At 39.9% G+C, this 144,179-nt stretch overlaps 1 protein-coding gene across 1 annotated transcript; it reads left to right on the plus strand.

Annotated features, from left to right (window-relative positions):
* The first annotated feature begins 705 nt into the window (after nucleotides 1–705).
* On the plus strand, nucleotides 706–75,423 carry LEO1 (LEO1 homolog, Paf1/RNA polymerase II complex component). Its single transcript, XM_053717478.1, has 12 exons — nucleotides 706–817; nucleotides 5,214–6,065; nucleotides 19,213–19,317; nucleotides 22,219–22,313; nucleotides 24,201–24,346; nucleotides 25,317–25,401; nucleotides 35,675–35,769; nucleotides 46,249–46,383; nucleotides 46,489–46,624; nucleotides 46,834–47,020; nucleotides 57,371–57,492; nucleotides 75,217–75,423. The coding sequence occupies exons 1-12, from the start codon at nucleotides 760–762 to the stop codon at nucleotides 75,322–75,324; spliced, it is 2,124 nt and encodes a 707-aa protein (XP_053573453.1). The 5' UTR covers nucleotides 706–759; the 3' UTR covers nucleotides 75,325–75,423.
* The last annotated feature ends 68,756 nt before the right edge of the window (nucleotides 75,424–144,179 follow it).

Genomic DNA, 144,179 nt, shown 5'->3' on the forward strand with positions numbered 1-144,179 from the left:
CACACACACAACAGTCACTATACAAATACACATTACACACAAGCTACAGCTCATACAGAAGAAGGGAAGGGTTAATAACAGCAAAGGACACAGTTATCGGAGGTAATTTTGAATTTCTGTGTAATGGATAAAAACAACAACTGAATGTTCTCTTGGTATCTTTTATTGAAGAGTAAAACTAGGTAGGCTTTCATAAGAGCCTAGGAGTGTGCATGTGTCTCTAGTATTCTATGGCAGCAGTGTTTTGCAACATTATTTGTAGCTTTGTTATACAATGTTGCAAAACACTGCTGCCATAGAGTACTAGAGACATGTGCACACGCCTCACTTCTTATGAGCCTACCTAGTTTTGCTCTTCAATAAAAGATACCAAGAGAACAAAGCAAATGTTATAACAGAAGTCATTTGGAAAGTTGTTTAAAATTGCATGCTCTATCTGAATAGTTAAAGTTTAATTTTGACTTTACTGTCCCTTTAGATACAATTCGATAAAATAGTAAATAGGGCAGACGCTCCTAATAAAATACGCTAATATAAGAAATTAGCAAAAGCAGCTACACTGAATCTCTACCGCTTCTATTAAACATTTCGCCCAAACTAACCTCACCAGTAAAAGCAAAGTTTAACCACGGTCACTTCCCAGCAGTTACGTCCTGTAATATTATTATTCACTAATTTGGCCCTTCCTCCCTCTTGGCCCCGCCCAGTGTTTCCATTCGCTGCTGGTTTCACACAGTTTACAGGCAGCGAGGCCTAGCTATGGCGGACATGGAAGACCTTTTTGGTAGTGAACCGGATTCTGACAACGAGCAGAAAGGTAATGGGATGACTACAAGAGACCAATAGTTAACGGCCACCAGATTTTGTTATTATGGGTAATGGTGTCTTTCCCGGGGCGAACGTTCAGCTAAGCTCGGTCTTAATTTTGTTCTTACTGACCACGCAGGAGGCTGTGTGACCCTTTTAAGTACATCTGTCCGCACCGCGGCTTCTTTAACTCCTTTTTTTACCAGAGGTCTTCTTCCTCTATGGCAGCGAAGGGGTTAGTTATCCCTGCATCTTCTCTGATTGTATGATTCATAATTACGTGCAGGTGTGCTATCAATATAAGTATAATGTAGGAAGTTCCCATCACCCTCTATTTTCATGACATTCAGTTTAATATAACTTTTAAAGTGCTGTAACAAAATTAATTCCTGTAATGCTTTTCAACTATGCAAGTACAGTGGGTTGCTACCTTGTAAATAGCTGGACATAGTACTTAACGTAATGATACACACAATAATATAACATCATTCAGAAATCAGAACTCTTAAATGATCAATTGGATAGTAAAACATGTTATGCCCACATTGTATAAGAATATTTTATATACATTACAGCCTAGTTTAAAAAAATAAAATGTGTGTACCTGCCTTTAATAAAAACTGATTTTTAATGTTGTTGAAAATGTGACTCTTCCCTGTAGGTCCAGGCACTTCAGTGTAGTGGTTGCTAATGAACAGGATACAGCTGGCAAACCAACCAGGAGAAGCATACATGGTTTTTGCCCTGGTAGCTTCTGCAATGTGAATGGTTTGATATATTACCTGACTAAAAGATTTGTAGTAGCTATAATAAAGTCATACATACGTGTGTGTATGTATATATGTATGTGTGTGTGTATATGTGTATATATATATATATATATATATATATATATATATATATATATATATAATTACAAGTGAAGTCAGTAATCCTAGGATTACCCAGGTAAACTTGACATTACCCAAGTGGCTGTTGGTAAAGCCTGATTTAATGTTATTTCCCCATCTACACTATTTTTTTTTGCCTCTGCCTGGGGGGGGGGGTTCAAGGAAGACACCCTGCCGATCCTCTGGCATCCACCCCATATGAACCTTGAACCCCCCAGGCAGAGTCAACAAAGATAGTAAAGATTTGTGAATTACAGTGCATCGTATATGTTTTATGCAGTGACTCAATGCACTCTGAGAAGATTATTTATTTATTTACATATTTATATATATATATATATATATATATATATATATATATATACGTTGATTGGAGTAGCCGTGTTAGTCCAGAGATTTAGATATCAAAATAACAAGAGTATTGCATTGAGCAATGATACTTTATTATTGGACTAACTATACATTTATAAGTTGACAAGCTTTCGGAAGAGTTCCTTCCTTTATCAAGTCTAAAGCAATACTGACCAATTCAATGGAATTTACAGATTGTATCTTAAAACACAGAATAGCTAAGAAGACAGTGCAGGGAGAGGAGGAGGTGTCGTAAAAATCATGAGGGGGGCTTAGGTAACAGGCAGACAGTGTCCAGTGTAGGAGAACAGACAGGGAACATAAAGTTATATATCAACATTGAATCAATATCTATAAAGATGTGAAATTGTATATACAGGGGGAATACAAAAGGGTGGACATAGACTTACCTGTGTACCTATGTATAAAGAATGTGGAATATACAATGTAATTGACGATGAAAGTACATTACAAAATTTTTTGATAGTGTGTTAAGAATCCAGAGTCCACATTTAGTCCAGAATTAAACAGGTTGAAGTGCATTATCATTTTCATTTCAAAGGTTTTTCTTTCCATGGTGTTTTTGAAGTTGCCTCTAAGAATTTTGATTTTGAGGTTTTGGATGGAGTGGTCAGGTTGGGTGAAATGGTGACCAACAGGGGTGCAGTATTTTGTTTCACAGTGGTTTTTGATTGAGTGTCTGTGCAAGTTCATTTGAAGGTGCAGTTTCTGGCTTGTTTCTCCAATATAGCATCCCATTTCACATGCAGTGCAATGTATCATGTATACCACATTTGCAGATATACATGAATATGCCCCTTTAATGTTATAAGATTTATTATTGTGATTTGCTGTGCTGCTTTCACAAACGTGTTGACACAGTTTGCAGAGTGCTTTATAGCAGCACTTGGTTCCATTCTGAGTGTTCTTTTTCTCAAGGGGTAGCTTCTTATGTACCAGTTTCTGCTTCAGGTTAGGTGGTTGTCTGTATGCCAGGATTGGGGGTTTTGGAAATATTTTTTTGAGTGTGGGATCCTCTAAGAGTAGTGGCTGTAAGTCTTTTATGATTTTTCGTATCCCTTCCACAGCAGGGTTGTATTTGACTACTAGTGGGATACGTGATATGTTTTTCTTCTCCCTGTATTGTAGTAAGTGTTCACGTGGAGTATTGAGGGCAGAGTTAATTTTTTTATTTATAATCCTTGTTTTGTAACCTTTTTCTTTGAATGATTGGGACAGTGTAATGAGGTGTTTGTCACGGTCCTTGGTATCTGAGCAAATTCTGTGGTATCTTGTAGCCTGACTGTAGATTATGGATTTTTTAATGTGATTGGGGTGGGAGCTGGAGCTGTGGAGGTAGCTGCATCTATCTGTTGGTTTCCTGTATACAGATGAGTGCAGTTTTCCATTTGTGATGGATATTGTTGTATCCAGGAAGCTGACACAGTCTCTTGAAAAGTTCATTTTAAGCTTGATTGATGCATGAAATAGATTAAATAATTTATGAAAATGTTCAAGGTTTTTTTTCTCCTTCTGTCCATATGATGAAAATATCATCGCTGTAGCGAAAGTATTTGAAGGGTTTGTGAGGGTGAGTGGCTAGGAATCTCTGCTCTAAGTCAGCCATGAAGAGGTTTGCGTACTGTGGTGCCATTTTGGTGCCCATGGCTGTTCCCATGGTTTGTAAGTAGACATATCACGTATCCCACTAGTAGTCAAATACAACCCTGCTGTGGAAGGTATACGAAAAATCATAAAAGACTTACAGCCACTACTCTTAGAGGATCCCACACTCAAAAAAATATTTCCAAAACCCCCAATCCTGGCATACAGACAACCACCTAACCTGAAGCAGAAACTGGTACATAGGAAGCTACCCCTTGAGAAAAAGAACACTCAGAATGGAACCAAGTGCTGCTATAAAGCACTCTGCAAACTGTGTCAACACGTTTGTGAAAGCAGCACAGCAAATCACAATAATAAATCTTATAACATTAAAGGGGCATATTCATGTATATCTGCAAATGTGGTATACATGATACATTGCACTGCATGTGAAATGGGATGCTATATTGGAGAAACAAGCCAGAAACTGCACCTTCAAATGAACTTACACAGACACTCAATCAAAAACCACTGTGAAACAAAATACTGCACCCCTGTTGGTCACCATTTCACCCAACCTGACCACTCCATCCAAAACCTCAAAATCAAAATTCTTAGAGGCAACTTCAAAAACACCATGGAAAGAAAAACCTTTGAAATGAAAATGATAATGCACTTCAACCTGTTTAATTCTGGACTAAATGTGGACTCTGGATTCTTAACACATTATCAAAAAATTTTGTAATGTACTTTCATTTAGTCAATTACATTGTATATTCCACATTCTTTATACATAGGTACACAGGTAAGTCTATGTCCACACTTTTGTCTTTTTTTAACTTTTGTATTCCCCCTGTATATACAATTTCACATCTTTATAGATATTGATTCAATGTTGATATATAACTTTATGTCCCCTGTCTGTTCTCCTACACTGGACACTGTCTGCCTGTTACCTAAGCCCACCTCATGATTTTTACGACACCTCCTCCTCTCCCTGCACTGTCTTCTTAGCTATTCTGTGTTTTAAGATACAATCTGTAAATTCCATTGAATTGGTCAGTATTACTTTAGACTTGATAAAGGAAGGAACTCTTCCGAAAGCTTGTCAACTTATAAATGTATAGTTAGTCCAATAATAAAAAAAAGTATCATTGCTCAATGCAATACTCTTGTTATTTATCCTGGAATCAACCACCTGGTAGGTCAGTGAGAAATAGCACTATCAAAACAGCAACACACCAGGATTTTCATCAAACAAAAAAGGTCAAGTTTATTGACATTTCGGGGATATATCTCCCCTCCTTCAGAATAAACTTGACCTTTTTTGTTTGATGAAAATCCTAATGTGTTGCTGTTTTGATATATATATATATATATATATATATATATATATATATATATATATATATATATATCCCATACATTATATGTCAAACAGTCTAAAACAGTTGCTGGTTGTTTCACTGGTGGACTGCTGTCTTGAAAAAATGTCCCCTGCATGTATATCTAAGCACTCATACCAAATATTTAACATTTTTCTTACTTAACATTTTTCAGGTTCTTACTCTGGTTCAGGATCTGATTCAGAACCAGAGAATGCTGGATCGGCGAGTAACCGCTCTGGAAGTGACAGTGAGCAAGATGATGAACATGATGGTCATACAGCAGTAAAGCCAAGCAACAAAGAGCTATTTGGTGATGACAGTGAGGATGAAGGTGGCTCACAACATAGTGGTAGTGACCATCGTTCTGAAAGGTCAGACAATGGGTCTGATAGGGTAGTTCATTCTGATCAAGAAGAAAATGATCAGTCAGATGTAGAGCAGCACAGTGGCTCAGAAGCTCATCATGATGACGACAATGATGATGAAGCAGGACATAGATCGGATCACAGTAGCCATCATTCTGAAGCAGAAGGCTCAGAAAAAGATGCACATTCAGAAGATGAGAAATGGGATAGGGAGGATAAAAGTGATCGTTCTGATGATGAAGAGGAAAAAGTTCAACACTCTGAGGAGGAGCCTCAACATTCAGATGATGAAGATGGTCATCAGCTATCAGATGTTGAGGAGCATGAAAACCATCATTCAGATGAGGAGGAGCAAATGCAACATTCAGATGATGAGGAGAATGAGCATCAGCGGCGTTCTGATGACGAGGAACAGACTCAACAACACTCTGATGATGAGGAACAAGAGCCTCCACATTCAGACGATGAACAAGATCACCGTCGACATTCAGATGATGACAGACCGCTTTCAGATGATGACCGTCAACATTCAGATGAAGAAAATGAGCACAGGCAGTCGGAGGATGAAATTAGGCAAAATTCAGATGAAGAAGAGCATAAACGTCAACATTCTGAAGATGAACAGCATTCAGATGTAGAAGAACATGAGCGCAAATCAGGTAAGTGTTTAAGATTGTATTTCCTTGAGTGACAGCTTGTCTTAAAGCAAACTTGATTTTATCTTCATATTTTGTGTTTCTCCTTTTTGGTTTTAGAATTTAGTTTAGGGGTTTACAGTGTTTTTTAAAACTTATATCTCACCTTTGATGAAAGCATTTACACACGTCTGTGTTGGCATGAGGGTGGTGCACACAATGCTGTAGTCTTGTTGGCTCATGTAGCCAACACTAAGTGCTCTCCCTTCGAGAATAAAGGCTTGGATGTTATTGCATATGCTTTAATCATTGTGAAACACTTTGTGTTACAATTATTATATATAGATATATAGATAGATAGATATATAGATAGATAGATAGAAAATAACTCATTGTGTAAACCATTTACAAAAACAAGTCAGAAGACTTCTGACTTGTTTAGATTTGTAAATGGTTTACACAATGAGTTATTTTCTCTATATTTTGTATTTAGTGGAGGATTTTAAACTCACTTTTCGCCTCCCCATAATTTTAATTGTTGAGATATATATATATATATATATATATATATATATATATATATATATATATATATATATATATATATATATATATATATATATATATATATATATATATATATATATATATATAAGCAAAAAGAGTCAGTTGCACTCTCACAAACAGTTCTCCAAGGGCCAGGGTGCTAGAGTAGTTGAAATGTAGCAAAACAGGAAACAGCACTCTCTGGACTTAAGTAAAAAACAAGTAGTTTATTCAGTAACGTTTCGGGGAATGCTCCCCTTCATCAGACCAACAACATACAAGTGAGACAAACATTTAAGCATACACAAACCCCTCCCCCTAGTGCAAAAAAAACGCCAAAAATGGTTGCCATAGCAACCAAGCAACCAGTTCAAAGTAAATACATTTACCAATGCAACAATGACATCAAAGAAACCAGATCATTATGGTTAATTAGCATCAGGTCAATTTTGCAAACTTATTCATGGAACATATGGAGGAAAAGGTGTTCAAGGTATATGACAATCAACAAGTAAGCTTTTACAAGCGCTACATTGATGATATCGTTGTGGTCTGGAGAGGCACGATTGAGTCCTTTGGCGAGTGGGTCAAATCCCTGAACACAATAGGGGGACAGGTTCAATTGAAGGAAGTGTCCAGCTACAATGAAGTGGATTTCCTGGATCTAAGAATTTATAAGATAAACAACAGATTGGGTACCACCTTATTTAAAAAGTCTACCGACAGAAACACACTGCTACATGCTTCTAGTTACCATCCAAGATCACTCATAAAAGCCATCCCTAAGGCACAGCTGCTGAGAGTCATCCGCAATAACACATCAGAGGAAAACCGTGAGGTACAACTGAAAGAAATGGAATCACGGTTTTACAGCAGAGGATACAATGGTAACACTATAAAGGAAGCAAGGGCCCAGTTGAGCATGAAAATGCCAAAAAGAGACCAACAGAAGAGGATGAATTTTGTCACTGCATACACCCCTAGCACGAGAACACTAGGAGTTACTTTAAAAGAGAAATGGGATATTGTCCAGACTGATCCATCATTACCATACCACGACTATGGACCACCCAGAATTGGATATAAGAGGGGAAGAAACCTAAAAGACATCTTAATGAACACTGATCCAACTGATAGCTACAGCAAGGTCAAGACAAACACCAAAAGGGGCTCCTACAAGTGCCCGAGTTGTGTAACGTGTAACGCCATGCTGCAATGCAAGCAATTCAAACATCCACACAATAACACGAGCTACAAGATCAAGCATTTCCTTACGTGTACCACAAAATTTGTGGTGTACATGCTGAATTGCAACTGTGGCCTATTCTATATAGGTAAGACGTCAGATGACATTAAGAAAAGGATGGCTAATCACAGGAGTGCCATCCGGACGGCAATTGAGAAAGGCAAGAGTGACCAACCGGTGGCCAGACATTTTATGGAGAAGGGTCACTCTGTGGCGGACCTGAGATTTAAACTCATCGATCATGTACCCCCAATGCCTAGGGGAGGTGACAGGGACACCCGTCTCTTACAGAAGGAGGCCGAGTGGATTTTCAAACTGGATACTATACACCCCAGAGGTTTGAACATGGGGATAGACTGGCATTGTTTTTTATGAACTAAGCTGTGTACGCTTCTAATGTATCTGGTTGTATCTTTCTAAGGGGATTAATTTAGTTTGTACAGTATCTGATACTATGTTTGCATTCTTTTATCCACAGTGGGTTCATGAAGTCTGGTTGCTGATTGGCTGTAGGCTCTGCCCATATTTATCCTCCAGGAGGGGTGCCCAATGGGTGTACCCTTATTTAGGTTGTTTCTGTTATGTATATTAGTGGATGTTACTTTTGATGCACACCGCAGTGTTGACACATCACTGAGTGCTGGTGTTACTAACCTTGCACTACGGAACCCTGTTAGCACTAGTATTTTCTGTATCTAGGGGGATGGGACCTGCCTGTACTATGTATTTATTCACATTAGTTTAGGGGTCTCTTTTCCTTTATAGCGATCCTTATAATTCTGGGCCACCGGGCTCTAGCAAACCTGTAATCACAGCATCAGCCTGAAACATACTGTGACCGACATATCTTTTGACTTTGGACCCCTGCCCCCCTATCTCATAGCAAAACTGTCACTCACACAGGGATAGGGGCTTGTCCCAGACGGCCTATCAGGGACCTTGCCTTACACAGTAATAATTGACTGGGCATGGCTTACACGCATGCGCACACTTATAGACATCCTTTTTGTGACCCTGTAAAATTGCCTATGCACGGACAATAGGTGTCTTGACCGCAAGACCGGTGCTGACAGGTTAGAAATGACAGACGCATATACCCTTCTCATCGTGTATGTCAGACTGAACTAGCTGGGTTACTAGACCTAAGTGGGTGACTCCTGATATCTGGGTATTAGGGGTGTTGTACTATCTTCTACTGCATATCCTGCTGCATTTATTACGTTCATGACCCGGACCCTTCCTTCCCTTAGTAGTACCTTGGGGCCCTCTTACCATGCCATTTTATTAACTCTGTCCGGTGTGGGGGCTTGTCCTGTCTATCCTATTGGGTACCTAGCTGGAGCATTGGGGGCTGGACTGTGCCGGTTTCCACGCATGCGCATATCCCTTGTTGTTCCGCTAGTAGCTGTGCTAGATTCAGCGCGAGGTTGGTCCGATGCTGAACAGGGTGATTACATAGGTCGTGCTACACTTTGTGCATGTAATACGGTCACATCGTTTGAGGTATCTGTATAACGAGTTTGCTGCTATTTGCTTCTATAGCATTTATGGTACACATGACCCTTGACTATGTAGTACGGGTATTATGAGTTAGGCATTTACTATAAGTGCATTACGTGAATTGCATTTCAATATGTTGAGGTGCCGAGGTTTAACTAAACGTTTTTTCAACCCCTTTTTTCTACACATTCTTGTGTTCCTGTACTTAGCTAATAATATTGTGATATGTCTCTTTAAAAGGACACACTGCCACTGGGGTATTAGAAGTACTAATATACAGCAGGTGTATTATGTGGTAGGATGATGTGTTGATTTGCTAATTGACCTGATGCTAATTAACCATAATGATCTGGTTTCTTTGATGTCATTGTTGCATTGGTAAATGTATTTACTTTGAACTGGTTGCTTGGTTGCTATGGCAACCATTTTTGGCGGTTTTTTGCACTAGGGGGAGGGGTTTGTGTATGCTTAAATGTTTGTCTCACTTGTATGTTGTTGGTCTGATGAAGGGGAGCATTCCCCGAAACGTTACTGAATAAACTACTTGTTTTTTACTTAAGTCCAGAGAGTGCTGTTTCCTGTTTTGCTATATATATATATATATATATATATATATATAAAAAATATTTATGAAGCGCCAACATATTCCGCAGCGCTGTCCATGGGTACAATTCATTTAAATAAAACAATACAAGACTTGTAAAAGACAGGACAAAATTTACAAACACATACAGGAGGCATTGAGGGCCCCCTTCCCGTGGGAACTTACAATCTAGAAGGGTAGGAGGTTGAGAAACAGGAGGTGAGGACTGCAAGATTTGGAAAGATGTTAATACAGAGTTAGATGAGGGAAATGTTAGGTAAGTGAAGTTAATTTATTATTGAGTTGGGTGGTAGGCTTCCCTGAACAGAGAACTCTTCAGGGAACATTTAAAGGAAGACAGATTAGGGCAAAGCCTGACAGCACGAGTGAGAGTGTTCCAGAGGGTAGGTGCTGCACGACAGAAGTCCTGCAGTCTAGCATGAGAAGAGGTGATAGTTGCGGATGCAAGGAGCAGGTCATTTTTGGATCTTAGTGGACGGGCTGGAGTATACTTGTGTATTAGAGAGGATAGGTAGAGGCGTTGGTGAGAGCTTTGTATGTAAGGGTGAGAATTTTGAATTTAAAGAGACAGTCTACACCAGAATTGTTGTTGTTTTAAAAGATAGATAATCCCTTTTTTACCCATTCCCCAGTTTTGCATAACCAACACAGTTATATTTATATTTCTCTTGTAAGGTGTATCCAGTCCACGGATTCATCCATTACTTGTGGGATATTCTCCATCCCAACAGGAAGCTGCAAGAGGATCACCCACAGCAGAGCTGTCTATATAGCTCCTCCCCTAACTGCCACCTCCCAGTCATTCTCTTGCAGCTCTCGACAAGGGAAGTAGCTAGAGAGATGTGGTGCATTAATGTAGTTTATCTCCAATGCTCTTCAGGCTTGGCCCCAGATAGCTGCGGTCAGGTTCATCAGATTTCAGTCGGACAACATCACGACTGTAGCCTATATCAACCATCAGGGGGGAACAAGGAGCCCCCTGGCAATGTTGGAGGTTTCAAAGATAATTCTATGGGCAGAGGTTCACTCTTGCCATCTCTCAGCTATCCATATTCCAGGAGTAGAGAACTGGGAGGCGGATTTTCTAAGTCGGCAGACTTTTCATCCGGGGGAGTGGGAGCTCCATCCGGAGGTATTTGCCCAGCTGATTCAACTATGGGGCAAACCAGAACTGGATCTCATGGTGTCTCGCCAGAACGCCAAACTTCCTTGTTACGGGTCCAGGTCAAGGGATCCCCAGGCAGCGCTGATAGATGCTCTAGCAGCGCCCTGGTCCTTCAGCCTGGCTTATGTGTTTCCACCGTTTCCTTTGCTCCCTCGGCTGATTGCCAAGATCAAGCAGGAGAGAGCTTCGGTGATTTTGATAGCTCCTGCGTGGCCACGCAGGACTTGGTACGCAGATCTGGTGGACATGTCATCCTTTCCACCATGGACTCTGCCGCTGAGGCAGGACCTTCTACTTCAAGGTCCCTTCAAACATCCAAATCTAATTTCTCTGCGTCTGACTGCTTGGAGATTGAACGCTTGATTTTATCAAAGCGTGGTTTTTCCGAGTCGGTCATTGATACCTTAATTCAGGCTCGAAAGCCTGTCACCATAAGATATGGTGTAAATATCTTCATTGGTGTGAATCCAAGGGTTACTCATGGAGTAAAGTCAGGATTCCCAGGATATTGTCTTTTCTCCAAGAAGGATTGGAGAAAGGATTGTCAGCTAGTTCCTTAAAGGGACAGACTTCTGCTCTGTCTATTCTTTTGCACAAGCGTCTGGCGGATGTTCCAGACGTTCACGTGTTTTGTCAGGCTTTAGTTAGAATCAAGTCTGTGTTTAAACCTGTTGCTCCGCCATGGAGTTTAAATTTAGTTCTTCAAGGGGTTCCGTTTGAACCTCTGCATTCCATAGATATCAAGCTTTTATCTTGGAAAGTTCTGTCCTTGTTAGCTATCTCTTCGGCTCGAAGAGTTTCAGAGTTATCTGCCTTACAGTGTGATTTCCCCTTATCTGATCTTCCATGCAGATAAGGTAGTGTTGCGTACCAAACCTGGGTTTCTTCCTAAGGTGGTATCTAATAAGAATATCAATCAGGAGATTGTTGTTCCGTCACTGTGTCCTAATCCTTCTTCAAAGAAGGAACGTCTATTACACAATCTTGACGTGGTTCGTGCTTTAAAGTTTTATTTACAAGCTACTAAAGATTTTCGTCAAACATCTGCATTGTTTGTTGTCTACTCTGGTCAGAGGAAAGGCCAAAAGGATTCTGCAACTTCTCTTTCCTTTTGGTTAAGAAGTATAATCCGCTTAGCTTATGAGACTGCTGGCCAGCAGCCTCCTGAAAGAATTACAGCTCATTCCACTAGAGCAGTGGCTTCCACATGGGCTTTTAAAAACGAGGCCTCGGTTGAACAGATTTGTAAGGCGGCGACTTGGTCTTCGCTTCATACTTTTTCTAAATTCTACTAATTTGATACTTTTGCTTCTTCGGAGGCTATTTTTGGGAGAAAGGTCTTACAGGCAGTGGTGCCTTCCGTTTAAGCGCCTGCCTTGTCCCTCCCTTCATCCGTGTCCTATAGCTTTGGTATTGGTATCCCACAAGTAATGGATGAATCCGTGGACTGGATACACCTTACAAGAGAAAACAAAATTTATACTTACCTGATAAATTTATTTCTCTTGTGGTGTATCCAGTCCACGGCCCGCCCTGTCATTTTAAGGCAGGTGTTTTTTAAATTTTTAAACTACAGTCACCACTGCACCCTATAGTTTCTCCTTTCTCTTGCTTGTCTTCGGTTGAATGACTGGGAGGTGGCAGTTAGGGGAGGAGCTATATAGACAGCTCTGCTGTGGGTGATCCTCTTGCAGCTTCTTGTTGGGAAGGAGTATATCCCACAAGTATTGGATGAATCCGTGGACTGGATACACTTCAAGAGAAATAAATTTATCAGGTAAGCATACATTTTGTTATTTTTTACCTCTGTGATTATCTTGTATCTGAGCCTCTGCAAACTGCCCCTTTTTTCAGTTCCTTTGACAGACTTGCAGTTTAGCCAATCAATGATAGCTCCCAGGTAACTTCACGTGCATGTGCACAGTGTTATCTATATGAAATTCATGAACTAACACCCTCTAGTGGTGAAAAACCTGTTAAAATGCATTCTTAAGAGGCGGCCTTCAAGGTCTAAGAAATTAGCATATGAACCTCCTAGGTTAAGCTTCAACTAAGAATACCAAGAGAACAAAGCAAAATTGGTGATAAAAGTAAATTGGAAAATTGTTTAAAATTACATGCCCTATCTGAATCATGAAAGTTTATTTTGGACTAGACTGTCCCTTTAATTCTGCTGTGAATGGGGAGCCAATGAAGGGACTCGCAGAGAAGTGCAGCAGATGCAGATCGACGGGAAAGGTGGATCAGCCTTGCGGAGGCATTTAGGATGGATTGAAGGGGGGAGAGGCGTGAAAGAGGAAGGCCAGCGAGTAGGTTATTGCAGTAGTCAAGTCGGGAGATAACAAGGGAGTGGATTATTTGCTTTGTGGTGTCGGCGCTCAGAAAAGGGCAAATTTTGGAAATATTGCGTAGATGGTTGCGTCAGGATGTAGAAAGCGATTGGATATGGGGGACGAAGGATAGATTTGAGTCAAATGTGACTCATAGGCAGCGGACTTTGGGCGATGGGGAAATGGTGATGTCGTCAACAGGGATAGAGAAGTCGGCATAGAACTTGAGGGGGGATAAGAAGGAGCTCAGTCTTGGACATGTTAATCTTTAGGTGGTGAGAGGCCATCCAGGAAGAAATACCAGATAAGCAGTCGCTGACATGAGAAAGGACAGAGGGAGAGGGAGCAGGGGCGGAGAGGTAGATCTGGGTGTCATCAGCATAGAGGTGATATTTGAAGCCATAATTGTTAAGTTTAACCAGCGAAGAAGTATAGATGGAGAAGAGTAGAGGACCCAGAACAGATCCTTTAGGTACTCCAACAGACAGAGGCATAGGAGAGGAGTCACCGGCAAATGACACAGAAAAAGACCTGTGGGAAAGATAGGAGTGAATCCAGGAAAGAGCAGTGCCACAGAGGCCAAAAGAGCTAAGGGTCTGTAGGAGGAGGGGGTGGTCAACTGTCGAAGGCAGCTGAGAGGTCGAGTAAGATGAGTATAGAGTAGTGGCCAATATTTTTTGCAGAGAGAAGATCGTTTGTAACCTTGGTAAGGGCAGTCTCAGTTGAATGTTTTGGGTGGAATCCGGATTGCAGTGGGTCAAGCAAGGAGTTGGTGGACAGGAAGTGGGTTAGGTGATTGTAAACTAGTTTTTCAAGAAGTTTTGATGCTAGTGGAAGCAGTGATGTGGGGCGGTAGCTTTCGGGAGAATTAGGGTCGAGGGAGGGTTTTTTTGAGTATGGGAGTGACTTTTGCGTGTTTGAAAGAAGATAGGAATGAGCCGGTAGAGAGAGAGAGGTTGAAGATGTGGGTAAGAGCAGGAGTGAGGGTGGAAGATAGGGAGGGTATTAGATGGGAAGGGATAGGGTCGAGTGGGCAGGTAGTGAGGCGTGAGGAAGATAGTAAGGAAGAAACTTCATTCTCAGTGGCTGGATGGAAGATAGAGAGGGTGGCAGAGGGAGTAATTGGGCCTGTTGGAATATTGCAGGTTGGTGTTGGGATGTTGCTTCGGATAGTATGTGTTTTGTTTAAAAAGTAGTCTGCCAGGGCTTGAGCACTAAAGACAGACGGGGTGGTGGAGCAGGTGGGTAGAGGAGAGAGTTAAAGGTGGAAAAGAGTCGTTTAGGGTTTGAGGAAAGAGTAGATATGAGTGAAGAGAAGTTGGTTTGCTTGGCTAAGTGAAGGGTAGAAGTGTATGAGCAAAGAATAAACTTATAGTGTATGAAATCAGGTTCATAGTGAGTTTTCCTCCAGACACGCTCAGCAGTACGGTGAGTAGGGTGGATTGTGAGACACCAAAGGAGGATGTGAGTGAAAGAAGTTTAGAGGCAGCGGGGGCAGATGGGTTGTCAATGGGAATGTTGAAGTCCCCAAGAATTGGGGTTGGTATATTTGAGGAGAGAAAGTGAGGAAGCCAGGCGGCAAAGTTGTCAAAGAATTGGGAGGTTGGTCCAGGAGGGCGATAGATGACTGCCTCTTTGAGGGAGAGAGGGGAGAACAGGCGAATACAGTGGACTTCAAAGGAGGAGACGGAGAGCGATGGGATTGGAGGTAGGTATTGATAAGTGCAGGAGGGGGAGAGCAAGATGCCAACACCGCCGCCACGTTTCTCACCTGGCCTAGGGGTATGGCTAAAGTGAAGGCCACCATGTGTGAGAGCAGCAATGGAAACAGTGTCAGAAGGAGATAACCAGGTTTCTGTAACTGCTAGAAGGGTGAACGCATTTGATATAAACAGGTCATTAATGGCTGTAAGTTTGTTGCAGACAGAGCAAGAGTTCCATGGTGCGCAGGTGAAAGGAGTGTGTGCGTGTGGGATGCATTGGATGGAAATGAGGTTATGCGTGTTGCTTTTATTAAAGTTTCTATAAGGAGTGCGTGATTTGGTAATGGTGGGAATGAGGGTGGGCCCAGGATTTAGAGAGATGTCGCCTGATGCTAATAGCATAAAGATGGAAACTAAGAGTAGGTGAGAATAAGATTTATAGCAGTGGGGGTATTTCTGGGAGGTGGTGCAGTTTGTTGATATAGATTTTAAAATAGAAAGTAGTTCATGAGAGCTAAGGTATGGAGAAGAAAGGAGAGAAGGGCCTATAAAAACTGCGTGTGGAGAAGGGTACGGTATGAGCATGTGAGTATGCTTGTGGAATAGACAGACTGTTAAAAGGAAAAGCAGTCCTGAAAACATAGCAGAATGTTAAGTGCAAAAGATTTTTGAATGAAAATATTTAGCTTGCCTCAAATCTTGTTCAATTCTTGTTTAATTCTCAGCCTTGCCACTTAAAGATGGTCACTTAGACAGATGGTAGCTTAGAGAAATGGAACACTCTGCAAACGCTCAGACCATATATAATACACACACACACACACACACATATATATATATGAATCACACACACACACGTAAATAAATAAAAAAAAAAATATATATATATATATATATATATAATGTAAAAAGTCTACACACCCCTGTTAAAATGTCAGGTTTCTGTGATGTAAAAAAATGAGACAAAGATAAGTCATTTCAGAACGTTTTCCACCTTTTGAATGTGACCTATAAACTGTACAACTCAATTGAAAAACAAACTGAAATATTTTAGGTGGAGGGAAGAAAACAAAAAAAACACTAAAATAATGTGGTTGCATAAGTGGGGATGTAACTGTGTTCAGAATTGAGCAATCAAATTCAAAATCATGTTAAATAGGAGTCAGCATACACCTGTCATCATTTAAAGTGCCTCTGATTAACCCCAAATAAAGTTCAGCTGCTCTAGTTGGTCTTTCCTGAAATTTTCTTATTCGCATCCCACAGCAAAAGCCATGGTCCACAGAGAGCTTCCAAAGCATCAGAGGGATATCATTGTTAAAAGGTATCAGTCAGGAGAAGGGTACAAAAGAATTTCCAAGGCATTAGATATACCATGGAACACAGTGAAGACAGTCATCATCAAGTGGAGAAAATATGGCACAACAGTGACATTACCAAGAACTGGACGTCCCTCCAAAATTGATGAAAAGAGGAGAAGAAAACTGGTCTGGGAGGCTACCAAGAGGCCTACAGCAACATTAAAGGAGCTGCAGGAATATCTGGCAAGTACTGGCTGTGTGGTACATGTGACAACAATCTCACGTATTCTTCATATGTCTGGGCTATGGGGTAGAGTGGCAAGATGGAAGCCTTTTCTTACGAAGAAAAACATCCAAGCCAGGCTACATTTTGCAAAAACACATCTGAAGTCTCCCAAAAGCATGTGGGAAAAGGTGTTATGGTCTGATGAAACCAAAGTTGAACTCTTTGGCCATAATTCAAAAAGATATGTTTGGCGCAAAAACAACACTGCACATCACCAAAAGAACACCATACCCACAGTGAAGCATGGTGGTGGCAGCATCATGCTTTGGGGCTGTTTTTCTTCAGCTGGAACTGGGGCCTTAGTTAAGCTAGAGGGAATTATGAACTGTTCCAAATACCAGTCAATATTGGCACAAAACCTTCAGGCTTCCTGCTAGAAAGCTGAACATGAAGAGGAACTTCATCTTTCAGCATGACAACGACCCAAAGCATACATCCAAATCAACAAAGGAATGGCTTCACCTGAAGAAGATTAAAGTTTTGGGATGCCCAGACCTGAATCCGATTGAAAATCTGTGGGGTGATCTGAAGAGGACGGTGCACAGGAGATGCCCTCGCAGTCTGACAGATTTGGAGTGTTTTTGCAACGAAGAGTGGGCAAATCTTGCCAAGTCAAAATGTGCCATGCTGATAGACTCATACCCAAAAAGACTGAGTGCTGTAATAAAATCAAAAGGTGCTTCAACAAAGTATTAGTTTAAGGGTGTGCACACTTAGGCAACCGTATTATTTTATTTTTATATTTTTTCTTCCCTCTACCTAAAACATTTCAGTTTGTTTTTCAATTGAGTTGTACAGTTTATAGGTCACATTAAAGGTGGAAAACGTTCTGAAATGATTTATCTTTGTCTCATTTTTTTTTACATCACAGAAACCTGACATTTTAACAGGGGTGTGTAGACTTTTTATATCCACTGTATGTATGTGTACCGAACCGGGTACACATCCCATGACCCTGCAACATGCTCAGCCCTGGGTGTTCACCGGCACTCACAGGAAGCTGTGCCGTCCCCAGAGTCGCAGGCAGTTAACCCCAGACAGGTCTGGGTGCAAGAACCATAGGGAAAATTACAAAGCAAATTAATACAACACACAGAGAAAGTCCAGCACTCACAAGCTCTCAGCTAAGATTTAAAAGCAAAAATGGAAAGGTTAGTTACCGCATCTGGCCAAATGGGACAAGCCCAGGTACCACGTCAAGGTCCTTTCCAATACCTGGACCCTAAAACAGCCACACAATGCAAGCTCTCAAATCCAAACAAACTGGGAACAGGGGAAGGGTGCACAGGCTTATGTAATCACCCTAGACATATACAAAACACGTAAGGGGACTGCACTCATATACCGGACCGGGTACACATCCCATGACCCTGCAACATGCTCAGCTCTGGGTGCTCACCAGCACTCACAGGAAGCTGTGCTGTCCCCAGAGTCACAGGCAGTTAACCCCAGACAGGTCTGGGTGCAAGAACCATAGGGAAAATTACAAAACAAATTAATGCAACACACAGAGAAAGTCCAGCACTCACTTGCAAGCTCTCAGCTAAGATTTAAAAGCAAAAATGGAAAGGTTAGTTACCGCATCTGGCCAAGTGTATGTATGTATGTGTGTGTATGTATAAATATGTATGTATGTGTGTATATATATATATATATATATATATATATATATATATATATATTCAAAATAACAAGCGTGTTGCAGTATGCAGTGATACCTTTTTTTAATTGGCCTAACATAAGACAAGACCAGAGGGTCTATAATATATAATGTTGGTCCAATAAAAAAGGTCTGGCTACAGTATTCTTCTTTTTTCTTCTTCCTCTTCATATTTACTGGACTAAGCGCTTAGCATTACCCAGTTCTGTCTTCTGTGGACCAACAATTTGCTGGGCATTGTGATATGCTCCTGCCTAAAGATAATTATGGACGACTGGCAAAGCTTGAAGGAACCAAATTCTGCCTTGATGAAAGACTCCTTGAAAATGAATTGCAACATGCATTGTGTGTGTAAATCTAGAATTTAATATTCCTTATAAAAGATCAGGGTTTGACAAATTGTTATGAAACCTAAACCCTTTTAAAATGTAGAGGAGTTAACCACAATTCTTTTTACACCCTTAAATAGAATTCATTTGAAGTGTCTATAAAGCATAATCCAAACAGTTAATTTTATGGTACAGGCACTACTAAATTATCTAAAATATATAATATATTTATATTTATATATATATATATATAATATATATATATATATATATATATATATATATATATATATATTTATTTATTTACACAGAACATCTGTTTTTATATTTGTATGGTTACAACTTTTGGTTTAAACTGTACTAATATATATATGTTTTTTGTAACAAATCTTGCACTGCATTTTTTAATTGTGCTAGACTTTTAGTCCTAATAGTTCTAACGTTTATGTTTAAAAGGGATTAACAAAACAGACGTCTAACCTTCCATTCTTACTTTTATAGAATCTGCGAAAGGCAGTGACAGCGAAGAGGAAATCGGTCGGCAGCGGCGCAAGAAGGCCATTGCCTCAGATTCTGAAATGGAAAGTGATGGTGATGAACCCAAAGGTACAGTTAATAAAGTGAGATTTAAAAAAAAAAACAAAAAAAACAAACCTTTTAAAACCTTTCCTCAGGCCTCCCTAAATGCCAGATTTTGAGGATATCTGAACTAGAGCACAGGTGAAATAATCATCAGGTTGGTAAACATCATTATTATTTTTTATTTTTTTTAACCTGCTCTGACTCTAGGTAATCCTGAAAATCTTTTCCGTTAGGGAGACCTGAGGACAGGTTTGAAAACCAGTGGTTTAAAGGGACATTACTCTTTTTAGCATTTTTTACATAATTTTATTTTTTAATCGCCTTTTTATGCACGCTTGTTTTGGTATGTACTCACTGTGCATGCTCCTAGGTGACAAGCAGCCATTTAATCGGCATGAAGGATTGGTGTTCTAATGAGGTTCTGGAATACTACTGATTAGCAGCTGCTATAACTCGGTTTTAAAAAAAGACAGCTTTAAAGTAATGGAAACCTTTACATGTTTTAAAACTATGTCTGGACTTTAAAGATGGACTTTAATTTATGAAGATACTGTAACTTACTTTCTAATCCCCTGTGCTCCGGCCGCCCACTTCAAATTGAATGGTTTGAACTATTCTCCAATCAGCACTCTAGCTACAAAAAAAAGTGCTGTACGACTGGATCTCTAATTGAAGAACAGTTCAAACTGTTTGCACAGAAAAAAAATAAGATTTGAAGTGGGCTGTCGGAGCGCGGGGATTAGAATGTCATGGCTAGATTAAAGTCCCTGTAAAATATTTCTTAGATTCCGGACCTGTTTTTAAAACATTTTACCATCACTATAACCTTCTTAAAGGGATAGTCTAGTCAAAATTAAACTTTCATAATTCAGATAGAGCAGGCAATTTTAAGCAACTTTCTAATTTAGTCCTATTGTCAATTTTTCTTTGTTCCATTGGTATTTTTATTTGAAAAAGGAAGAGTGTAAGCAAAGGAGCTGGACCATTCTTGGTTTAGCACCTGGGTGGCACTTTCTGATTGTTGTCTAAATTTAGCCACTAATCGGCAAGTGCTACCCAGGTGCTGGACCAAAAATGGGCCGGCTCCAAAGCTTACATTCAAATAAAGTTAGCAAGAGAACAAAAACAAATTGATAATAGGAGTAAATTAGAAAGTGACAGGTAAGGGACTGTAAAAACGTTTAAGAGAAAGAAGGAAGGAAAAATATAATTCTCACAAAAAGAAAAAATGAGCATGTAAGAGAGAGTATAACAGGAAATAATAATAAAAACGCATAAAAAGAGTAAAAGAGAAAAACAAAGAGAGAAATATGGCAATAACCTTTAACAATTCTAATAACTCAAATATCAATTTATTATGGGAACATTGCACAGGTACTTAATCTTTCAGAGCAGCAAAAAGAAAGAGGTATTGGTGCACTCTGGACTGTTTATGGACATTATGAGTATGCTGATTGGCTGATTTCATCTTCTACATCCATGGCTTTGTCCTCATTGGTTCTTTTGTTTTCTCTATTGTTTCACATGTTTTATGTTTACTAATGTTTTCACTGTATACTTTAAAAAGCTGTCAGAGCAGTAAATTGAAAGTAATGCAAAATATTCGTCTCTGGTCTTGTAATAAAATGTACATGCTCTGTCTGAATCATGAAAGTTTAATTTTGACATCAAGGCTGTCATGATGTGCATGCATATGTTACTGATTTCTACGCTATTGCAGGTCCTGATTGGTGAGTGTGTTCTCGGCACCTTGCATAGAGCATACAGTGTTCTCCCCAGGACCTTTTTTTAATGAACACACTACCTGGTTGATTTTACTAACCACCCATCTATAATTTAGGCCAACGTTTATATAAAACTATCTAATTTCTTTTCTGTTCCATCTTTGTTTGACAAATTTATCATTAAATCAAATTTGGTTAAAGAATGCAATTAATCTGTGCTGTAGATACCTTAAAGGGACAGTCTAGTCAAAATTAAACTTTCATTATTCAAATAGGGCATGCAATTTTATACAACGTTCCAACTCACTTTGATCAAATTTGCTTTATTCTTATGGTATTCTTTATTCAAAGCTAAACCTAGGTAGGCTCATATGCTAATTTCTAAACACTTGAAGGCCGCCTCTTATCTCAAAGCATTTGATGTTTTTCACAGCTAGAACATGTTAGTTCATGTGTGCCATATAGATAACACTGTGCTCACGTACATGGAGTTACTTATGAGAGGGCACGGATTTGGCTAAAATGCAAGTCTGTCAAAAGAACTGAAATAAGGGGACAGTTTGCAGAGGCTTAGATACAATGTAATCACAGATGTAAAAATTATATTAATATAACCGTGTTGGTTATGCAAAACTAGGGAATGGGTAGTAAAGGGATTATCTATCTTTTTAAACAATAACAATTCTGGAGTAAACTGTCCCTTTAAGTAACATATATATAAATACCAGAAAATGTTATATTTCATAGTATTGCGCTGTTGCTGCCCATATTGCTAATTTTTTTTGTGAAGAACACTGCCATATTTAAATTTAGACCACACAGAGCCCAAATAGCATTAAATAAAACGCTAAAGCAGACTTTAAACACACTTCATTTCAAAGAGCCTTGAATTATTTTACCGGGTTGTACAGCTTGCTCCTCACGCCCCAATTACCCACTACTAAAGTCATACATTTGCAATAAGAAAATACTGTAATGCCTTAGCACTTTCTTACTGCACTATTGCTTGTCTGTAAAACTGTGTCTAACCTATGCAAAAAGGTTTATAGTCAGCTCCAGAGGGGCAATGCTTATCCTGAGCTCCATGTAGGCTTGTGAGCAGCATATTTGTGTAGCCTCTAATAACTGGCATTGCTTTGTGCATTGTGAATACCTTGGTAGATGATTATTTCTAATATATAATTTTATCTTTTACAATCAGCAAATAAAGATGCTAGTGATCTTTTTGGAGATGCAGATGACATTTCTTCAGGCAGTGATGGGGAAGAGAAACCTGCAACACCAGGTCAACCTATGGTATGTGACACAGCATCGTGTTGCTTTCTCTCTAGTTAACATTGCACTTCTTACATTTAGTTAATAGGCCCTGTATAATGACACATGAACTGAAAAGGTTTTTTCTTACTGAAGCAAATGATACCATTTATTAAATAAAGCCAACTTCATTTTACTGATTTAAAGGAGTCTAGTAAACCTCTTAAAGTGAATGTAAATTTTGATGATAAAGTGCCCGTTTTTTTAATTCATCAAAATTTACGTTTCACTCGTATTGGGGGAAAAAAACTTACCTTTTAATCTTGACAGCCGCTTCATCGCTTCCTCCGCCCGTCGCAAAGCCTCTTCCTGGGTCTAAAATGAGGAATCTGGCTTCCTCCAATCACGGAGTTGAATCAGACACTGATTCCCCTGGGGAGGAAGCTGTGATTGGAAGATGACTGATCCGTCATTTCTGACGTAGGAAGAGGTTTGCGACAACCGGGGGAAGCTGGAGCCGCTGTCAAGATTAAAAAGGTAAGTATTTTCTCAACACGAGTAAAATGTAAATTTTGATGAATTAAAGTGTCCCTGTTTTTAATTGAATTTTTAAAAACCGGGCACTTTATCATAAAAATTTACATTCACTTTAAGCCAAATGGACGTAGATACTACTATATCACTGAGTACTTTGTCTAGTGTACCCAGTTGAAGTAGTGCCTACATCCAGCAGCCTGGCTCCTGCTGCCAGGGGCAGAAGGCTTCTACCTTTATATGGTAAGGAAGAACTGATTGTTCCATATGAAGGCAGATTACCAATACGGACAATGACACTGTGATGCCGTGGGTGGTGTGGGATGGAGGTGGGTGGTGCATTGGGGGAGGGAAAGGGAGGGTTCCCTACGCTACAGAAAAAAATATTTGCTGAGGGAGGATGGGCTTCTACAGAAAAGTATAGTGGCAGGCTTCAGAGGGTCCATATGTGTGATCATTTCAAGGGGGAGGGGGATCACTACCTAAAACTGCATAGCGGTGTATCTGCTGTTTCTGATCAAAGGGAATTTCAGAGAAGCTTTTACAACCATGTCTGCAGTAGTTGTGTGTAAATAACTTCAGTGAAAAATCTAAAGTGTTTGAATATTTTTTTTTTATTTCTTCTTCTGAACGCATTTGGCAGTGAAACAGTGGCATGAAATATACCAAAATGGCCCTAGATCAATACCTTGGATTGCCTACCAAAATAATAAATACATATATATTATATAAAAAAACAAGGCTCTATTTCTGTTTAAATGATTGCAAAAATGCTAAAAATTCTCCGGTAATTTGCGCAAGTTTTTCTTTAAAATTCCTGATCCTTAAAGGGACATGAAACCCAATTTTTTTCTTTCATGATTTAGAAAGAGCATGTCATTTTAAACAACTTCCTAATTTACTTCTATTATCTAATTTGCTTCATTATCTTGATATCACTTGCTGAAAAGCATATCTAGATATGCTCAGTAGCTGCTGATTGGTTGCTGCACATAAAGGCCTTGTGTGATTGGCTCACACATGTACATTGCTATTTCTTTAACAAAGGATATCTAAAGAGTTGAGCAAATTAGATAATAGAAGTAAATTGGAAAGTTGTTTAAAATTGCATGCCCTATCTGAATCATGAAAGTTTAATTTTGACTAGACTGTCCCTTTAAGGGGTTAAATAAACACAGGCATATCTGTGACTTAATATATCACTATGCTTTTTTGTTGTTGTTGCTTTTTTCAATTTTCTTTTTTAATTCAGTTTTCTTTTTTTTCAGACTGTCATCTTCCTTTGGCAACTAGCTTTAATTTCCAGTAGATTAACATTCCAGTTTTGTTTTTCTTTGATTCAATAGCTGTTATTCAAAGCAAAAAAAACAAACCTCCTTTTTTCTTTTTTTAAAGGATGATGATGTAATGGATCAGGGACAGCAAGAAGAAGAAGCTGCTCCAGAAACGAGGATAGAAGTTGAAATTCCAAAGGTCAACACTGATCTGGGAAATGACTTGTATTTTGTTAAACTTCCCAACTTTCTCAGTGTTGAGCCAAGGTACAACCCTCACTAAACTTACTGTGAAACTGTATCTAAAATAATACCAGTGCAAAAAAGTTATAAGTATATCATTGATTTAATATTATAGTGTATGGTGAATAAACCACAACTTTTCCAGAATTTTTCTGCTCTATACCAGCATCTTTTTACATTGCAAATCACCAACTTTAGGATTCTATATCTTCTTTTTTTTAAATTAAAAATAGTAATATGATTATTGAACTTGTCCTTTTAAAATAAGATTACTACTACATTTGTTAAACTTGTTCTTATAGAATTATTTAGGTTACAAAAGACATGCTGTTACAATTTGTAGATTTAAAATACCTTTGAATTGTCTTTGGTTAAAGGGATATGAAACCCACATTTTCTTTCTCTCATGAGTGCATGCAATTTTAAGCAACTTATTATTTTACTCCTATTATGGATTTTTCTTTGTTCTCTTGGTATCTTTATTTGAAAAGCAGCAATGTAAGCTACATTTAGCCACCACCAATCAGCAAGCGCTACCCAGGTTCTGAACCAAAAATAGGCTGGCTCCTAAGCTTACATTTCTGATTTTCAAATAAGGATACTAAGAGAATGAAGTAAAAATCATAATAGGAGTAAATTAGAAAGTTGCTTAAAATTGCATGCTGAGATTCATGAAAGAATTTTTTTTTGGGTTGCATATCCCTTTAATGGTCGATTTAACAAAGATTTAATGATTTAACTTATAATGGGGAAATAATTGAGCGGGAACATGTTTAGCTAAAGGAAACAGGTGGTGCGCAATAGGAAAATCTAGATGCATTTGTGTTGCTGTTCATAAAAGTGCATTTGATGCCATAGCTGCCTGATCCTTTCCACACTATTTGGAGAGCTTGAATGCACGAACAATTTTACCAATATGATTTATACTTTCTGTTGTGTTTTCTCACCAACAGAAATCAACAAATGTTGTTTTTCCTTATTTCTTTTATATTAGACCCTTTGATCCTCAGTATTATGAAGATGAGTTTGAAGATGAAGAAATGTTGGATGAAGAAGGTAGAACAAGGTTGAAATTAAAGGTATCTAATTGCATGTCAAATTTACAATTTCACCATCTATATGAATTAAACATTTCACAGGCTGATTTACAATCATGGCCTGATTGTGTGATTCTGTGCTGTAAGACTTTATGAAATGATCTTGTGTCATTCATTGTGACCTAATTTTTGCAACAATATTGAGACTCTGGACTTTATAAAGAGGTTCCTAATTAGTATGTGCATGTGTTAGCTTCCCCAGTCATTGTGGTTAAACTCTAGTAGAAATACTACTAGTTGTACTTAAAGGGGCAGGAAACCCCAAAAATTTCTTTCATGATTTAGATAGATCATACAATTTTAAAACAACTCTCTAATTTAATGCTATTAAATTTGCTTCATTATCTTATCCTTTGCTGAAGGAACAGCACTGCACTACTTGTAGCTAGCTGAGCATATCTAATTAGCCATTCACAGGAGACAAATGTGTGCAGGCACCAATCAGCATCTAGCTCCTACTAGTGTATGATATTTGCATATTATTTTTCAACAAGGGATACTAAAAGAACAAAGCACATATGAAAATAGTCTTAAAATGACATGCTGTACCTGTATCATGCAAGTTTAATTTTGACTTTCCTATCCCTTTAAGTGGCAACCTAGCTGCACAAACAATTTCAGATCAATTTCGTTTTTGTGTAGTGTCCTATAACTTTATAACTAACTTCCATAACTTTAAATATTTTGTTGTTATATTAAGATAGCTAGTTTTACTTAATTTTATCAAATAACATTTGGTTAAACTCTTACGGCTAGATTACGAGTTTGGCGTTAGCCTTAAAAAGCAGCGTTAAGGGGTCCTAACGCTGCTTTTTAACGCCCGCTGGTATTACGAGTCAGGCAGGTACAGGTGTACCGCTCACTTTTCTTCCGCGACTTTTTGCTACCGCAAATCCCCTTACGTCAATTGCGTATCCTATCTTTTTAATGGGATTTGGCTAACGCTGGTATTACGAGTCTTGGAAGAAGTGAGCGGTACAGCCTCTACCTCCAAGACTCCTACCACATAAAAAAGTCAGTAGTTAAGAATTTTATGGGCTAACGCCGGAACATAAAGCTCTTAACTACAGTGCTACAAAGTACACTAACACCCATAAACTACCTATGAACCCCTAAACCGAGGCCCCCCACATTGCAAACACTATAATGAAATTATTTAACCCATAATCTGCCGACCGGACATCGCCACCACCTATATTATCCCTATGAACCCCTAATCTGCTACCCCTAACATTGCCGACACCTACATTATATTTATTAACCCCTAATCTGCCCCCCCAACGTCGCTGCAACCTACCTACACTTATTAACCCCTAATTTGCCGACCGGACATCGCCGCCACTATAATAAATGTATTAACCCCTAAACCGCCGCAATCCTGCCTCACAAACACTATAATAAATTTTATTAACCCCTAATCTGCCCCCCCACGTCGCCTCCACCTACCTACAATTATTAACCCCTAATCTCCCGCCCCCAACGTCGCCGCTACTAAAATAAAGTTATTAACCCCTGAACCTAAGTCTAACCCTAACACCCCCCCCTAAGTTAAATATAATTTAAATAAAACTAAATAAAATTACTATAATTAAATAAATCCTATTTAAAACTAAATACTTACCTATAAAATAAACCCTAATATAGCTACAATATAACTAATAGTTACATTGTAGCTATTTTAGGATTTATATTTATTTTACAGGCAACTTTGTATTTATTTTAACTAGGTACAATAGCTATTAAATAGTTAATAACTATTTAATAGCTACCTAGTTAAAATAAATACAAAGTTGCCTGTAAAATAAATATAAATCCTAAAATAGCTACAATGTAACTATTAGTTATATTGTAGCTATATTAGGGTTTATTTTATAGGTAAGTATTTAGTTTTAAATAGGATTAATTTATTTAATTATAGTAATTTTATTTCGTTTTATTTAACTTAGGTTTAGGGGCGGGAGATTAGGGGTTAATAATTGTAGGTAGGTTGCGGCGATATTGGGGGGGGCAGATTTTGGGTGAATAAAATTTATTATAGTGTTTGCGAGGCGGGATTGCGGCGGTTTAGAGGTTAATACATTTATTATAGTAGCGGCGATGTCCGGTTGGCAGATTAGGGTTAATAATTGTAGGTTGGGGGCGGAAGATTAGGGGTTAATAAATATAATGTAGGTGTCGGCGATGTTGGGGGCAGCAGATTAGGGTTCATAGGGATAATGTAGGTGGCGGCGGTGTCCGGAGCGGCAGATTAGGGGTTTATAATATAATGTAGGTGTCAGCGATAGTGGAGGCGGAAGATTAGGGGTTAATAAGTGTAAGGTTAGGGGTGTTTAGACTCGGGGTTCATGTTAGGGTGTTAGGTGTAGACTTAGAGAGTGTTTCCCCATAGGAAACAATGGGGCTGCGTTAGGAGCTGAACGCTGCTTTTTTGCAGGTGTTAGGTTTTTTTTCAGCCAGCTCAGCCCCATTGTTTCCTATGGGGAAATCGTGCACGAGCACGTTTTTCCAGCTTACCGCTACCGTAAGCAACGCTGGTATTGAGGTGAGAAGTGGAGCTAAATTTTGCTCAACGCTCACTTTTCTGAGGCTAACGCAGCCATTCAGAAAACTTGTAATACCAGCGTTGTTTAAAGTGAGTGCTGGAAAAAAAAAAGAAGCGTTAGCCCCGCAAGTTTTTACTGACAAAACTTGTAATCTAGGCGTTTGTTTTCTTTGAGCTATGTGCTGTGTTGGTGTATTTTATATTTTTAAAGTGTCTGTGCACTGCAGCCAGACAGTGTGTAAATGGTATACATCTTCTCCACCATAGTGTAACCTTATGCAGTGCAGATGGTCTATGTAGTGGTGTGATAGAGTGACATAACTAAACTTAAAGTGAATGTAAGTTTTGATGCAAAAGTGCCCGGTTTTTAAAAATTTGATTAGAAACAGGGGCACTTTAATAATTCATCAAAATTTACTTTTCACTTGTGAAAAAAATACTTACCTTTTTAACCTTGACAGCCGCTCCAGCTTCCCCCGGTTGTCGCAAGCCATTTCTGACGTCCGAAATGATGGAGGGGTCATCCTCCAATCACGGCTTCCCCCCCCCCCCCCCCCCGGGGTAATCGGTGTCTGATTCAACGCCGTGATTGGAGGAAGCCAGATTCCTCATTTTAGACCCAGGAAGAGGCTTTGCGACGGGCGGAGGAAGCTGGAGGGGCTGTCAAGATTAAAAGGTATTTTTTCCCAACACGAGTGAAATGTAAATTTTGATGAATTAAAGTGCCCCTGTTTTTAATCAAATTTTTAAAAACCGGGCACTTTAGCATAAAAATTTACATTCACTTTAAAGGACCACTGTAAGTTCAGTATATTGCTCCTAGCCAATCCGGTGTGCAAACCGCAGTTTGAAGATGGCTGCCGAATTTCGAATATCATCCGCGAGATTGCGCAACATCAATCCCTTCCAGACCTGCTTCGACACAGAGCGTTATTCCCTATGAAGTGCTGGAAAATGCTGAGTCATTAAGACACAATGCGCAAGCGCTATTTGGCCCGTTTTTGTGCGCATGCGATTGTGTACAAATCAGTATTATAATAACATGCAAAAGCAGGGAAAAAGAATGGTTGATTGTTATATACACGTAGGGGCTAAAATAGTGGGCTGTATTAGATGACGTTATAGAAAAATTAAAAACGGATTTACAAGTTAATGAGACTTCGTTTTGAAAGAGTTTGAGGTTGGTAATTTTAATTTCATAAATGTAATTTTAAAATGTGTTTTAATCAAACAAAAAACAGTCAGAGAGATGAAAATTGTTCAGCACACAAAGTGGTGAATGAGTGACGATTCTAATAAAATGGGTTTAATACATTATAATCTTAAGGGGATATAAAACAGGTTGAGATCTGTGCATATCCTAAAAGGGCTAATTTAATTAAATATAGTTTGCATAAAAAAAAATGTTTCAAAATTGCTGGCAAGTATTTTAAAATAATTTTTAAAATATAAGCAAAACGAATTACATAGCTAAGCTGCCTGGAGAAGCCCACTCCACCCCCTTATCAGTGTTTAGACACATGCATTGTATTTTAACTGAGTTCACACTTCTTGCATTCTACCAAAACAACAATAGATATAGATTCAGCCATAGAAGGAAATGTGTGTGGGGGAGTTAGAGCTTTACAGTTCAGAAATTAAAAAGAAAGGGTTAATGGCGAGGCACTGCAGTATACATTTGCAGATAAAGTAATTAAAGTACATATTATATTTAGTCTCTATCACAACTTGTTTTGTGTCCCTTTAACAGTATAATGATCATTAGACATAACAAGTTGACTATTTTCTCAAATAATTTGTTTATTTCTCCAACATAGGTGTGTCCGGTCCACGGCGTCATCCTTACTTGTGGGATATTCTCTTCCCCAACAGGAAATGGCAAAGAGCCCAGCAAAGCTGGTCACATGATCCCTCCTAGGCTCCGCCTTCCCCAGTCATTCTCTTTGCCGTTGTACAGGCAACATCTCCACGGAGATGGCTTAGAGTTTTTTGGTGTTTAAATGTAGTTTTTATTCTTCAATCAAGAGTTTGTTATTTTAAAATAGTGCTGGTATGTACTATTTACTCTGAAACAGAAAAGAGATGAAGATTTCTGTTTGTAAGAGGAAAATGATTTTAGCAACCGTTACTAAAATCGATGGCTGTTTCCACACAGGACTGTTGAGAGGAATTAACTTCAGTTGGGGGAAACAGTGAGCAGACTTTTGCTGCTTGAGGTATGACACATTTCTAACAAGACTTGGTAATGCTGGAAGCTGTCATTTTCCCTATGGGATCCGGTAAGCCATTTTTATTAAATGAGAATAAAGGGCTTCACAAGGGCTTTAAAGACTGGTAGACATTTTTCTGGGCTAAAACGATTGATATATAAGCATTTTTAATACTTCATAGTTTTGAGGAGTTATTTTATTCTTGGGAATTATGTAAAATAACCGGCAGGCACTGTATTGGACACCTTTTTCACTGGGGGCCTTCTCTAATCATAGGCAGAGCCTCATTTTCGCGCCTCTATTGCGCAGTTGTTTTTGGGAAGCAAGACATGCAGATGCATGTGTGAGGAGCTCAGATACATAGAAAAAGCTTACCGAAGGCGTCATTTGGTATCGTATTCCCCTTTGGGCTTGGTTGGGTCTCAGCAAAGCAGATACCAGGGACTGTATAGGGGTTAAATATAAAAACGGCTCCGGTTCCGTTATTTTAAGAGTTAAAGCTTTCAAATTTGGTGTGCAATACTTTTAAGGCTTTAAGACACTGTGGTGAAATTTTGGTGAATTTTGAACAATTCCTTCATACTTTTTCACATTTTCAGTAATAAAGTGTGTTCAGTTTAAAATTTAAAGTGACAGTAACGGTTTTATTTTAAAACGTTTTTTGTACTTTGTTATCAAGTTTATGCCTGTTTAACATGTCTGAACTATCAGATAGACTATGTTCTGTATGTGGGGAAGCCAAGGTTCCTTCTCATTTAAATAGATGTGATTTATGTGACACAAAATTTAGAGAAAATGATGCCCAAGATGATTCCTCAAGTGAGGGGAGTAAGCATGGTACTGCATCATCCCTTCCTTCGTCTACGCCAGTCTTGCCCACACAGGAGGCCCCTAGTACATCTAGTGCGCCAATACTCCTTACTATGCAACAATTAACGGCTGTAATGGATAATTCTATCAAAAACATTTTAGCCAAAATGCCCACTTATCAGCGAAAGCGCGACTGCTCTGTTTTAGAAAATACTGAAGAGCATGAGGACGCTGATGATATTGGTTCTGAAGTGCCCCTACACCAGTCTGAGGGGGCCAGGGAGGTTTTGTCTGAGGGAGAAATTTCAGATTCAGGGAAAATTTCTCAACAAGCTGAACCTGATGTGATTACATTCAAATTTAAATTGGAACATCTCTGCGCTCTGCTTAAGGAGGTGTTATCTACTCTGGATGATTGTGAGAATTTGGTCATCCCAGAGAAATTATGTAAGATGGACAAGTTCCTAGAGGTCCCGGGGCCCCCCGAAGCTTTTCCTATACCCAAGCGGGTGGCGGACATTGTAAACAAAGAATGGGAAAGGCCTGGCATACCTTTTGTCCCTCCCCCTATATTTAAGAAATTGTTTCCTATGGTCGACCCCAGAAAGGACTTATGGCAGACAGTCCCCAAGGTCGAGGGGGCGGTTTCTACTCTAAACAAACGCACTACTATCCCTATAGAAGATAGTTGTGCTTTCAAAGATCCTATGGATAAAAAATTAGAGGGTTTGCTTAAAAAGATGTTTGTTCAGCAAGGTTACCTTCTACAACCAATTTCATGCATAGTTCCTGTCACTACAGCAGCGTGTTTCTGGTTCGATGAACTAGAAAAGTCGCTCAATAAAGATTCTTCTTATGAGGAGATTATGGACAGAATTCATGCTCTCAAATTGGCTAACTCTTTTACTTTAGACGCCACTTTGCAATTGGCTAGATTAGCGGCGAAAAATTCAGGGTTTGCTATTGTGGCGCGCAGAGCGCTTTGGCTAAAATCTTGGTCAGCGGATGCGTCTTCCAAGAACAAATTGCTTAACATACCTTTCAAGGGGAAAACGCTGTTTGGCCCTGACTTGAAAGAGATTATTTCTGATATCACTGGGGGTAAGGGCCACGCCCTTCCTCAGGATAGGTCTTTCAAGGCTAAAAATAAACCAAATTTTCGTCCCTTTCGCAGAAACGGACCAGCCCCAAGTGCTACATCCTCTAAGCAAGAGGGTAATACTTCTCAAGCCAAGCCAGCCTGGAGGCCAATGCAAGGCTGGAACAAGGGTAAGCAGGCCAAGAAACCTGCCACTGCTACCAAGATAGCATGAGATGTTGGCCCCCGATCCGGGACCGGATCTGGTGGGGGGCAGACTTTCTCTCTTCGCTCAGGCTTGGGCAAGAGATGTTCTGGATCCTTGGGCGCTAGAAATAGTCTCCCAAGGTTATCTTCTGGAATTCAAGGGGCTTCCCCCAAGGGGGAGGTTCCACAGGTCTCAATTGTCTTCAGACCACATAAAAAGACAGGCATTCTTACATTGTGTAGAAGACCTGTTAAAAATGGGAGTGATTCATCCTGTTCCATTAGGAGAACAAGGGATGGGATTCTACTCCAATCTGTTCATAGTTCCCAAAAAAGAGGGAACATTCAGACCAATCTTAGATCTCAAGATCCTAAACAAGTTTCTCAAGGTTCCATCGTTCAAAATGGAAACCATTCGGACAATTCTTCCTTCCATCCAGGAAGGTCAATTCATGACCACGGTGGATTTAAAGGATGCGTATCTACATATTCCTATCCACAAGGAACATCATCGGTTCCTAAGGTTCGCCTTTCTGGACAAGCATTACCAGTTTGTGGCACTTCCATTCGGATTAGCCACTGCTCCAAGAATTTTCACAAAGGTACTAGGGTCCCTTCTAGCGCTGCTACGACCAAGGGGCATTGCAGTAGTACCTTACTTGGACGACATACTGATTCAAGCGTCGTCCCTACCACTAGCAAAGGCTCATACGGACATTGTCCTGGCCTTTCTCAGATCTCACGGGTGGAAAGTGAACGTAGAAAAAAGTTCTCTATCTCCGTCAACAAGAGTTCCCTTCTTGGGAACAATAATAGACTCCTTAGAAATGAGGATTTTTCTGACAGAGGCCAGAAAATCAAAACTTCTAAGCTCTTGTCAAGTACTTCATTCTGTTCCTCTTCCTTCCATAGCGCAGTGCATGGAAGTAATAGGTTTGATGGTCGCGGCAATGGACATAGTTCCTTTTGCGCGAATTCATCTGAGACCTTTACAACTGTGCATGCTCAGTCAGTGGAATGGGGATTATACAGACTTGTCTCCGACGATACAAGTAGATCAGAGGACCAGAGATTCACTCCGTTGGTGGCTGACCCTGGACAACCTGTCACAGGGGATGAGCTTCCGCAGACCAGAGTGGGTCATTGTCACGACCGACGCCAGTCTGGTGGGCTGGGGCGCGGTCTGGGAACTCCTGAAAGCTCAGGGTCTTTGGTCTCGGGAAGAATCTCTTCTCCCGATAAATATTCTGGAACTGAGAGCGATATTCAATGCTCTCAAGGCTTGGCCTCAGCTAGCAAAGGCCAAATTCATACGGTTTCAATCAGACAACATGACGACTGTTGCGTATATCAACCATCAAGGGGGAACAAGGAGTTCCCTGGCGATGGAAGAAGTGACCAAAATCATTCAATGGGCGGAGACTCGCTCCTGCCACTTGTCTGCAATCCACATCCCAGGAGTGGAAAATTGGGAAGCGGATTTTCTGAGTCGTCAGACATTTTATCCGGGGGAGTGGGAACTCCATCCGGAAATCTTTGCCCAAATTACTCAATTGTGGGGCATTCCGGACATGGATCTGATGGCCTCTCGTCAGAACTTCAAGGTTCCTTGCTACGGGTCCAGATCCAGGGATCCCAAGGCGACTCTAGTAGATGCACTAGTAGCACCTTGGACCTTCAACCTAGCTTATGTATTCCCACCGTTTCCTCTCATCCCCAGGCTGGTAGCCAGGATCAATCAGGAGAGGGCATCGGTGATCTTGATAGCTCCTGCGTGGCCACGCAGGACTTGGTATGCAGACCTGGTGAATATGTCATCGGCTCCACCATGGAAGCTACCTTTTGAGACAGGACCTTCTTGTTCAAGGTCCGTTCGAACATCCGAATCTGGCCTCACTCCAACTGACTGCTTGGAGATTGAACGCTTGATTTTATCAAAGCGAGGGTTCTCAGATTCTGTCATTGATACTCTTGTTCAGGCCAGAAAGCCTGTAACTAGAAAAATCTACCATAAAATATGGAAAAAATATATCTGTTGGTGTGAATCTAAAGGATTCCCATGGAACAAGATAAAAATTCCTAAGATTCTATCCTTTCTTCAAGAAGGTTTGGAGAAAGGATTATCTGCAAGTTCTTTGAAGGGACAGATTTCTGCTTTATCTGTTTTACTTCACAAAAAGCTGGCGGCTGTGCCAGATGTTCAAGCTTTTGTTCAGGCTCTGGTTAGAATCAAGCCTGTTTACAAACCTTTGACTCCTCCTTGGAGTCTTAATTTAGTTCTTTCAATTCTTCAGGGGGTTCCGTTTGAACCCTTACATTCTGTAGATATTAAGTTATTATCTTGGAAAGTTTTGTTTTTGGTTGCAATTTCTTCTGCTAGAAGAGTTTCAGAGTTATCTGCTCTGCAGTGTTCTCCTCCTTATCTGGTGTTCCATGCAGATAAGGTGGTTTTGCGTACTAAACCTGGTTTTCTTCCGAAAGTTGTTTCTAACAAAAACATTAACCAGGAGATAGTCGTGCCTTCTTTGTGTCCGAATCCAGTTTCAAAGAAGGAACGTTTGTTGCACAATTTGGATGTGGTTCGTGCTCTAAAATTCTATTTAGATGCTACAAAGGATTTCAGACAAACATCTTCCTTGTTTGTTGTTTATTCTGGTAAAAGGAGAGGTCAAAAAGCAACTTCTACCTCTCTCTCTTTTTGGCTTAAAAGCATCATCAGATTGGCTTACGAGACTGCCGGACGGCAGCCTCCTGAAAGAATCACAGCTCATTCCACTAGGGCCGTGGCTTCCACATGGGCCTTCAAGAACGAGGCTTCTGTTGATCAGATATGTAAGGCAGCGACTTGGTCTTCACTGCACACTTTTACTAAATTTTACAAATTTGATACTTTTGCTTCTTCTGAGGCTATTTTTGGGAGAAAGGTTTTGCAAGCCGTGGTGCCTTCCATCTAGGTGACCTGATTTGCTCCCTCCCATCATCCGTGTCCTAAAGCTTTGGTATTGGTTCCCACAAGTAAGGATGACGCCGTGGACCGGACACACCTATGTTGGAGAAAACAGAATTTATGTTTACCTGATAAATTACTTTCTCCAACGGTGTGTCCGGTCCACGGCCCGCCCTGGTTTTTTAATCAGGTCTGATAATTTATTTTCTTTAACTACAGTCACCACGGTATCATATGATTTCTCCTATGCAAATATTCCTCCTTTACGTTGGTCGAATGACTGGGGAAGGCGGAGCCTAGGAGGGATCATGTGACCAGCTTTGCTGGGCTCTTTGCCATTTCCTGTTGGGGAAGAGAATATCCCACAAGTAAGGATGACGCCGTGGACCGGACACACCGTTGGAGAAAGTAATTTATCAGGTAAACATAAATTCTGTTTTTTTTTTCCAACACTTGAATAGGTTGAAAACACAATAAGGTGGAGAGTACGTCGTGATGAAGAGGGAAATGATATCAGGGAGAGTAATGCAAGGATCGTCAAATGGTCTGATGGCAGGTCAGTGACTTTAGAGTTTTAGAGATTATAATTTGACTTCAATTATACTTGTGTTCTACAAAAATGGCATTTCATAGGAAATGTAGGTATTTTTGATTTGTTTTTCTCCTAAATATTCTGTAGAGAGTACTTCAGGTAACATGCATAGCTATATTTCAGGCATACTGTAACATCCAATTTGGCCCAGCACAATAAATTCAGCTTTTTTTCCCTTTATTGTTATGCACATGGAGGGGGGTACTGCCTTCCCCCTGTACTATAGGAAATACAACAATTTCCACAGCACCACTTAAAAAATACTTAATTTATTAGTTCAAATACAAACAATGCGACGTTTTGACCCAACAGGCCTTAATCATGCATATATTACACATTCACTAAAGCCTCTTACTTATAGGCCTGACAATTACCAATTAATTACCAACAGGTAGAATATCTGAGACGTTACCTGTTATTAGCTCCATCTAGTGGTGCATTCTCATATAGCTCATAATAACCCGTATAACAAGATTAAATCATAATTAGAGAAGCAGTTTGATACACTACTATCTTCCCTAGCTTTAAACATAAACTGAAAAATCAATTTCCCTATTTAACCCTTTCGGTGCATACTGTCTAATTGGTGTATCCAAAAACATTTTTTATGTGAGAACCTTCTCTCTATCACCTCCTGTCTTAAGTCTTCCTACATGATCAATAACTTGCTACCTGAGTTGGCTTATACTGTGGCCTGCTTTTAAAAAATGATGAACTACTGGTGCTTCTGTGTTACCACATCTTATGTTTGACTTATGCTGATTCATGCGTTCTCTGGCCTTTCTGGTCGACTATCCTATGTAAATCATAGAGCATGGGCATTTTATCAAGTATATAATATATGTGGTCTCGCATGTAAAGTACCCTTTCATTTTAAATTTATGTCCTGTTCTAGAATGGACAAATTCTGCGCCCTTGATCATTGAATGGCAGAGCAGCCAAGACATAGTTATGAGCCCACTGATTTCTGTGTGATATAGCTCTGTCTTGTGGTTCTCTCTGATCCAACATCAGACCTTATCAGGTGATCTCTAAGGTTTTTTTAAAAATTTCAAGCATAGGCGTTTGGATGCTTTAATATCCGAATGCAGAAGGCAGCTGCTCGCGGCATCCATCTCTTTTTGGTGCCGGATTTCTTCTTGGGAAAGTGCAGGTCTTAGTGTGTTGCAATTTCACAAGAAGAAATCTGGCTCTGGAAATACCCAAATTCCGCGAGCAGCTGCCCCCTTCCAAATTCTAATGAAGCATCTGAATCCCCTGCCTACTATATTTTAATACAACCTTGTTGCAAAGCTGACGGTGCTCTTCATCATACACCGTGTGTTGTAAATTCTTTATGTGCAGCATCAGATGGGTAGGTTATATTTATACATTAGGAGTACTCAAGGGCACTGTTTTATGTATGCCTTTGTATGTTTTTGATGTGTTTATTTTGTTTTGTTTTTGGGGGGGGGGGTGTCCTGGAAATCTAAGGGGCCAATAAGATACTGGCAAATACAGCAGATGAAGATATTTCATTCATTAAAGTAGGCACTGACAGTAATTTGGGTTGAATTGCAGTAGTCAAGGTGGGTTTTTTTATTTTTTTTATTTTATTTTTTTTTAAATAAGATTTTTATTGGGTGACAATTCCAACAGCATTCGCATTCACAAACTTTTAGTCACGTGATAACAATAAAATCGAAAAACATGTTATACTTTCAACAACAGTACTTATGATCCATTTTTGCTGCTGAATTGCCCTCCCCTCTTCATTATATCTCGCCCCTTCCCCTATTTAACTTCAACCATCTCCCCTATTCAATTATCCTCTCTATCTCTGCCCCTCCTTTTCTGAGGCTCCTTATACTCCTCTCCCCTTCTTCTCCTATCATTTCTGCATGTATAGCGTTTTGTGTCTTTCAGGTTGGTAAAAGTTCTTGCCCATTATGATTCTTTGCTGTTAGTATTCTGCAGTTAATTACCTCCTCACTTTTATGTTCAGCAGTGGACTCCTTTCCCCCCTGGGACTCGCTTTTTCAATTTGTAGTGTTTACAGTATGGTCCATTCCCCTCTCAGTTGTGCAGTTAAAATGTATTCTGAGTTGCGGAAAGGGTGCAATATCTGTTTTTGTATCTCTGTTGACTGTTGTAGGATCAGCCTCTCCCATTTCCTCATGAAAACCTTTACCCTATCCTTTACATCACTCATGGTATCAAACTGTTCTATTATCATTTGTTGCCGTAGCGCACTTTTGAGCTGTCTTAGTGTTGGCGGTTCCCTCTTCCTCCACTCCTTGAGGATTAATTTCCTTGCTGTAAGGATTATGTTATGTATAAGTCTTTTCTGTGTGCCTAGTTTAGCTGTGATGTCAAGAAGTACTGTAGCTTTCCCATCTAGTTTAATCTGTGTGGAGCACATCTTGTTTATCCATCTTTCCGTCATGGCCCAAAATTTTTTCAGTCTTGGGCAAGTCTCAAGTAAGTGTATATATTCAGGGTCTGGCTGTCTGCATTTGACACATAAATTTTCTGTGTCCTTCGCCCATTTACTGTATAATCTGGGGGTGATATGTGCCCTATGAATCGTTTTGATGTGCATCTCCCTTATGTCTGCTCCTATGGTGGCTCTCCTGACTTTTTCTATGTTCTCTGTAATTTGTTCCTCCGAAATTGGTGTCTGCAGTATGTCTGACCATTTGTCGCCCAGGCTTGCCTTGTGCTTTTGGTTTGGCTTTTCTATCAGCATTTTGTATATTGGGGAAACAGAGTGACCCCCTTGGGATGTTCGAGCAACCAGTTTTGATATCGGGTCAGTATGATCTGTGAAATCTGTGTTTCTGTAACTGTGTAACGTAGTGTTTGACTTGCAAGTATGCAAAATGGTGTTGTCTAGGTAGTGTGTATTCTTTTTGTAGGTCTTGGAATGTATGGATCAGTCCTGTGGACTCCGATACCAACTGTTTAGCAGTGTGTAAGCCTTTGTCTTTCCATTGTTGAAATGGCTTTGTCGTCAGACCTGCCGGGAAGTCAGGATTCCCCCCCATGGGTATAAATTTCGTGTGTGTATGTGATACCCCCATCCACTTACACATTTTCGTCCAGGCCCTTACTGACTCCCCAAAGATTGGAAAGTCCTTGGACCATGTGTGTAATTTGTGATTTTCCATGTGTGGTAACATAGCTAATGCCCATGGCTGAACCATACTGCTTTCTATTTCCTTGTGTGTGAAATGGTTTGTGTTGCTTAGCCAGTCCAAGACGTATTTGCTAGTTGTGGCCCAATTGTATAGTTCCAGGTTTGGTAGACCAAAGCCTCCTGCATGAACCGAGCACATGATCTTCTCCAGGTTAAGCCTGTGTTTTTTCCCTGACCATATAAACTTCGCCCATTGTGTGTTTAAATGTTTCAGATCTTTCTTATGCATTAGCATGGGGAGCATCTGGAAGGGATACATAAGTCTAGGAAACAGGATCATTTTTATCAGGCTAATTCTACCTGACATTGATATCGGTAATGCCTTCCAATTTTCTAGATCCTCTATAATTTTGTTAATTATCGGTTTATAGTTAAGTGCATACCATCTGGCTGGGTCCTTTGATAAACTAATCCCCAGGTATTTAATAGTGTCCTCTAGTATTTTAAAGTTAAATCCTAGGTCTTCTTTATAGCCAGATGGAGATAGCCACAAGATCTCACTCTTATCTTTGTTAATTTGGTACCCCAAGATTTTGCTAAAGTCCTCAATAATAGACATTAGTCGTGGTGTGTCCCTTTCTGGGTCTGATATGAATACTATCATATCGTCTGCGTACAGGGATAGGTGCAATGTCGCCTTCCCCACCCTTATTCCTTGTGTGTCAGCCCTAATTCTGAATGCTAGCGGCTCCATGGCCAAGTCAAAAAGGAGAGGGGACAGGGGGCAGCCCTGCCTCGTCCCCCTTCCCAGTCGGAATCTTGGAGAGAGTGTGCCATTTATGATTACTGCTGCCTGAGCTGATCTATAAATGCTGGCGACCGACCCGAAGAAGGAGCCCTTAATTCCATATCTAGTCAACGTGTGGAATAAATGTTCCCACAGCACCTTGTCAAAAGCCTTCTCCGCGTCGATCGCCAGCATACATGCTTTTTGTGATGGAGTGTCTGTTTTTCCTCCCTTTCTAGTGTTCCAGTAATGTTGTAAAACTAATTGTACTTTCCTGATGTTGAGGACTGATGATCTGCCCTTGATGAACCCTGTTTGGTCGTTGTGGATCAAGGATGGTAGTATTATAGCTAGCCTGTTGGCCAAAATTTTTGTGAAAATTTTATAGTCACTATTTAATAGTGATATGGGTCTATATGATTCCCTGGCTGTGGGGTCCCTACCTGGTTTTGGGAGGACACAGATATGTGCCTCTGTGAATCTGTCACTTAGCTCCTCCCCTCCTGTTATCTTATCAAATAGCGTGACTAGTGGTGCCAATATTTCCTCTTTCATCAGTTTGTAGAATTCATTGGGTAAGCCGTCAGGTCCTGCTGTCTTATTTAGGGGTAATTGTCCTATTGTCTTATGTATTTCCTGTATTGTGATTGGTGCGTTTAATAGTTGGAGGTTCTCCTCCGTGATTTGGGGTAATTTAATGTTTTCCCAAAACTGATCTCTGTGTCTTCCGTCTACTGAATGTGGTGTATATAGTTCTGAGTAGTATTCGCTGAATGCCTGCTGCTTTTCATCTTCCGTGATTAAAGTTTTGCCCTGGATCTTCAGTGTCTGTATTACGTTAGGTTTTCTCACTAACCTTGTGATGTTGGCTAGGGTGCTGCTTATCTTATTGCCATATCTGTAAAAACGTGCCCTGGCTCTGGTTATGGTGCCTTTAGCATTTTGCATCAAAAATGTGTCCCTTTGTAATTTAACTTCAGTATATTTTTGCCTGTTCTCTGTGTTCGGGGCTCTAAGATATTTATTGTATGCGTTTGTGATTTGTCGTAGTAGTATGTCCTCCCTTTGTTTGTATTTCTTGTTAACCCCTGATGCGTATGACATTATGACTCCTCTTAAAACCGCCTTAGCTGTGTCCCAGAATAGGGCCGGTGTTGTCATATGTGCTTTGTTAGCTTCTGCATAATGCAGCCATTCTCCTTTGAGGTGATTTAGCAGATTAGCGTCTCTGTACAAATAGTATGGGAATTTCCAACCCTCCCTTTTGGGTCGCCTGGGCCCTATCGTCATGGTCATGGAGATTGGTGCGTGGTCTGAGATTGTGACTGTATCAATTTTAGTGTCCATAATCTGTGTGCCCAAAGTGTATGATGTGAGAAAGAAGTCTATCCTGGATAGTGTCTGCTTAGATGGGGATATGCATGTGTAGTCTCTACTGTCTGGGTACCTTGCCCTCCAGATGTCTGTCACTTTCAATGCCCTCTTAAATTTGTTCAGTATCCTTGTGTCTCTCTTGCAGTATATGGCTGGCTGTTTTTTGTTCCCTAGAATGTCTGGGTTGGGGAATCTGTCCGCTGGTACCTGTGGTGCGATATTAAAGTCACCTACCACTATTAGTTGTGTCCCTGTATAAGTCAATAGTTTTCTTTGTAATGTTTGCCAAAATTCAGCCTTCCTGTGTAGGGGGCCATACAGTCCACATAGAGTAAATGTCGTTTGTTCCACTTCTATATTTAGAATGATATATCTACCCTCGTTGTCTATTTCCTTGTGTGTTATCTTGTATGGTAATTGTTTTCTGAATAGAATGGCTACCCCTCTTGCTCTTCTAGCTTCATATGGTGTGAAGGTGACCTCCCCCACCCAATCTTGTTGGAGTTTCCTGTGTTCTCCTTGGGATAAATGTGTCTCCTCCAACACTGCAATGTCTGCTCTTTGTTTTTTAAGGTATTTAAGAATTGCTTTTCTCTTAACGGGTGACGTGACCCCACCCACATTCCATGCTACTATCTTGATCTGATTTAGTGCCATTGTGCTATGAATGAAATGTATCTTTTATGTATGTTTGTATGGTATGTGTGTTCGTCTAGTAAGCGCTTACCCTTGTTGTGTTCACCAGAAGTATTTAAAGATGTTTATGGCCTACTTATTTTCCTTTTCTATGAATTGTAGCTGAGTCCCAGGGGAGTCCGTGAGCTGATTCCAACCTGCTTGTCGAGGATAAGAGAAAAACAGTTTAAATAATAGCTTGTCTTGATTACCTTAGTCTCCCAACACCCAACCTTCATATACTTTACAGAAAACGATGTATCTATTAAATAACAATTAAGTAACAAGCCCCTCCCCCCCCCCCCCCAATAACTTGAACTGTGATACTTATTATAACTGTTCATTGCTGTGTCTTATTTAAGTCCTTAGGTGAAGACCTTTGGTCTTTCTTCTCCTTTTGCTCTTGGTGTTTCTACCAGTCCTATAGCGGGTCTTGCCTTGCTTGTATGAAACCTGACCTATAGGGATGTTGATACAGTGTCATTTTTACTGCTCTACCGGTAGGTCGTGCTCTTCTTCCTGCTGGTTTCCACCTCCTGCAGCTTGTCTGAGATACTTCTGTATTTGGCCCGTTGAGTCAAGGAGTCTTGGGCCCTGAGGTGTTTGAATCCTGAGTTTTGCTGGGTATAATAATGCCACTGGGATTCCTTTTTCTATGAATTGTCGACAATATGGGGAAAACTCTCTCCTCTTCCTGGTCACATCCGCTGAGTAGTCTTGAAAGATGTGTAGTTTTTTGCCCTCATATTGGATGGGTCCAACTTGTCTGTATGCTCTCAACAGTTGTACTTTGTCTTTAAAATTTAAATATTTTATCATAACTTGCCGAGGTGGTGCTTCTTTATTGTCCATTTCTCTCATCCTACCTACTCTGTGAGCCCTTTCCACTACACACGGTATGTTGGCTTCTGGAATTTGTAGTAATATAACCTCTGCAAAATGTATCAGATCTGTGCCTGGAACTGACTCTGGCAACCCCACAACCCTCAAGTTGTTCCTCCTCGACCTGTTTTCCAGGTCATCCACTTTTGCTAGCAGTATGGAATTTTGTCTCTGAAGTTGTGTGACGTTCGTGTTGGTATCCCGTTGTCTGATCTCTGTGTCTGAGATTCTTTGTTCAACTTGTGTCAATCTTGTTGAGAAGTGTTTGAATTCAGACGAGAGTGAGTCCATCCCATTTTGGAGCTGTTCAATCTTTGGGAGGAACAACGCTGACAACTGAGAGACTATGGGGTGAGTGTCATGTAATTGAGAGTCAAATGTTGCGTCTTCATTGTTGGGTTCCGCATGTATTTCTGCCAAATGCCTTGTTTTGCGCTCTGCAGTTTTGTTCCTGGATGTCATGGTTTCTGTTCTTTTTTTGAAGCTATGATAATATTTTTGCATACAGTTGTCTGACAATTGAGCTTCTTATTAAAACATGAATCGGGTTAGTGAGAGTTCTAAGGGAGATATGTATGCCCCTTTGCTCGGCTGCACCCCTTGTGTAATTGGCCCTATAGGAGTATCTGTAGTCCTGGTAGGTTATGTTAGTCTCTCAATGAGGTCTTGGTCTTCACCATTATAGGAATGTCGCTGTGCTTGTTCAGGCGAGGGTGTATTGGGGCATTGGGGGGGGTTCAGGCCATTGGGTTTTACTCCTCACATGGCGTCATCATTTCTGAATGTGAATCGATTACCTCCTTTCCAATAATTAATTTTTCCTTTCTCAGGGCCCAATCCCTTTGCTGTGTTGCACCCCCCTTCGTATCTTCTGCTGTTATGTGTAGTAAGGGAGTTGTTTTGGGGTTAATGACCTTTCTGCCCAGCTCTCTATCTTGTATGTTCTTTCTCTCCACCTGATGTCTGTGTAGGGGCCTGTAAGTTCTGTGCGCTGCGTAGCCTGTGCGCTATTACCCCTTCAAGTGATTTGTATTTCTGGGTATGTTGTCCCTTTGTTTCTGACCAGTGTCCCTTCTGATACAAATATATGTCGGGTTTTGTAGTGTCTTTTTTGCAATGTATAGCGTGGTTCTCTTAAGTTGCCGTTCCGTTCACTCCGCTATAATATGTTACCCTTGCCACGTGGGTCTTTTGGCTGTGTGTAAAATGGTCTCTTTGTTACTCACTGTCTCTGTGGGTACCGGGCGATTTCCTCCGCTATCTTTTGTGCCTTTTTGCACTCCTCCGGTATCGTCGCTTGTATGCCTCTATGCCTTATGCGGGCGAGATGGTTGCTGCGCTTTCGCACCACCGACGTACTGTCTGTCCGGGTGCCGGGGCGGTGAGTTTCCCCCACACGCTTCTCTGGCCAACACTGACCTGTCCCAGGTGTTAAGGGCTAAGGGTCATGTAAGGCTTGTGCGTTGGAGCTGATTGAGTGGTTTTTTAATAGTTTATTACTATCGCTTGTCCGGAGCTCTCTGTCCTTGCTTCCACTCTCCAGCTCCGCCTCCCGGAAGTCCCTCAAGGTGGGTTTTTATTGTGAAGTTAATAATAATTTTAGTTGCATCTTGTGTGAAGAAATGTCGGGTTTTGGAGGTTTTTACAATGGCAGGATTTACCTATAGCAAGACTGATTGTTATAGGTAACTGATAGGGCATAGTCAAATGTTACCCACATTTAGGGATAAAGAGATTGTAGGATTATCAACGGTATTTGAAATTTAATAAAGGCGGAACAGAAGGTGCTAAAATTGTATCTTGATCTTTAGCTAGAACATTAGCATGCAGGAAATATGCTGGTTACATAAATATAAAAGATAAAGTGCCTGGGTCAGAGAGGTAGATCTGGGCATCATCAGCTTACTGGTAGTAATGAAACAGACACATTTTAATTAGGAAACCTAAAAATGTATATATTCAAGGAAAACAAGTTTAATTGAACTTTAATGTTGTATCAGCAGAAACTGGAATAGACGGTGTCAGTAAATCTAAGGTTAAAGGGACATGAAACCAAATATTTTTCATGATTCAGATATAGAACAAAATTTTAAACATTCCAATTTAATTCTGTTATTTAAATGGCTTCATTCTTCAAATATCCTTTGCTGAAGAAATAGCAATGCACATGGGTGAGCCAATCACACAAGACATCTATTGCTATTTCTTCAATAAAGGATATAGCCCTCTTGTGCAATGCTGAATTCTGGCAGCGGATTGCTGCCCGCCATAGGCGAGCTGGGAGGGACAGGCACCCCTAGCTTGATAAATCAAGCCCTAAGAGTTACCTCTCTGTCACAGCTGGGGAGCATTATTTTATTTAAACCTTTTTGTTTAAATCATTTTAAAAATTTTTTTTTTTTGTAACCTTAACTTTTGTTCAGAAATATTCAGTATGGGTGGGGATACAATGTGCGGAATTGGCTATTTCAAATAAGAAAATAAAGGTGAAGGAGCTATTTGTAAACTATTTAATACACTCCAGTAGGTAAAATTGATATTTGAGAACACATTAAAAATTAGCCAGATTTTTTTTTTTTATATTAAAAATGATTGCAGTTCGTATTCATCATTTTAAAAGGATTTTACCTTTTTTATTTTTTTATTTTTACTTCATTTGTGCAGGGTCTGTTACTTCCTGTCACAGCCCTACAAGGAGGCTAATCTAGCTTGCTGTCATAAATCTTCTAGGGTATATTGAGCTGTTTTACTATTCAGACAATACTAGAGATACAGCTTCTGTTTTTGCTCATGCTCAGAAGAGGCAGGGGCTACAATGAAAAATGTTCATTGCAAGAAAATGAATGTTTGCTGTTTTTTTTACACACTTTTTGTTACTTTTTATGTTTTTACTTTGATTTAACACATTTTGTTTTTACTATATGAACATCTTTTTTAATATCCTTTTAATGTGCAAAAACATTTTGCTAAATAAAAAGCACTCTTACCGTCATCACATCTATGTATGTACTTGATTTTGTTTATAATGGTTGCATAAAATTAATAGTGGATTTCAAACAATAAATTTAAAGAGACACCACTATAAAATGTGTTTCTCCTTTGTGTTCCAAATGACTATACCTAGTGGAGAGTATTAAATGTATATGAAATTGCTCCTCCATGTTTAATTTTGAATTTGAAATAGTTGACATAACAATGGGCTGACCCTGCAAGTAAATCAGACCTGCAGATATATTTGCTAGGTATTGAAATGCTTATTATGGCTGGGGTTGATATAGCACAACCAGCTATTTCACATAGCGAACATCTTTCCCTCATACCCCACACTTCAAGATTAATCAGTACGAATGTCTCCTGTTTACTTAGTTTTCTACAGAGAATAAATGTGTTACTCTTTTTCACTATAGGTGGGGATACAACAGGCATAATTAGCTATTTCATATAACAAAGGTAAAGTAATGTTTTGCAAACCATTAAATACATTCAATCTGATAAAATGGACCACTGGGGAAAACATTAATGTAGAGAACATTTTAGAGTACAATGTCTTTTTAAGTTACAATAGATGGAAACAAGAAATGATCCTAATATTTTCCCCCTCATACAGCATGTCACTACATTTGGGGAATGAAGTTTTTGACGTATACAAAGCTCCACTCCAGGGGGACCACAACCATCTCTTTATCAGACAAGGCACAGGTCTGCAGGGCCAGGCTGTGTTCAAAACCAAACTCACATTCAGGTAACTCTAGACTGGCAAAATGGCCATTTACGCTGTGCTTGCTGTAGATTTGTTTATTCAGTTTAGTAAATGCTATTTTATTTATATTTTTTCTTTTCCCACAAGGCCTCATTCCACAGACAGCGCCACTCACAGGAAGATGACACTGTCACTTGCAGACAGGTGTTCTAAAACTCAGAAGATTCGAATTCTACCAATGGCAGGACGTGATCCAGAATCACAGCGGACAGAGATGATTAAGGTAAAAATAAGCAGACATGTTTAATGCTATACAGTGACTGGCAGACTTATTCAGCACTTCAGTAATTTTACATAAAAATTCCTCAGAATAATTAATTTTATATATATTTTTTTCTTTCTCCAAATGACTGAACCAAGGTATTGCTATTGGTAACATTTTCTAAAACATTTCTTTACAGGAAACTGAAACTTTGTGTCCTTTTCCAACAGAAAGAAGAGGAGCGATTAAGAGCATCAATCCGCAGAGAGTCCCAGCAAAGGAGAATGAGGGAAAAGCAGCACCAACGTGGCCTCAGTGCAAACTACCTTGAGCCTGATCGCTATGATGATGAAGACGAAGGAGAGGAGTCTATAAGCTTGGCAGCCATCAAAAACAGATTCAAAGGTGGAACAAGAGGTAATATGCAATAAATGTATCCTCTTTATTATTCATGTTAAAGGGCGCCTAAGGTAAAAATACAGTTTCATGATTCAGATAAAGCATGCAATTTTAAAGGGACTTTTTAATACACTTCCATTATCAAAATGTGCACATGCTTTTAATATGTGCACTTTGAGGCACTAGCTTCTACTGAGCTTGTGCAAAAGTGCACAGCATATACATGTGTTTTTTTGTGATTGGCTGATGGCTGTCACATGATACAAGAGCAGGGAAATCGGATTCCCTTTGAAATTTGCCAGACAATATACTGTTGCTCATTTTAAGTTCAGTGTAAGTGCTATTCCATTTTCATTTTTATTGTGCTTTTCTCAATTATTCAATTAGTGGTCCTTTTAATTGATACAAGCTATGTCCCAAAAACTCTACAGCTTTTCCTTTTTTTATTAAATGTTGTTCTTTGTGATTCAAAAGGAAAAGAAACTCAAGTGCCGTACCTTAATAGGTTTATCCTTTAGTCAAGGACACTGTACTCCAAAATGCTGCCTATGTGTATGAAAGAGCAGCAGGAAAACACATTGAGTTTTATTTCATTTCTCCAACATTGGTGTGTCCGGTCCACGGCGTCATCCTTACTTGTGGGAATATCTCTTCCCCAACAGGAAATGGCAAAGAGTCCCAGCAAAGCTGGCCATATAGTCCCTCCTAGGCTCCGCCCACCCCAGTCATTCTCTTTGCCGTTGCACAGGCAACATCTCCACGGAGATGGTTAAGAGTTTTTGGTGTTTAAATGTAGTTTTTTATTCTTCTATCAAGTGTTTGTTATTTTAAAATAGTGCTGGTATGTACTATTTACTCTGAAACAGAAAAAGGTGAAGATTTCTGTTTGTGAGAGGAAGATGATTTTAGCAGACAGTAACTAAAATCGATTGCTGTTTCCACATAGGACTGTTGAGATGAAGTAACTTCAGTTGGGGGAAACAGTTAGCAGACTTTTCTGCTTAAGGTATGACTAGGCATATTTCTAACAAGACTGTGTAATGCTGGAAGGCTGTCATTTTTCCCCTCATGGGGATAGGTAAGCCATTTTCTTAGTCTCAAACAGAATAAAGGGCATAATATGGGCTATAAAACTGGTATAGACACTTTTATGGGCTAAATCGATTGCTTTATTTGGGCATTTTATACATGTTTATGCTGATATTTCACATTTATAAGCTTGGGGAACGTTTTTTAACGGCAGGCACTATGTTAGACACCTTTTCCAGTCAGGGAGGGCCTTCCCAGTTGTAGGCTGAGCCTCATTTTCGCGCCATTACTGCGCAGTTGTTTTTGAGAGCAAGACATGCAGATGCATGTGTGAGGACCTGAAAATAGCTGGAAAAGTTTCTAGAAGGCGTCATTTGGTATCGTATTCCCCTCTGGGCTTGGTTAGGTCTCAGCAAAAGCTGTAGCTGGGACTGTATAGGGGTTAAATTTGTAAACGGCTCTGGTTCCGTTATTTTAAGGGTTAAAGCTCTGAATGCTTTTAGACACTGGTGAAATTTTGGTAATTTTTGAACAATTCCTTCATAGTTTTTCACATATTCAGTAATAAAGTGTTTCTGTTTAAAATTTAAAGAGACAGTAACGGTTTTGTTTTAAAACGGTTTTTGTGCTTTATTAACAAGTTTAAGCCTGTTTAACATGTCTGTGCCTTCGGATAAGCTATTTTCTATATGTATGAAAGCCAATGTGTCTCCCCATTTAAATTTGTGTGATAATTGTGCCACAGCGTCCAAACAAAGTAAGGACAGTACTGACACAGATAATGAAATTGCCCAAGATGATTCCTCAGATGAGGGGAGTAGACATGATACTACATCATCTCCTACTGTGTCTACACCAGTTTTGCCCACGCAGGAGGCCCCTAGTACATCTAGCGCGCCAATGCTTATTACCATGCAACAATTGACGGCTGTAATGGATAACTCCATAGCTAATATTTTATCCAAAATGCCTGCATATCAGAGAAAGCGCGATTGCTCTGTCTTAAACACTGAAGAGCAGGAGGGCGCTGATGATAATTGTTCTGTCATACCCTCACACCAATCTGAAGTGGCCATGAGGGAGGTTTTGTCAGATGGGGAAATTTCAGATTCAGGAAAAATTTCTCAACAGGCTGAACCTGATGTTGTGACATTTAAATTTAAATTAGAACATCTCCGCGCACTGCTTAAGGAGGTGTTATCTACTCTGGATGATTGTGACAACTTGGTCATTCCAGAGAAATTATGCAAAATGGACAAGTTTCTAGAGGTTCTGGTGCACCCCGACGCTTTTCCTATACCCAAGCGGGTGGCGGACATAGTGAATAAAGAGTGGGAGAAGCCCGGCATACCTTTTGTTCCCCCTCCTATATTTAAGAAATTATTTCCTATGGTCGACCCCAGGAAGGACTTATGGCAGACAGTCCTTAAGGTTGAGGGGGCAGTTTCTACTTTAAACAAGCGTACTACTATTCCTATCGAGGATAGTTGTGCTTTCAAAGATCCTATGGATAAAAAATTGGAAGGTTTGCTTAAAAAGATTTTTGTACAGCAAGGTTACCTTCTACAACCCATTTCGTGCATTGTTCCTGTCACTACTGCAGCGTGGTTCTGGTTCGAGGAACTAGAAAAGTCGCTCGGTAGAGAGACTCCATATGAGGAGGTTATGGACAGAGTTCACGCACTTAAGTTGGCTAACTCTTTTATTTTAGATGCCGCCTTGCAATTAGCTAAATTAGCAGCGAAAAATTCAGGGTTTGCAATTGTGGCGCGTAGAGCGGTTTGGCTAAAGTCTTGGTCAGCGGATGTATCATCCAAGACAAAATTGCTTAACATCCCTTTCAAAGGTAAAACTCTCTTCGGACCAGAATTGAAAGAGATTATCTCAGACATCACTGGGGGAAAGGGCCACGCCCTTCCACAAGATAGGCCGACAAGGCCAAGAATAAGTCTAATTTTCGTTCCTTTCGCAATTTCAGGAACGGACCGGCCTCTAATTCTGCATCCTCTAAGCAAGAGGGTAATGCCTCACAGCCCAAACCAGCCTGGAAACCTATGCAAGGCTGGAACAAGGGTAAGCAGGTCAAGAAGCCTGCTGCTGCTAACAAGACAGCATGAAGGAGTAGCCCCCGATCCGGGACCGGATCTAGTAGGGGGCAGACTCTCTCTCTTTGCTCAGGCTTGGGCAAGAGATGTTCAGGATCCCTGGGCACTAGAAATAGTTTCTCAGGGTTATCTTCTGGAATTCAGGGAACTACCCCCAAGGGGAAGGTTCCACATGTCTCACTTATCCTTAAACCAAATAAAGAGACAGGCGTTCTTACATTGTGTAGAAGACCTGTTAAAAATGGGAGTGATACACCCTGTCACAATAAAAGAACAGGGAATGGGATTTTATTCAAATCTGTTCGTAGTTCCCAAAAAAGAGGGAACATTCAGACCAATTTTGGATCTGAAGATCCTAAACAAATTTCTCAGGGTACCATCGTTCAAAATGGAAACCATTCGAACGATTCTACCCACTATCCAGGAAGGTCAATTTATGACTACCGTGGATCTAAAGGATGCGTACCTACATATTCCTATCCACAAAGAACATCATCAGTTTCTAAGGTTCGCCTTTCTGGACAAACATTACCAGTTTGTGGCCCTCCCATTCGGGTTAGCCACTGCTCCAAGGATTTTCACAAAGGTACTCGGGTCCCTTCTAGCGGTTCTAAGGCCGAGGGGCATTGCAGTAGTACCATACCTGGACGACATTCTAATACAAGCGTCGTCCCTGTCAAAAGCAAAGGCTCATACAGACATTGTTGTGGCATTTCTCAGATCGCACGGATGGAAGGTGAACGTAGAAAAAAGTTATCTGTCTCCGTCAACAAGAGTTCCCTTCTTGGAAATGAGGATTTTTCTGACAGAGGTCAGAAAATCAAAGCTTCTAAGCGCTTGTCAAGTTCTTCATTCTGTTCCACGTCCTTCCATAGCTCAGTGCATGGAAGTAGTAGGGTTGATGGTTGCAGCAATGGACATAGTTCCTTTTGCACGAATTCATCTAAGACCATTACAACTGTGCATGCTCAAACAGTGGAATGGGGACTATACAGACTTGTCTCCAATGATTCAAGTAGATCAGAAGACCAGAGATTCACTCCGTTGGTGGCTGACCCTGGACCATCTATCCAAGGGAATGAGCTTCCGCAGACCAGAGTGGGTCATTGTCACGACCGACGCCAGTCTAGTGGGCTGGGGCGCGGTCTGGGAATCCCTGAAGACTCAGGGACTATGGTCTCGGGAAGAGTCTCTTCTCCCGATAAACATTCTGGAACTAAGAGCGATTTTCAATGCTCTCAGGGCTTGGCCTCAACTAGCAAAGGCCAGATTCATAAGATTCCAATCAGACAACATGACGACCGTTGCGTATATCAATCATCAGGGGGGAACAAGGAGTTCCCTGCCGATGAAAGAAGTGACCAAAATAATACAATGGGCGGAGGAACACTCCTGCCATCTATCTGCGATCCACATCCCAGGTGTGGAAAACTGGGAAGCGGATTATCTGAGTCGTCAGATTTTCCATCCGGGGGAGCGGGAACTCCATCCGGAGATCTTTGCCCAACTGACTCAATTATGGGGCATTCCAGACATGGATCTGATGGCGTCTCGTCAGAACTTCAAGGTTACGGGTCCAGATCCAGGGATCCCAAGGCGACTCTAGTAGATGCACTAGTAGCACCTTGGACCTTCAACCTAGCTTATGTGTTTCCACTGTTTCCTCTCATTCCCAGGCTGGTAGCCAGGATCAAACAGGAGAGGGCCTCGGTGATCTTGATAGCTCCTGCGTGGCCATGCAGGACTTGGTATGCAGACCTGGTGAATATGTCATCGGTTCCACCATGGAAGCTACCTTTGAGACAGGACCTTCTTGTTCAGGGTCCATTCGAACATCCAAATCTGGTCTCCCTCCAGCTGACGGCTTGGAGATTGAACGCTTGATTCTTTCAAAGCGTGGGTTTTCAGATTCTGTGATAGATACTCTGGTTCAGGCCAGAAAACCAGTAACTAGAAAAATTTACCATAAGATATGGAAAAAATATATCTGTTGGTGTGAATCCAAAGGATTCCCATGGAATAAGATAAAAATCCCTAAGATTCTCTCCTTTTTGCAAGAAGGTTTGGAGAAAGGATTATCTGCAAGTTCTCTAAAGGGACAGATCTCTGCTTTATCTGTCTTACTACACAAAAGACTGGCAGCTGTGCCAGATGTTCAAGCATTTGTTCAGGCTCTGGTTAGTATCAAGCCTGTTTACAGACCTTTTGACTCCTCCCTGGAGTCTAAATCTAGTTCTTTCAGTTCTTCAAGGGGTTCCGTTTGAACCTTTACATTCCATAGATATTAAGTTACTATCTTGGAAAGTTTTGTTTTTAGTTGCTATTTCTTCTGCTAGAAGAGTTTCTGAGTTATCTGCTTTGCAGTGTTCTCCGCCTTATCTGGTGTTCCATGCAGATAAGGTGGTTTTGCGTACTAAGCCTGGTTTTCTTCCAAAGGTTGTTTCTAACAAGAATATTAACCAGGAGATAGTAGTTCCTTCTTTATGTCCGAATCCAGTTTCAAAGAAGGAACGTTTGTTACACAATTTGGACGTAGTCCGTGCTCTAAAATTCTATTTAGCGGCTACAAAAGATTTCAGACAAACATCTTCTTTGTTTGTTGTCTATTCTGGTAAAAGGAGAGGTCAAAAAGCGACTTCTACCTCTCTTTCCTTTTGGCTTAAAAGCATCATCCGTTTGGCTTACGAGACTCCACTAGGGCTGTAGCTTCCACATGGGCCTTCAAGAACGAGGCTTCTGTTGACCAGATATGTAAGGCAGCGACTTGGTCTTCACTGCACACTTTTGCCAAATTTTACAAATTTGATACTTTTGCTTCTTCGGAGGCCATTTTTGGGAGAAAGGTTTTGCAAGCCGTGGTGCCTTCCGTTTAGGTAACCTGATTTGCTCCCTCCCTTCATCCGTGTCCTAAAGCTTTGGTATTGGTTCCCACAAGTAAGGATGACGCAGTGGACCGGACACACCAATGTTGGAGAAAACAGAATTTATGCTTACCTGATAAATTACTTTCTCCAACGGTGTGTCCGGTCCACGGCCCGCCCTGGTTTTTTTAATCAGGTCTGATGAATTATTTTCTCTAACTACAGTCACCACGGTACCATATGGTTTCTCCTATATATATTTTCCTCCTGTCCGTCGGTCGAATGACTGGGGTGGGCGGAGCCTAGGAGGGACTATATGGCCAGCTTTGCTGGGACTCTTTGCCATTTCCTGTTGGGGAAGAGATATTCCCACAAGTAAGGATGACGCCGTGGACCGGACACACCGTTGGAGAAAGTAATTTATCAGGTAAGCATAAATTCTGTTTTTTTGGTCTCAAAGAATCTTAAACACTGTTTTTAAAGTTTTAATTGAAACTAGTATAGGAGTACCAGTGGTATATTTCATATTAGTACTCGCTGATAAGGACAAGTCCCCCTGCTTTATGCATATGTATGTCCTAAATGAAACTGTAAGAGTTGCTGCTATAAGCCAATGGGCATTAATCAGAATGGGTTTTTTTCAGTCTAAGGGACATTCCTTATCTAGAAAATAACTTGCATTACCTTTTTTTTACCTTTAATAAAGTTCAGCCTTTTGGGTATAGTTTAAATGGACAGTCAACTCCAAAATGTTTTATTGTTTGAAAAGATAGATAATTCCTTTATTACCGATTCCCCAGTTTTGCACAGAATACACTTTTTTACCTCTGTGATTACTTTGTATCTAATTCTCTTCTGACTGCCCCCTGAGCACATTACTTTTTATTTATTATCTATTGACTTGCATTTAAGCCAATTAGTGCTGTGTTGTTCACAACCCACAGGCGTGAGCACAATGTTATCTATATGGCTCAAATGAACTAGCACTCCCCTGCTCTGAAAAGCTAATAAAGCATGTGATAAGAGGCTTTCTTTAGTGGCTTAGAAACAGGCAGACATTTAGAGGTTTAAAGGTTATAAAGTATATTAATATAACAATGTTGGTTGTGCAAAGCTGGGGAATGGGTAGTAAAGGGGTTATCTATCTTTTTAAACAATAACATTTTTTGTTTTGACTGTCCCTTTAAGCTGATCCTCTAACTGCATCATCTTATTTAATGTATCATATAAGAGAATTCTTTGCTGCTTAAGCTTTTATGCTTAATAGTTCATGTCTCAGGGTCCCCTTATGCCCCTCCCACAACACTTTAAAATGTGAAACTGATCCCAAGTTTGTGGAGAAAAATTATTGCAAAGCCTGCACTACTCTAACTATATAATGGATGATCAAGTAAATCATCATCTAGTGCCAAATATAAAAATAATATGAGCTGATGGCCAGTTAATCAAGCATCATACCATAGACGGGTCAGTCCTCACTGCATGCAAAATTGATGCTTGATGTACTAATATAAAGCTAGTCCCATCCATTAATTCAGAGAGTGCGGGAAAGAAAATATATTCCCTTTTTTCAGTATGCATCACCCTCCACACATCATGTACCTCTAAGGCAGTGCTTGACTTTATTAATTAACCCGGTGCGAGGTAGAGGATGTATTAGTAGAGTTATCTTTGGAAGGGTTCATGGAAAGATTAAAATGTCCTCCCACTATTGGCAAGCTTTTTGACTCCTCAAGTACATTGTCAGCAATGTTCGTGATAGGGGCATAAACATATAGTTTCCCGACCACTATTAAAAACCTACCCTCTTTATCTTTGAGTTGAACATTTGGAAGGGTTTACTATGTTTGATTAATATACTAACCCTGTTAGTCTTAGATGCATAAAACGCTTCTCCAAACTTATATTTAAAGGTTTTTGGTTCTCTTATTTCTGGAAATGTTTCTTGAAGAAATATTGTGTGTGTGTCCCCCACCCCTCTAAAATCTCTAATTGCAATATTTCTTTTGTTAGGGCTATTCAGACCTTTAGCATTTACTTTCAGTATGGTCATGTTTCGTACTATCTCTCATTGCGTTCACATGAAGACAATATATTCTCTTCTAGAACATAATTGCAAACGCCGTTTTTGACAAAAAAACATTTTCTTCAGCTTTTATATTGTAAGGCCAGCTCCTTTCACCTCCATTACCTCACACAAAACTTTTTTATATCTAGATGTCCTCTTCTGTAGGATGGTGTAGCTCTGATCTGTCCTTTCTTTTCCTCAGTGGAGCTTTTTGCCATTGTGTGGTCTCTGATTCTTTTGGTTTCTAAGGACCTTTGGATAAATTGTGTAGCGACTCGGAGGAATCTGTGAGTTCAGGGCTATTCCCAGCCCTTTTGCTTTCTCTTCTAGGTCTCGAGACCGTCTGTAGATGTGTGTTGCCTTTATGTGCAATTATCAAGCTAAATGGAAATCCCCCCCCCCCATCTGTATTTTATGTGTTGCTCTTGCAGCGTTTTAGTAATAAACCTTGTATAATAAATATACATTTTTATAATGTGGCCCAGGTATGAGATCTTTTGTAATTGTCAATATGCCATATCTCCTCTTTGTCTGTAAACCTGAGGAATTTTAGAATGTCTCTTGGAGGAGCATTTGGCCAGGCTCTTTCAAGCTGTACAGGTGTTGCTCGAGGATCTTCTTTGATATGTTGGAACAATCCTTTAACATAAGCAGGAAGTTCTGCTGCCTTTATAGTCTCCAGGATGTCACACATTCAGATTTTCTTCCTCCTACTCCAGTTCTCTAGATCCTCTAATTTCTCCTATAGAGCTTTTTTTTTTCTTGGAATGTTGTACTTTAGCTTGGTTAGTAATGACTCTCAACATTTTGTTCATAGTATCTTGTGTCCCTTTAACCTCCTCTACTCTGTGCCCCAGCTCAGTAATATCTTTATGCATGCTTGACAACACTGTTGTTTGTAAGTGATTTGATAAATTCAACATCCTCTTTTGTAGGCAACTTTGTAATGTCCTCCTTGCATTGCAGTCTACTGGTAAAGTAACCTTGGCAACCAGGGATGTTGAAACATTGGAGTCAGTTACTTCCGAAGAGTCATTTGTATTAGATACTGAATTTCTGAAGCTTGAAAAAAGAGCTAAGTTACAACAGTAGTAGATTGTGCACTTTCTTCAACTTATCAGATTTAAGATTCTTCTATGAGTCCATCTTGGCTGAGGACACAGTCTCTAAATTGCACCACAGGTTAAAGGGATTTAACCGCTTAGGCCATAAATATATCAATATTTGTTAAAAAATGTTGTCTCATAGTCGATACTTTATCCCCCTCACCTCACATAATTTAATGTCTGAGGCACATGTAAAACCATGGGATGCCTTCAATCGTCATTGGGGAGCACATAAGAAAACAGAGCCATTGTTCAGTAATCACAGAGTAATAAGACATAAAGGCTTTATAGCAGCTACGGCCAACAAAGTCTGCATCTTAGAAAATAGTCCCCTGAATATTTATTAGAGGCAAGAATCCACGCTGCCGAACTAAGCAAAAGGTAACATAAGTCATATCTTCAGGGACATTGAAAAAGAGGTTAGACAATCCTTCATAGAAAATAAAAAAGTGCATATTTTCCTCACATATGAAAGAGACCATGTTAGAGGCCCAGCATTACATACAAGTCCCTTCATAGACATAATGGGAAAGAGTTGCTGAGGGTATTTCCATAGTACCATAACGGATATATAATTTAGGAGGTACCTGTGTGCCCGGAGTGTAATCCTTTGATGCGTCTCAAAACAATCAATTGTGGTGCTGGTAAGATAGGCGTCTAGGTAACTCAATTTTTTTAAATGCCGCTTGGCATTGAAGATGGTGGTGTTCTGTTCCGGAGTGGGCGATGCGAGATCTTGAGTTACAGGGAGGGACCCTTTGTCCCTGAAGGAGGTTGTGAAGTGTTCCGCTACAGTTACTGGTTATCGGCTTGCTAATCGGGTGTTATCCGAGCACGCTGAGGTTCCATACTCCAGCTCAGCCAGACTCCGCCCCTGATAACTTCCTTTTATATATGATTACCACAGAGATTTGGAGATTTGTCATTTTTTTCCCATGGTGTGTGGCAGCAATCTTTAGATTTTTTCATATTGCCAGACTAAAATAGCAGTGAAAGAGGGGTCAAGTTTACGTAGGGATCTTTAAATCCTGTCCTATATTTCTCAGGTTGGAAGTTTCCAATGTAATTGGTCTGTAAGATATAGCCATGAAACAACTTCTTCATTTTGTTTACCAATTTTTTACATGTTTTTGATCTTGGATCTGTTTTTTTTTTTAAAAGGTCTATTGGTTATAACTGTTTTTGTTTTCTTCCAACAGAGGAACGAGCACGTATCTATTCTTCAGACAGCGATGAAGGTTCAGATGATGACAAAGCTCAGAGACTCCTTAAGGCAAAGAAGCTTAATAGTGATGATGATGAAGAGGATGGGGATATGGAGGTGAGTGTAAAAGTTTTATATTACCATGTAACTTTGCTATAACTACCACCATCATTTATTTATACAGTTTGAAATTGTGAAGAGAATGTATAAATATTAATACAATATCTTAAACTTGTCAGTAATCTGACATTTGAATTACATACAGTGAGTATGAAAAACACTTACAGTGGCATATTAAATGGATACAGTTTTATATTATTTGAACTTCTGCATGGATAAGTGGTTAGTTGGATGTATGATGTACTGCGTTTGCCTTTGTAGTGATAGGGATTCATTCATGTTGTGTTTTTCTTTTTCTTTTGCACTTATAGCTTTAAGCATATTTTATATTGTGTGTTAAAGAGAAATAAAACCCAACATTTTATTTCTAATGACACGGTGAGTCCACGGATCATCTCTAATTACTATTGGGAATATATGAGGAGGCAAAGAGCACCACAGCAAAGCTGTTAAGGTTTACTGTGTGCAATGGCTCTGGAGGCTCAGATTTGGTGAATGTTCCGGTTTCATTCCAGACTTTGTGAGTATGTTTTTTTTCTTTCATGTAATTAGCAAGAGTCCATGAGCTAGTGACGTATGGGATATACATTCCTACCAGGAGGGGCAAAGTTTCCCAAACCTCAAAATGCCTATAAATACACCCCTCACCACACCCACAATTCAGTTTTACAAACTTTACCTCCTATGGAGGTGGTGAAGTAAGTTTGTGCTAGATTCTACGTTGATATGCGCTCCGCAGCAGGTTGGAGCCCGGCTTTCCTCTCAGCGTGCAGTGAATGTCAGAGGGATGTGAGGAGAGTATTGCCTATTTGAATTCAATGATCTCCTTCTACGGGGTCTATTTCATAGGTTCTCTGTTATCGGTCGTAGAGATTCATCTCTTACCTCCCTTTTCAGATCGACGATATACTCTTATATATACCATTACCTCTACTGATTCTCGTTTCAGTACTGGTTTGGCTTTCTACTACTTGTAGATGAGTGTCCTGGGGTAAGTAAGTCTTATTTTCTGTGACACTCTAAACTATGGTTGGGCACTTTTATATAAAGTTCTAAATATATGTGTTCAAATATTTATTTGCCTTGACTCAGGATGTTCAACGTTCCTTATTTCAGACAGTCAGTTTCATATTTGGGATAATGCATATGAATTAATCAATTTTTTTCTTACCTTAAAATTTGACTTTTTCCCTGTGGGCTATTAGGCTTGCGGGGGCTGAAAATGCTTAATTTTATTGCGTCATTCTTGGCGCGGACTTTTTTGGTGCAAAATTTTTTTTCTGTTTCCGGCGTCATACGTGTCGCCGGAAGTTGAGTCATTTTTTTGACGTTTTTTTGCGTCAAAAGTGTCGGCGTTCCGGATGTGGCGTCATTTTTGGCGCCAAAGCATTTAGGCGCCAAATAATGTGGGCGTCTTTTTTGGCGCTAAAAAATATGGGCGTCACTATTGTCTCCACATTATTTAAGTCTCATTATTTATTGCTCTGGTTGCTAGAAGCTTGTTCACTGGCATTTTTTCCCATTCCTGAAACTGTCATTTAAGGAATTTGATCAATTTTGCTTTATATGTTGTTTTTTCTATTACATATTGCAAGATGTCTCCGATTGTCCCTGAGTCAGAAGCCACTTCTGGAAAAATGCTTAACTGAGTTTCAGTTCTACCAAAGCTAAGTTCATTTATTTTAAATGTGATAAATGTTTATCTTTAGCTATGGTTTGTATTAAGTTATTATGATATACTTTTACATGCAGATTCCATTAGTATTTATGTTTTATACATTTCCATTCTTAAGTACAAGAAATGTTTAGAAGATTTATAAGAAATATTTTTTCTGATTAAGGCTTTGTCTGACTTCTAATACAATTTTTAGGTCTTTTTCACTTCTTTTTTAATTATTGAAGTTTCAAATGACCAACAACATACTGATTTATCCTTCTCTGATGATGTTTTTTTCTCTTTCAGAAATTCTCTTCATCAGATATTAACACTAACAAATCTACTTTTTTATATAAATTTTTTATTATTAAAGTACATTTGTTCTTTGTTGAAGAGGTGTTGATTATTTTGGATATTAAGGTAACTAGTTCTTTAAAACTAGCTGACACTATTTCTGCCTTTTTATTCTTCTGTGATTTCAGAGGTTTTCTTTCCAATTCCCCATACTAGGGAATGGAATAGGCTGAGAATTTTCTTTTATTTTTAAACTATATTCTTTGTCAGCAGTTAAATTTAATTTGGATGGTTCTCCAATTTATTGGAGCTATCTCTACTCCTACTAATTATGCTATTGTTTTTATAGCAAAATAGTATTTATTTTCCTTTATATAGTTATATCTTATTTATGGAAAATTATTTAGTTTCAGGTACTTTTCTTGGTCCTGTGATATTGCAATTGCTTCATTTTTTCTGTTTACTTTAAGATCAAGTATCAGATTATGATTTATTTTAGCATTGTTAAAGGGACAACATTTACTAGACTAGGTGCTGTTGCATTTGTCTTGTTGTTTTGCATTTTGCAAGTCCTCTGTTTTGACTGGTCCTTTAAACTGGACTATCATGCTAACTATTTCATTTGTGTCTTCATTTTATTGAATATATTCGCAAATGAGGGTTAGTCTATGTTTTTAGCTATTTTAGCTAGAAGAATTTTGTGATTTTTAAAAAAACAAAAAAGAAAATCCATATTTCTTTTGTTCTAAGATAATCAATTATAATTGGATTCAATCCTTAACTGTTACTATGGGCTTCAAGATTGAGTTCTAAGACTAAACTTTAAGCTTATACTAGTTTGGTTGTTCTTATTAAGGAACGAATTCCTGAGTTTTTTCCCAAGTAACATGTTTATAATTGGTGTTCGAAATCAGCTCCCTATTTTTGCGATGTACGTGCCGTATTCCAGCTTGGCTGGTAAGGGGCAGGTTAAGACTTCTTTGAAATGTATTTGGTTCTATTCTGTCCAAATTTCTTTGATTTTATTCCAGTAAGGCTAACACTTTCTTTCAGTGTGTTTCTGTACTATATATTTTGGATACTGTTGAAGCATGGCTGGGTACCCATGGGGTTCAAGCGCTGCTCAGACCTGGAATTCTTCTGGGGTATTTCTTCCAGTTCTTTTTCTAGGAACTGGGTTTTGGAGTTTTATTCAAACTATTCTGCCTTTTTATGGTCATTGATAGCATTATTTGTTTTCATTAGATACAATAAATGCATATTCTTCATTTTTCTGTTTTCATTCAGATTTTTTCCTGTGGATGCGGAATCTCATATGTTTCACTTGCTTTTCAGGACATAGTTAGAGGATCTTTTTTTTCAAAAGCTCTTGATTCCTCACGCAAGGGTCACCTTTTTTTAGGTTTCCAGATGGTTTATGTCACTATCTTTGTCTCTATCAGACAAGGGACAATTTGTATTGGGTTCCGTCTGTCGGTACCTTTAGTCTCTATTATTTCCTTCAGTTGCTATATATGCATAGAAGTTTTAACAGCATTGGATTCAATTCCCTTTGCTCATTTTCAATGGAAAGATCCTTTCCAGCTTTTTATGAGTGTTGTTTCTTCAAGAACATGGTTGGAGGATCAATTAACTAAAAAGTTTGTTGATTCCTCAGACAAGAGTAACCTTTTTTAGATTTCCGGATAGATTCAGTGTCCATGACTCTGTTTCTGTTGGATTAGAGACGTCTGAAATTGGTTTCAGCTTATCGAAACCTTCAGTCTCAATCATTCCCTTCGGTAGCCTTATGCATGGAAATTCTAGGTTCTTATGACTGCTGCATTGGACGTGTTCCCCTTTGCTCATTTTCACATGCAACCTCTTCAGCTCTGTATGCTGAACTAGTGGTGCCGGGATTATACAAAGATATCTCATTTAATATCTTTAAAACCGATTGTTCGACACCCTCTGACATGGTACAGACCACCATCGTTTAGTTCAGGGGACTTCTTTTTTTCTTCCAACCTGGACTGTGATCTCAACAGATGCAAGTCTGACAGGTTGGGGAGCTGTATGGGGGTTTCTGACAGCACAAGGGGTTTGGGAAATCTCAGGAGGTGAGATTACCAATCATTATTTTGGAACTCCGTGCAATTTTCGGAGCTCTTCAGTCATGGCCTTTTCTAAAGAGAGAATCGTTCATTTGTTTTCAGACAGACAATGTCACAACTGTGGCATATATCAATCATCAAGGAGGGACTCACAGTCCTCTGGCTATGAAAGAAGTATCTCGAATACTGGTATGGGCGGAATCCAGCTCCTGTCTAATCTCTGCGGTTCATATCCGAGGTATAGACAATTGGGAAGCGGATTATCTCAGTCGCCAAACGTTACATCCGGGCGAGTGGTCTCTTCACCCAGAGGTGTTTCTTCAGATTGTTCAAATGTGGGGACTTCCAGAAATAGTTCTGATGGCTTCTCATCTACACAAGAAACTACCCAGGTATCTGTCCAGATCCAGGGATCCTCAGGCGGAAGCAGTGGATACATTGTCACTTCCTTGGAAGTATCATCCTGCCTATATTTTTCCACCTCTAGTTCTTCTTCCGAGGGTAATCTCCAAGATTCTGAAGGAATGCTCCTTTTTTCTGCTGGTGGCTCCAGCATGGCCTCACAGGTTTTGGTATGCGGATCTTGTCCGCATGGCTTCTTGTCAACCGTGGACTCTTCCGTTAAGACCAGACCTTCTGTCATAAGGTCCTTTTTTACCATCAGGATCTCAAATCCTTAAATTTAAAGGTATGGAGATTGAACGCTTGATTCTTAGTCAAAGAGGTTTCTCTGACTCTGTGTTTAATACTATGTTACAGGCTCGTAGATCTGTATCTAGGATGATATATTATCGAGTCTGGAAGAATTACATTTCTTGGTGTCTCTTTCATCATTTTTCCTGGCATTCTTTTAGAATTCCGAGAGTTTTACAGTTTCTTCAGGATGGTTTGGATAAAGGTTTGTCTGCAAGTTCCTTGAAAGGACAAATCTCTGCTCTTTCTGTTCTTTTTCACAGAAGGATTGCTATTCTTCCTGATATTCATTGTTTTATACAAGCTTTGGTTCGTATAAAACCTGTTAAGTCATTTTCTCCTCCTTGGAGTTTGAATTTGGTTCTGGGGGCTCTTCAAGCTCCTCCGTTTGAACCTATGCATTCACTGGACATTAAATTACTTTCTTGGAAAGTTTTGTTTCTTTTGGCCATCTCTTCTGCTAGAAGAGTTTCTGAATTATCTGCTCTTTTCTTGTGAGTCTCCTTTTCTGATTTTTCATCAGGATAAGGCGGTGTTGCGAACTTCTTTTAAATTTTTACCTAAGGTTGTGAATTCTAACAACATTAGTAGAGAAATTGTGGTTCCTTCATTATGTCCTAATCCTAAGAATTCTAAGGAGAGATCACTGCATTCTTTGGATGTTGTTAGAGCTTTGAAATATTATGTTGAAGCTACTAAGAATTTCCGAAAGACTTCTAGTCTATTTGTTATCTTTTCCGGTTCTAGGAAAGGTCAGAAGGCTTCTGCCATTTCTTTGGCATTTTGGTTGAAATCTTTAATTCATCATGCTTATGTCGAGTCGGGTAAATCTCCGCCTCAAAGGATTACAGCTCATTCTACTAGGTCAGTTTCTACTTCCTGGGCGTTTAGGAATGAAGCTTCGATTGATCAGATTTGCAAAGCGGCAACTTGGTCTTCTTTGCATACTTTTACTAAATTCTACCATTTTGATGTGTATTCTTCTTCTGAAGCAGTTTTTGGTAGAAAAAATACTTCAGGCAGCTGTTTCAGTTTGATTCTTCTGCTTATAATTTCAGTTTTCTTCATTATAAGATTTAAACTTTATTTTGGGTGTGGATTATTTTTCAGCGGAATTGGCTGTCTTTATTTTATCCCTCCCTCTCTAGTGACTCTTGCGTGGAAGATCCACATCTTGGGTAGTCATTATCCCATACGTCACTAGCTCATGGACTCTTGCTAATTACATGAAAGAAAACATAATTTATGTAAGAACTTACCTGATAAATTCATTTCTTTCATATTAGCAAGAGTCCATGAGGCCCACCCTTTTTTGTGGTGGTTATGATTTTTTTGTATAAAGCACAATTATTCCAATTCCTTGTTTTTTATGCTTTCGCACTTTTTTCTTATCACCCCACTTCTTGGCTATTCGTTAAACTGATTTGTGGGTGTGGTGAGGGGTGTATTTATAGGCATTTTGAGGTTTGGGAAACTTTGCCCCTCCTGGTAGGAATATATATCCCATACGTCACTAGCTCATGGACTCTTGCTAATATGAAAGAAATGAATTTATCAGGTAAGTTCTTACATAAATTATGTTTTTTTTTTTCTTTCACTGTGTGCAACGGCTCTAATAACAATGGCGGCCTGCTTCTTTGCTAGTTAGGAACGCCCACGAATAGGAAGGACGGGTTTCAGAGGCGGCAATTTAGTGTTACGCGCCTTTCCGGAGCACTTCTGGTTAGTTCCAATCCGGAGATTGTTGCTGCGTCTCTGCTTAAAGAAGGTGTTATATCGTAGCCGTTTTTGAACAGCTAGATCTTGAGTCCGGATCGTAGTTAGTTATTCTGGTTCACAGGAAGACAGGAAGGCACCTCAGCAAGGAGTGCTGAGGTGAGGAGGCTGTCTGAGGTTTATAGTAAACTGCTATTTTTTTTGCGGTAGTTAAAGAATAAAGGAAAATTCTTTTTACTTTTAAAATTTAAAGTGACAGTAACGTTTTTTTGGTGTAATTATTTTTCAAACCTAAATAAACCTGTTGAGTTTTTGTTTACACATTGAGTAAAGATGGATCAAGAGGCCCTGCAAAACGTTACATGTGGCTTGTGTTTTGACTCTGTGGAACCCCCAATCCCTTTTTGTCCCTCATGTATTGAAAGAACATTACATTACAGGGATATACTTTCTGAATCTGAGCCGTCATTAGCTAAGGCGGATGCTGTTCAGGGGTCTCCTGTTCAAGATATGCCGCAGCTTTCTCCTCAAGTGTCCCAAACTTTATTGTCTACACATGCAGTGCCCTACGCTTTCTCTCACATTCTGGTTGGAGTTACATTGCAAGACATTGCTACCCACATATCTTCTGCGGTAACTGATGCACTGTCTGCCTTTCCCATGCTGCAGGGAAAGCGCAAGAGGAAATCTAAGGAATCAGTGAGTAATGTTTCTGACGCAGTTGTGGCTATTCCGCAGACCTTCCTGGGTGATTGTGACCACGGATGCCAGCCTGTTGGTATTGGGAGCAGTCTGGGGCTCGCTAAAGGCTCAGGGGATATGGACTCGGGAGGAGTCAGTTCTTCCCATAAACATTCTAGAGCTGAGAGCAATCTTCAATGCTCTTCTGGACTGGCCTCAGTTGGCTTCAGCCCGGTTTATCAGGTTCCAGTCGGACAACATAACTTTGGTGGCTTACATCAACCATCAGGGGGGAACTCGGAGTTCCTTGGCTATGACAGAGGTATCCAGGATTATCCAGTGGGCGGAGACCCACAACCAGGACTGCCACTAGAAATGTTGGGGCCCCTGACTTAACCATTGATCAGGGCCCCCCCCCTCCTTTGACATGTGCAATTTTTGACCAAGTGAATAAAATGTATATGCACTTTATTCTTAAGTGTCTATTTAAACTTGGAAATGTTGTAAAGGTAGTAACATACAAACACACAGACACACTCTTACACTGAAACACACACACTCACACATAAGGATTCACATATAGACTCTCTAGCAGACACGCAAAGAAACACACTCAGACACAGACACCCAAACAGACACTCAGCACTTGTTTACATTGACCTGACAAGTAATGAGGTAAACTACAGTTTTGTAAAAAAAAAAAGAGATTTAGAAAACAAAATATGGAGAACTGATTATCTTTTTGTAAAGGAAGATGCCAACTAAATGATGACAACAGCATGCAGTGGCTGAAAGGAAGGGCCCTGAACTGCCTAAACAATAATTTAAAGGTTAAATGGTAGATTGAGACTGAGACCTTTCCGGAATTAACCAAAGTCTGTAGAAAGATGGGAATAATCAGTAGTAAGGTCAAAATGTCCTAAAAAGGAACAGACAAAGGACACGGACACACACACACACACTCAAACACACAAAGACATATACACACACACACACAGACACCCACAGAAAACACACAAAGACATACATACACAGAGACACAACCACATAAAGACATACATTCACACACCCTCACAGAGACGCCCACAGAAAACACCCACCCTCACAGAGATATGTACAGAAAACAGACATACACACCCACCCTCACAGAGGCATCCAGAGAAAATACACAAAGACAAACATACACACACCCTCACAGAGACACCCATAGAAAAAGCTCAAAGACTTATGCATGCACACACCCTCACTGACATCCACAGAAAATGCACAAAGACATACACACACCCTCACAGAGAGACCCACAGAAAAAAAAATACATACACACTCATAGAGACACAAACCAAAGCACAGACATAAACGCAGACACCCACAGAAACACTCACAGGAGGAAACATTTATGCACATTGCATTCCCTAAATCAACGTTGTGTGACATGCAAGATAAAAAAAATTGCAGAAATTAAGAGATCACTTTTTAAATAATCATATTTGTAAATGTGCAAACAAAAATAATTCTGTTAATTCAAAATTGTACATTAATGATCTGGGTAGATGGCTAGATGAAGAAAAGTACTTTTAAAAGGTTGACATATGTTTGTATGATTTTTTTCCCCATTTTCCCCAACCAAGAGCACCACTTCAAATATAGTGTACAAATGTTCCTATCTGTCAGCTGTACTTATGGATTTTGAAAATGCTGTACTCTATATGGTCTAGGTGGAACCATTAGCTGTGGTACGCACACACTGTACAAACAAAGTGCCAAGTCTGTCTCACACTGTGCATAGTGGTTTAGTGCACACTCAGAAATCCTCTCAAATGCTAATACTTTACACCTTGTAGTAACATCTCCCATGCTAAATTAACACTCTGCTGTAGTACCCATTGGTGGCTGCCAAAATGTTAAAAACAATTTTTTTTTTTTTTTTAGTTCTTGCCTCATGGGGCCCCTGACAGGAGTCACCCCTGTCACCCCCTGATGGCGGCCCTGCCCACAACTGTTGTCTGTCTGCGATCCACATTCCAGGAGTGGACAATTGGGAAGCTGATTTCCTGAGCAGACAGACCTTTCACCCGGGGGGGGAGTGGGAACTCCATCTGGAGGTGTTTTCCAGCTTGATTCTCAAATGGGGACAGCCGGAGCTGGATCTCATGCCATCTCGACAGAATGCCAAGCTCCCGAGGTACGGGTCGAGGTCAAGGGATCCTCAGGCTGTACTGATGCTCTGGCGGTTCCTTGGTATTTCAGTCTAGCATACCTGTTTCCTCCGTTCGCTCTCCTTCCTCGGATCATTGCTCGAATCAAACAGGAGAGGGCGTCGGTGATCCTTATTGCACCAGCGTGGCCTTGCAGGATCTGGTATGCAGACCTGGTGAAGATGTCTTCTCTCCCACCTTGGATTCTTCCACTGAGGAAGGACCTTCTACTTCATGGACCCTTCCTTCACCCAAATCTCTTTTCTCTGAAACTTACTGCTTGGAGATTGAACGCTTCATTTTATCTAAGCGTGGTTTTTCTGAGTCAGTCATTGAGACCATGATTCAGGCTTGTAAGCCTGTTACCAGAAAGATTTACTATAAGATATGGCGTAAATATCTGTATTGGTGTAAATCCAGAGGCCACTCTTGGAGTAGAGTTTGGATTCCTAGGATTTGGTCTTTTCTCCAGGAGGGTCTGGAAAAGGGATTATCTGCTAGTACCTTAAAGGGTCAGATTTCTGCCTTATCTATATTGTTGCATAAGTGTCTGGCGGACATGCCAGATGTACAATCCTTCTGTCAGGCCTTGGTCAGAATCAGGCCTGTGTTCAAATCTGTTATTCTTCCCTGGAGTCTTAACCTGGTTCTTAACGTTCTTCAGCAGGCTCCGTTTGAGCCTATGCATTCTTTAGATATTAACATGTTATCTTGGAAAGTTTTGTTTCTTGTTGCAATTTCTTCTGCTCGTAGAGTCTCAGAACTTTTGGCGTTGCAGTGTGAATCCCCTTATTTTTCATTCGGATAAGGTAGTTCTACATACTAAGTTAGGTTTCCTCCCTAAAGTGGTTTCAGATAGGAACATTAATCAAGAAATCGTTGTTCCTTCTTTGTGTCCTAACGCTTCTTCTCCTAAGGAGCGTCTGTTGCACAACCTAGATGTGGTGCGTATGTTGAAATACTATTTACAGGCGACTAAAGATTTTCGCCAGTCTTCTACTTTGTTGTTTTTTCGAGAGAAACGCAAGGGTCAGAAAGCTACGGCTACTTCTTTCTTTGTGGCTGAAGAGTATACTTTGTTTGGCCTATGAAACTGCTGGACAGCAGCCTCCTGAGAGAATCATGGCTCTTTCCACGAGGGCTGTTTCCTCTTCCTGGGCATTTAAAAATTAAGCTTCTGTGGAACAGATTTGCAAGGCTGCAACTTGGTCCTCTCTACACACTTTTTCAAAATTCTATAAATTTGATACTTTTGCCTCGGCTGAGGCTTCTATTGGGAGAAAGGTTCTGCGAGCTGTGATGCCTTCCGTTTAGGTTCCCTGTCTTGTCCCTCCCTTATCTGTGTCCTCTAGCTTGGGTATTGATTCCCAATAGTAATTAGAGATGATCTGTTGACTCAGTGTCATTAGAAAGAAAACAAAATTTATGCTTACCTGATCAATTTATTTCTTTCTTGACACGGTGAGTCCACGGCCTGTCCTGTTTTTATTTAGACAGTTTTTGTGTTATGAACCTCAGGCACCTCTGCACCTTGTGTTACTTCCTTTCTCTTTTTTTCCTTCGGTCGAATGACTGGTGTTGGAGGGAAGGGAGGTAATATGTAACAGCTTTGCTGTGGTGCTCTTTGCATCCTCCTGCTGGCCAGGAGTGATATTCTCAATAGTAATTAGAGATGATCCGTAGACCCTGGACTGTTCAAGAAAGAAATACATTTATCAGGTAAGCATACATTTTGTTTTTCTTTCATGATTCAGATAGAACATAGTTTCAAACAATTTTCCAATTTACTTCTATTATCAAATTTTCATCTTTTTCTTGTTATCCTTTGATGAAAAGCAGGAAGTGCAGATACTATTATATCTGTTAGAATATTACCATAAATATTATCTCAGCGGTGTAATCCAACGTGTTAGATATAATCTAGGTTACAATATTAATTATACTCTATCTCAGTGGTAACCTCTAAAGTATATTATATATTTACGTAACTAAAATGTAATCTTTAATACTTAGTTTTGATCAGTTACCTTTATATATACACAATGATTATATTTACGTAGTAGTAAGCTCAGTAGCAGCACTATATGGCAGCAGTTTTGCAATGTTATACATAAGCAAGAACATTAGATGGCAGCACTATTTCCGGTCCAGACATGCACACTACCTATCTAGATATCTCTTTAACAAAGACTAACATAAGAATAAAGCAAATTTGATAATTAGAAGTAAATTTGACACTTTTTTTTTTTTTTTTTTTAAATTATATGATCTGTCTGAACCATGAAAGGAAAATAAGTTTCATGTCCCTTGATCTCATTATTAATTATGGATTGTACCTCTTCAGGAAATTGAGCATGTTGCTTTTGTAATATGATATATTCAGTGATTGTAATCTCTTGTTTAATAACAAAGTCTGGGCTAGTGACTTTTTTTTTAATTCAGTATCTGGGTCAATTGCAGTTTGGGAGAATCTGTTTGACTAAATTGCATCTGTATTGTCTACAGATCTAACATTAAACAGGTGCTTTTAAACTGTGATGTATATATTGTAGTACATTTAAAAAAAATTAATTCATTTTATTTTCTTCAGTTTAACCCCTTAACCTCTTAAGTGCAGAGGATAACTTACCGTAGTTCCAACCAAACTACTGGAATCTTAAAGTAGTGTGGATCAGAGGTCCCTCTAGCAATACTAGATAGCGGAGTGTAAAATGCCCTCCTGGTCTAGCCACTTTTTGAGATTGCAGGCCTTAAAGGGGCAGTAAAGTCAAAATGAAACTTTCTTGATTCAGACAGAGCATGCAGTTTTAAGCAACTTTCCAATTTATTTCTATTATCTCATTTGCTTTGTATCCTGTGGAAAAATATACCTAATTAAGCTCAGGAGCACCAATGCATTGCTGGGAGCTAGCTGCTGATTGGTGGCTCTTGTCATTGGCTCACATTGTGTGGTCAGTTAGCTTCTAGTAGTGCATTGAGGCTTCTGCATTAATGCAAAAAGAATAAAACAAATTTGATAATAGAAGCAAGATAGAAAGTTGTTAAAAATTGTATGCTCTATCCGAATAATGAAATAAGAATGTTTCATATCCCTTTAAGGAAGAGTAGCATAGAGCACATTACAGCTTCTGCTGGTATAATAATAATAATAATTCAAGTGTGTTTGGCAAGTGCGCCCAAAGAAGAAATTAAAATGTCCTATTGTTTATGTGCTTTATTTGAGCTCTATATTTCTGTGCCTTATATCAGGGATGTCAAACTCATTTGAGTCGCAGGCAATTTTCCATACAAGTGCAACTCACGTGGGCCACTCACTACCTCCATATCTTGTCACTGCTAAACAAAGCAGTGGCATTTGCTATAACTGTATACATTTCAAAATATTGTGTTCCTCCTAATTAACTTAATTGACTTGATGAAACGTGCTCTAATGCTTTTAAGAAAGTGACACACACGCTCCATCGGGTTGCTCTCCCATGGAGTCTATTTTTCTCTATAGCAGCCCTGTTCCAGGTGCACTCATAGTTTAGCATGCACATAGTAGAACATTTCCTCTGCATTATAAATAGTGGATCACAACGCTGTCGGCATAGCGACCCACTGTTTATATAGTGATAAATACCTGTTGTATATAATATAAAATAAATACATATAAAATATATGTTTATCAAATATAAAGTATGTGATTTTAGTTAGAGAAAATTATGGAAAGAAAAGGTGTGTGTGAAATCAGTGCTGCCATAGTAATGAACACATAAAGAAGTGCTGCATGTGTCAAATCATTATGCACTTATCTGTGTTTGCCTTTTTCTTTTTAATAACAATGTTACTCGTTAAAGACTGAAGGGTTTTAACGTATGCGCTTCCCTGACAGTAAGTAATAAGTGTGTATGTGTGTGTGTATGTATATGTGTACATATACATACATATCCCCCCTGTATTTGTCTGTAAAATATTGTCTTATTGTATTTTTTCTTCATTACCCATTGGCAGCGCTGCAGAATCTGTTGGCGCTTTATAAATAAAGAAAGAATTAAAAAAAAAAAAATATATATATATATATATATATATATATATATATATATATATATATATTTTTTAAATTCTTTATTTGTAAAGTGCCAACAGATTCCGCAGCGCTGCCCATGAGTAATGGAGAAAAAATACAATAAAAGACAATATTTTACAGACAAATACAGGGGGGATTGAGGGCCCTATTCCCGTGGGAACTTACAATCTAGATGGGTAGGAGGATGGGAAACAGGAGGTGGGGACTGCAAAGGTGAGAATTATATTAGTGAGGAGATAGAGGGCAACTGTTAGTTAAGTGAAGTTAGTTTAATAAGTCGGGCGATAAGCTTCCCTGAACAGAAAGGTCTTTAGGGAACGTTTAAAGGAGGAGAGGTTAGGGGCAAGTGCGTTCCAGAGGGTTGGTGCCGCACCAGAGTCCTGTAGTCTAGCATGAGAGGAGGTGAAGGTAGAGGATGCAAGAAGCAAGTCATTGTTGGATCTTAGGGGGCGGGCAGGAGTGTATTTGTTGGAGTGAGGACAGGTAGGGTGGGGCAGCGTTGGTGAGGGCTTTGTAGGTCAGGATAAGAATTTTGAATTTAACTCTGCTGTGAATGGGGAGCCAGTGAAGGGACTCACATAGAGGTGCAGCAGAAACAGAGCGTCGAGAGAGGTGGATTAGCCTGACAGATGCATTTAGGATGGATTGGAGGGGGGAGAGGCAGGCCAGTTAGTAAGTTGTTACAGTAGTCAAGTCGGGAAATTACGAGGGATGGATTAGCTGTTTAGTAGTTTCAGCACTCAGAAACGGACGAATTTTGGAGATATTGCGTAGGTGGTTGCGGCCGGATGACGAGAGCAGTTGGATGTGGGGAATGAAGGACAGATTTGAGTCCAGCGTGACTCCGAGGCAGCAGACTTGGGGTGATGGGGAGATGGTGCCGCCAACAGTGATAGAAAAATTAGAAACTGGAGGAGAGTTAGAGGAGGGAATAAGTAGTAGTTCGGTCTTTGCCATGTTTATTTTTAGGTGGTGAGAGGCCATCCAGGAGGAAATGCCAGATAAGCAGTCGCTGATGTGAGAATTGACAGAAGGAAAGAGTGCAGGGGTGGAAAGGTAGATCTGGGTATCGTCCGCATAGAGGTGATAGCTGAAGCCATAGCTGTTAAGTTTACCCAGTGAAGAAGTGTAAATAGAGAAGAGTAGAGGACCCAGGACAGAGCCTTGAGGTACTCCAACAGACAGAGGCAATAGAGAGGAGGAGTCACCAGCAAAAGAGACGAAGAAGGATAAGTTAGAGAGATAAGAGTGAATCCAGGAGAGGGCAGTGTCACAGAGACCAAGAGAGCTGAGAGTCCGTAGGAGAAGGGGATGGTTAACAGTGTCAAAGGCAGCAGAGAGGTCAAGTAAGATGAGTATAGAGTAGTAGCCTTTGTTTTTAGCAGAAAGGAGATAGTAACCTTGGTGAGAGCAGTCACAGTTGAGTGTTGGGGACGGAAGCCAGATTGCAGGGGGTCGAGCAATGAGTTGGAGGACAGGTAGTGGGTTAGGCGATTGAAAACTATTTTTTCAAGGAATTTTGAAGCTAGCGGGAGCAGTGATATGGGGCGGTAGTTTGCAGGGGAGTAAGGGTCAAGGTAGGGTATTTTGAGGATGGGGGTGACCTTTGCATGTTTGAAGGAGGCGGGGAATGAGCCGGTAGAAAGGGATGGGTTGAATATGTGAGTAAGAGCCGGAGTGAGGGTGGGAGACAGAGGAGGAATTAGATGTGAAGGAATAGGGTCAAGTGGGCAGGTATTGAGGTGTGAGGAAGACAAAAGGAAAGCCACTTCACTCTCAGTGGTTGGGAGGAGGGTGCAGAGAGTGGCAGAGGGGGTGACTGGGAGCGGAGTTGGTAGAGTGGCAAGTGTTTTATTGAAAAAATAGTCGGCAAGGTCTTGAGCACTGAATGCAGATGAGGGGGGTTGTGCAGGTGGGTAGAGGAGAGAGTTGAAAATGGAGAAGAGTCTTTTAGGGTTTGAGGAGTGAGTGAATATAAGAGAAGAGAAGTAGGTTTGCTTAGCTAAGCGAACGGAAGAGGTGTAAGAGTAAAGAATTAATTTATAGTGCATGAAATCAGGTTCAGAGCGGGATTTTCTCCAGGCACGTTCAGCAGTGCGGGAGCATTTTTGTAGGTGGCGTGTTTGTTGGGAGTGCCAGGGCTGGAGCTGACTACGTGGGGCTTTGCGAGGTTGGGGCGGAGCGAGAGTGTCAAGTGCAGCGGAGAGATTGTTATAGTGGGTTATAGCAAGGTCAGGGCAGGATATCGAAGTGTGGGGGAGGCGTATTTGAATAAGATTGGAGAGTTGGGGAGGGTCCACAGTGTGCAGATTTCTACTGGTGCGGGGGCGAGAGGGGGAAGTAGGTTTAGCATCTATATTAGGATTAAAGGCAAGCAGATGGTGGTCTGAGATGGGAAATGGGCGACAGGCAACATCAGAGAGAGAGCAGAGATAGGAGAATACCAGATCAATAGAGTGTCTATCGCGGTGGGTAGGGAATAGGGTGGATTGTGAGAGGCTGAAGGAGTTAGTGAGTGATAGAAGTTTAGAGGCAGCAGGGGCAGATGGGTTGTCAATGGGGATGATGAAGTCCCCTAGGATTAGAGCAGGTGTATTTGTAGAGAGAAAGTAAGGAAGCCAGGCATAAAAGTTGTCAAGGAATTGTGAGGTTGGTCCAGGGGGGCGATAGATAACTACCACTCTGAGAGAGAGGGGCAAGAAAAGGCGAATGCAGTGGACTTAAAAGGAAGAAAAGGAGAGAGATGGAAATGTGGATAGGTTCTGATAGGAGCAGGAGGGGGAGAGTAAGATGCCAACACCGCCACTGTGTCTCTCACCTGGCCTAGGTGTGTGGCTAAAATGGAGACCACTGTGTGTGAGAGAAGCAATGGAAGCAGTGTCAGAGGAAGATAGCCAGGTTTCAGTAATTGCTAAAAATTTTAAAGCGTTGGAAACAAACAGGTCGTGAACAGTTGTAAGTTTGTTACAGACGGAGCGAGCATTCTAGAGGGCACAAGAAAAGGAGGGGATAGGCGCTGTGTGTTAATAGAGATGAGATTGTTGGTATTGCGTGACCTAGAATTTTTGCAGTGGGAGATGGAGCGAGAGTGTAAAAGTGTGGTGAATGCTGCAGGGCCAGGGTTAGGAGAGACATCACCAGCAGCAAGCAGTAGTAGCAGTGAGAGTGACAGAAGGTGAGAGTGAGATTTGTAGGAGCGGGTATGATTAGACAAAGGAGAGTTAGAGGGGGAAGTGTTTCTAATATATATATTTTCCATGGAGGTGGCGTGGGCTGCACAAAATTAGGTTAAGTGCTGCATGAGGCCTGCGGGCTGCCAGTTTGACACCCCTGCCTTATATTAAAGATAGCACAATACACACATCCATCTGTTGTATTATCCCACTGAAAGAAGGGCTTCCCTCAAATCCATTAGTATATGATCCCAAAAGTCACCACCTCCCTTTAACCAAGATTAGGGCTAAAAAATTAATGGACACATGTGGTAGTATGTCTTTAATAAATTACAAGTAGGCAGTAACAAGCTCCCTACAAATGTTGTCATTTTGTAATAGTTCTACAAATGACGTATGTGCTTTACCTTTGGTAGCTGCAATAGCATAATCTCTTTAGTCTTGTTTAGGTGCAGAGGGTTTAAAGTAGTCTATGTAAACTAGTGCAGGACCTCTAAACCTGTCTGCTTATCCCTGTCTTGGTTATTTATTTTATCCACTGTACAGCGCTGTAGAATGTTTGTACTGGTTTGAAGAATAAAAGGGACAAACTACTTTATTTTTTTATTTTTTTTATTGTTTAAAGATATATAACACCTTTACTACTCATTCCCCAGCTTTACCGTCCGTACTTTTTTTTTTTTTTTTTTCTCTCCTTAAATTGCCTTCCTAATAGCTAAACTTTTGAGAGGGATGCAGTTTAGATGATGGAGTTTAAATAAAAAATACACTTTTCCTTCTCCATTAACAGAAGGGAAAAAGGCACTCCTTGTTTTGGGAAGTATATTTCTTAAAAGTGTAACGTTTGCTGAAAGAAGGGAGGGGCAGAATAAAAACCCAATGGCCTGCTCAACTCAAGCACAGGAACCAAATTAGTTAAAACCCTGTCTTAAGAAATCAGAAGTGTGTGCGAATTTGTAGTGCTTAAAAGCTAATGGTGTCGTATAAGAGCCCACCTCCTTATAGGGGAAGCACATAGGACTAAAACACTGATCACCATGGCAGCCTGGTGCCCAGAAATCCGCTGTTTGTTTTTGCTAGTTTGTGAATATCATTATAGTTTGTTTCTATAGATCAATCTTTTATTTCCTTTGTTGCTTTGTGTCAACAGGACGGTGAACCTTCTGCAAAGAGGAAGGCGGAAGATGATGATAAAGCAAATAAAAAACAAAAGAAATATGTGATCAGTGATGAAGAAGACGAAGATGATGATTTATAGCATTATATAATGTTTTATATGTTGTACAGTATAAGCTGAGATGTAGCGGTTGGGTATTTTGATTGTGTATAAAATAAATCTATACAAATTTTGATTGAATTTTGTCTTTGGTTACTGAGCTATGATGGATGTTTGTACAATGTATTTTTATCTTTTACTAGGGGAACGTAATGAGCCTCCCCATTTCCCCATCTTACTTACAATAATATTTGAGAGATGTTTAAAGGGCCATTATACACTCATTTTTTCTTTGCATAAATATTTTGTAGATCTATTTATAAAGCCCATAAAGGTTTTTTTTTTTTTTTTTATAAATGTATAATTTTGCTTATTATTAAAGAACATTGCTCTGATTTTCAGACTCCTAACCAAGCCCCAAAGTTTTATTTGAATACTGTCAGCTACCTTCTCCAGCTTGCTACTGTTTGTGTAAAGGGTCTTTTCATATGCAAAAGAAGGGGGAGGGGGGAGTGTCTTATTTCCCACTTGCAGTGGGCTTTCCAACTACCTTTTCAACAGAGCTAAACTGAAAGCTTCTAAGTACGTTTTTTAAACCATTTTATACTGGATTTTTATGTCAGTATCTGTGCATCTTATTCTTTATAGTAGTGTCTATTACATGCAGTTATATGAAAATGAGTGTATACTGTCCCTTTAAAGTCTTTATAGAGAAGCAATAAGCAGTGTAGTGAGGCCCCTAATGGAAATGTGCAGGGTATGTAAACCGTTCTGAGCAAATATGTTGGTTGGCACTCAAGGTTTAACTTTATTTCATGTCGCTTTAAGAGGACATGACTGCAAACGTAAACATTCATGATTCATATAGTGTACAAAAAAGGTATAAGTTTACTTTTATAATTTTACTTTTTTGATCACATTTATTTCATTCTCCCAGCTAGCTTTTTCTTTGTAAGTAAATGGGTTCACAGGAAACAAAATAAGTTGCTCCAAAATAGTATTGTTTAAAATGTTATGCTCTATTTGAATCATGAATGAAATGCTGGGTTCTGTGTCCCTTTAAATGCTGCCAGCATACAATAAATGGAGGGTTTTGATGTGTCCCTTTTAGATTCTTATGCCATTGGCAAATACCGTTATCCCGAGTGCTGACATACTGGCCCCACCTAACTGATGTAACCGCTCATCCACGATATGTATTTATTTTACTGAGTGAGTACAAAATCAAGCAATATAAACCAGGGTGGATTTGATTTAAATCATGGTTTTCATTTTTAGAATAATAACTTTTCAGATAATTTTTCTGGTTGTATCCGACCATTACTGATGGACTATATATCATTAGCTATGCATAGATAGATCATTGAAATGAATGAAATTATTGGGAGGTGAACTATCTCCAGTTTAGTAGGTTAATCATTCATATGATCACTTTCTCCAACATTGGTGTGTCCAGTCCACGGCGTCATCCATAACTTGTGGGAATATTCTCTTCCCCAACAGGAAATGGCAAAGAGCACAGCAAAAGCTGTCCATATAGTCCCTCCTAGACTCCGCCCACCCCAGTCATTCTCTTTGCCGCTGAACAAGCAGCATCTCCACGGAGATGGTGAAGAGTATGTGGTGTTTAGTTGTAGTTTTTTATTCTACTATCAAGAGTTTGTTATTTTAAAATAGTGCTGGTATGTACTATTTACTCTGAAACAGAAAAAGATGAAGAGTTCTGTTTGTGAGAGGAATATGATTTTAGCAGCAGTAACTAAAATCGTTTGCTGTTTCCACATAGGACTGTTGAGATGAGATAACTTCAGTTGGGGGGAGCAGTTGGCAGACTTTTCTACTTAAGGTATGACTAGCCATATTTCTAACAAGACTGTGTAATGCTGGAAGGCTGTCATTTTTCCCCTCATGGGGACCGGTAAGCCATTTTCTTAGTCTCAAACAGAATAAAGGGCTTAATATGGGCTATAAAACTGGTAGACACTTTTATGGGCTAGATCGATTGCTTTATTTGGGCATTTTATACAGCTTGATGTTGAAATTCACACTTTATAAACTTTGGGGAACGTTTTTTTACGTCAGGCACTGGTTTAGACACCTTCCCAGTCAGGAAGGGCCTTCTCTGTAGTAGGCAGAGCCTCATTTTTGCGCCATTACTACGCAGTTACTTTTGAGAGCAGAACATGCAGCTGCATGTGTGTGGGTCTGGAAGTAGTTGAAAAGGTTCCTAGAAGGCTTCATTTGGTATCGTATACCCCCCTGGGTTTGGTAAAGTCACAGGAAAGGCTGTAGCTGGGACTGTAGAGGGGTTAAAACTGTAAACGGCTCCGGTTTCCTCATTTTAAGGGTTAAAGGTCTGAAATGTGGGGTGCAATGCTTTGAATGCTTTAAGACACTGGTGAAATTTTGGTTAAATTTGAACAATTCCTTCATAGTTTTTCACATATTCAGTAATAAAGTGTGCCCTGTTTAAAATTTAAAGAGACAGTAACGGTTTTGTTTTAAAACTGTTTTTGTACTTTATTGACAAGTTTAAGCCTGTTTAACATGTCTGTGCCTTCAGATAAACTATGTTCTGTATGTATGGAAGTCAATGTGTCTCCCCCTTCAAAATTGTGTGATAATTGTGCCATAGCGTCCAAACAAAGTAAGGACAGTACTGCCACAGATAGTAAAGTTGCCCAAGATGATTCATCAGATGAAGGGAGTAGACATAGTTCTACATCATCTCCTCCTGTGTCTACACCAGTTTTGCCCACGCAGGAGACCCCTAGTACTTCTAGCGTGCCAATGCTTGTTACTATGCAACAATTGACGGCAGTAATGGATAACTCCATAGCAAATATTTTATCCAAAATGCCTGCATTTTAGAGAAAGCGCGATTGCTCTGTTTTAAACACTGTAGAGCAGGAGGGCGCTGATAATTGCTCTGTCATACCCTCACACCAATCTGAAGTGGCCATGAGGGAGGTTTTCAGCAGGCAAAACCTGATGTTGTGACATTTAAATTTAAATTAGAGCATCTCCGCGCACTGCTTAAGGAGGTGCTATCTACTCTGGATGATTGTGACAACCTGGTCATTCCAGAAAAATTGTGCAAGATGGACAAGTTCCTTGAGGTTCCGGTGCACCCCGACGCTTTTCCTATACCCAAGCGGGTGGCGGACATAGTGAATAAGGAGTGGGAGAAGCCCGGCATACCTTTTGTCCCCCCTCCTATATTTAAGAAATTATTTCCTATGGTCGACCCCAGAAAGGACTTATGGCAGACAGTCCCTAAGGTCGAGGGGGCAGTTTCTACACTAGCCAAGCGCACTACTATTCCTATCGAGGATAATTGTGCTTTCAAAGATCCTATGGATAAAAAATTGGAGGGTTTGCTTAAAAAGATTTTTGTACAGCAAGGTTACCTCCTGCAACCTATTTCGTGCATTATTCCTGTCACTACAGCAGCGTGGTTCTGGTTCGAGGAACTAGAAAAGTCGCTCAGTAGAGAGACTCCGTATGAGGAGGTTATGGACAGAATTCACGCACTTAAGTTAGCTAATTCCTTTATTTTAGATGCCGCTTTGCAGTTAGCTAGATTAGCGGCGAAAAATTCAGGGTTTGCAATTGTGGCGCGCAGAGCGCTCTGGCTAAAGTCTTTGTCAGCGGATGTATCTTCCAAGACAAAATTGCTTAATATCCCTTTCAAGGGTAAAACCCTTTTTGGGCCAGAATTGAAAGAGATTATCTCAGACATCACTGGGGGTAAGGGCCACGCCTTCCCACAAGATAGGCCTTTCAAGGCCAAGAATAAGTCTAATTTTCGTTCCTTTCGCAATTTCAGGAACGGACCGGCCTCCAACTCTGCAGCCTCTAGACAAGAGGGTAATGCTTCACAAACCAAACCAGCTTGGAAACCGATGCAAGGCTGGAACAAGGGTAAGCAGGCCAAGAAGCCTGCTGCTGCTACCAAAACAGCATGAAGGAGTAGCCCCCGATCCGGGACCGGATCTAGTAGGGGGCAGACTCTCTCTCTTCGCTCAGGCTTGGGCAAGAGATGTTCAGGATCCCTGGGCACTAGAAATAGTTTCTCAGGGTTATCTTCTAGAATTCAAGGAACTACCCCCAAGGGGAAGGTTCCACATGTCTCACTTATCTTCAAACCAAATAAAGAGACAGGCATTCTTACATTGTGTAGAAGACCTGTTAAAAATGGGAGTGATACACCCAGTTCCAACCGTGGAACAAGGAATGGGGTTTTACTCAAATCTGTTTGTAGTTCCCAAAAAAGAGGGAACTTTCAGACCAATTCTGGATTTAAAGATCCTAAACAAATTTCTCAGAGTGCCATCGTTCAAAATGGAAACTATTCGAAAGATTTTACCTACAATCCAGGAGGGTCAATTTATGACTACCGTGGATCTAAAGGATGCGTATCTACATATTCCTATCCACAAAGATCATCATTAGTTCCTAAGGTTCGCCTTTCTGGACAAACATTTACCAGTTTGTGGCTCTCCCATTCGGGCTAGCCACTGCTCCAAGGATTTTCACAAAGGTGCTCGTGTCCCTTCTAGCGGTTCTAAGACCAAGGGGCATTGCAGTGGCACCTTACTTGGACGACATTCTGATACAAGCGTCGTCTCTTTCAAAGGCAAAGGCTCACACAGACATCGTTCTGGCCTTTCTCAGATCTCACGGATGGAAAGTGAACATAAAAAAAAGTTCCCTGTCTCTGTCGACAAGAGTTCCTTTCTTGGGGACAATAATAGATTCTTTAGAAATGAAGATTTTCCTGACAGATGTCAGAAAGTCAAAACTTCTAAACGCTTGTCAAGTTCTTCACTCTGTTCCACGACCTTCCATAGCTCAGTGCATGGAAGTAGTAGGGTTGATGGTTGCAGCAATGGACATAGTTCCTTTTGCGCAAATTCATCTAAGACCATTACAACTGTGCATGCTGAAACAGTGGAATGGGGACTATACAGACTTGTCTCCAGTGATTCAAGTAGATCAGAAGACCAGAGACTCACTCCGTTGGTGGCTAACCCAGGACCACCTGTCCCAGGGAATGAGCTTCCGCAGACCAGAGTGGGTCATCGTCACGACCGATGCCAGTCTAGTGGGCTGGGACTCCCTGAAAGCTCAGGGGCTATGGTCTCGGGAAGAGTCTCTTCTCCCGATAAACATTCTGGAACTGAGAGCGATATTCAATACTCTCAGGGCTTGGCCTCAACTAGCAAAGGCCAGATTCATAAGATTCCAATCAGACAACATGACGACTGTTGCTTACATCAACCATCAGGGGGGAACAAGGAGTTCCCTGGCGATTAGAGAAGTGACCAAAATCATAAAATGGGCGGAGGATCACTCCTGCCACCTATCTGAGATCCACATCCCAGGAGTGGACATTCCATCCGGGGCAGTGGGAACTCCACCCGGAGATATTTGCCCAGTTGACTCAATTATGGGGCATTCCAGACATGGATCTGATGGCGTCTCATCAGAACTTCAAGGTTCCTTGCTACGGGTCCAGATCCAGGGATCCCAAGGCGACTCTAGTGGATGCATTAGTAGCGCCTTGGACCTTCAACCTAGCTTATGTGTTTCCACCATTTCCTCTCATTCCCAGGCTGGTAGCCAGGATCAAGCAGGAGAGGGCCTCGGTGATCTTGATAGCTCCTGCGTGGCCACGCAGGACTTGGTATGCAGACCTGGTGAATATGTCATCGGCTCCACCATGGAAGCTACCTTTGAGACAGGATCTTCTAGTACAAGGTCCATTCGAACATCCAAATCTAGTTTCCCTCCAGCTAACGGCTTGGAAATTGAACGCTTGATTTTATCTAAGCGTGGGTTTTCGGATTCTGTAATAGATACTCTGGTACAAGCCAGAAAACCTGTAACTAGAAAAATTTACCATAAAATATGGAAAAGATATATCTGTTGGTGTGAATCCAAGGGATTCTCATGGAGTAAGATCAAAATTCCTAGGATCCTTTCCTTTCTCCAAGAAGGTTTGGATAAGGGATTATCAGCGAGTTCTCTAAAGGGACAGATTTCTGCTTTATCTGTCTTGTTACACAAACGACTGGCAGCTGTGCCTGATGTTCAAGCTTTTGTTCAGGCTTTGGTCAGGATCAAGCCTGTTTACAGACCTTTGACTCCTCCCTGGAGTCTGAATTTAGTTCTTTCAGTTCTTCAAGGGGTTCCGTTTGAACCTCTACATTCCATAGATATCAAGATGTTATCTTGGAAAGTTCTGTTTTTGGTTGCTATTTCTTCTGCTAGAAGAGTTTCTGAGTTATCTGCTTTGCAGTGTAATCCGCCCTATCTGGTGTTCCATTCAGATAAGGTTGTTTTGCGTACTAAACCTGGTTTGTTTCCAACAAGAATATTAACCAGGAAATAGTTGTGCCTTCTTTGTGTCCGAATCCAGTTTCAAAGAAGGAACGTTTGTTACACAATTTAGATGTAGTTCGTGCTTTAAAGTTCTATTTAGAAGCAACAAAGGATTTCAGACAAACGTCTTCTCTGTTTGTCGTCTATTCTGGCAAGAGGAGAGGTCAAAAAGCTACTGCTACCTCTCTTTCCTTTTGGCTGAAACGCATCATCCGATTGGCTTACGAGACTGCCGGACGGCAGCCTCCTGAACGCATCACAGCTCACTCTACTAGGGCTGTGGCTTCCACATGGGCCTTCAAGAACGAGGCTTCTGTTGATCAGATATGTAAGGCAGCGACTTGGTCTTCCCTGCACACTTTTGCCAAATTCTACAAATTTGATACTTTTGCTTCCTCTGAGGCTATTTTTGGGAGAAAGGTTTTGCAAGCCGTGGTGCCTTCTGTTTAGGTAACCTGATTGGCTCCCTCCCTTCATCCGTGTCCTAAAGCTTTGGTATTGGTTCCCACAAGTTATGGATGACGCCGTGGACCGGACACACCAATGTTGGAGAAAACAGAATTTATGCTTACCTGATAAATTACTTTCTCCTACGGTGTGTCCGGTCCACGGCCCGCCCTGGTTTTTTAATCAGGTTTGATGAATTTCTTTCTTTAACTACAGTCACCACGGCACCTTATGGTTTCTCCTGTTTTTTCTCCTGTCCGTCGGTCGAATGACTGGGGTGGGCGGAGCCTAGGAGGGACTATATGGACAGCTTTTGCTGTGCTCTTTGCCATTTCCTGTTGGGGAAGAGAATATTCCCACAAGTTATGGATGACGCCGTGGACCGGACACACGTTGGAGAAAGTAATTTATCAGGTAAGCATAAATTCTGTTTTTTCAGCTGTACTTTTAACTAAAGAAAAATAATCATTGCCTTAATAATAATTTCCATAGTTTTATTTAAATAAACAATAACATTTCATTTTTAATGCTTGCCCCTCCCTCCTCACACTTAGGTCCTTGTGCAGATCTATTCCACTCTAAACAATATTCTATTTATTGAGCTTCTTGAAACTTTGTATGGGTTGATTCTGTGTACATAGATTTTAAGGGCAACAATGGCATTAAAGGGACAGTAAAGTAAAAATTAAACGTTCATGATTCAGAAAGAAAATGCGATTTTTAACAATTTCCCAAATTACCTCATATCTAATTTGCTTTGTTTTCTTTATTCATTGTTGAAAAGCATACACAGGTAGTCTCAGAAGCAATGCAGTACTGTGAGCTAGCTGCTTTTCACTGTTTAACCCAATGTGATCAGCTAGGCCCCAGTAGACCATTGCTCTCCTTCAACAATAGGATACCAAGAGATTGAAGCAAATTTGATAATCGAAATAAATCCTCATAATTGATCTATCTAAAACCCAAAAGTTTTCTTTCATGATTGTGTCCATTTAAGGTCTATTTCTTAACTCTGTATGTTCATTTTATAACATTTTGCTGTAAAGAAGGGGCGGGCTTGTTATTTCTGCAGACAGAAATTCACAGTTTTGAGAAATACAAAACCAATAATATGTGATAATATCTTCAAGATAGAAAAATTGCCCAAAATAATCTATAATAATAATCCGAAACATCTGAGAGAGCATGACATGGTTATTGGATAAATGGTATTTGACAAAAATGTAAACATAAACATTACAGTCATGAATATACAGCATCTTGCAATATAATAATTAAAGGGCCATAATACCCAAATGTTTAAACACTTGAAAGTGATGCAGCATAGCTGTAAAAAGCTGACTAGAAAATATCTCCTGAACATCTCTATGTAAAAAAGAAAGATATTTTACCTCAAACGTTCCTCAGTAGCCACCTCCCATTGTAAAGGATTTCTAAGCAGCATTTTAGTGTGTCTGTCCTGGGACAGCTGAAAGGATGAGCCTTGTGAACTCTCATTATTTCACCAATCAGGTAAAGGAAGCTTACTATGAAATCTCATGAGAGTTAAGTAAAATCTCATGAGATCACAGTAAGAGTTCATGACCTCAGCACTGCTGATGCTGATTGGCTGCTGTTCATTTCTTCATTTTTTTTAATTTTTACCTGCAGCTGGGAGCAGGTGAAGTATAACTTTTTACACAGAACTTACTGCTGAGCTGAGGAGATTGTGAGGTAAAATATCTTCCTTTTTTACATAGAGATGCTCAGGTGATATTTTCCTGTCAGCTTTTATACTGCATCAGTTTCAAGTGATTTAGCATATGAGTATTATGTCCCTTTAATCTATATTTCAGCTTGAATAACCATTATATAATAATGTATCTTAAATAGAAACTATCTTTTGGATACATTTTTTTTCTTCAAAAAACATTTTGTTTAAAAAAAAAATTGTATTTTTAATAATTTTTATCTTAGCAAGTGTTAGTATCTTAGCAAGGTCTGTGTTTAATTTTTAGTTGTATTGAGCTACTATTGAAGCTTTCATATAGTTAGAGACATTGTGTTTGTGTGACTACATCTTTTGTTTGGTTGCATTGTAACTTGCTTTATTGGATATTGGCTGTGCTAGCAGCTCCATTTTGTTAAGAATTATTACATTACAGATGGTTTGCCGATGTGGGTCGTCTTCTGGATATCAGATTGCTACAGTATTTTCTCCCCATTCATGAATGTCCCTTTAATATATTACTATTAAAGGCTTAGAGAACTTTACTATGGTTACTTTTCTCCACTCCATAGGTGTAATGTGTGTAATCCCTACCTTTTGAATACTCATATAAGGTTTCATGGCCTGTAATTTATCCTGTTTAACCAGATGCAAAATGAGAAATTTCCTTATTACCATTGTTATCATACCATGATTGCACTCAGAGCAAAACTGATTTCTGAAATGCTTAGGGCAATGTGACAGCACTTGGCAGATTACACATCAAGCTAACAAATGTCACATATGCAGTACAATGCATGCTATTGATTTGCTTGTTGTCTGAGGACAATACACACTTTGCTTTTGGGAACGCTGCTTGCAGAGTTCATGATACATTTTCCTGGATACTTCAACAAGTGCAAGAAGTGTATGTCAAGCACATTGAATATCTTAAAGGGATTCTTTTTGCCTGTATTTCTCTCATATTAATTAGACAATGATAAACTGGAGGAGGCAACATTTTCTCTTGCAATTTTTGTGGTGCAGCTGAGCCATCTTTAGCAAAGAGATAGGTGCCTACCCCACCAGGTGCTTCTATTACCTCATAACCTCAGGTCTAATTATATAGGATTTTGTTAAACTGAGGTTTCTCATGTGGCTATACTACACTATCAGAATATCTCTTATTTTACCCCAATTGTTTTCTAGCTTATTTTTTTAAAGGGACATGAGCTAGGTAGAACATACAATTTTAAACAACTTTCCAGTTTACTTCTATTACCAAATGTCCTTCATTTTCTTGGTATGCTTTGTTGAAGGGGCAGCAATGCACTACTGGTTTCTGACCAATCAGCAGCTAGAACTTGGGTTATTTCCTAGATAAACCTTTCAGCAAGAGATAACAAAAGAAAGAAGCAAATTAAATATTTTTTTATTGATATTAAGTACAGGTAGCCCTCAGTTTACGCCGGGATTAGGTTCCAGAAGGAATGGTTGTAAATTGAAACCCAGTTTATAATGTAAGTCAATGGGAAGTGAGGGAGATAGGTTCCAGGCCCCTCTCAAAATTGTCATAAGTAACACCTAATACATTATTTTTAAAGCTTTGAAATGAAGACTTTAAATACTAAACAGCATTATAAACCTAATAAAATAATCACACAACACAGACTTCACTTGCATTTTTCTGCAACAGTTCTTTCTATGCATTCCAATCTGGACTGATTTATAGACAGGAAGATCTTGTTCCTTTGAAATCTGCTCGATAGCTCAGGTCTGGTTAAACTGATTAATTTCAGCTTGCTTGGCTTTGCTGCAACACAACCGGACAGCTCCACCTACTGGCTATTTTAATAAATGCACTGCTTCTCAATGCTTTTCAATAGCAGTCACATGACTGAAAAAAAAGGTTGTTATTCTGAAACGGTGTAAATTAAACCGTTGTAAAACGAGGGCCACCTGTACATATTTGTGTTCAGTTAATACATCAACAACATCTTTAAATTGTACAAATAAACAGTTTGTAATTGCTTACATTTGTATACAGTAGGTTGTACAGATTCAAGAATAAGAGAGAGAAAAGGTGAGGGGGTTGGATAGTGGGTATATAAGTTACATTCTTTAGTCGTTTCCTAAAAGGAAGGAGGGTCCCCGTCTGTTTGGACCTTCTCATGGTATTGCTCTTTCCTAATGTTTACATATAGGGATTAATAGAGTTAAAGGGACAGTCTAGTCCAAAACAAACTTGCATTATTCAGATAGGGCATTTCATTTTAAACAATTTTCCAATTTACTTCTTTCACCAATTTTGCTTTGTTCTCTTGGTATTAGTTGAAAGCTAAATCTAGGAGGTTCATATGCTAATTTCTAAGCCCTTGAAGGCCTCTTAGCTCAGGGCATTTTGACAGTTTTTCACCACTAGAGGGTGTTAGTTCATGTGTTTCATATAGATAACACTGTGCTCATGCACGTGGCGTTCCTAGGAGCCAGCACTGATTGGCTAAAATGCAGAGGCTTAGATACAAGGTAATCACAGAGGTTAAAAGTGTATTAATACAACTGTGTTGGTTATGCAAAACTAAGGAATGGGTAATAAAGGGATTATCTATCTTTTTAAACAATAAATATTCTGGTGTAGACTGTCCCTTTAACTGCGCTAGTCCACATGGTTAATTAATAGCTACTAATTTTGTTAGAATTCTGGATATTTTGTCAGCTGCCACCAGCAAAAAATCTACAAACTGCAGAACTACTTGTTGGTTTTTATTTTAACTCAAGCAGGATAAGAAAAAAATTACAAGAATGCTGCACTAACAGGTCAGAATTTTTTTTAATTTTATTTGATTGAAATTTATATTCAAGAGATAATGTGAGAGTCCAAAATGCATTATAAAAATCTATTTACAGTTCTTTGTAATTCTCATTACTTTCCACATGGGGGCAGACATCCATTATTCAATGCAATCTAGTTTACAATAAAACTGATTAGTCAAGTTTGCATGGTTTCTGATCACTTTCTCGGTTTAGAGATCTGTGCCAGGCACATGCAGAAGGTGCTAATCCCTAGGTTAAATAAATAAAAAGCATATATTTTAAAATGTACCAAACAAATTAAATAAGAAAAGAAAATGAGTCTGGGGCTAAATAACCCATTGTCTTATGGGCTTAATTTCAAGGTTACCTCTTGTTTTCATATATTTGTCTTTATTAAAGGGACAGTCAATAAAGATAATCCCTTTATTACCCATTCCCAAGTTTTGCATAACCAACAATGTTAAAGAAATGCACGTTTTACCTCTGTGATTATCTTGTATCTAAGCCTCTGCAGACTACCCCCTTATTTCAGTTTTGTTGACAGACTTGCATTTTAGCCAATCGGTGCTTACTCCAGGATAACTTCACATGCATGACATCAATGTTATCTATATGAAACACATGAACTAATGCCCTCTAGTGGTCAAAATGCATTCAGATTAGAGGCAGTTTTTAAGGTCTAAGAAATTAGCATATGAACCTCCTAGAATTTGCTTTCAACTAAGAATACCAAGAGAACAAAGAAAATTGATGATAAAAGTAAATTAGAAAGTTGTTTAAAATTACATTTCCTATTTAAACCATGAAAGTTTTTTTGGACTTGACTGTCCCTTGAAAATGTCAAAAACACGCCACATTCATGTTGTAGCTTAGGCAGCAACAGCAATTCAAGTGCTAAATAAAAAGAGAGATGAATTATCAAAACAGATGTACATGACAACTGTCATAACTTGTCCCAAGTTAACAAATTGGTGATAATGCTGAAAAACAGTGGGTTTGTAAGAATAAACATAAGTCTTTATGGTAGAGACAGGTGCACTCTCACAAACTTGTTTCCTTGGCCAGGGTGCTGAGTGAAATTTCAAATATAAACAGAAGAAAACAGCACTTACTGGGCTTGACAGCAAAATATGTCCTGTATTCAAGTGACGTTTCGGGGCATACACCCTTTCATCAGAATAATATATATATACACAGCATTCACATACATGCAGGCACACAACACACACTACACAGCATTCACATACATGCAGGCACACAACACACTACACAGCATTCACATACATGCAGGCACACAACACACTACACAGCATTCACATACATGCAGGCACACAACACACACTACACAGCATTCACATACATGCAGGCACACAACACACTACACAGCATTCACATACATGCAGGCACACAACACACTACACAGCATTCACATACATGCAGGCACACAACACACTACACAGCATTCACATACATGCAGGCACACAACACACTACACAGCATTCACATACATGCAGGCACACAACACACTACACAGCATTCACATACATGCAGGCACACAACACACTACACAGCATTCACATAAAGTACATGCAGACACACTACACAGCATACACACATATATATATATATACACACACACATACACACAGTATATATATAGGGGGACTGGAAAAGTTTGGTCTGGGGGGGCAAGTACAACCTAGTGGCAGAGGTATAACAACTCTGACCCCTTTCAAGTTTTACATTTAAGAAAATACAGAAGCAAAACACTAAGGAATATGTATAATAATAATATGACTGTTTAAAAATAGAATGTAGTCCTATCAGGTATTTTTTTTAATATAGACAGTAAGTTATAATGATACAAAATAAGTGTGTGTATATATATATATATATATATATATATATATATATATATATATATATATATACACACACACAGCATCTGAAGGACATCCTTTTATTATATATCACCTCTAGGACTTTATACATAGCACCACAAGGATTAACACTCAAGTAAAACCTTTAAACACAGCACCTCTAGTTAACCCTTTTCATCACAGTCAACATAGCACCTACAGAACTCTCTTATATGTAGAACTAGGAGACACAGCTTGAAAAGCTCATTAGTGAGCTGCATATGGATCTGGGGGTGTTCAGCTGCTTCACCTCACAACACAGAAATTATAAATAAAGGCAACACACAGTAGATAACAGGTGGTAGGGGTGTGGGGGGAAAGGGGGCATTCCCCAAGTCAATAAAGAAGCAAAATGCAATCCCTACATTAAAAGCATAGTGCATATTAAAGACTGCTATCCCCTTATATGTGAAAGTGTCAAAGTGATTCTTACCAGGCTCTACTCCAGATTTTGTGTCTATCTTCTGGATAGGCAGAGTGAAGAGGAGGAGTCAACAAGAGGGAGGAGAGAGATGTCGATTTCATACTCAGCTGGATGGGAGATGGGAGAGATCTCAGAGACAGCTCTGTGTTAGGCAGGGAAAAAACACTCACGCTGGATGCAGGGACTGAGCTTAAAGAGCCATCTCATGGCACTCCTGTCTGCTAGGACCCGGTAGCACTGTGCTGTCTCACTGTAACTGACAGCTCTCTGCACTGAACAAGGGAAGAAAAGCATCAGCACATTTTTTGAGAAGCCTGGCCCTGAACTGATGCTACAAACACTGGTAAAGCTGCAGTGTTGCTAGTAGCCATCGGCTCAGCACAGCGTGTCTGTATTACAGCAGGCAGGAGGACTGACATCATATGGACACTAACACGCTCAGTTCCTGCATGCAGCGCTAGTTCTGTCCCTCCTTTCTCATAGAGCCTGCGCGCCGTGGTACTTGTAGACTGACACTGTAGGCTTTGTAAGTATAAATGATCATCACTAACTAAACAATCTGTTTAGTTAGTAATGATCATTTATACTAACTCTGTACAAAAAGGATCAGATTCAGCTTAATTCATCAGACTCTGCAGCGGCTCCCACCTCCCCCCGAATTGATGCTCATCCAACCTGTTACCACACTCTCTGGTGGTGTCTCTGTCTGACTGTCACTCACAGCAGCCCCCCAAAATGTCAGGCAGCCTCTGCAAACGCCTGTAGTCACCTGCTGCAGCTGCTGTGTAGGCTTGCTAGCCTAATTTAACATACATAGATAAGATCAATGATCATTGCCAGGCTTGCCAGACCAGCAAATTATTGTTTAACAAAAACGCAACCTACCTCACCTGTTGTTCTATCGCAGTGTTCAGTGCTGTGACTGCTGTGAGTGGTGCGTGTCTCTCTGCTGCAGCTGCCGCCTGCCTGACCTGAGCCTCACCTCAGCCTGTGGTTCTTTTCCCGCCCGGCACCAAGAGGAAATTGCATGCGCTGGCGCATGAATGACATGCTTGACTCTTGAGTCCTCCCCAAAATGGCCGCAGAGAAATAACAATGGGCCGGCCTCCTAATAAAAACGGTCCTCTGGCTGGCTCTGCTCTCTCTGATTGATGCCTGAATGATTATGTTTATGCAGCATATAATACCGGCCGGTATTACATGTTGCATAAACATAATCATCATATTATTCACAACAAAATAATTTGGGCACTCGGTATGTGGGGGGCCTAAGATGACCGGCGGCCCACCGGGCAAATGCCCGGTATGCCCTATGGCCAGTCCGGGTCTGTATATATATATATATATATATATATATATATATATATATATATATATATAAATAAAAAGAGAGAAGCGCTCAACCTGGAAACGAACAATAGCATAATAGCTTGTTCTATGGCTAGTTACCACCCAAGAAGCAGCCTCTTTTTGCTCAACATGTGCCTTTCACAGAGAAAAACTTTCCTGAAGCATATCAGTCTGATCCTGACTTCACAGTACAGTCCAGCCCCGAAATACCAGGCAATCCTTCTCTGAACGAGAGAAACAGCAAAACCCCAGACGTACGTTTCGGCCTATTGTGGGCCTCGTCAGTGAGGTGCAGCCATATCTCTCTAGGCACACTGAGCAACGGGTCCACGTCTGGATTCCCGCATCACACTTAGGGAGACTTCCCAAAATGTCATAATTTGCATAAATAAAAAGAGAGAAGCGCTCAACCTGGAAACGAACAATAGCATAATAGCTTGTTCTATGGCTAGTTACCACCCAAGAAGCAGCCTCTTTTTGCTCAACATGTGCCTTTCACAGAGAAAAACTTTCCTGAAGCATATCAGTCTGATCCTGACTTCACAGTACAGTCCAGCCCCGAAATACCAGGCAATCCTTCTCTGAACGAGAGAAACAGCAAAACCCCAGACGTACGTTTCGGCCTATTGTGGGCCTCGTCAGTGAGGTGCAGCCATATCTCTCTAGGCACACTGAGCAACGGGTCCACGTCTGGATTCCCGCATCACACTTAGGGAGACTTCCCAAAATGTCATAATTTGCATAAATAAAAAGAGAGAAGCGCTCAACCTGGAAACGAACAATAGCATAATAGCTTGTTCTATGGCTAGTTACCACCCAAGAAGCAGCCTCTTTTTGCTCAACATGTGCCTTTCACAGAGAAAAACTTTCCTGAAGCATATCAGTCTGATCCTGACTTCACAGTACAGTCCAGCCCCGAAATACCAGGCAATCCTTCTCTGAACGAGAGAAACAGCAAAACCCCAGACGTACGTTTCGGCCTATTGTGGGCCTCGTCAGTGAGGTGCAGCCATATCTCTCTAGGCACACTGAGCAACGGGTCCACGTCTGGATTCCCGCATCACACTTAGGGAGACTTCCCAAAATGTCATAATTTGCATAAATAAAAAGAGAGAAGCGCTCAACCTGGAAACGAACAATAGCATAATAGCTTGTTCTATGGCTAGTTACCACCCAAGAAGCAGCCTCTTTTTGCTCAACATGTGCCTTTCACAGAGAAAAACTTTCCTGAAGCATATCAGTCTGATCCTGACTTCACAGTACAGTCCAGCCCCGAAATACCAGGCAATCCTTCTCTGAACGAGAGAAACAGCAAAACCCCAGACGTACGTTTCGGCCTATTGTGGGCCTCGTCAGTGAGGTGCAGCCATATCTCTCTAGGCACACTGAGCAACGGGTCCACGTCTGGATTCCCACATCACACTTAGGGAGACTTCCCAAAATGTCATAATTTGCATAAATAAAAAGAGAGAAGCGCTCAACCTGGAAACGAACAATAGCATAATAGCTTGTTCTATGGCTAGTTACCACCCAAGAAGCAGCCTCTTTTTGCTCAACATGTGCCTTTCACAGAGAAAAACTTTCCTGAAGCATATCAGTCTGATCCTGACTTCACAGTACAGTCCAGCCCCGAAATACCAGGCAATCCTTCTCTGAACGAGAGAAACAGCAAAACCCCAGACGTACGTTTCGGCCTATTGTGGGCCTCGTCAGTGAGGTGCAGCCATATCTCTCTAGGCACACTGAGCAACGGGTCCACGTCTGGATTCCCGCATCACACTTAGGGAGACTTCCCAAAATGTCATAATTTGCATAAATAAAAAGAGAGAAGCGCTCAACCTGGAAACGAACAATAGCATAATAGCTTGTTCTATGGCTAGTTACCACCCAAGAAGCAGCCTCTTTTTGCTCAACATGTGCCTTTCACAGAGAAAAACTTTCCTGAAGCATATCAGTCTGATCCTGACTTCACAGTACAGTCCAGCCCCGAAATACCAGGCAATCCTTCTCTGAACGAGAGAAACAGCAAAACCCCAGACGTACGTTTCGGCCTATTGTGGGCCTCGTCAGTGAGGTGCAGCCATATCTCTCTAGGCACACTGAGCAACGGGTCCACGTCTGGATTCCCGCATCACACTTAGGGAGACTTCCCAAAATGTCATAATTTGCATAAATAAAAAGAGAGAAGCGCTCAACCTGGAAACGAACAATAGCATAATAGCTTGTTCTATGGCTAGTTACCACCCAAGAAGCAGCCTCTTTTTGCTCAACATGTGCCTTTCACAGAGAAAAACTTTCCTGAAGCATATCAGTCTGATCCTGACTTCACAGTACAGTCCAGCCCCGAAATACCAGGCAATCCTTCTCTGAACGAGAGAAACAGCAAAACCCCAGACGTACGTTTCGGCCTATTGTGGGCCTCGTCAGTGAGGTGCAGCCATATCTCTCTAGGCACACTGAGCAACGGGTCCACGTCTGGATTCCCGCATCACACTTAGGGAGACTTCCCAAAATGTCATAATTTGCATAAATAAAAAGAGAGAAGCGCTCAACCTGGAAACGAACAATAGCATAATAGCTTGTTCTATGGCTAGTTACCACCCAAGAAGCAGCCTCTTTTTGCTCAACATGTGCCTTTCACAGAGAAAAACTTTCCTGAAGCATATCAGTCTGATCCTGACTTCACAGTACAGTCCAGCCCCGAAATACCAGGCAATCCTTCTCTGAACGAGAGAAACAGCAAAACCCCAGACGTACGTTTCGGCCTATTGTGGGCCTCGTCAGTGAGGTGCAGCCATATCTCTCTAGGCACACTGAGCAACGGGTCCACGTCTGGATTCCCGCATCACACTTAGGGAGACTTCCCAAAATGTCATAATTTGCATAAATAAAAAGAGAGAAGCGCTCAACCTGGAAACGAACAATAGCATAATAGCTTGTTCTATGGCTAGTTACCACCCAAGAAGCAGCCTCTTTTTGCTCAACATGTGCCTTTCACAGAGAAAAACTTTCCTGAAGCATATCAGTCTGATCCTGACTTCACAGTACAGTCCAGCCCCGAAATACCAGGCAATCCTTCTCTGAACGAGAGAAACAGCAAAACCCCAGACGTACGTTTCGGCCTATTGTGGGCCTCGTCAGTGAGGTGCAGCCATATCTCTCTAGGCACACTGAGCAACGGGTCCACGTCTGGATTCCCGCATCACACTTAGGGAGACTTCCCAAAATGTCATAATTTGCATAAATAAAAAGAGAGAAGCGCTCAACCTGGAAACGAACAATAGCATAATAGCTTGTTCTATGGCTAGTTACCACCCAAGAAGCAGCCTCTTTTTGCTCAACATGTGCCTTTCACAGAGAAAAACTTTCCTGAAGCATATCAGTCTGATCCTGACTTCACACTGAGCTGTTGTTCGTTCCTGGTAGAGCGCTTCTCTCTTTGTATGCAAATTATTATGACCCTGGGGAAGTCTCCCTATGGGTGATGGGGGAAACCAGACGTGGACTCCTTGCCCAGTGTGCTTAGAGGAATGTGGCTGCACCTCACTGACGAGGCCCATAGGAGGCCGAAACGATCGTCTGGGGTTGTCATGTTCCTTGTTCAGAGGAGAATTGCCTGGTATTTCGGGGCTGGACTGACCTTACTTGGCAGGATCAGACTGATATACTTCAGGAAAGTTTTCTTCTGTGAAAAGCACACTGGTCTAAAAGAGGCTGCTTCCGGGTGGTAAATCGCCATAGAACAAGCCACTGAGCTGTTGTTCGTTCCTGGTAGAGCGCTTCTCTCTTTGTATGCAAATTATTATGACCCTGGGGAAGTCTCCCTATGGGTGATGGGGGAAACCAGACGTGGACTCCTTGCCCAGTGTGCTTAGAGGAATGTGGCTGCACCTCACTGACGAGGCCCATAGGAGGCCGAAACGATCGTCTGGGGTTGTCATGTTCCTTGTTCAGAGGAGAATTGCCTGGTATTTCGGGGCTGGACTGACCTTACTTGGCAGGATCAGACTGATATACTTCAGGAAAGTTTTCTTCTGTGAAAAGCACACTGGTCTAAAAGAGGCTGCTTCCGGGTGGTAAATCGCCATAGAACAAGCCACTGAGCTGTTGTTCGTTCCTGGTAGAGCGCTTCTCTCTTTGTATGCAAATTATTATGACCCTGGGGAAGTCTCCCTATGGGTGATGGGGGAAACCAGACGTGGACTCCTTGCCCAGTGTGCTTAGAGGAATGTGGCTGCACCTCACTGACGAGGCCCATAGGAGGCCGAAACGATCGTCTGGGGTTGTCATGTTCCTTGTTCAGAGGAGAATTGCCTGGTATTTCGGGGCTGGACTGACCTTACTTGGCAGGATCAGACTGATATACTTCAGGAAAGTTTTCTTCTGTGAAAAGCACACTGGTCTAAAAGAGGCTGCTTCCGGGTGGTAAATCGCCATAGAACAAGCCACTGAGCTGTTGTTCGTTCCTGGTAGAGCGCTTCTCTCTTTGTATGCAAATTATTATGACCCTGGGGAAGTCTCCCTATGGGTGATGGGGGAAACCAGACGTGGACTCCTTGCCCAGTGTGCTTAGAGGAATGTGGCTGCACCTCACTGACGAGGCCCATAGGAGGCCGAAACGATCGTCTGGGGTTGTCATGTTCCTTGTTCAGAGGAGAATTGCCTGGTATTTCGGGGCTGGACTGACCTTACTTGGCAGGATCAGACTGATATACTTCAGGAAAGTTTTCTTCTGTGAAAAGCACACTGGTCTAAAAGAGGCTGCTTCCGGGTGGTAAATCGCCATAGAACAAGCCACTGAGCTGTTGTTCGTTCCTGGTAGAGCGCTTCTCTCTTTGTATGCAAATTATTATGACCCTGGGGAAGTCTCCCTATGGGTGATGGGGGAAACCAGACGTGGACTCCTTGCCCAGTGTGCTTAGAGGAATGTGGCTGCACCTCACTGACGAGGCCCATAGGAGGCCGAAACGATCGTCTGGGGTTGTCATGTTCCTTGTTCAGAGGAGAATTGCCTGGTATTTCGGGGCTGGACTGACCTTACTTGGCAGGATCAGACTGATATACTTCAGGAAAGTTTTCTTCTGTGAAAAGCACACTGGTCTAAAAGAGGCTGCTTCCGGGTGGTAAATCGCCATAGAACAAGCCACTGAGCTGTTGTTCGTTCCTGGTAGAGCGCTTCTCTCTTTGTATGCAAATTATTATGACCCTGGGGAAGTCTCCCTATGGGTGATGGGGGAAACCAGACGTGGACTCCTTGCCCAGTGTGCTTAGAGGAATGTGGCTGCACCTCACTGACGAGGCCCATAGGAGGCCGAAACGATCGTCTGGGGTTGTCATGTTCCTTGTTCAGAGGAGAATTGCCTGGTATTTCGGGGCTGGACTGACCTTACTTGGCAGGATCAGACTGATATACTTCAGGAAAGTTTTCTTCTGTGAAAAGCACACTGGTCTAAAAGAGGCTGCTTCCGGGTGGTAAATCGCCATAGAACAAGCCACTGAGCTGTTGTTCGTTCCTGGTAGAGCGCTTCTCTCTTTGTATGCAAATTATTATGACCCTGGGGAAGTCTCCCTATGGGTGATGGGGGAAACCAGACGTGGACTCCTTGCCCAGTGTGCTTAGAGGAATGTGACTGCACCTCACTGACGAGGCCCATAGGAGGCCGAAACGATCGTCTGGGGTTGTCATGTTCCTTGTTCAGAGGAGAATTGCCTGGTATTTCGGGGCTGGACTGACCTTACTTGGCAGGATCAGACTGATATACTTCAGGAAAGTTTTCTTCTGTGAAAAGCACACTGGTCTAAAAGAGGCTGCTTCCGGGTGGTAAATCGCCATAGAACAAGCCACTGAGCTGTTGTTCGTTCCTGGTAGAGCGCTTCTCTCTTTGTATGCCATATATATATATATATATATATATATAGTATTCAAAGTCAAGAAAACAATGTAGCACTCACTGCTTTCTTTCATGTAATTGGCAAGAGTCCATGAGCTAGTGACGTATGGAATATACATTCCTACCAGGAGGGGCAAAGTTTCCCAAACCTCAAAATGCCTATAAATACACCCCTCACCACACCCACAATTCAGTTTTACAAACTTTGCCTCCCATGGAGGTGGTGAAGTAAGTTTGTGCTAGATTTCTTCGTTGATATGCGCTTCACAGCAGGCTGAAGCCCGGTTTTCCTTTCAGAGTGCAGTGAATGTCAGAGGGATGTGAAGAGAGTATTGCCTATTTGAATACAATGGTCTTCCTCTAGGGGATCTATTTCATAGGTTCTCTGTTATCGGTCGTAGAGATTTCTTCTCCTACCTCCCTTTTCAGATCGACAATATACTCTTATATACCATTACCTCTACTGATTCTCATTTCAGTACTGGTTTGGCTATCTACTATATGTAGATGAGTGTCTTAGGGCAAGTAAGTCTTATTTTATTCATGACACTCTAAGCTATGTTTGGGCACTTTATATGTAATGTTCTAAATATGTGTTAAACTTATATTTGCCATGATTCAGGATAATCAGTATTCCTTCTTTCAGACTGTCGGTTTCATTTTTTTGGGAAAATGCATATGAATTTATATTTTTTCTTACCTTAAAATTTTCAATTGACTTTTTTTCTAAATTGCGGGCTGTTAGGCTCGCGGGTGCAGAAAATGCTTCAATTTATTGCGTCATTTTTGGTGCAAAAATTTCGTCATTTCCGGCGTCATAGTTGATGCCGGAAGTTTTCACGTGGCTGCGTCATTTTTGACGTATGTGTGTTACGGACGTTTTTGGCGCCAAAAAATATGGGCGTCATTCTTGGCGCCAAAAAATGTGGGCGTTATACTTGGCGCCAAAAATGTGGGCGTTATACTTGGCGCCAATTTTTTCACATTATTTCTGTCTCACTTTTTTGTTGCTTCTGGTTTCTAGAAGCTTGTTTTGTTTTGCATTTTTTCCCATTCCTGAAACTGTCATTTAAGGAATTTGATAATTTTGCTTTATATGTTGTTTCTTCTATTACATATTTCAAGATGTCACTACCTGACCCTGGATCAGAATCTACTTCTGGAAAGACGCTGCCTGATGTCGGTTCTACCAAAGCTAAGTGCATTTGTTGTAAATTTTTGGTAACTGTTCCTCCGGCTGTAGTTTGTGTTAGTTGTCATGATAAACTATCAAACGCAGATAATATTTCCATTAGTAATAATCCATTACCTGTTGTTGTTCCTTCAACATCTAATGTTCAGGATGTTCCTGTTAATGTAAGAGAATTTGTTTCTAAATCTATTCGGAAGGCTCTGTCTGTTATTCCTCCTTCTAGTAAACGTAAAAGGTCTTTTAAAACTTCTCATATTTCAGATGAATTTTTAAATGACCGCAATCATTCTGACTTATCTATTTCTGATGAGGATCTATCTGGTTCAGAAGATTCTGCCTCAGATATTGACACTGATAAATCTTCATATTTGTTTAAGATGGAGTTTATTCGTTCTTTACTTAGAGAAGTATTGATTGCATTAGATATGGAGGAGTCTAGTCCTCTTCATATTAAAACTAATAAGCGTTTAAATTCAGTTTTTAAACCTTATGTAGTTATTCCAGAAGTTTTTCCAGTTCCTGATGCTATTTCAGAAGTAATTTCTAGGGAATGGAATAGTCTGGGTACTTCATTTACTCCTTCTCCAAGGTTTAAGAAATTGTACCCTTTGCCATCTGATAGATTAGAGTTTTGGGAAAAAATCCCCAAAGTTGATGGGGCTATCTCTACTCTTGCTAAACTTACTACTATTCCTATGGCAGAAAGTACTTCTTTTAAGGATCCTTTAGATAGGAAGCTTGAATCCTTTCTAAGGAAGGCTTATTTATGTTCAGGTAATCAGACCTGCTATTTCTTTGGCTGATGTTGCTGCAGCTTCTACCTTCTGGTTGGAGGCTTTAGCGCAACAAATGTCAGACCATAAGGCTTATAGCATTGTTAAACTTCTTCAACATGCTAATAACTTTGTTTGTGATGCCATTTTTGATATCATTAGAATTGATGTCAGGTATATGTCTTTAGCTATTTTAGCTAGAAAAGCTTTATGGCTTAAGTCTTGGAATGCAGATATGACTTCTAAGTCAACGTTGCTTTCTCTTTCTTTCCAAGGTAATAAATTATTTGGTTCTCAGTTGGATTCAATAATTTCAACTGTTACTGGAGGGAAGGGAACTTTTTTGCCTCAGGACAAGAAGTCTGAAGGTAAATATAGGGCTGCTAATCGTTTTCGTTCCTTTCGTCAGAATAAGGAACAAAAGCCTGACCCTTCCCCTAAAGGAACAGTTTCCGTTTGGAAACCTTCTCCAGTCTGGAATAAATCCAAGCCTTTTAGAAAGTCAAAACCAGCTCCCAAATCCGCATGAAGGTGCGGCCCTCATTCCAGCACAGCTGGTAGGGGGCATGTTACGATTTTTCAAAGATGTTTGGATCAATTCGATTCAGAGTCTTTGGTTTCAGAACATTGTTTCACAAGGGTACAGAATAGGTTTCAAGGTAAGGCCGCCTGTGAGAAGATTTTTTCTCTCACGCATTCCAGTAAACCCAGTAAATGCTCAGGCGTTTCTGAAATGTGTTTCAGACCTAGAGTCGGCTGGGGTAATTGTGCCAGTTCCAGTTCTGGAACAGGGTCTGGGGTTTTACTCAAATCTGTTCATTGTACCAAAGAAGGAGAAATTCCTTCAGACCAGTTCTGGATCTAAAAATATTGAATCGTTATGTAAGGATACCAACATTCAAAATGGTGATTATAAGGACTATTCTGCCTTTTGTTCAGCAAGGGCATTATATGTCTACTATAGACTTACAGGATGCATATGTTCATATTCCAATCCATCCAGATCACTTTCAGTTTCTGAGATTCCCTTTTCTAGACAAGCATTACCAGTTTGTTGCTCTTCCGTTTGGCCTAGCAACAGCTCCAATGATCTTTTCAAAGGTTCTCGGTGCCCTTCTCTCTGTAATCAGAGAACAGGGTATTGCGGTATTTCCTTATTTGGACGATATCTTGGTACTTGCTCAGTCTTTACATTCTGCAGAATCTCATACAAATCAACTTGTGTTGTTTCTTCAAAGACATGGTTGGAGGATCAATTTACCAAAGAGTTCCTTGATTCCTCAGACAATGGTAACCTTTTCGGGTTTCCAAATAGATTCAGTGTCCATGACTTTGTCTCTAACAGAAAAGAGAGGTCTGAAATTGGTTTCAGCTTGTCGAAACCTTCAGTCTCAATCATTCCCTTCGGTAGCTTTGTGCATGGAAATTCTAGGTCTCATGACTGCTGCATCGGACGCGATCCCTTTTGCTCGTTTTCACATGAGACCTCTCCAGCTTTGTATACTGAACCAATGGTGCAGGGATTATACAAAGATATCACAATTAATATCCTTAAATCCCACTGTTCGATCTTCTCTGACTTGGTGGTTGGATCACCATAGTTTAATTCAAGGGGCCTATTATGTTTGTCCAACCTGGACTGTGATCTCAACAGATGCGAGTCTTTCAGGTTGGGGAGCTGTGTGGGGATCTCTGACAGCGCAGGGGGTTTGGGAATCTCAGGAGGCGAGATTACCAATCAACATTTTGGAACTCTGTGCGATTTTCAGAGCTCTTCAGTTCTGGCCTCTTCTGAAGAGAGAATAGTTTATTTGTTTTCAGACAGACAATGTCACACCTGTGGCATATGTCCATCATCAAGGTGGGACTCACAGTCATCAGGCTATGAAAGAAGTATCTTGGATACTTGTATGGGCGGAATCCAGTTCCTGTCTAATTTCTGCGGTTAACATCCCAGGTATAGACAATTGGGAAGCGGATTATCTCAGTCGCCAGATGTTACATCCGGGCGAAAGGTCTCTTCACCCAGAGGTATTTCTTCAGATTGTTCAAATCTGGGGACTTCCAGAAATAGATCTGATGGCTTCTCATCTAAACAAGAAACTTCCCAGGTATCTGTCCAGATCCAGGGATCTTCAGGCGGAAGCGTTGGACGCGTTGTCACTTCCTTGGAATTATCAACCTGCTTATATCTTTCCGCCTCTAGTTCTTCTTCCAAAAGTGATTTCCAAAATCCTAATGGAGCGTTCGTTTGTACTGCTGGTGGCTCCAGCATGGCCACACAGGTTTTGGTATGCGGATCTCGTTCGGATGGCCAGTTGCAAACCTTGGACAATTCTGTTAAGGCCAGACCTTCTATCTCAAGGCCCATTTTTCCATCAGGATCTCAAATCGTTAAATTTGAAGGTATGGAGATTGAATGCTTAATACTTAGTCATAGAGGTTTCTCTGATTCAGTGATTAATACTATGTTACAGGCTCATAAATCTGTGTCTAGAAAGATTTATTATCGAGTTTGGAAGACTTACATTTCTTGGTGTTCTTCTCATAAATTCTCTTGGCATTCTTTTAGAATTCCTAGAATTTTACAGTTTCTTCAGGATGGTTTGGATAAGGGTTTGTCTGCAAGTTCTTTGAAAGGACAAATCTCTGCTCTTTCTGTTCTTTTTCACAGAAAGATTGCTAATCATCCTGATATTCATTGTTTTGTACAGGCTTTGGTTCGTATCAAGCCTGTCATTAAGTCAATCTCTCCTCCTTGGAGTCTTAATTTGGTTCTGAGGGCTTTACAGGCTCCTCCGTTTGAACCTATGCATTCTCTGGAAGAATTTCTTTCTTGGAAAGTTTTGTTCCTTTTGCCCATCTCTTCTGCTAGAAGAGTTTCTGAGTTATCTGCTCTTTCTTGTGAATCTCCTTTCTCTTGTAAGGTGTATCCAGTCCACGGATCATCCAATACTTGTGGGATATTCTCCTTCCCAACAGGAAGCTGCAAGAGGATCACCCACAGCAGAGCTGTCTATATAGCTCCTCCCCTAACTGCCACCCCCAGTCATTTTTTTGCAGCTCTCGACAAGGGAAGTAGCTAGAGATATGTGGTGACTTAGTGTAGTTTATCTTCAATCAAAAGTTTGTTATTTTTAAATGGTACCGGCATTGTACTGTTTTTACCTCAGGCAGAAATTAGAAGAAGAGTTTTGCCTGAGGTTTTTGATGATCTTAGCAGGTTGTAACTAAGATCCACTGCTGTTCTCACACATAACTGAAGAGTATGGGAAAACTTCAGCTGGGGGAACGGCCTGCAGAATTAACTGCCCTGAGGTATGTTCAGTATATTTTTTTCTAGAGAGATGATAAAGAAGTCTAGAAAATGCTGACAGTGCCTGATATATTTAAGGTAAGCCTGATTGCAGTGATTTAATAACGACTGGCATTATGCTTGCAGTAAAGGGTAATATTCATGTTACTTGCTCTTATGGCTTAGTATGTTAAACGTTTACAGGATTTATAAAGAACGTTTTATACTAAGGGTGATAAATCTTTCTTTGGGGCCTAGTTTTCCACATGGCTGTTATTTTACTCCAAAGAGTAGTTTTTTAGGCCCTCTGACTTTGAGTGCATGGTGGGAGGAGCCTATTTTCGCGCTCTAATTGCGCAGTAGTTTTTACATTCTGAGACATCCAGCTTCCCTGAAGGTGTCCCCTGACATATTGGACCTCTGTAAAGGGTTTTTGTGACTACAAAAGTCGTTTTATGGGAAGGTAGGAGCCACAGTAGAGCTATGGCAGTTTGCTTGTGACTGTTTTAACGTTTTTACCATTTTTTTGCTTAGTTTTTGAGCCTGAGGGTTTAATCATCCATTTGCAAGTGGGTGCAATGCTATTTTAGTCTAGTATAAACACTGTCAAAATTTCATTGAGTTAACTGCTTTTTTCACTGTTTTGCAGTTTTTGTGTTTGTTTTTTTCCCTTAAAGGCACAGTACCGTTTTTTATATTCTGCTTTTTCACATTAATTAAAGTGTTTTCAAAGCTTGCTGGTCTCATTTACTAGTCTGTTAAACATGTCTGACATAGAGGAAACTCCTTGTTCATTATGTTTAGAAGCCATTGTGGAACCCCCTCTTAGAATGTGTACCAAATGCACTGATCTTACTATAAGTTATAAAGACCATATTCTGGCTTTAAAAGATTTATCACCAGAGGAAATTGACAAGGGGGAAGTTATGCCGACTAACTCTCCCCACGTGTCAGAACCTATAACTCCCGCTCAAGGGATGCCAAGTACATCTAGCGCACCCATAGCGTTTACCTTACAAGACATGGCGGCAGTTATGGATCATACCCTTACAGCGGTATTGTCCAAACTGCCAGGGTTACAAGGAAAGCGAGACAGCTCTGGGGCTAGGAAAAATACAGAGCTCTCTGACGCTTTAGTAGCTATATTTGATATACCCTCACAATGTGCAGAAGCTGAGGCAGGAGAGCTTCTATCTGTGGGTGATTTTTCTGACTCAGGGAAGACACTTCAACCTGATTCTGATATGTCTACATTTAAATTTAAGCTTGAACACCTCTGCGTGTTGCTCAGGGAGGTTTTAGCAACTCTGGATGACTGTGACACCATTATAGTCCCAGAGAAATTGTGTAGATTGGATAAATACTATGCAGTGCCTGTTTACACTGATGTTTTTCCAATACCTAAGAGGTTTTCAGAAATTATTACTAAGGAATGGGATAGAGCAGGTGTACCGTTCTCTCCCCCTCCTGTTTTTAAAAAGTTGTTTCCCATAGATGCTGCTACACGGGACTTGTGGCAAACGGTCCCTAAGGTGGAGGGGGCAGTCTCTACCCTAGCTAAGCGTACAACTATCCCCGTCGAGGACAGTTGTGCTTTCCTAGATCCAATGGATAAAAAATTAGAGGGTTACCTTAAGAAAATGTTTATTCAACAAGGTTTTATTCTCCAGCCCCTTGCATGCATTGCCCCTGTCACTGCTGTTGCGGCCTTCTTGTTTGAGTCTCTAGAAGAGGCTCTACAGGTAGAAACCCCATTGGATGATATCCTTGACAAGCTTAAAGCTCTTAAGCTAGCCAATTCATTTGTTTCTGACGCCTTTGTTCATTTAACCAAACTAACGGCTAAGAACTCAGGTTTTGCTATTCAGGCGCGTAGGGCGTTATGGCTTAAATCCTGGTCAGCTGACGTTACTTCAAAGTCTAAGCTTTTCAACATTCCCTTCAAGGGGCAGGCCCTATTCGGGCCTGGACTGAAGGAGATCATTTCTGATATTACCGGAGGAAAAGGTCACGCCCTTCCTCAGGATAGGTCCAACAAATTAAGGACCAAACAGACTAATTTTCGTGCCTTTCGAAACTTCAAGAGTGGCGCAGCTTCAACTTCCTCTAATACAAAACAAGAGGGAAATTTTGCCCAGTCCAAGCCGGTCTGGAGACCTAACCAGGCTTGGAACAAAGGAAAGCAGGCCAAAAAACCTGCTGCTGTCTCTAAGACAGCATGAAAGATAGCCCCCGATCCGGTAATGGATCTAGTAGGGGGCAGACTTTCTCTCTTTGCCCAGGCTTGGGCAAGAGATGGCCAGGATCCCTGGGCGTTGGAAATTGTGTCCCAGGGATATCTTCTGGACTTCAAAGCTTCTTCCCCAAAAGGAAGATTTCATCTCTCACAATTATCTGCAAACCAGATAAAGAGAGAGGCATTCTTACATTGTGTTCAAGACCTCCTAGTTATGGGAGTGATCCACCCAGTTCCAAAGGAGGAACAGGGGCAAGGCTTCTATTCAAATCTGTTTGTAGTTCCCAAGAAAGAGGGAACCTTCAGACCAATCTTAGATCTCAAGATCCGAAACAAATTTCTCAGGGTCCCATCCTTCAAGATGGAGACTATTCGAACCATCCTACCTATGATCCAGGAGGGTCAATATATGACTACCGTGGATTTAAAGGATGCTTATCTTCACATTCCGATACACAGAGATCATCATCGGTTTCTCAGGTTCGCCTTCCTAGACAGGCATTACCAGTTTGTGGCTCTTCCCTTTGGGTTAGCTACGGCACCAAGAATCTTTAGGAAGGTTCTGGGGTCACTCCTGGTGGTCCTAAGGCCGCGGGGTATAGCAGTAGCCCCTTACCTAGATGACATTCTGATACAGGCGTTGAATTTTCAAATCGCCAGGTCCCATACGGACATTGTTCTGGCATTCCTGAGGTCTCATGGGTGGAAAGTGAACGAAGAAAAGAGTTCTCTATCCCTTCTCACAAGAGTTTCCTTCCTAGGAACTCTGATGGATTCTGTAGAAATGAAGATTTACCTGACAGAGGCCAGGTTGTCAAAACTTCTAAATTCCTGCCGTGTTCTTTATTCTACTTCTCGCCCTTCAGTGGCTCAGTGTATGGAAGTAATCGGCTTAATGGTAGCGGCAATGGACATAGTGCCGTTTGCCCGCCTTCATCTCAGACCGCTGCAACTCTGCATGCTCAGTCAGTGGAATGGGGATTACACAGATTTGTCCCCTCTACTAAATCTGGATCAAGAGACCAGGGATTCTCTTCTCTGGTGGCTATCTCGGGTCCATCTGTCCAAGGGTATGACCTTCCGCAGGCCAGATTGGACAATAGTAATGACAGATGCCAGCCTTTTGGGCTGGGGTGCAGTCTGGAACTCCCTGAAGGCTCAGGGCTCGTGGACTCAGGAGGAGGCACTTCTTCCGATAAACATTCTGGAACTAAGAGTGATATTCAATGCTCTTCAGGCTTGGCCTCAGCTTGTTGCGGTCAGGTTCATCAGATTTCAGTCGGACAATATCACTACTGTAGCCTACATCAACCATCAAGGGGGAACAAGAAGTTCCCTAGCAATGTTGGAGGTTTCAAAAATAATTCTATGGGCAGAGGTTCACTCTTGCCTTCTATCAGCTATCCATATCCCTGGAGTAGAGAACTGGGAGGCAGATTTTCTAAGTCGACAGACTTTTCATCCGGGGGAGTGGGAACTCCATCCGGAGGTGTTTGCGCAGTTGATTCAACTTTGGGGCAAACCAGAACTGGATCTAATGGCGTCTCGTCAGAACGCCAAGCTTCCTTGTTACGGATCTAGCAGCGCCTTGGTCCTTCAACCTGGCTTATGTGTTTCCACCGTTTCCTCTGCTCCCTCGTCTGATTGCCAAGATCAAGCAGGAGAGAGCTTCGGTGATTTTGATAGCACCTGCGTGGCCACGCAGGACTTGGTATGCAGATCTGGTGGACATGTCATCCTTTCCACCTTCTACTTCAGGGTCCTTTCAACCATCCAAATCTAATTTCTCTGCGTCTGACTGCTTGGAGATTGAACGCTTGATTTTATCAAAGTGTGGTTTCTCCGAGTCGGTCATTGATACCTTAATACAGGCGCGAAAGCCAGTCACCAGGAAAATCTATCATAAGATATGGTGTAAATATCTTCATTGGTGTGAATCCAAGGGTTACTCATGGAGTAAAGTCAGGATTCCTAGGATATTATCTTTTCTCCAAGAAGGATTGGAGAAGGGTTTGTCAGCTAGTTCCTTAAAGGGACAGATTTCTGCTCTGTCTATTCTTTTGCACAAACGTCTGGCTGAGGTTCCAGATGTTCAGGCGTTTTGTCAGGCTTTGGTTAGAATCAATCCTGTGTTTAAACCTGTTGCTCCGCCATGGAGTTTAAATTTAGTTCTTAAAGTTCTTCAAGGGGTTCCGTTTGAACCTTTGCATTCCATAGATATTAAGCTCTTATCTTGGAAAGTTCTGTTTTTAGTAGCTATCTCCTTGGCTCGAAGAGTTTTGGAGTTATCTGCTTTACAATGTGATTCCCCTTATCTCATTTTCCATGCAGATAAGGTAGTGTTACGTACCAAACCTGGTTTTCTACCTAAGGTGGTATCTAATAAGAATATCAATCAGGAGATTGTTGTTCCGTCACTGTGTCCTAATCCTTCTTCAAAGAAGGAACGTCTATTACACAATCTTGACGTGGTTCGTGCTTTAAAGTTTTATCTACAAGCTACTAAAGATTTTCGTCAAACATCTGCATTGTTTGTTGTCTACTCTGGACAGAGGAGAGGCCAAAAGGCTTCGGCAACTTCTCTTTTTTTTGGCTAAGAAGTATAATCCGCTTAGCTTATGAGACTGCTGGCCAGCAGCCTCCTGAAAGAATTACAGCTCATTCTACTAGAGCGGTAGCTTCCACATGGGCTTTTAAGAATGAGGTTTCTGTTGAACAGATTTGTAAGGCGGCGACTTGGTCTTCGCTTCATACTTTTTCTAAATTCTACAAATTTGATACTTTTGCTTCTTCGGAGGCTATTTTTGGGAGAAAGGTCTTACAGGCAGTGGTGCCTTCCGTTTAAGCGCCTGCCTTGTCCCTCCCTTCATCTGTGTCCTATAGCTTTGGTATTGGTATCCCACAAGTAATGGATGATCCGTGGACTGGATACACCTTACAAGAGAAAACAAAATTTATGCTTACCTGATAAATTTATTTCTCTTGTGTTGTATCCAGTCCACGGCCCGCCCTGTCATTTTAAGGCAGGTGTTTTTTTATTTTTAAACTACAGTCACCACTGCACCCTATAGTTTCTCGTTTCTCTTGCTTGTCTTCGGTCGAATGACTGGGGGTGGCAGTTAGGGGAGGAGCTATATAGACAGCTCTGCTGTGGGTGATCCTCTTGCAGCTTCCTGTTGGGAAGGAGAATATCCCACAAGTAATGGATGATCCGTGGACTGGATACACCACAGGAGAAATACATTTATCAGGTAAGCATAAATTTTGTTTTTCTGATTTTTCATCAGGATAAGGCAGTGTTGCGGACTTCATTTAAATTTTTACCTAAAGTTTTGAATTCTAACAACATTAGTAGAGAAATTATTGTCCCTTCATTATGTCCTAATCCTAAGAATTCTCTGGAGAGATCTTTACATTCTTTGGATGTAGTAAGAGCTTTGAAATATTATGTTGAAGCTACTAAAGATTTCAGAAAGACTTCTAGTCTATTTGTTATCTTCTGCCATTTCTTTGGCGTCTTGGTTAAAGTCTTTGATTCATCATGTTTATGTGGAGTCGGGTAAATCCCCGCCTCAAAGGATTACGGCTCATTCTACTTGGTCAGTTTCTACTTCCTGGGCTTTTAAGAATGAAGCTTCTGTTGATCAGATTTGCAAAGCAGCAACTTGGTCTTCTTTGCATACTTATACTAAATTCTACCATTTTGATGTTTTTTCTTCCTCAGAAGCAGTTTTTGGTAGAAAAGTTCTTTAGGCAGCTGTTAAAGTTTGATTCTTTTGCCTATGATTTCAGTTTTTTTCATTATAAGATTAAAACTTTGATTTGGGTTGTGGATTATTTTTTTCAGCGGAATTGGCTGTCTTTATTTTATCCCTCCCTCTCTAGTGACTCTTGCGTGGAAGTTCCACATCTTGGGTATTGATATCCCATATGTCACTAGCTCATGGACTCTTGCCAATTACATGAAAGAAAACAAAATTTATGTAAGAACTTACCTGATAAATTCATTTCTTTCATATTGGCAAGAGTCCATGAGGCCCACCCTTTTTTGTGGTGGTTATAATTTTTTTGTATAAAGCACAATTATTCCAATTCCTTGTTTGATGCTTTCGCTCCTTTCTTATCACCCCACTTCTTGGCTATTCGTTAAACTGAATTGTGGGTGTGATGAGGGGTGTATTTTTAGGCATTTTGAGGTTTGGGAAACTTTGCCCCTCCTGGTAGGAATGTATATCCCATACGTCACTAGCTCATGGACTCTTGCCAATATGAAAGAAATGAATTTATCAGGTAAGTTCTTACATAAATTATGTTTTTTTTCCACAAGTAAAAATCAGCTTTATTAAAAAAATAAAGCCGGATTGGATACAACAAACAGGAAGTGTTTTAGAATTGGGTATAAATAGGGGTGTGGTGGATGTGCTTACTACACCATCATTTTTAGGATATTGACCCATTGAGAAAGGTGTCAGACACCGAAACCTTTGGGATATGGAATTTTAACTTTTTTTTTCTTTCTTTCAATAAAGCTGATTTTTACTGAGTGCTGCATTGTTTCCTTGACTTTGAATACTGAATACTTGTTGCATATGCACCCCGGCTGATGTTTATTAGTGCAAGTGCTCTTGACATGGACTCTCACTTTATATATATACACACACACACACAGGTAGCCCTCAGTTTACGCCGGGGTTAGGTTCCAGGAGGAATGGTTGTAAATCGAAACCGTTGTTAATTGAAACCCAGTTTATAATGTAAGTCAATGGGAAGTGAGGGAGTTAGGTTCCAGGCCCCTCTCAAAATTGTCATAAGTAACACCTAATACATTATTTCTTTCATGTAATTAGCAAGAGTCCATGAGCTAGTGACGTATGGGATATACATTCCTACCAGGAGGGGCAAAGTTTCTCAAACCTCAAAATGCCTACAAATACACCCCTCACCACACCCACAAATCAGTTTTACAAACTGTAAGTTTGTGCTAGATTCTACGTTGATATGCGCTCCGCAGCAAGTTGGAGCCCGGTTTTCCTCTCAGCGTGCAGTGAATGTCAGAGGGATGTGAGGAGAGTATTGCCTATTTGAATGCAGTGATCTCCTTCTACGGGGTCTATTTCATAGGTTCTCTGTTATCGGTCGTAGAGATTCATCTCTTACCTCCCTTTTCAGATCGACGATATACTCATATATATACCATTTCCTCTGCTGATTTTCGTTTCAGTACTGGTTTGGCTTTCTACAACATGTAGATGAGTGTCCTGGGGTAAGTAAGTCTTATTTTCTGTGACACTCTAAGCTATGGTTGGGCACTTTTTTTAATAAAGTTCTAAATATATGTATTCAAACATTTATTTGCCTTGACTCAGGATGTTCAACATTCCTTATTTTCAGACAGTCAGTTTCATATTTGGGATAATGCATTTCAATCAATCATTTTTCTTACCTTAAAATGTTGACTTTTTTTCCCTGTGGGCTGTTAGGCTCGCAGGGGCTGAAAATGCTTTATTTTATTGCGTCATTTTTGGCGCTGACTTTTTTGGCGCAAAAAATCTTTTCTGTTTCCGGCGTCATACGTGTCGCTGGAAGTTGCGTCATTTTTGACGTTCTTTGCGCCAAAAATGTCGGCGTTCCGGACGTGGCGTCATTTTTGGCGCCAAATAATGTGGGTGTCTTATTTGGCGCTAAAAAAAAATATGGGCGTCGCTTTTGTCTCCACATTATTTAAGTCTCATTTTTCTTTGCTTCTGGTTGCTAGAAGCTTGTTCCTTGGCATTTTTTTCCCATTCCTGAAACTGTCATTTAAGGAATTTGATCAATTTTGCTTTATATGTTGTTTTTTCTCTTACATATTGCAAGATGTCTCACGTTGCATCTGAGTCAGAAGATACTTCAGGAAAATCGCTGTCTGGTGCTGGAACTACCAAAGCTAAGTGTATCTGCTGTAAACTTTTGGTAGCTGTTCCTCCAGCTGTTGTTTGTATTAATTGTCATGACAAACTTGTTAATGCAGATAATATTTCCTTTAGTAATGTACCATTACCTGTTGCAGTTCCATCAACATCTAATGTTCAGAGTGTTCCTAATAACATAAGAGATTTTGTTTCTGAATCCATCAAGAAGGCTATGTCTGTTATTCCTCCTTCTAGTAAACATAAAAAATCTTTTAAAACTTCTCGTTATACTGATGAATTTTTAAATGAACATCATCATTCTGATTCTAATGACTCTTCTGGTTCAGAGGATTCTGTCTCGGAGGTTGATGCTGATAAATCTTCATATTTATTTAAAATGGAATTTATTCGTTCTTTACTTAAAGAAGTACTAATTGCTTTAGAAATTGAGGATTCTGGTCCTCTTGATACTAAATCTAAACGTTTAGATAAGGTCTTTAAATCTCCTGTGGTTATTCCAGAAGTTTTTCCTGTTCCTGGTGCTATTTCTGAAGTAATTTCCAGAGAATGGAATAATTTGGGTAATTCATTTACTCCTTCTAAACGTTTTAAGCAATTATATCCTGTGCCGTCTGACAGATTAGAATTTTGGGACAAAATCCCTAAAGTTGATGGGGCTATTTCTACCCTTGCTAAACGTACTACTATTCCTACGTCAGATGGTACTTCGTTTAAGGATCCTTTAGATAGGAAAATTGAATCCTTTCTAAGAAAAGCTTATCTGTGTTCAGGTAATCTTCTTAAACCTGCTATATCATTGGCTGATGTTGCTGCAGCTTCAACTTTTTGGTTGGAAACTTTAGCGCAACAAGTAACAGATCATGATTCTCATAATATTATTATTCTTCTTCAACATGCTAATAATTTTATCTGTGATGTCATTTTTGATATTATCAGAGTTGATGTCAGGTTTATGTCTCTAGCTATTTTAGCTAGAAGAGCTTTATGGCTTAAAACTTGGAATGCTGATATGTCTTCTAAATCGACTCTACTTTCCATTTCTTTCCAGGGTAACAAATTATTTGGTTCTCAGTTGGATTCTATTATCTCAACTGTTACTGGTGGGAAAGGAACTTTTTTACCACAGGATAAAAAATCTAAGGGTAAAAACAGGGCTAATAATCGTTTTCGTTCCTTTCGTTTCAACAAAGAACAAAAGCCTGATCCTTCATCCTCAGGAGCAGTTTCAGTTTGGAAACCATCTCCAGTCTGGAATAAATCCAAGCCTTCTAGAAAAGCAAAGCCAGCTTCTAAGTCCACATGAAGGTGCGGCCCTCATTCCAGCTCAGCTGGTAGGGGGCAGGTTACGTTTTTTCAAAGAAATTTGGATCAATTCTGTTCACAATCTTTGGATTCAGAGCATTGTTTCAGAAGGGTACAGAATTGGTTTCAAGATAAGACCTCCTGCAAAGAGATTTTTTCTTTCCCGTGTCCCAGTAAATCCAGTGAAAGCTCAAGCATTTCTGAAATGTGTTTCAGATCTAGAGTTGGCTGGAGTAATTATGCCAGTTCCAGTTCTGGAACAGGGGCTGGGGTTTTATTCGAATCTCTTCATTGTACCAAAGAAGGAGAATTCCTTCAGAACAGTTCTGGATCTAAAAATATTGAATCGTTATGTAAGGATACCATCGTTCAAAATGGTAACTGTAAGGACTATCTTGCCTTTTGTTCAGCAAGGGCATTATATGTCCTCAATAGATTTACAGGATGCATATCTGCATATTCCGATTCATCCAGATCATTATCAGTTCCTGAGATTCTCTTTCCTGGACAAGCATTACCAGTTTGTGGCTCTGCCGTTTGGCCTAGCTACAGCTCCAAGAATTTTTACAAAGGTTCTCGGTGCCCTTCTGTCTGTAATCAGAGAACAGGGTATTGTGGTATTTCCTTATTTGGACGATATCTTGGTACTTGCTCAGTCTTCACATTTAGCAGAATCTCATACGAATCGAGTTGTGTTGTTTCTTTAAGATCATGGTTGGAGGATCAATTCACTAAAAATTTCATTGATTCCTCAGACAAGGGTAACCTTTCTGGGTTTCCAGATAGATTCAGTGTCCATGACTCTGTCTTTGACAGACAAGAGACGTCTAAAATTAATTTCAGCTTGTCGAAACCTTCAGTCACAATCATTCCCTTCGGTAGCCTTATGCATGGAAATTCTAGGTCTTATGACTGCTGCATCGGACGTGATCCCCTTTGCTCGTTTTCACATGCGACCTCTTCAGCTCTGTATGCTGAATCAATGGTGCAGGGATTACACAAAGATATCTCAATTAATATCTTTAAAATCGATTGTACGACACTCTCTAACATGGTGGACAGATCACCATTGTTTAATTCAGGGGGCTTCTTTTGTTCTTCTGACCTGGTCTGTATTTTCAACAGATGCAAGTCTTACAGGTTGGGGAGCTGTGTGGGGATCTCTGACGGCACAAGGAGTTTGGGAATCTCAGGAGGTGAGATTACCGATCAATATTTTGGAACTCCGTGCAATTTTCAGAGCTCTTCAGTCTTGGCCTCTTCTGAAGAGAGAATCGTTCATTTGTTTTCAGACAGACAATGTCACAACTGTGGCATACATCAATCATCAAGGAGGGACTCACAGTCCTCTGGCTATGAAAGAAGTATCTCGAATTCTGGTTTGGGCGGAATCCAGCTCCTGTCTAATCTCTGCGGTTCATATCCCAGGTATAGACAATTATCTCAGTCGCCAAACGTTGCATCCGGGCGAATGGTCTCTTCACCCAGAGGTATTTCTTCAGATTGTTCAAATGTGGGAACTTCCAGAAATAGATCTGATGGCGTCTCATCTAAACAAGAAACTTCCCAGGTATCTGTCCAGATCCCGGGATCCTCAGGCGGAGGCAGTGGATGCATTATCACTTCCTTGGAAGTATCATCCTGCCTATATCTTTCCGCCTCTAGTTCTTCTTCCAAGAGTAATCTCCAAGATTCTGAAGGAATGCTCGTTTGTTCTGCTGGTAGCTCTGGCATGGCCTCACAGGTTTTGGTATGCGGATCTTGTCCGGATGGCCTCTTGCCATCCGTGGACTCTTCTGTTAAGACCAGACCTTCTGTCGCAAGGTCCTTTTTTTCCATCAGGATCTCAAATCCTTAAATTTAAAGGTATGGAGATTGAACGCTTGATTCTTGGTCAAAGAGGTTTCTCTGACTCTGTGATTAATACTATGTTACAGGCTCGTAAATCTGTATCTAGAGAGATATATTATAGAGTCTGGAAGACTTATATTTCTTGGTGTCTTTCTCATCATTTTTCTTGGCATTCTTTTAGAATTCCGAGAATTTTACAGTTTCTTCAGGATGGTTTAGATAAAGGTTTGTCCGCAAGTTCTTTGAAAGGACAAATCTCTGCTCTTTCTGTTCTTTTTCACAGAAAGATTGCTAATCTTCCTGATATTCATTGTTTTGTACAAGCTTTGGTTCGTATAAAACCTGTCATTAAGTCAATTTCTCCTCATTGGAGTTTGAATTTGGTTCTGGGGGCTCTTCAAGCTCCTCCGTTTGAACCTATGCATTCATTGGACATTAAATTACTTTCTTGGAAAGTTTTGTTCCTTTTGGCGATCTCTTCTGCCAGAAGAGTCTCTGAATTATCTGCTCTTTCTTGTGAGTCTCCTTTTCTGATTTTTCATCAGGATAAGGCGGTGTTGCGAACTTCTTTTGAATTTTTACCTAAGGTTGTGAATTCCAACAACATTAGTAGAGAAATTGTGGTTCCCTCATTATGTCCTAATCCTAAGAATTCTAAGGAGAAATCGTTGCATTCTTTGGATGTTGTTAGAGCTATGAAATATTATGTTGAAGCTACTAAGTCTTTCCGAAAGACTTCTAGTCTATTTGTTATCTTTTCCGGTTCTAGAAAAGGCCAGAAAGCTTCTGCCATTTCTTTGGCATCTTGGTTGAAATCTTTAATTCATCATGCCTATGTCGAGTCGGGTAAAACTCCGCCTCAAAGGATTACAACTCATTCTACTAGGTCAGTTTCTACTTCCTGGGCGTTTAGGAATGAAGCTTCGGTTGATCAGATTTGCAAAGCAGCAACTTGGTCCTCTTTGCATACTTTTACTAAATTCTACCATTTTGATGTATTTTCTTCTTCTGAAGCAGTTTTTGGTAGAAAAGTTCTTCAGGCAGCGGTTTCAGTTTGAATCTTCTGTTTATATTTTTCATTAAACTTTATTTTGGGTGTGGATTATTTTCAGCAGGAATTGGCTGTCTTTATTTTATCCCTCCCTCTCTAGTGACTCTTGCGTGGAAAGATCCACATCTTGGGTAGTCATTATCCCATACGTCACTAGCTCATGGACTCTTGCTAATTACATGAAAGAAAACATAATTTATGTAAGAACTTACCTGATAAATTCATTTCTTTCATATTAGCAAGAGTCCATGAGGCCCACCCTTTTTTGTGGTGGTTATGATTTTTTTGTATAAAGCACAATTATTCCAATTCCTTATTTTATATGCTTTCGCACTTTTTTCTTATCACCCCACTTCTTGGCTATTCGTTAAACTGATTTGTGGGTGTGGTGAGGGGTGTATTTGTAGGCATTTTGAGGTTTGGGAAACTTTGCCCCTCCTGGTAGGAATGTATATCCCATACGTCACTAGCTCATGGACTCTTGCTAATATGAAAGAAATGAATTTATCAGGTAAGTTCTTACATAAATCATGTTTTTTAAAGCTTTGAAATGAAAACTTTTAAAAGCTAATCAGCATTATAAACCTAAAAATATAGATTGTATCATCAAACTAAGTTTAATGAACAAGAACATTTGCTAACAGCACCTAATTAAATAATCACACAACCCAAGTCCCTTATCGGTAAATTCCAGATGCTTTGTAATAAGTTTATTTGGAAGAGAGAACACCCCGAGTGTCCACTTGAATTATGCAGCAACCAACGCTGAGTGGAGGTTAGGGCGCCCCCAACTTAGCCTTATACCATGAAGCAGCTAGGCTAGCTCACATCTTACCCTGGAATGCTACCTGTTCGGATTGCAAATAGTGGAGGATTGAGCAGGCTTCCTTACCGGACTTACTTTCCCTATCGGATCTCATCTGGATTCCAAAGCATATTAGAACATCTCTTAACATTGAAAACTATATAGTGGTCTCGGCTTTGCGCTTTTGGGATAGAATTAGATCTCTTCCCCAAATAGGTCCTCACCCCTCCCCTAGCCAGACCCTTTCGGGTATTCTTAAAGCATTACGAGATCTGCATCCACATGTATGGCAGTCTCATGGTATCTTTACTATTGGCGATCTTTTCCCAAACGGCAAGCTTATTTCATTGGCAGCATTTCGAGTAACTTACAACCCATCTCCAATATTGCAATTTGAATTTTGGAGGCTTAGAAGTCTCCTTAGATCCTAGGGGTTTACTGAATTCCCACTGCGCATACGAACCAATTGGGAAAAGCGATGGGACACGGCTGAAAGGGTCCCGAGAGCGCTGTCTATCTCCTACCAGGACTTGCTCAACCCGAATGTTTACTACAAATCAGCTTATATTATTTTATGGGAGAGATCCCTTGGGTTCCATGCCTCTCAAGAGGACTGGTCGCTGGCTATCTCGCTCACCAAAAAAGCCCTCCATTGCGTTACATTGTTGGAATTGTATCTTAAAATCTGTACCCAGTGGCATCTTACGCCACTGAGACTCTTCAAAATTTCCCCTATAAATTCCCCCCTTTGCTGGAGAGGGTGTGGACTTGTTGGCTCCCCGGCTCATATATGGTGGGATTGCCCACGACTACTCCCTATGTGGGAGATTCTTTCTAAAAGGTGTTTTGACCTCGACCCTACTTTATGGACCAGCCCGCAAAAGGTTCTGTTTCATCTGTCCCTTGGGTCCCCTATTACTCCCAACAGTCTGATTAGTATATACCTACTGATGACTGTTAAGCTGTCTTTTGCTAGAAGATGGAAACAGGCTGCGACCCCCACTTGGAATGATATTTCTAAAATTATGTCCTACCTAGAGGCTATGGAGTGCCCTATCTTTACCTCTAATAATAATGTTCAGCTTCACTGCTTGGCCTGGGAAGGGTGGGAAAAAATTAATAGGACTTAAATTGGAGGACTTCTGGGCTTCCTTCTCGCATGCACGTGGGGAGGTTTTTTTTTTTTTTTCCTCTTCTTCTGTTCTTCTCTTTCTTCCTTTCCCCTCTCCCCCCCCTTCTTTCCCCCTTTTCCCACCCCCCTTTCCCCCCCCCCCCCTTATTCCTAGTGGCTGGCACAGATTTCATAATAGTGTTTACAACACCCCTTCCCCTTTTTGCCCCCGTTGCTTTTTTCCCGTTTTTTACTTATCTATTTCTCTTTATAACTCCGAGAGAAATGGTAATAATACACCACTTATACTAAATATTTCTAGTTTATACAACATACTATATCGTTAACCCTTTAGTCAAGATTTTAAACATCATACCCCGATTATAGTATTAAATGGAGAAAGAGCTTCTTCATTTAAGGGCCCACGAGTTGCCCTTTCATATTACTGCCTACCTACTTTGTAACTCACTGTCACTGTATGGTCCATGAGTGGCCATTCCTATTATAATGTGGGTAATTTGGTGGAGTAACAATGGTTATTTGTTTTGAGAATGCAATTTGTCGTTTCCCTATATTATGTTCTTATTTGATGGAATTGGAAATTTATTCTTTGACAACTTGTTTTACCTCGCAAATTGTATTGATATTCACCTTTTGTTTGTATTGCAAAGAATCTCAATAAAAATTTATAAAAAAATAAATAAAATAAAAAATTAAAAAAAATAATCACACAACAGACTGCATCATCATCAAACTAAGTTTAATAAACAAACATTTTTACTTGCATTTTTCTGCAATCAGTTATCTGCATTGTTAGCATGTTAGATAATATTGGGTCTACACCTATTCTATGCATTTCAATCTGCAGTGATTAATAGGCAGTTAGGCACCCTCACCTGAAGCTGCTGGACAGGAAGATAATAGGGAAGTGGCTGCTAAATTTTGCTCAATAGATCTGGTCTGATCTGTGTACACAGATCAATTTAAGGCAGTTAAGTTGCATAACTTTGCTGCAAAACAAGCGGACAGCTCCACCTACTGGCTATTTTAATTAGTGCATTGCTTTCCAAAAGTTTTTCAATAGCAGTCACATGACTGAAAAAAAAGGTTGTTATTCTGAAACGGCGCAAATTGAACTGGCATAAACCGAGGGCCACACACACACACACACATATATATATATATATATATATATATATATATATATATTCTCATGTATTCAGAGGTTAAAAATGCATTTTTTTGTGGGGATGAAATTTCAAAAGTTATCCGACTAAATATTCTCATAATAAGAATGATACACACCAACCTATCAAAGGTTTTACCCCCATAACTTTGTTTCTGCACATAACCCACTGATCAGTAACTTGTGTGCATGCACTTCCAATACTCGCGCATTCTCAGACTGTCATCATTCATGACGTGCATGCACTTCCATTACTTATGCATTCTCAGACTGTCACATCATTCATGACATGCAAACTCTTCCGTTACTCGTGCATTCTCAGACTGACATTCATGGCGTGCACACACTTCCATTACTTGCGCATTCTCAGACTAACATCATTCATGACATGCATACACTTCTATTACTTGCACATTCTCAAATTGTGACATCATTCATGACGTGCATGCAGTTCTATTACTCGCACATTTTCAGACTGACATTATTTAAGACGTGCATGCACTTCCGTTACTCGCACATTCTCAGACTGTGACATCATTCATAACGTGCATGCACTTCCGTTACTCGCGCATTCTCAGAATGTGACATCATTCATGATGTGCATGCAGTTCTATTACTCGTGCATTCTCAGACTGTGACATTATTCATGACGTGCATGCTTTTCCATTACTCGAGCATTCTCAGACTGTGACATCATTCATGACTTGCATACACTTCCGTTACTCGCGCATTCTCAGACTGTGATATCATTCATGATGTTCATGCACTTCCATTACTCGTGCATTCTTAGACTGTGACATCATTCATTGAAGGATTAGTAAAGCACTACCGAGAGCCAGCTGAGCACATCGGAAAGCCAATGATAAGAGATATTTTTGTGCATCTAGATCCCAGCTTCAGAGCCTACCTAGGTATGCTTTTTTAACAAATGTTACAAAGAGAACTAAGCAAATTAGATAATAGAAGTAAATTGTAAGGTTGCTTAAAATTGTACACTTTATCTAAATCATGAAAGTTGATTTTTGGGTTTGATGTCCCTTTAATTTTTTAGAACATATTACATTTTCATTACTGATCGTAGCCTTTACAGTTAGAGTTAGTTGAATCAATCAGTCGCACTTGCAGCTCCCAAGCAGGTTTCTACAGGGGTTACTGTATATTAAATCCAAGAAACGATCCACAGTGGTTAGTTCGTAGTAGAAAGTTTTATTGTGTGTACAGTGAGAAAAGTCATACAAGACCAACCATGCATATCAAACAGATCCTACACGTTTCATGACAAAGTGCCTTTCGACTGGCTGCTGGTGTCCTCCGCACACATTGGGGAACTCTGATACACTATATTTGTGGGATACGGAAACAAAGCTGAGAGGTACTGTTAAGTGAATGGGTTAATGCCTCTGCAACATAAGGTACTGTTTTGCCGACACACTTTTAGTCCGGCCACACACTGTTTTGTTCTGCTGATGTATGATACTAAGTTGAAACATCATCAACTTTGTTGCAGTCTGTGTTGCATCTCTACATTATACAGTGTGAGCCTGTGTTGGTAAGTCACTGCTTGGACTCAGAACTTAGTAATATAAAGTTAACAGCTGTTTGATCTCAACAACATAGGTTGTTTATTTTAAGCAGTGACCATTGTCTTTTTGAGTGGGGTTACTGTATATTACACTTGCTCCTAGTCTCTCTCTTAAATAGCATCTATACTTAATTAACTTTTTTCAAGAAATGTACATATACATATGGTTTTGCAGAAGGAGGCGCTGGTTCACTATGGATTCCCGACTGTTTGCTTTGGTGTATTCCAAAGCCCTTTCAGACCTTCATCTGGAGAACTGTACTGCTAATTAGCATATATTTTAGAATAAACGGCTCCTTGTGTATTCAAAGAAAAACGTCACCAGCTTTTACGGATAAAAGCAGTTTTATTGCTCCCAACGCGTTTCAACGGACCAAGCTGTCTTTCTCAAGAGCATTTACAGATTAAAAAAGTGCTTTACAAAGGAGCCGTTTAGTCTAAATATATGCTAATTAGGAGTACAATACTCCAGATGAATGTCTGAAAGGGCTTTGGAACACACCAAAGCAAAGAATCGGGAATCCATAGTGAACCAGTGCCTCCTTCTGCAAAACCTATCGATTCAACAGGCTTCGGGAGAGACTGTGGGAAGGCAGCAGTTCTGACATCAAAGGGGAGTAACAATATGTATTGTATATATTTGTTTGTACATATATTATGTGAGTTGACATATCAGTGGGAGGCTGGTAGCATTAAAGGTACTTACCTGGGTTTCCATGGCTGGACTTGTCTGTTCCTTGTCCCGTGCTGTCTTCCCACCAAATAACTGTTACGTGCACATAGTGTGCATGCACAGTGACACTCTGATTGGCCCACAGCTCCATACATATGGAATTCTGGATGGTGTTCAATTCACAGCAAAGCGGCAGCAAAAATGTATGTTGAATCATGGCCCACTAGCAGAACCACCAAGGCCTGGCACTGGGCCACAGCCCGGCTGTTGAGAAACCGTGTTTTAGATGATCCGGTCCTCAGGTTTAAAACCGTTTCTAGTTTGGATCACGGACCTCCAATTGTCAACAGGGTTTATCACTCTCCTCTTCGGCAATAGTTACATTTTAGGATGTTCCCGTCCACAGGGGGTAACAACTTTATAATCCCATATTTCTTACTTTTTACTTTGGAGGCTTCAGACACCCACTGTTCCTCAAATATCCCTCCTCAGCATCACTGTTCTCATTGTGCATAGTCGATTACCTCCATATACTCAACACTGCTCCCCACTGCCTTGCTGAATTATTAATGCTCCACCTGGAATAAAGGCAAAAAGTTTAAACTCACAACCACATAGATAGACTGGGGAGCTCGTCTTTATTAAAACTTAGCTTTTATTACTCACACAATAAAAACAGATAGCCGATTGTAATATTACAATAATTATGATTACGGCTTTTTGAAGCTGGAACGCGTAAGCTCCTTACTTACTGCAACCACAAACGCAATCTAACCCTACTCTTCCTAACACCCCTCTAAACTAACCACCCCTCTTAACTAACCACCCCTCTTAACTAACCCCCCCTAAGAAAACAAAAAAAATCTGTTACAATAAAATAAACAAAATTGTTACAAAAAATAAACTACAGTATCTAAAAAAAAAAAACACAATACATTATACCTAACATTAAACTACATGCCCCATAAAATAAAAAACCCACCCAACACAAAAAAAACTAAATCCAGTGCACATTTGTGTGCACTGGTTTTACTAAGTTGACTGCAAATATCCCTTTTGCGGGAGCGATATTTTACATTTAACTTGTAATCTGCGTCATTATTGGTTTTGTAGTTCTTATAACTGTGAATTTGTGTCTGCAGAAATAACATGCCCATTCTTCACAGTAAAAATATTATAAACTAAACATAGAGGCTGTGATGATCGAAAGTGGTACGAGCCTGTCAAAATATTCCAAGCTCCCGACATAGCAGTATTGTATAAAGGCGTTTACTATACATGCCACTGGTCGGCGATGCTGGCTATAGACAACACCCAGCATCACCGCCCATTTTGGCATAGTATAGTAAAGGATCCCTGGAATAGAACTGCTGTGTGCCTAACCACTAATCCTAATACCCCTAAACCGAAGTACCCTACAATCTCAAACTAACACTACACTAATAAAGATCTAAACGGCTACATAACCCCCGCAAGTACCTACACTATTAACCCCTAAACCGCCACATACCCACCGCAAGTACCTATCTATCCTATTAACCCCTATACCGCCATATACCCACTTCAAGTACTAAACTATTAACCCATGCTGCCACATACCCATTGCAAGTATCTAAACTATTAACCCCTATACCGCCACATAACCACCGCAAATACTAAATTATTAACCCCTATACCGCCACATACCCACCGTAAGTACTAAACTATTAACTTTTATACCGCCACATACCCCAAACGCAAAGTAGCCTAACACCTAGCCCCTCTAAACTAAAGCCCTTAAAGGGACATTAAACCCAAACAATTTATTTCATGATTCAGACAGAGAATACCACTTTAAACAACATTCCAATGTACTTCTATTATCTAATTTGCTTCACTCTTTAGATATACTTTGTTAAATAAATAGCAATGCACATGGGTAAGCCAATCACATGAGGCAAATATGCGCAGCCACCAATCAGAAGCTACTGAGCCTATCTAGATATGCTTTTCAGGAAGGAATATCAAGAGAATGAAGCAAATTAGATAACAGAAGTAAACTAGAAAGTTGTTTAAAATTGTATTCTCTATCTGAATCATGAAAGAAAAAATTTGGGTTTAAGTTAACAAAAAATAAAAATCTAAGTAAAAAAAATAAAACCTAAACCGCCACAACCCCAAACGCAATCTATCCCTACTCTACACCTAACACACCTCTAAATTAACCGCCCCTCTTAACTACCCCCCCTAGAAAAAAAAAAAAAATGTAAGTTACAATAAAATAAAAAAATTAAGTTACAATTTTTTTTATAAACTACAATATCCAAAAAACAACACCACCATTATACCTAACACTAAACTACATGACCCATAAAATAAAAAACCCACCCAAAACAAAAAAACTAAATCCTAACACATTGCCTTAAAGTGATATCAGCTCTTTTACATTTTAAAAAAACAATTGCAAACCCCCCGCTATAATAAAAGTAACCTCCACTCCCCAAAACAACAAAATCGAACTAAAAATAACCTATCCTAGAAAAGAAAAGTTAAAATAAAAAGCCTATTCTGGGAGGAATGGGGGACCCTTTAATTACAGGTTCCCTTTCCTCCGAGAAGGTAGCACCCCAAACAAGTGGTATCCCTAGGTGCCTTATCAAATTGCAGACAACATACTAAAAGTGCGACTTGATCCCCTGCACCCTGCTCGATCGGCACCCCTTTAAAGAAGAGGCGGATCAGGGCTCAATTTCGGTCTGGCGCTGAGTTCCAGGAGCCTGGCTGGCGAGGTTTTCCTGGCCCTCTGGTGATCGTCCTTCGGCGTTTTAGCGAATCTCTGACACATTATTTAAACATTGATTATAACTTTAGCGACATAGCTTCATAGTTATAATGAGGAGGTTTACTATGAAGTATAGTTTATTATAGTGAGGTATTTTTTCACAGTAGGCAGTATGTGGTAGTTAGGTTTAGCCTTTAACAAAAAATACCAAGAGAAAAAAGGAAATTTGATGATTAAAGTAAATTGGAAAGTTGTTTAAATTGACATTTTCTGAATCATGAAAGTTTAATTTGGACTTTACTGTCCCTTTAAAACTGGTGGCAGTAACACCCGTTACAAAGGGCTGGGCTCTCTCTCTTACCCCTCCCTTCCTTCTGATTTCTTCAGCTGTCTCTTGTAAACATAACTTTACTGTAGCCATTACTTTATTATTGAAATTTTTAGTATAGTTGAAGTTTTCAACTGGAAAAGCAGCCATTTCAAATGACAAAATAAAGGTAAATGTGTTATTTGTTAACAATTTTATACAGTCCAGCAGGTAAAAGTGATAATTGGAAACACATTAAAGGTATGGTACCCTGTACCTTTAATCCTTATGTGTCAAATGTCATTAACCATAATTGCAATTCTCTCTAATACCACCAGATTGCTCAGCTATGTATAGAGTATATAAAATTGCTAAATATTTACACAGCCATATCTTTTTCATATCTACCCTATCAAGTTTGCTAACTGTGCCCTCCGGAGCTGATAATTTCTCATAATGTTTCCTGCTGTACATTTCCTCTCCTTATATCTGTAATTGTCAGCTGCTGAACATCATATCCCCTCATATGATCGCTGGATAATTGTATGTATGTCTATTGGTGCATAGTATAAACATTGGCACATTGTTCAGTCTTTGCTTAGCTGGAAAAGCTGCAGTGCATATAGTGCCTGTAATTCCACCCTGCAGTTAGTGATGTCAGTTTAGTCTCCCTGGGATGTTAATGCTGCCTTCTCAGCATAATTCTACTGCTCTGATATATTTTATATGTTGGCTGGCTGTAAGGTTGCACTTTCTTTCCACATATTAAAATGCCCCCCCCCCCCCCCCTCACAATTTCCACCAGTCTGGTTTATTAAGGAGAAATTATACTAAAAGGGACATTAAACTAAAATGTTAAAGGGACATATTTCCTTGATTAATATATATATATATATATATATATATATATATATATATATATATATATATATATATATATATATATACACAATATATGCATGACTACTGCCTTATCTATTACTTGACTCCTCTTTACACAGCTGTCACGTTTGAGATTTGAAGATGCTACATAAATAAATGTGGGTACCTAGGGCCTCCCCAGACCCCAGAAGCACCACTGTTTTTTTTGTTCAAAACTAAACAAGGATCTTTGATATTTCATTATATTCTAATGACACAATACCCATTTCATTTTTTCCATTTTCAGTGTAGACTCGCCAGCCACCAGCATTACAATTGTCTATGATTTTGTGTCTTGCCTCAACATGTTTAATGGCTTGCAAAAGATCTTAAAGGGACATAAAAGTAAGCATTTTTCTTCCATGGTTCAGATAGAGCATACAATTTGAAACAATTTCCCAATTTACTTCTAATATCAAATTAGCTTTGTTCATTTGGTATTTTTTGCTGAAGGAGCAGCAATGGACTACTGGGAGCTAGCTGAACACATCAGGTAAGCCAATGTACAATATATGTGCTGTTCCTGAGCCTGCCTTGGTATTCTTTTTAATAAAGGATAAGAAGAAGACAACACAAATTAAATTATAGAAGTAAGTTGGAAAGTTGTTTAAAATTGCATATTGTATCTAAATCATGAAAGAAAAAGTTTCGGTTTCATATCCCTTTAATCTTACCATTTATATATATATATATATATTACCAAAGAAAATATAACAAAATGTTACCAGTTAACAAGATATATTACCAATTAGAATTATATATATATTACCAGTTAACAAAAAAACAAAAAAATTAAAAAATATCAGTGATAAAATACCAGTGGCATAAGATGTAGCCTGTACACGTTGATCGTGTTTATAGAATAAAAAGGTTTTGTTTCCTTAATGATGCGCATCTCTTATCGTACACTTCCTGTGTTGTTCTCTGATGCACACAGTATGGGACCAATAAACAATATCACAAGTGTAATTTGTAAATCCCTGTTGGGAAAAGAAGGAGCTGTGAATGATGAAACATTTATCCTGTGAGACAAAAGGGAATATCACAACAATTTAACCCATTATGTGCTAGATTACAAGTGGAGCGCTAATTTATTGTGCACCCGTAAACGCCGCTGGTTATTCCTACCGCAAGCTCCCAGTAGCAATTAGCACTCCCAAAATTAACCAGAGATCAGAGCTCTGATTAATTTTCAAAATGTGCCCCAATTTACCCCAAATGTAAGTGTAATGTAGTTTTATATATAAAAACAAAACAAAACTGCACAAAGCAGTTTTTAGGGGTTAAAGTGAGCAGGTGTGGGGTATTAGAAAAAAAACGACACTGAAAGGTGCCTTTACATTGCGGTCTATGGGGACTGTGTGTTCCCTGTAAATAATAATGTATATGCTTATATAATATACATTTATGAGTTTTGATGTGTATATACATATATAAACACACAAATACATATGCATATAAGCTATACATATATAAACACTTAAATACATATATATATATATATATATATATATATATATATATATATATATATATATATATATATATATAAGCTATACATATATAAATACATATGTATATAAGCTATACATATATAAACACTTAAATACATATGTATATACGCTATACATATATAAACACATAAATACATATGTATATATCTATACATATATAAACACTTAAATACATCCTATACTATAAAAGGCCAAGTGTGTTTGTCCGAAGCTGTCATGCGCAGTAGAGACAGCACGAGGACAAACACACCTGGCCTAAGTCCCTAACTGTTCTGCCGACTGCGCTGAGCAGAAGTGGGCGTGGCCGAGCATGAAGGGGCGGAGCCTAACGCGAAGGCCCGTGAAGGGGGCGGAGCCTAGCGTGAAGGGCCGTGGAGAGAGCTCAAACAGCTCAAGAGAGGGTGGAGAGATGTGGGGAGAGGGGGGGAGATGTGGAGTGAGGGGGAAGATGTGGAGAGAAGGGAGAGATGTGCGGAGATGTGGAGAGATGTGGGGAGAGGGGGGAGATGTGGAGAGAGGGGGGAGGTGTGGAGAGAGGGGAGAGATGTGGGGAGATGTGGAGAAAGGGGGGAGATGTGGAGAGAGGGGGAGATGTGGAGAGAGGGGAGAGATGTGGAGAGATGTGGGGAGATGTGGAGAGATGTGGGGAGAGAGAGACAGAGGGAGAGAGATAGAGATAGAGGGGAGAGAGAAAGAGGGGAGATGTGGACAGAAAAAGAGAGAGGGGGGAGATAGAGAGAGAGGGGAGTGAGAGAGACAGAGGGGAGAGAGAGAGAGAGAGAGAGGGGAGTGAGAGAGACAGAGGGGAGAGAGAGAGAGAGAGAGAGACAGAGGGGGGAGAGAGAGGAGGAGAGAGAGAGGAGAGAGAGAGAGGGGAGAGAGAGAGAGGGGGAGAGAGAGAGAAGGGAGAGAGAGAGGGGGGAGAGAGAGGGGAGAGAGATAGAGAGAGGGGGGAGAGATAGAGGGGCAAGAGAGAGAGAGGAGAGACAGAGGGGGGAGAGAGAGAGGAGAGAGAGGGGGAGAAAGAGGAGAGAGAGAGAGAGAGAGAGAGAGGGGAGAGAGAGAGAGGAGGGAGGGGGGAGAGAGAGAGAGATAGAGGGGAGAGAGGAGAGAGACAGGGAGAGAGAGAGGGGTGAGAGAGAGAGAGAGGGGAGAGAGAGAGAGGGGGGGGGGAGAGAGAGAGAGATAGAGGGGAGAGAGGAGAGAGACAGAGAGAGGGGAGAGAGAAAGAGAGAGGCGAGAGAGGGGGGGGAGAGAGAGAGAGATAGAGGGGAGAGAGAGAGAGGAGAGAGACAGAGAGAGGGGAGAGAGAAAGAGAGAGGCAAGAGAGAAAGGAGGCGAGAGAGAGAGAGGGGGGAGAGAGAGAGATAGAGGGGAGAGAGAGAGAGAGAGAGAGAGGGGTGAGATAGAGAGAGAGAGGGGTGAGATAGAGAGAGGGGAGAGAGAGAGAGAGGGGAGAGAGAGAGAGAGAGAGAGAGAGGAGAGAGAGAGGGGGGAGAGAGAGAGGGGAGCAAGAGAGAGAGAGGGGAGCGAGAGAGAGATAGGGGGAGAGAGTGCAAAAGAGAGGGGGGAGAGAGAGAAAGCAAAAGAGAGTGGGAGGGAGAGAACGCTAGTGGTGGGACCACTGTACTGCAAAAAATGGCCCGTGTGAACGGGCTTTAGGACTAGTATGTATATAAGCTATACATATATAAACACATAAATACATATGTATATATGCTATACATATATAAACACATAAATACATATGTATATAAGCTATACATATATAAACACATAAATACATATGTATATAAGCTATACATATATAAACATAAATACATATGTATATAAGATATACATATATAAACACATAAATACATATATATATATAAGCTATACATATATAAATACATATGTATATAAGCTATACATATATAAACACTTAAATACATATGTATATAAGCTATACATATATAAATACATATGTATATAAGCTATACATATATAAACACATAAATACATATGTATATAAGCTGTACATATATAAACATAAATACATATGTATATAAGATATACATATATAAACACATAAATACATATATATATATATATATAAGCTATACATATATAAATACATATGTATATAAGCTATACATATATAAACACTTAAATACATATGTATATAAGCTATACATATATAAATACATATGTATATAAGCTATACATATATAAACACATAAATACATATGTATATAGGCTATACATATATAAACATAAATACATATGTATATAAGATATACATATATAAACACATAAATACATATATATATATATATATATATATATATATATAAGCTATACATATATAAATGCATATGTATATAAGCTATACATATATAAACACATAAATACATATGTATATAAGCTATACATATATAAACACTTAAATACATATGTATATAAGCTATACATATATAAACACATAAATACATATGTATATAAGCTATACATATATAAACACATAAATACATATGTATATAAGCTATACATATATAAACACATAAATACATATATATATATATATAAGCTATACATATATAAATACATATGTATATGCGCTATACATATATAAACACATAAATACATATATATAAGCTATACATATATAAATACATATGTATATACGCTATACATATATAAACACATAAATACATATGTATATAAGCTATACATATATAAACACATAAATACATATGTATATAAGCTATACATATATAAACATAAATACATATGTATATAAGATATACATATATAAACACATAAATACATATATATATATATATATATATATATATATATATATAAGCTATACATATATAAATACATATGTATATAAGCTATACATATATAAACACTTAAATACATATGTATATAAGCTATACATATATAAATACATATGTATATAAGCTATACATATATAAATACATATGTATATAAGCTATACATATATAAACACATAAATACATATGTATATAAGCTATACATATATAAACACATAAATACATATGTATATAAGCTATACATATATAAACACATAAATACATATATATATATAAGCTATACATATATAAATACATATGTATATACGCTATACATATATAAACACATAAATACATATATATAAGCTATACATATATAAATACATATGTATATACGCTATACATATATAAACACATAAATACATATGTATATAAGCTATACATATATAAACACATAAATACATATGTATATAAGCTATACATATATAAACACATAAATACATATGTATATAAGCTATACATATATAAACACATAAATACATATATATATAAGCTATACATATATAAATACATATGTATATAAGCTATACATATATAAACAATACATATGTATATAAGCTATACATATATAAACACTTAAATACATATATATATATATATATATATATATATATATAAGCTATACATATATAAATACATATGTATATAAGCTATACATATATAAACACATAAATACATATGTATATAAGCTATACATATATAAACACTTAAATACATATGTATATAAGCTATACATATATAAACACATAAATACATATGTATATAAGCTATACATATATAAAAACTTAAATACATATGTATATAAGCTATACATATATTAACACATAAATACATATGTATATAAGCTATACATATATAAACACATAAATACATATGTATATAAGCTATACATATATAGTTACACTTTACTGCACGAGTTACCCACTTCGTTAGGTTCTGTGCAATGTCTATCAGCATCAGAGCGAGGCTCCCATTGGAGCCTATGGAAGCGCGCTCTATTGAGTGCAAAGCATTGCGCAATACTTATAATACCAGCGCACAATTGCATGCGCTGCTATTATGAGTGGATTGCAAATATCGCGCTTGCATAAGTGCAATTTTGCACTCCACTCATAATCTAGCCCTTAATCTGAGCCAACTATCACCCCTTGAAGCTCTTTTTAGAGTCCAGCTCTCATTTCTTTTTGTGATATGTAAGCTGCCCATACACTATTAAAAGGCTTGTAGATATCCTCTAAATGAGCAAAGAGCCAGCACCCGAACTTCAAAACAAGTGATTGTTGTTATTCTTATTGCTTTTATTATTACTATAAACAAGTCCATGGCAAACAGTAATTTGCACTTCATTGTTATTATTTTTGTTTAATTTGCAGTGAAAAACCTCCACAATTTACATTTCACCTTTAGAAAGTACAAATCATTTAGGATTCCATACTTTTTTCCCAAAAAAAATAACACAGGAAAAGTATATGCTAAAACATTTGATGTCAAATTTGATGTAGGAAATTAACAGAAGTAGAATATAAACGAAAGTAAGAAATGTAAAATGTCAGTATATTGATGCTCAAACCAATCACTAGTAGCATTAAAGGGACAGTCTAGTCAAAATTAAACTTTCCGGATTTCAATAGGGCATGCAATTTTAAACAACTTTCCAATTTACTTTTATCATAAAATTTGCTTTGGTCTCTTGGTATTCTTTGTTAGGTTAGGCTGCCTATTATCTCAGTGCATTTGGATAGTTATTTTACAGTAGGCAGTGCTAGTTCATGTGTGCAATATAGATAACAATGTGCTCACTCCTGTGGAGTTACCTAGGAGTCAGCACTGATTGGCTAAAGTGCATGTCTGTCAAAAGAACTAAGATAAGGGGGCAATTTGCAGAGGCTTAGAAACACAGTAATCCCAGCGGTAAAAAGTTTATTAATATATTGGCTCAGGATGAGTAGTTTTCTGAGGCTTCCAAATTAAACATTATCTATGTGTTTAAATTCTTTGCAGGGGTTAAAGGGACAGTCAACTTTTAATTTACTTGCATTTTCAAATTTGCTTTAATATCTTGGTAAGTGTATAGAGTCCCTGTACATCTGTAACACTATTCACTGCTTTCTGTGTTTTTCCTCCTATGTGTAACTCTCTCTTTTGATATATTTGTGGATTTAGCATATGATTAGGGGCTGTTAAAGGGACAGTACACACCAATTTGCATCTAGCTGCATGTAATAGACACTACTATAAAGAATAATATGCACAGACACTGATCTAAAAATCCACGATAAAACCTTTAATAAACTTACTTAGAAGCTCCCAGTTTAGCACGGTTGAAAAGGTTAGACTGGGACACCCACTGAAATGGGCTATAAAGCAAAAAGAGCAGACACTACCCCTCCCTTGCTTATGAAAAGACCCTTTACACAAACAAAAGCAAGCTGTAGTAGGTAGACAACAGTCTACTTCTAACATTCTAACACTTTGGGGCTTGGTTAGGAGTCTGAAAATCAGCACAATGTTATTTTAAAAATAAGCAAAACTATACTTTTTTTTTACAAAAAAAAACCTGTATGGTCTATATAATTGGATCATCTACAAAACACTTATGCAAAGAAAAATGTGTATAATGTCCCTTTAAACAAGTCCTGTATTTATTGTAATGTTATTTTCAATGTCTTGTTAATTGCCATGTGATGTTTAATCCTTATCAATACTTGCTATTATTCTTAAATTTATAGCTGTGTTGTATGGCACAGCTTTAACCTCCAAATGTTACTGTCTGTTTATCTGAACTTATCTCACCCTGACTTGACCAGAATCAAACTTTCCAATTGGCCTTTTAAACTGTCTTTGATTTAGTAGTCAACTCATTTAGTGGACTCAGCTGACTGCTGTGCCTATATATTTAACACTAGCTTGGGGTGTGCATTGCCTGGTCAGTGTGCAATTTTATAATAGCAAGCACATGTTAACATTTCTGAAGTGAGCATTTTGTGAGGCAATTAAGCTAAGAAATATACAAGAATTTGACAAGGGACAAGACGCTAGGCAAATACTCCTGTGATATTGTGTTGTATGTATTTCACTGTTTCCCTTTTTGCTAAATATTTCATATCCTCATGTTCCTTTTCACTACCTCTTGTCTATTCAACAAACTATACTTTTCATTTACTCCTTCCCCTTCACCACCTGCTACATTCATCCTCCCATCCATTTAATCCTCCTCACATCACTTCTGCTCTCATGAACTTCACACATTCCTAAACTCTCTCTTTCCCCCCTGATCCACATTCCAAAGACACTCTCAATACTGCAAATCTGTATCTCATTGTATGTCACTCTCCATCTTACTTATACTAACTGCTGGTGATATATCTCCCAATCCTGGTCCCCCACAACTTCCTAAACTTGCTCAACCATGTATGCCTTGCCTTAGACCTAAACAGCAGAACTTTGGAAACCTTATCCAAGTTCCTTTTGTAACTAAAACCAACACCCACTTCACTTGTGCTCTCTGGAACTCTTGCTCTGTGTGCTACAAACTCACTTTTGTCCATGACCTCTTCATCTTCCACTCCCTTAACCTTCTGTCTCTCACAGAAAACTGTCTCTTTCCCTCAGACACAGCTTCCCCTGCTGCACTGTGCCATGAGGAGTCTCTACTTCAGCCACACCATGAGGCGTGGAAACAGGCAAGGAGGTGGTGTAGGTATTTTACTTTCCTCTTGTTGCACCTTTCAACAAATACAACCCATCTCTTCTTTCACATTTTCTTCATTCAAAACCCACATGATTCGCTTATTCTTTCCTCTCTTTCTACAGGGAGTGCAGAATTATTAGGCAAGTTGTATTTTTGAGGATTAATTTTATTATTGAACAACAACCATGTTCTCAATGAACCCAAAAAACTCATTAATATCAAAGCTGAATAGTTTTGGAAGTAGTTTTTAGTTTGTTTTTAGTTATAGCTATTTTAGGGGGATATCTGTGTGTGCAGGTGACTATTACTGTGCATAATTATTAGGCAACTTAACAAAAAACAAATATATACCCATTTCAATTATTTATTTTTACCAGTGAAACCAATATAACATCTCAACATTCACAAATATACATTTCTGACATTCAAAAACAAAACAAAAACAAATCAGTGACCAATATAGCCACCTTTCTTTGCAAGGACACTCAAAAGCCTGCCATCCATGGATTCTGTCAGTGTTTTGATCTGTTCACCATCAACATTGCGTGCAGCAGCAACCACAGCCTCCCAGACACTGTTCAGAGAGGTGTACTGTTTTCCCTCCTTGTAAATCTCACATTTGATGATGGACCACAGGTTCTCAATGGGGTTCAGATCAGGTGAACAAGGAGGCCATGTCATTAGATTTTCTTCTTTTATACCCTTTCTTGCCAGCCGCACTGTGGAGTACTTGGACGCGTGTGATGGAGCATTGTCCTGCATGAAAATCATGTTTTTCTTGAAGGATGCAGACTTCTTCCTGTACCACTGCTTGAAGAAGGTGTCTTCCAGAAACTGGCAGTAGGACTGGGAGTTGAGCTTGACTCCATCCTCAACCCGAAAAGGCCCCACAAGCTCATCTTTGATGATACCAGCCCAAACCAGTACTCCACCTCCACCTTGCTGGCGTCTGAGTCGGACTGGAGCTCTCTGCCCTTTACCAATCCAGCCACGGGCCCATCCATCTGGCCCATCAAGACTCACTCTCATTTCATCAGTCCATAAAACCTTAGAAAAATCAGTCTTGAGATATTTCTTGGCCCAGTCTTGAAGTTTCAGCTTGTGTGTCTTGTTCAGTGGTGGTCGTCTTTCAGCCTTTCTTACCTTGGCCATGTCTCTGAGTATTGCACACCTTGTGCTTTTGGGCACTCCAGTGATGTTGCAGCTCTGAAATATGGCCAAACTGGTGGCAAGTGGCATCTTGGCAGCTGCACGCTTGACTTTTCTCAGTTCATGGGCAGTTATTTTGCGCCTTGGTTTTTCCACACGCTTGATTGTTCGATGATCACGCTTCAGAAGCTTTGCAATTTTAAGAGTGCTGCATCCCTCTGCAAGATATCTCACTATTTTTGACTTTTCTGAGCCTGTCAAGTCCTTCTTTTGACCCATTTGCCAAAGGAAAGGAAGTTGCCTAATAATTATGCACACCTGATATAGGGTGTTGATGTCATTAGACCACACCCCTTCTCATTACAGAGATGCACATCACCTAATATTCTTAATTGGTAGTAGGCTTTCGAGCCTATACAGCTTGGAGTAAGACAACATGCATAAAGAGAATGATGTGGTCAAAATACTCATTTGCCTAATAATTCTGCACTCCCTGTATGTGTTGCAGTTATATAGCGCCCCCCCTTCCGGCTCCTCAACTTAATTTTTTATCATTTTGCATCATTGGTACCTTATGTCCTCTCTTCAAACATCTCTGCCCTCATTCTTGGTGATTTTAACCTCCCTGGTGACAATACTGCTGCCCCTGCTGCAAAAAAACTTATCCAGCTCACTTCTTCTTAGGGTCTGTCACTATGGTCCAACTCTCCCACTCACAAAGATCGATGCTCCCTTGATCTGATTTTCAGCTATCAGGGCACTCTACGAACGTCACAAATTCCCCCTTTCCTCTTTCTGACCATCATCTCCTAACATGTAACATCACAGCACTTCCTACTGCTCTCTCTCCTTCTAACCCTCACACCAAACTCCACAGGAGCATTAAGTCACTTGATCGGCAACATCTTTCAAACTCTCTCACACCTCTGCTCTCTTCCATCTCCTCCTTTTCTTGCCCTGACCAATCTATCTGTCACTATTATTCCACTATTACAGCCGTCCTTGACAATTTGGCACCTCCTACCAAGCTCAAAAGTCAAGCACTCATACTCAGCACTGGCACACTCCTCTGACATTCTACTTACATAGATGTTCCTGCACTGCTGAGCAACATCAGGGAAAATCCCAGTGTTCAACTGACTTTCTTCATTACAAGTTCATCTTAAACTCCTACTATTCTGCCCTTAACCTCTACAAGCAGAATTACTTCTTCTACTCTTATCTCCACTCTTTCTTCAAACCCAAAATATCTGTTCTCCACTTTTAACACCCTTCTCCGCCCACCCCTACCTCCTATTTTTACTGATCTCTCTTCTCTGTTATTATATTTATTTTTAAATAAAGTCAGTTTTAGTATTTGAACACTTGCTGCTCCCTCTCTTTGGGATTTTTATTGCCTTTTTGTCTGAGGATATTCATCACTTTGACCATCTTGGGATCCTGTGAACCAGTACTTCTTTTCTGGATGCCTTGCCATAAGTCTGTTGGGTGACCAAATTGATCCCTTCATGCTCCCATAGCATCAAAAGAGGTGCTTTATACATTGTGAGTACCACTCTTATCATTATCTGAGTTTGTTCACTTGTACCAACAATACTAGGCCATATAGGCACTTGTGTCTTTTCTCTGTCCACATAGACATCAGATCCTGTGCATGAAGTTGGTCTTCTGGGTGACCGAATAGATCCCAGACTGCCCCTATAGCACTAATTGAGGTGCTCTTCTAAATGTGAGTTTGTATCTCATCTTAAAATCTACAAAATTGGACCAAACAATATTGGGCCATGTGGCGCTTCTGTTTTTTCTTCTTTTTATAGATTTCTCTAAATTTTGCCAACTTCACCAACAAAATAAATTCCATCAGAAATGAAATCATCTCTCAACACACTACCAGTCTCCAACGCCCTCAACCGATCACCGATGTCCAAAACCCTCAAAGCCACAGATTCAGCTTTTTTGCTCTTGCTACTGAGGAAGAGGTTTCTGCCCTTTTATCCTCCTCTCACCTTTCTACCTGTCCCCTTGATCCCATCCCCTCACAACTACTGTCCTTCCTCTCACCTATTCTTACTCCAATCCTGACACATATTTTTAGTCTCTCCCTCAGCAGTGGTATATTTCCCTCATCCCTTAAAGGGACACTGTACCCAAAAATTTTCTTTCATGATTCAGATTGAGCATGAAATTTTAAACAACTTTCTAATTTACTCCTATTATCAAATTTTCTTCATTCTCTTGGTATCTTTATTTAAAATGCAAGAATGTAAGTTTAGATGCCGGCCCATTTTTGGTGAACAACCTGGGTTGTCCTTGCTGATTGGTGGATAAATTCATCCACCCAAAAAAAATTGCTGTCCAGAGTACTGAACCCCAAAAAAGCATAGATGTCTTCTTTTTCAAATAAAGATAGCAAAGAGAAACAAAGAAAAATTGATAATAGGAGTAAATTAGAAAGTTGCTTAAAATTGCATGCTCTTTCTGAATTACAAAACAAAATTTTTGGGTTCAGTGTCCCTTTAAACATGCACTAATCACACCTATCCTCAAAAAATCTTCTCTCGATCCATCATCCCCATCCAACTACCGCCCTATTTCCCTACTCCCCCTTGCTTCAGAACTTCTGGAAAGGCTCATATATACAGGGAGTGCAGAATTATTAGGCAAATTAGTATTTTGACCACATCATCCTCTTTATGCATGTTGTCTTACTCCAAGCTGTATAGGCTCGAAAGCCTACTACCAATTAAGCATATTAGGTGATGTGCATCTCTGTAATGAGAAGGGGTGTGGTCTAATGACATCAACACCCTATATCAGGTGTGCATAATTATTAGGCAACTTCCTTTCCTTTGGCAAAATGGGTCAAAAGAAGGACTTGACAGGCTCAGAAAAGTAAAAAATAGTGAGATATCTTGCAGAGGGATGCAGCACTCTTAAAATTGCAAAGCTTCTGAAGCGTGATCATCGAACAATCAAGCGTTTCATTCAAAATAGTCAACAGGGTCGCAAGAAGCGTGTGGAAAAACCAAGGCGCAAAATAACTGCCCATGAACTGAGAAAAGTCAAGCGTGCAGCTGCCAAGATGCCACTTGCCACCAGTTTGGCCATATTTCAGAGCTGCAACATCACTGGAGTGCCCAAAAGCACAAGGTGTGCAATACTCAGAGACATGGCCAAGGTAAGAAAGGCTGAAAGACGACCACCACTGAACAAGACACACAAGCTGAAATGACTGGGCCAAGAAATATCTCAAGACTGATTTTTCTAAGGTTTTATGGACTGATGAAATGAGAGTGAGTCTTGATGGGCCAGATGGATGGGCCCGTGGCTGGATTGGTAAAGGGCAGAGAGCTCCAGTCCGACTCAGACACCAGCAAGGTGGAGATGGAGTACTGGTTTGGGCTGGTATCATCAAAGATGAGCTTGTGGGGCCTTTTCGGGTTGAGGATGGAGTCAAGCTCAACTCCCAGTCCTACTGCCAGTTTCTGGAAGACACCTTCTTCAAGCAGTGGTACAGGAAGAAGTCTGCATCCTTCAAGAAAAACATGATTTTCATGCAGGACAATGCTCCATCACACGCGTCCAAGTACTCCACAGCGTGGCTGGTAAGAAAGGGTATAAAAGAAGAAAATCTAATGACATGGCCTCCTTGTTCACCTGATCTGAACCCCATTGAGAACCTGTGGTCCATCATCAAATGTGAGATTTACAAGGAGGGAAAACAGTACACCTCTCTGAACAGTGTCTGGGAGGCTGTGGTTGCTGCTGCACGCAATGTTGATGGTAAACAGATCAAAACACTGACAGAATCCATGGATGGCAGGCTTTTGAGTGTCCTTGCAAAGAAAGGTGGCTATATTGGTCACTGATTTGTTTTTGTTTTGTTTTTGAATGTCAGAAATGTATATTTGTGAATGTTGAGATGTTATATTGGTTTCACTGGTAAAAATAAATAATTGAAATGGGTATATATTTGTTTTTTGTTAAGTTGCCTAATAATTATGCACAGTAATAGTCACCTGCACACACAGATATCCCCCTAAAATAGCTAAAACTAAAAACAAACTAAAAACTACTTCCAAAAATATTCAGCTTTGATATTAATGAGTTTTTTGGGTTCATTGAGAACATGGTTGTTGTTCAATAATAAAATTAATCCTCAAAAATACAACTTGCCTAATAATTCTGCACTCCCTGTACACATTTATCACATTTCTTCAAATTAAACTATCTCCTTGATCCACTGAAATCTGGATTTCGCCACCAAAATTCCACAGAAATTGCAAACATTAAGGTTACTAATTACCTAATTACAGCAAAATCAAAGGACCACTTTTCTTTGTTAATCCTTCTTGATCTGTCCGCAGCTTTTGACACTGTTGACCACTCCAAACCCTCCAATCCTTTGCCATCTGTGACACAGCCCTCTTGTGGTTCTCCTCTTACCTGTCTAACTGGACATTTAGTGGAACCTTCTCTGGCACATGCTCTGACCCTTTACCACTTTCTGTTGGGGTACCACAAGGCTCTGTCCTTGGTTTCCTTTTCTCCTCAATTTATACATCATCCTTAGGTTCCTTAATAAAATCCTATGGGTTTCAATATAATTTTGCTGATGATACCAAAATCTACCTCTCTACACCAGACCTATCCTCTTCCTTACTAACTCGGGTCACTAACTGTCTAATAGTTCATCCTGGATGTCCTCTCACTGCCTTAAGCTAAATCTCTCCAAACCTTAGCTCCTTATCCCCCCCCCCCCCACCTTCTTCCAAAATCTTTGGGGCATGCAAGTGTCTTCAGCATTCTATGGTAGCAGTGTTTGCAACTATGTATAACATTGTTATAAACTTTGTTGCAAAAACTGCAGCCAGATGGCTAAATACACTAAACATTCCTGAGCTTACCTAATAATACTATTTAACAAAACATATGAAGAGGGAAGTTGTTTAAAATAACCTGCTCTATCCAATCAGTTAAAGTTTTGACTTTACTGATCTTTAAACACATATAATTCCATGGTGAGTAGTGCAAGAATTAAATCTATTAGAATTCTGTTGGAATTAGAGATTCATTGTTGCACTGTAATATCCCTTTAAATATAATGCATGCTAAAAGTATAAAATGTTGTATTTGTTGGTCTACATTGGTATTATTTTTGTTGAGGACATAGCTGATTTGTTTTTCTTGTTGGCAACACCTTAGAAAAATGTCTGTGGTTCCAATGACCATAACCATTGAAAAATATCTTTCTTTTATTAAACTTACAGTCTCCTGTGATTTTACTAATAGGGCAAATCTGTACAAAAACATCATTAGGGGTAAACACACTTAAAATAATTTATTTGTGGGGACAGTGAGTCATTTAGGGGTTTAGTTATTTAGATAATTTGTAGCATTTCCTCTATGTACTAATCATATGTTTGTGACATCCATAACCATCATTTTTAATAGTGTGGCAAATATGCACAGAAGGTATCAATACATTTTTTCCCCTCTGTATTGTTTGTTTATTCTGTTTGTTTGGTTTGTTTTGTTTGTCTTGTAAATAAAATTGGACTAGGTAGATATAGAAGATATAACTATTGCTGTCCTAAGTAGGTGGTATAAGGGTGTGAACGATGGAGATGACAAGTTTATCAGATAAGGTATCAATGGTAGTCTTATTTAATCCCATAAGACTTACATTTATTATCCTTTACTGTATTCTAGCAAGGTTATGTATATTATGATAATAATGATGGATTTCGATTTTAAAGTTGGTGTATCATAAACTGCTGAACTGTATAATTTTTTTGTATATAAGGTTTTACTCTCAAAGGGTTAAACTTTTCCAAAGATATTCTATGTGGCACCTTACTGAGATAATATGGGTAATGACGGAATGGTGTTAATTAATTAGGGATTGTACACTGTTAAATTTTTTTTTTTTTTATGACACTGGGTATTTAATTATTGATTATATAAGAATTTTGTATATAATGTTTTATTCTCAATAGACTAAACTTTTTCAATGATATTTTTTGTGGCACATTACTGAGATACTTTGGGAAATGACAGAATGGTGTTAATTAATTAGGGATTGTACATTGTGTTATCTTGTTTTATTTATTTATTTCACTAAATATTCACAGTGCACGTGTTCAAGACGGGTTTAAGTTAAAATTATTTTTATTTTTTTGAGTAATTTTAATAGTATTTATAATGTATTGATGTTGATTACCTAGGGTACCTGTGTCTGAAAATTGAATTTTATGCTGTTTTTCTATGTTGTGTGGTAAAAAAAAAAAAAAAAAAAAAGAAGGTATCAATACAAGCTTTGCTTAATTTTTCTCTATTACTTAATTTTACTCTATTATAAAATGTTGTATTTGTTGGTCTACATTGGTATTATTTTTGTTGAGGACATAACTGATTTGTTTTTCTTTTTGGCAACACCTTAGAAAAATTTCTGTGGTTCCAATGACCATAACCATTGAAAAATATCTTGCTTTTATTAAACTCGCAGTCTCCTGTGATTTTACTAATAGGGCAAATCTGTATAAAAACATCCTTAGGGGTAAACACACTTAAAATAATTTATTTGTGGTGACAGTGAGTCATTTAAGGGTTTAGTTATTTAGATAATTTGTAGCATTTCCTCTATGTACAAATCATCCATAAACATAATTTTTAATAGTGTGGCAAATATGCACAGAAGGTATCAATACAAACTTTGCTTAATTGTACTCTATTACCAAGGATTTCATTCTTTTAAGAACTAAAGATGTGCCGCCGAGAAATTTTCATTTTGGACTACATTTTAGTTCCAAATATTTAGGGGAATTTGTTTCCCTAAATATTCAGTAGCTGCACTATTCTGTATTCGTTTACTTAAAATCAAAACAAAGACTGAATTTTAGTTAAATATTTACATTTGTGTCTGGAGAAAAGTATCTCCTGTAGCTATAATACTTACATTAATGCGCTCTAGAGAACGTGCTAACCCGATTATCTTCTTGCCAGAGCCCCGACTGCGATAACAGCAGGCTTAACGCTCTCACTTCCCAGGACCTGCGCTAAATTTAGTGAAGGTCCTGGGAGCCAAGCACACTAAGGGCTAAATGATTAAAAGCTCTCTGGGCTGACTAGATTAATAAAGAATGCTCGCCAATCCTATTTTCTGGTGGAATGATCTAAAGCCACTTTTACTCTGAAAACAGGGTGTCTCGCTAAGAGGCGTATACTGCAGTTTCATATGAGAAGTGCACAATAACATTTGTATTTTAAACATCTTACAAAACAAATATTTGAACCATTAACACAAAAATAAGCAGGGGAAAATTATATTGTTAAGGTTCACCAAAAATGGTATTTTAACAAAAACGTAACATTTGTATGTAATTTACACAGCAATAAATGGTATTAAATATGCAGAGTGTGAGGGTTACGGTGTGTGTGGAACTCAGAATGCAGGAACAGATACACAGAACAATGAAAGTCTTTCTTGAAAGCTTTACTGTTTGATAAATAAAAGGAACAGTAGGTAGTGCAGAGGCCTTGTGCAAATCACTAAAGTCCTTAGCAGAAACTGGTGTTTTATGAGAGTAGTAAAAGGTACAGAATACCTATTAGGTACAGCAGGCACAGCTGATCTGAAAAAAGCTGACACTGGTATGGTAGACACAGGTTTCTCAGCAGGCACAGGATAACCAGCGGGTACTGTTGGTGAGACTGTCACGGGATACCAGGTAGGTACAGCAGACACAGCTTCAGGAACAGGATGAGCATACACCAGTATAAGGTTATTCTGCTTGACTTTCAGGAGCCAGGTGAGCATACACAGGTATCAAGGTAAGTATGCTTGGTCCCAGGAGCAAGGTGAGCATAGACAGGTATCAAGGTAAGTATGCTTTGTCCCAGGAGCAAGGTGAGCATAGACAGGTATCAAGGTAAGTATGCTTGGTCCCAGGAGCAAGGTGAGCATAGACAGGTATCAAGGTAAGTATGCTTGGTCCCAGGAGCAAGGTGAGCATAGACAGGTATCAAGGTAAGTATGCTTTGTCCCAGGAGCAAGGTGAGCATAGACAGGTATCAAGGTAAGTATGCTTTGTCCCAGGAGCAATGTGAGCATACACAGGTATCAAGGTAAGTATGCTTGATCCCAGGAGCAAGGTGAGAATAGACAGGTATCAAGGTAAGTATGCTTTGTCCCAGGAGCAATGTGAGCATACACAGGTATCAAGGTAAGTATGCTTGGTCCCAGGAGCAATGTGAGCATACACAGGTATCAAGGTAAGTATGCTTGGTCTCAGGAGCAAGGTGAGCATACACAGGTATCAAGGTAAGTATGCTTTGTCTCAAGAACAAGATGAGCATACACAGGTATCAAGGTAAGTATACTTTGTCTCAGGAGCAAGATAAGCATACACAGGTATCAAGGTAAGTATGCTTTGTCTCAGGAACAAGATGAGCATACACAGGTATCAAGGTAAGTATGATTTGTCTCAGGAGCAAGATAAGCATACACAGGTATCAAGCATACGCTGTTGGCATTTATCATTGCACAGCTTCAGGAACAGGATGAGCATACACCAGTATAAGGTTATTCTGCTTGACTTTCAGGAGCCAGTTGAGCATACACAGGTACCATGGTAAGTATGCTTTGTCTCGGGAGCAACGTGAGCATACACAGGTATCATGGTAAGTATGCTTGCTCCCAGGAGCAAGGTGAGCATACATAGGTATCAAGGTAAGTATGCTTGGTCTCTGGAGCAAAGTGAGCATACACAGGTACCAAGGTAAGTATGCTTTGTCTCAGGAGCAAGGTGAGCATACACAGGTATCAAGGTAAGTATGCTTGGTCCCAGGAGCAATGTGAGCATAGACAGGTATCAAGGTAAGTATGCTTGGTCTCAGGAGCAAGGTGAGCATAGACAGGTATCAAGGTAAGTATGCTTGGTCTCTGGAGCAAAGTGAGCATACACAGGTACCAAGGTAAGTATGCTTTGTCGCAGGAGCAAGGTGAGCATACACAGGTATCAAGGTAAGTATGCTTTGTCTCAGGAGCAAGATAAGCATACACAGGTATCAAGGTAAGTATGCTTTGTCTCAGGAACAAGATAAGCATACACAGGTATCAAGGTAAGTATGCTTTGTTTCAGGAGCAAGATAAGCATACACAGGTATCAAGCATACGCTGTTGGCATTTATCATTGCACAGCTTCAGGAACAGGATGAGCATACAGCAGTATAAGGTTATTCTGCTTGACTTTCAGGAGCCAGGTGAGCATACACAGGTACCATGGTAAGTATGCTTTGTCTCGGGAGCAAAGTGAGCATACACAGGTATCATGGTAAGTATGCTTGGTCCCAGGAGCAAGGTGAGCATACATAGGTATCAAGGTAAGTATGCTTGGTCTCTGGAGCAAAGTGAGCATACACAGGTACCAAGGTAAGTATGCTTTGTCTCAGGAGCAAGGTGAGCATACACAGGTATCAAGGTAAGTATGCTTGGTCCCAGGAGCATTGTGAGCATACACAGGTATCAAGGTAAGTATGCTTGGTCTCAGGAGCAAGGTGAGCATACACAGGTATCAAGGTAAGTATGCTTGGTCTCTGGAGCAAAGTGAGCATACACAGGTACCAAGGTAAGTATGCTTTGTCTCAGGAGCAAGGTGAGCATACACAGGTATCAATGTAAGTATGCTTTGTCTCAGGAGCAAGATAAGCATACACAGGTATCAAGGTAAGTATGCTTTGTCTCAGGAACAAGATGAGCATACACAGGTATCAAGGTAAGTATGCTTTGTCTCAGGAACAAGATGAGCATACACAGGTATCAAGCATACACCGTTGGCATTTATCATTGCACAGCTTCAGGAACAGGATGAGCATACACCAGTATAAGGTTATTCTGCTTGACTTTCAGGAGCCAAGTGAGCATACACAGGTACCATGGTTCTGTTAGCACAGCTGGGGCTCTGGCAAGAAGAGGATTGGGTTAACGCACTCCCATTTAAGGTAAATATTAACCCCTTTAAAAAATTAAAGGAAACAAATGAATACTGACAATTTTCATCAGTTTTTTTTTCTTTTCTTTCATTTTCTTTGTGCATTCATTTAGATATTAATTTCATTAAAGGGACACGAAACCCAATTTTTTTCTTTCATGATTTAGAAAGAATATGTCATTTAAAACAACTTTCCAATTTACTTATTTTATCTTATTTGCTTTATTCTCTTGATAGCCTTTGTTTAAAAGCATATCTAGATATGCTCAGGAGGTCCTGATTGGTGGCTGCACATAGATGCCTCATGTAATTGGCTCACACATGTGCATTGCTATTTCTTCAACAAAGGATATCTAAATAATGAAGCAAATTAGATAATAGAAGTAAATTGGAATGTTGTTTAAAATTATATTCATATTCATGAAATAAATTTTTTGGGTTTCAAAAATTAAAAAAAATTATTTATTAAAAAAAACCTTCTTACCTTTGTTCTGGAGGGACTAGGAAATATACTTTAGGAAATTAAATCAATCAGAAGGTTTATTACTGGACTGGAGACATCAGACATTGTTACTTGCACTCAAAAATCTATTTCTTCTCTTTGTAAAAACGCATAATGTAATGTCTAAAACTGTTTTACCTTTTCCTAACCTACATTTGAAGACTGCTATTTTAGAATCAGATAAAAGAGCTGTTATCTGTTGAGGGGATTCATTTTTGTTTTACATGACCTATTACAGAGAAAATTTTACCCCTTTCTATAAATGCTGATTTATGGTTAAATACTGTGCTATGCTGGCTAAAATAATTTCTATATTATGTTTGTGCTGATGTAATGGCCTATTTCAGACTACATGACCTCCTATAAAACATAGATGAAAATATAATGTGTGTGCACTACTTTTAGCAAGCAGATTCATGGGAATGTGCTACACTTTGGCCTCTATGTATCAAGCCGTCGACTTTCTTGCATTCAACGGCACCAATACGCTCGCCTAAGATCTCCTAACATCGCCACCGCTGACCTGAATACGTTCTCCAAAATTATCAAAAAAGCTGTCAAAAAGCCAAGTACGGTGCGATGAGCAGCGGACTGTAGTTAACTAACAGTCATCGATCTCGCTGCTCTTCGGCTTTTTCACAGCTTTCTTGCTACCCTGTCACTAAGCACCCACACTATACTAAACTGTTTTACCCCCTAAACCGCCGCTCCCGGACCCCCCGCAACTAAATAAAGTTATTAGCCCCTAAACCGCCGCTCACGGACCCCGCCGCAACTCTAATAAATGTATTAACCCCTAAACCGCCGCTCACGGAGCCCACCGCCACCTACATTATACTTATTAACCCCTAATCTGTCGCCCCCTATACCGCCGCCACCTACATAAACTTATTAACCCCTATCCTGCCACTCCCGGCCCCCGCCACAACTAAATGAATTGTTTAACCCCTAAACCGCCGCTCCCGGAGCCCACCACCACCACCTACATTATACTTATTAACCCCTAATCTGCACCCCCACACCGCCACCACTATAATAAACATATTAACCCCTAAACCTAAGTCTAACCCTAAACCTAACACCCACTAACTTAAATATAATTTAAATAAATCTAAATAAATTTTCCTATAATTAACTAAATTATTCCTATTTAAAACTAAATACTTACCTATAAAATAAACCCTAAACTAGCTACAATATAACTAATAGTTACATTGTATCTAGTTTAGGGTTTATTTTTATTTTACAGGCAACTTTGTATTTATTTTAACTAGGTACAATAATTATTAAATAGTTATTAACTATTTAATA

This window comes from Bombina bombina, chromosome 6 (genome assembly GCF_027579735.1).
Source record: "Bombina bombina isolate aBomBom1 chromosome 6, aBomBom1.pri, whole genome shotgun sequence".
Lineage (NCBI taxonomy): Eukaryota > Metazoa > Chordata > Amphibia > Anura > Bombinatoridae > Bombina > Bombina bombina.

Bases quoted from the DNA above. Each gene is read 5' to 3' on its own strand.
- LEO1 (XM_053717478.1), top strand. From the start codon at position 760: ATGGCGGACATGGAAGACCTTTTTGGTAGTGAACCGGATTCTGACAAC. The intron at 24,347-25,316 runs GTACAACCCTCA...CTTTTATATTAG, and splicing joins TTTCTCAGTGTTGAGCCAAG to ACCCTTTGATCCTCAGTATT. The intron at 57,493-75,216 runs GTGAGTGTAAAA...TTGTGTCAACAG, and splicing joins AAGAGGATGGGGATATGGAG to GACGGTGAACCTTCTGCAAA.